At 36.3% G+C, this 133,463-nt stretch overlaps 3 protein-coding genes across 7 annotated transcripts; 1 reads left to right on the top strand and 2 right to left on the bottom strand.

The window, feature by feature from the left end:
- Positions 1-4,433: 4,433 nt before the first annotated feature.
- Positions 4,434-30,686, bottom strand: RsfS312 (ribosomal silencing factor RsfS-like protein, 312). 3 transcript variants are annotated; one of them, XM_081760584.1, is made up of 6 exons: positions 29,857-29,874; positions 27,505-27,609; positions 13,054-13,239; positions 11,030-11,200; positions 7,731-7,991; positions 4,434-4,626 (listed from the first exon to the last, which is right to left on the bottom strand). In XM_081760584.1, exons 2-6 carry the CDS (start codon positions 27,551-27,553, stop codon positions 4,442-4,444), a joined length of 852 nt encoding a protein of 283 aa, XP_081616710.1. In that variant the 5' UTR covers positions 27,554-27,609; positions 29,857-29,874; the 3' UTR covers positions 4,434-4,441. The 3 variants fall into 3 exon arrangements, with proteins under 3 accessions (XP_081616710.1, XP_081616713.1, XP_081616711.1); XM_081760587.1 differs by lacking the exons at positions 27,505-27,609; positions 29,857-29,874 and adding an exon at positions 30,643-30,686; XM_081760585.1 differs by lacking the exon at positions 27,505-27,609 and having other exon boundaries at positions 29,857-30,015.
- A 6,709-nt stretch (positions 30,687-37,395) lies between these two features.
- LOC145688280 (uncharacterized) lies at positions 37,396-43,202 on the top strand. The gene is made up of 2 exons (XM_081762315.1): positions 37,396-38,383; positions 43,129-43,202. The coding sequence occupies exons 1-2, from the start codon at positions 37,396-37,398 to the stop codon at positions 43,200-43,202; spliced, it is 1,062 nt and encodes a 353-aa protein (XP_081618441.1).
- Positions 43,203-44,918: 1,716 nt separating this feature from the next.
- Positions 44,919-108,813, bottom strand: Tpr2 (Tetratricopeptide repeat protein 2). 3 transcript variants are annotated; one of them, XM_081760590.1, is made up of 12 exons: positions 108,652-108,784; positions 98,437-98,640; positions 95,164-95,252; positions 90,595-90,719; positions 86,350-86,538; positions 74,705-74,823; positions 64,368-64,521; positions 62,743-62,907; positions 60,373-60,538; positions 55,500-55,646; positions 52,441-52,596; positions 44,919-47,450 (listed from the first exon to the last, which is right to left on the bottom strand). In XM_081760590.1, the coding sequence occupies exons 2-12, from the start codon at positions 98,541-98,543 to the stop codon at positions 47,338-47,340; spliced, it is 1,530 nt and encodes a 509-aa protein (XP_081616716.1). In that variant the 5' UTR covers positions 98,544-98,640; positions 108,652-108,784; the 3' UTR covers positions 44,919-47,337. The 3 variants fall into 3 exon arrangements, with proteins under 3 accessions (XP_081616716.1, XP_081616717.1, XP_081616720.1); XM_081760591.1 differs by having other exon boundaries at positions 52,447-52,596; positions 108,652-108,782; XM_081760594.1 differs by lacking the exon at positions 98,437-98,640 and having other exon boundaries at positions 108,652-108,813.
- Between the last annotated feature and the right edge of the window lie 24,650 nt (positions 108,814-133,463).

The raw sequence follows: 133,463 nt of genomic DNA on the forward strand, positions 1-133,463 counted from the left end.
ACTAGCTTTGATTTAACCACGGCTTCTACCAATATATGTCACATGTTTTCTTCCCATTAAAAATAATGGACCTGAATTTAAGATGGCCGATACGAGGTGACCTACACTAGTAGTTTTCACCTTTATCAACATGTTCCTAAAATGTTACATTCCGGCTTTCTTTGACTTACAAGTCTAGCACGACTGTAATGGGCCTTTGGGATACCTTGTACATTATTTGTATAGCAAATACAGATACTCCGTGCACTATCACGGCGACCTTATTGGGTAGTAGTGGAAGATGACCTACTGTCCTATTTAGTTGTCTTCGTTTACTACATGGTGCTGAAATAGATATTTTCTTTGAATATACTGGTAATGGAGCATTTTGAACTCGTTCGGCATACGGGCGAGTAGTCTCTATTCTGTTTTGCTACTAGAGAACGGAACAGTGTCCTAATCTGCTGACACAACAAATGAACAAAAAAGGAAACTCAGAGATCTTCGTGTTGTCATGTGAATTTGATTCTTAACGAAATACAGTTAGTCACAGATGTCTCCGTACACCTGCAATTAATATATTCAATAGAAGATAGTGTAGAAACCATAGCAAAGAACGAACAACTAATGAACATATCTTGTTACGTTGGACATCAAGTATCCTTATGCCAAACATAAAGAATATAGTACCGGTAAGTAACAAAATAAATACACTCAAATGAACAAAATTGGAGGCAAAAAAGTTTCCGTACATCTATAAAAATGAAACAACAGACCAGTTTGTGCACTCGGATTCACCATTAATGATCTGTGGGTCCTCCGTTCGTCTGTAGTATTTCATTCGGTTCAGCATCGCAGCAACATATTTTGCTGTTATTGTAGGCTCTATTTTCCTCTACTAGAGCGGCTTTCAGTTGTTCTTATTTATGACGTGCTTACAAACAGATCTACCCAAGTCAACTCATAGATGTTCAAACGGGTTGCAATCTGGGGATTGTGGAGGTGCGCGTAGTTGCTTGGGCACATTGTATAACAGTGTATTCAACCGGGGGTACGCGAAGAATTTTCTGGTGGTACGTAATCCTAAAATAAGCATATTTCCAATATTTATTGAATGATCATAGTTGGAGAAAGTCCCCCTCAGTAGAACCGGATGTCTCCCATATGTTTTGAAATTTACCCATGTTAATTTTTTCACATGTGCACTTTATTTCCCTGTAAATAGTCTTCTGATGGCACACTGATTGTCCTTTTGTTGGGTCTCTATTTGTTCTGCTTTTTAATTAACAAAACTCGTGTATTAAGTTTATAAATTTATTTCGATTTAATTTGTTTTAAACAGCTCCAGGGGTACACAATTGGATGGCGAACTGTGTCTAGGGGTACGCAAGAAAAAAGGTTGAATAGCACTTGTATAACAATCACTCCTGAAATCTTCTGGCTTTATGTTTCGAATCGTTATCTTGTTCGAAAACAAACGAGGGTCAAAGCTGAAATTTCTCTGCACTGGCGTGAAGATTTGCTTTTAAAATATTTAAATAACCATATTGATCCATCGTACCCTCGATGAACTGCAACTTTCTCAGTCCAGCTGCATTCATGCACTCTTAGACAAAAACACTGCCACCACCAAGCTTCACCGTTGGACAAAAGTTCTTACGGTCCATGTGAGTATTGGGTTTCCGCCATACTCTTAACACTGTCTATGCGATCCGAAAACAGTGAATTTACTTTAATCGCTGAATAACATTGGGCTCCAGAAGTTATTGGCTTGTCTACATGCTTTCTTGCAAGACTTCCTACGTTTCTCTCTGTTTATCCGACTTACAAAGGGTCCTTTCCTAGCTGCACGAGCATTATATCCCACTTTTCTGATAACCCTGCGAACACTTTCAGGCACAACTTCCACATCATAGTCAGTTTCCAGCATTCTAGCAAGTTTCGGGGCACTCGTTCGTGGTTCATTCCCGAGTGTTCGTAGAATGGCATGTTGATGATGCACTTCCACTTTCATTGGGCGGCCACTAGGCTTTCGATCTTCATAATATTTTGTCTCCTTACCTCTTTATCACATACAGCACTGTAGAGTGTGTTTTAACGCTTTTCGCTATTTGTCGAAGGGACTGTCCTTTATGTAACTTTACTATCAGTTCGCGAATTGGCCTCGGTACTTCCATTTTCTTATGCACAACTGCTTACCTGGTTGCCTGTTTTGCTCGTTCTGACTGACAAACTACTACTGCCACAGAATTAAAGCCCCATGACGGCGTTCGTTCACACAGTAACGCCGAAAGCACAAGGTTTGCTACTATTCCTGCTGTGTACGGAAACTTTTTTGACCTTAATTTTGCTGTTTGTACATTTGTTAGCCTTTTACACCTAAATGGTCAAATACATCAGCACAATATTTCGTACACTTTCCAACTAGGTGCCCTCGACTACAAATCGTGCCACTCCGCATTATTACCACCCATACTTTTCACATCCTATAGCTTTGCTTTGCTACATGTGCTGCGTCTGCTACGGAGACTTACGTGACTAACTGTATATATACACACTGCTTGACAAATGCTAAGGAACAGTGCCATTTTTCGGAATAATTCAGAATAGATTGAAGGAAAAAATGAAACGCAGTACATATGCCGTAGGGGCAGTGTGCAATTATTGTAATGGAACATTATCCTAATGGTAGAGATTGGGCCACATGGCAAAAGAAGAAAACGAAATAACAAAAGACGTTCTTTGGAGCATGTCTAAACAGCCACGCTCAAAATGGATCTTCCCGCCAGAAGAACACAGATATGATTACTTCAGTAAGATGTGTGACCTCCTCGGACACTAATACACATTCTGCATCTGGACACTAATACATTTTCATGCTGTTCATTCAACTAGTGAGGAGTCCTTGCGAGATATTGTCCCACTCCTCTTGCAAGGCGTTTGTCAGTTCTTGCACGGTTCGAGGAGGGGGAGTTCGTTGGGAAACACGTCTACCAAGGGCATTCCAGACATGCTCAATCGGATTAAGCATTGCCGTAAGCAGACCATTGTATACGTGTAATATCTTCACGTGCAAGTATCTCCGATATTTCAGTGGTCCTGTGTGGACGCACATTGTCGTCCATAAACCGCAGTCCGGACCTACCGCACCCTGAAAACGAAGAACATGATTCAGAAGAATCTCTCTGCAATACCGCTGCGATGTCACGCTACATCGCTTAAAAATGTGAAGCGGGGTTCTGTCATGGTGCATAATGCCTGCCCACACCATCACGCCCTGGCCATAGCGATCGATAACGTTCATGAACATTTCGTTGTGCATAACGTGTTTCCTGCTCTCTCCACAACAGTATGTGGCCAAAATCACTTTTCAGAGTGAAACGGGATTCATCGGAGAACACTCTGGACTACTGTTGCTGATCCCACTTAAGGTGTTCGTGAAACCACTGTAATCGTTCGCGAGGATGGCGTGGCTGAAGTGAGATACATTTAACAGGCTTCCGTGCATACAAACCAACCTGATTTAAGCGCCGCGAAATGGTTTTCAATCGCGAGATGACATTTTGACACTCCAATAGCTGGCGCAACAGTAGTGACATTTTAACCAGTTTCCAGCCGTCTAACTGCACATCCACGATCGTACGCACTCAAATGTTGTCTTAAAGCCATTTTGCACTTAATTATTGCCTTACGACACTGAATTTCAGAGAACTGAGTTGCACCACCTACGGCACTATTTACGTCAAACACTTCACTGCATGCACTTTCGACTGAATACAGAGTTTTCGCGCACTATCTTTTATATGCTCAACTACATCCTCTACATTGCATTTGACTCTAATTGATCGGCTGCTGGGAATGATACGTGGCATACATCAATCGTTTCTTAGCAATTGTCACGCAGTGTACGTATATGCAGGCAAGCTGTATAGCTGGTCAGTGTTCTTTCATTGTTCCTCCTCTCTAGATAACGTTCTATCAAAAGGAAAAAAAAAAACTTTGCCGTGCTGATTTTTTCTTTTATTATAGTTTATATGCACGAAAGGATCTATTAATAGAAACATAGGGCCTTAACCAACCATAAGTCCTCATATATACTGAAATGTATGGTGGGAAAATAACTTTCTTATTTGCATAAAGATAAGCACAACTTTCTGAAAACCGGCGAATACACGTAGATTACATTATTTTTTACAGTTATGTTTATGGAATTCCGCATTAGTAAAGTTTTCTCTGAACTGGAAACTACTAGACATTGAAGGAAGAAAGTCATGTTACTTCGGTTATCAAGTTCTCAACAATACTTCGATTACTGGTGTTATGATCTCGTTCATTTAACACAAACTGACGTCGAACTTAGTTTTTAAACAGTATGCTGAATTGAAAAGCCCAGTATATTACCTAGAAAATATATTTACAATTGTTTTATTTACATTTCTTGTTTCTTTAAAAAAAAAAAAAATCACCTATTTACTTCATTCGTTGTTTTCAAGTTCTGCAGGAAAATAGAATGTTCTTCTAACAATGAAATAATGGGATCTTCTGGTTTGTTATATAGGTCGTCGTACTGTGCTCCCACAGACCACAATGTCTCCAAGTCGTACAGCTGCCTTGCCTTTGGAGAGAAGATGTGAAGGGCAATGTTTCCTAGAATCACAAATCAGAAATATCAATTTTATCTACATTTTGAACATGAAAGAAAGAAACAATAAAAAAAAAAAAAAAACTATGTACTTCGCTAATTATTATGTGAAAAGCAACAGTGTTTAATGCAGTAACCACCAATATAAAAGTAATAATAATAATAATAATAATAATAATAAAAGACCTTAGAACTTTAGAACTTTATTTTTCTAGTTTTCTTTTGAAAGTAAGCTAGAAATACAATTTTACATACTCTTCCTTTCTTTGATTTGTGTTTATTCGTTTGAGTGGTTGAGGCCATGCATAAGGTTCTTCATATTAAATGTGAAGCAGCGCCGGATCTACCATAAAAGGGAATTTGCACGGAGCGACAAAATCTGTCATAACTATATTATTTAAAATGAATAGTTGGAAACAGACTTCACGATAATGGTAGTTAAATTTACCAAGCTGACCTTCTATTTGAATACTACATTCATAAATAATGTTTAAGTCGCATTAATTTAAGGTCACATGGACAACGCTAAAGCAAATTTTCAATCATATCCCAGCATGAATTGCTTGATTGTTGTTAAATACAAGAACTCAATTCACGAACAGTAGCGATCACCTGTACAATTTAGTTAGTTATCACAGTTTTAATATGAAAACTTGTCTTGTCTTCGTCACAAACACAAGTTCCTTATCACTGAAGGTGGAAACAAGTTTTTTTATTATTATTATTATTATTATTTTTTAACATTTAGAAGGAAAATCAAGAAATACAGATAAAAGAGCTAGTTGCACTGGAATTGCAAATTGATATATTGAGATTGAAGCTCGATATTGAATTCTATAAAAAGGATTACCATCTTTCTTCTGCAGGTGTGTTTGCTTTATCTTTCACTAACATAATAGATTATTATTTAAAGAAACACGAAAATGTATTTGAAGTATTTAGCCCTTTCTGAGTGCGAGTGTGCTTTCCCTCTCCTTCGCTGTTCACGATGGGGTAGCATACTTAAAATGGTGGCTTTTAAGATTCGTTCTTTCTGAAGAAAGAGGGGGGTGTATAACAATATACTTTTGTTATTTTTGTTTTAGTCCTGAGTCTATTATATTATCTTATTGAGCCACAATGAATAACTTAAATTGACATAATGCAAAATGTCGTTTATTTTATACTTTCTTATTATAAACTTTGTGATCCTTAAAAAGTTGTTGTCATTATGTCTAATCTTACTTCTGTTTCTATCGTAACATATATATATATATATATATATATATATATATATATATATATATATATATATATATATATATATATATAGATAGATAGATAGATAGATAGATAGATAGATATAGATATAGATAGATATATATATATGTTGTCTTGGTGATTTTTAGGAAAATATAAACAACAAAACATACATTGATTTACAACAAGATATATTTCCTTTTCTTCTTTTTAACCTAGCTGGCTAGTGGATATTTACAAAAAAGATCACACATTTTGCCCAAAGAATACAATTAAAAATACAACATATCGTTGTAGTGGCAAATGATGTCATTGTACGGGGCGGCAAACTGCCCTGATGTAACGTATATCCAATTCACAGAACATAATATTCAGTCGAGCTCCTTCGTAGCTAAACGGTTAGCGTACGCGCCTTTGGCGTGGGAGACCCGGGTTCGATTCCCGGCGGGAGCTCATGTAGTTCGGATTCCACGTTAATCAGTAGGTCTACGTCTCATATAGCCTCGCTGCTGAACGGGATGTTAAACTCAAAATCACTCAATCAATCAATAAAATTCAGTCGGCGGTGAGATGCATTTAATTCACACAAACTGTCAGAAATGTGTAATTTCAAGTAACATCATAGAAAAACCATAGAAGTAATAATAATAAAGCACTCCCGTTCTTATTGGTAAGAAATGGATGACAAGATTAAATAATAAAAAAAAAAAGTACGAAGTTCCATTCAATTGATAGTTCTATACATGAACAATGTACTGTTTGCAATATAGTCACAATTTACTATCAGCTCCAACAACGCCAGCAAAGTATTTCATAAGAAAATTACTTTTATTACGGACAGAAAATGCAGGGTATTGGTATTAAGTTAAACATTTTTTTTTTCAGGCACCTACAGATCTTGTTGATGTGCACACACAATCTCTGTTTTATATTGGTGAGATGTGCAGGGTGTCCTCTTTTTCTCTCGCTATATGCAGAACATAAAAATCCATATCAGTATTCAGGGTGTTCTTGTTTTAAAAAATGTTCGCTAACTCCAAAAATGGAACGGTTTTCGTTTTCTTCATGTTTGGACATAATTTTGAAAGCCCCACTTGATGTAAATGGAACGTAACACCATATGTTCTCCTTGTCGATCATCTGTTGTAATGTAGCTCAGTTACCATCTTATTGCAAACACATATTTCTAAGAAAATAATATTTTTGTCCTCTCGCCTGTAAACCTACGAAAATGGAGTTACGTTCCTCTGGTTCTGATATGTACTACAGTGAATGTCCTCTTCCTTCGAGTTTGTACAATAATTCTGTACCAATAAAGAGTATATCGGTACAATTTTGTTCAAGAAAAAATCTTAGCCACCAGTTGCTTTAAAAGGTCATATTTTGAGGATTTTACATAGGAAATTATAATATTTTGGCTTAACATAAAGATCTCAATTGGACAAAGAAAATTTCAACGAGATACCTGTAAATTCTCCAGACGCAAATCCAAGCGATTCCGGCATTAATGAAATAAAGCATTTAACTAATAAACTGGTATTCCAAATAGAAACTATCGTAAACAACAGAACATTACATTAATGGTATTTATAAGTCAGGTGTTAACCTTCCCAAATCCTTCATAGGTTGCACACTATTGTGATTCTCGTTGGTTTTTATCGACTAAACTTCTTTTCTTAGAAACAGTCTGGGACGAATCGTAGAGAAATAGAAGACAAATGAATCTTCTGAAGGTACACTGGAAAAATTTATTACACAGGGAAGATGTTTGAATGAAACTTCTTTTTAACAGCAGTCAGTTAATTCTGTTCTTAATCATAAAATTGTTTTAGTGAACAATGAGAAAAATAAGGTAAATCGCAACACTCACCTAAATCTAAGGCCATCCAATCTTTTGACTCTTGTCCTTCAATTCTTGGAATAATGTCGCTTTTCCACATCTTTCTCTTGAACACCTTCCTCACAAATTCTGACATGCCACGCATATGGCGGTACGAATTCCCACTAACAACCACTATGTAGTCCACGTACTTCAACTCAACAGGCACAGCAACAACAAAAATATCTCGTGCATTCTCTCGTCTTAAGATATCGACTAATTCTTCTATTTCTATAACACCAGTAACTCCTCCTAGAATGTATATTGCGACAAGTGAAAGTTGCGAATAGTTACCTAAGATTATTGTTAGATATAAGTCATTATTAATAAACACAAAAAGAAAAAGAAAGACAAAGGAAATTTAAAACCAAGTTAAATTTTCATGGTCATAATAAGAAAATTAAACAAACACACTTATTCTCAACAAAGATTTAATATGAATTTCCGGTATCATCTAAAATATATATATATATATATATATATTTTAAAAGACCATAGTCACCGCAATGACTCATGAAGCCTGAAATCTACATCAATTATAGAAGTGTTTTGCATTACGTGTGATAAAATTGAAAGATTTCTGTACGATGTCAAACGGCAGAAGCTCACCAACTATCTTGCCAACTTTTAGGACATTGTGTGAATAAGTGAAAATAAATAAATAAATAAAGGCACTACAAATAACTATAACACGAACGGTACCAACTGTTCGAATTAAACGGTAACAACAAGAACAACAAAAATATATATATTTTTTTAAAAAGTAACAAAACGAAATTTAGCGTCAGTCCAACATTATACCGTTAGAGTCCTTCGTATAATACGAGATGTCACTGGCAAGTTTTCATAGATAGAGATTGACGACCGAAACACACACGCTCTATTGGGTGGTGAAATCAGTAGATCTAGGTCACGCTTCACGACTCCCTGCGATCACTATACTTATAAGAAAGTTATGTATAACAACCATAATAGACTGGTGGGAATCCATTTAATAGCGCTCAGTATGAATTCACGGACCTAGAACAAAGATAGTATAAAAAATAATGTGATGATGGCTGATGCAACATGGTACTCGAAGGACATTCCGAACTTATTATACAGGGTATAACAGCCCGTAACTAGCCATTACAAATCAAATTTTGAAAGCAACTACTTCTCTGAGAAGCTGTGTCCTCACCTCAACCTCCCTGCCATAAAACTTCAGCTAGCTTTGAAGCGAGCCTGACAATTTCCAGCAACAAGGGGTCGTTTTAAAACAAGGACTGAGGAAGAGTGAGGTAATTCGGTGTTTTTGGCATGCGTCTACATGCGTGTTTGCCGCCATATAAAATCTACATTTAGTTGAATGTACCATCGTTTTCTACGCTTTGGAAGAAGTAGATGAATTACAGAATATTCAAAAAGAAAGTATATACAATTAAAACTGAAGATTTGTAATTCTGGTTAATGTTTGTAATATTCGTCATAGATATATACTAACAGCAGTATAATTTTGACCTACAATACCTACTAGACGTACCGAAGCGAAAAATTATAGTTCCACGATTTGAATCCTACAATAATAGAACTGATCATGTTTTGCCTTGCAAATTTTGTATAAAATTTAATGTCGGAGTAAACTCCGCCTCCCTCTTCTCTAGTCCTCGCTTATCGCTATAAATCCATCAATTCAAGAAAGTTCTAACCTTTAAGTTAGCGCATAAATCTGAAATATTCGATGTTGAGGACGTACAAAACAAATAATTGTAATGATTAAAATAATTTTCATTAATTAAATCAATGGGTAAAATAATAATAAATAAATTACAATAAGTAAATTAATTGTAATTTACAATGACATAATAATATGTAAATTAATTGTTTCACTTGCAAAAAAAAATCTTCGAATGGACGCACCATTGTAATAAATAAAGTAAAAAAAAAAAAAAAAAAAAAGATATATTCCATCACCATGGAAACAAATTTTGAATTTGGATTCATACTTTACAATTACATTATTATTATTGACTGTTGTTGTGGGCACCCAGAATTCTTAGTTTCGGAAAATAAATATTAATTAAAAGTTTTTTTGTTGTGCTGTGGTTCGCAGATGTTAAGAATAGTGCCCTCGGCGAGGGTCGAAATAATGAATAACTGGTGGGAAAGGGCATTCTCACCTGGACCACTACTCTTTTCTAAAGTGTGCCCAAGATTTATTTAATGAATTATGAAAATAAATAATCATTACCAAAAATGGTTTATACCGAAATAGTTAAAATTTAAAATAATTTCGAATTTAGGATGAGAAGGTGTGTATCCAAATCCTACTCATGGGTGAGAAACATACATGGGCGCCGACTATGTACCAGTTTTCTGTTCTGCTGACTCTACATGTAAGTCATATACACAGATCAGCTACACAATGAAGAAACGTAGTAGTCCATGACTAGGGAGACACAAAGAGAATAACTAACGAGCATCGTAAACAAACACTGAACCACTCAACAACTCAATATGATCAACTATAAAGAAAACATCGCGCAACGGAATTTTTATTTGAATTATTATAGACCGAAAAATACCGGTAAAAATTTTAGGACACGCTCCCAGGTCCTTGTCAATAGGAATGCGCACGAGACGAGTCCAGACATCACTTTTACAGCACATTTTCGAGACGAGACAGCCACAAATCTTGTCTCATGCGCATCCCTACTTGTCAAGGACAGCATTTCCCCATCCCATGGAGACTTCAATCCATTTATATGAAACCATAACTCATTATAGCACCGAGGTACATAAATATGGAACTGTATTTCAAAATTTCAGCCCAAATTAACCTAAAATGCATTAGATAGTAATAAGAAACATTGATTTCAAAACAGGATAACATTAATGGTCAAGAACTATTGTAGAACCAATTAATATATATTTACACGGGGCATCATATGTCCGCTGGAAAAAAAAAAAATTGGTATGATTTTTAATGTTCTCTCAGACACTTTCTGACAAGTTAAAGGGCTTAGCAATTAATTTTCATACACTCGTGTACACTACTCATATTGAATCGTGTGTTTTCCGTTATTTAAACTCCAACCTAGACAATCAAAATTTCAACTTACAAAGTGCTTTAGCTTGTAAGTTAACAGTAAGAAAACTAAACTTTACAAAACAAATACAACTGGAAAATTCTCTTAATCTGCGACTTCCCTAGCTTTCACAATCAGTATATCCTTTTTATATTACTATATTCCTTATATGGATTTACATCTGCAATCTCTTACTGCTTATTATCATTAATATCTACTTACGCTCAAGATTAATCCCAGCAAATTCATTGTCTCTGTCTTCTACCAGTTCTGTTTCAGTAGCCAGTTCAAGATTCCGCCATCTTTCTTCCTCTACGTCCAATATCACAGTAGAATCTTCGTCCCGGAACACATCATACCTACTCGCAGCAGCTCTAGGCATTAATCTGTCACCTACGAGATGTGTATATAATGACAGTCAGGATTGACAAAAATAATTTTTATTGATTTTCTTTATTTAAATCATTTTTAAAATTTAAATCGCTTGTACTTGTTTTTTTTTTTTTTTTAAATAAGGAATAAAATCTAACTGATGTTCCTTATCTAAATTGGAGTTCCAAGTTTCTTCATAAACTGTTGTTAGAATATAAGCAAAATCAGGAATTTTCTGACATTTATGTTGTTTTCTGCAAGCTGTTTCTCACACATAACAGTTATTCAGTAGCAATTCCTAATTTCATAAATACTGTCAAAGGTTGACCGCCGTTTGACCATACTAGGTACGAGTGAGTGCTCCCATCTGGATATCATGGGCGAAGTGGGCATCTGACTTGTACATTCTACGGTGAGACGCATAGGAGTGGAAACATATAACGATGGAGTAGGACAACTACGAGAATTGTGTTGAAATATTTAAGTTTTACGTCCCACGGTTATGCCGGCTAGGCTAGGGGAGACAGTGATGAGAAATGAATGAAATGAAGAAAGTGGGAGGAAACGGGAGAACCGCGAGAAAACCCACGGATACGGTGTTTATCCACCACAAAGTTCACTTGGGGCGAGTTGGGATCGAACCAAGGCCCCCATACCCCAGAGGTGAACGCTCTACCACTAAGTCCCGCGGTCCCGAGAATTGTGTTGAGTCGTAGCACTACATAAGGTGGGCATTCCACCACTACGGATTTTCTTCACACCGAAACCTCTGTATGTACATCAAGTGATCGATTTGTTTATCGTACCATCCAGCGTTACATTGAAAGAAATGTGTCAATGACCGGCAGTTAAAGCCGTAGCTGCAAGGATTCGGTGAATTCCCGTCAGGATTCAATCAATGATGTCCCGAGAGATTTCTACTTCGATATAAATCGCCCTTCCCCCTCTGAATATCCATTTTGATCAAAGTGATTTGATAAAAACCCGGCTTGAGGTACTTACTATGTTCAATAATTTATTTTAAACCGTTCAGTATATAATATATATATATACGACGTCGTTTCAATTACGGTAAAAAGGCTATTATATATATTACCACGACACATAAAATTGTAAATACTAAATATTAGATGGATTCAAGCTTTCTTTTCAATTCTTCTGTACAATATGAAATGATGAAATTAAGTATACTGTCAAAAATTCATGGGCCATGAACTGTAATCTTTAAAAAAAAAAAAAAAAATTGTTTAAACTTGCATTATTAAGATTCTAGCATCACATACTACGGATTAAGATGTTAGTTTCAGTCTGGCATTCGATTAGTATCCAAGAATGGGCAGAAATATTGCATTTTATTTCAGTTTTAAGCAAAATAAATCTGACAAATCACTGTTTTCAAAAAAGATCATCCGCTTTAATCACTTTGATTCAAATCAATCAACCCTAATAACAGCGCAACAACAAAATTCTTGATATAACCTAAGAATGAAATGTCTGCAAGCGAAATTTTAAATGTGATAAAATTTAACCTACAAAATAGGATTTAATAAGAGTCATCCCCCGTTGTTTAAATAAGGGCTACTCGTTTAAAATAGGACAAAGCTACACACACTTCAATCAGTTTTTTTTTTTTTTTTTTGCGGGGGGGGGGGTATTAGGTGTTTTGTCACCAAACCAGAATAATTATTATAATTGAATAGTTATCATTTACGAAATTTTCATTGATATTTTCTTTCTGATTCATTCTACAGTAGTGTATAAAAAATCTTATCTATTCAAGTAAAGAATATTTATGTTCTCTATTAAAGCAAGGTAGAAATGTTACTCTCCACAGATACAATATCAATTGGATACGATCAGTTTTAACTTCATACCTTTCGCAGAACTCTTTCTTTCCTCCTGATTTTCTTTACTGTCGCCAGAAGGCTGATCAGAATAGCTGCTACCATGCCTGACGTAGATTAGTTGGCTTGTCAGTGCTTTCTGATGCTCTGCTGCCGAGGACACCAATTTCTCACGTGATTTATTAAGATTCACAAACAGCTTCTGCATTCGGTTTCCTTAAAATATAAGAAGTTTCACAAGTAAATATAAAGCGCTGTGTAATCTACAAATGTTTGCCTCAGTTGGTTTCATTAACAGCTGATGTCAACATGGAATCATACTTATAAAACACCAACAGCGAAGAAACATGGAAACTTAACTCTGTTGATTTCATTAACTCCAGACGGAACTTTTCTACGTATACTGTATAGACGAGTAAATTTAGGGAAAAAAAGGGAGTAACCTAGAAGTAATTGTAATAAAATATATTTTTATTGTTTCAGGTCCTGTTGAGTGTCCTGAATAACATACCAAAGTCTACCAGAATCTGACTACGGGAAAGCCGTCACTTTGGACCGCCATCTTGGATAAATTCATAAATCATTTTGATAAACTTTTGTTGTAATATCTTTGCCATGAATCAAGCTAGAGACTTGGTTCTTGTCCCAAATCGAAGATAATAAACAATACATTCACCAAAATGTACAATTGATATAATTGTGTTTGCAGAATTATTTAAATATGGTTACTGTTAGGCTGGAAGCGTTGTTCAGTTGCTCTTATTTTGTCACTTTTATGGCTAATAACTATGAAATCCTTAGAGATACTGGAAAACACTCCGAAATGAAATTAATAGGTCCCAGTCTTACCTTTCTATGAACACCAAAACTGTTTACCTATATCTGAAAGTGAGGGAGTTTTGATGCAGGGTGTTGTATTTTGAGTCACTCACATACGCAATTCAAGTACTGTGGTTAGACATCAAAACAGGAAAGAAGCTGGCAGAAAGAACAAATGACATTTTGGATCGTTGGGGGGGGGAAAAAAAAGTAACTATAACTTCACTTCCGTAAGGTCAATTTTCATCAAGTTGGTGCCAAAGTAAAGGGCATGATCTTTTATTACAGGGTTATTACATATCAATTCAACACAGTGACAACCTCACCATCTCAGATTTTAATGAAATTTGGTACATAATGCCCTCTAGATAGACAGAAAAATACCAAATTTCAACTTCATATATCGACCGGTATTAAAGATAAGGCTATGTAAAGTTTAGAAAAAATGCCCAAAATAGCATGTTCAATGTATTTTAAAATTGGAATTGCAGCTCTCCTAATTGAGCTAGCGAGCTGGTTAAGGTGTCATTTTACACCATTTTTCATGTCCTATCCTGTGGCATACAACAATATATAGGCTAATACAAAACTTTAATTATCAAAATCAAAATTTTTCGAAAAGTACGTATTTTAAAATTTTGAAATTAATTCCATGAATAGATGAAAAGATTATTGTAAAGCACCTGGCAAAATATGAATTTGGGATGATAATGGGTTCATTGTTAAAAAAATTCAAAACTAACACTTAGTTTTCAAGAATACTCTGTACGTAGGGTAATAACACAAGAATACTAAGTTTTACACTTCTGTGAAAATAAAAATGAATACTAATCTGAAAAAAAGAGTACAGATGATTTCATAGTAAAACTTTTCAATAAGTAATAGGATATGTTTATCACTTGAAATTTGAAAAAAAAAAACATATTTGTTCGGGATACATCACTTTCAAGGAGAACACAACTTCTTCCATCGGGAGTTACAGGATTCACTTTTGTCAGAACGTCCACTACAGATATCCACAGAACAGCAACGTTTCTTGGCTATGAGAATGATGGATGGCCAAGTTATTTTTACTTCATCAAGTTCTTCATTTTTCTATAAAACATTACCCGAACCACCAATTTCCTTCATAGACAACGGTGACATAGCCTGATATTTCTCCTAATTGAAGTTTATTTGAAGATTTTGACACTTTCTTTTCCCAACCCTGCAAACCATCTGAAAAGTGTTTCACCAATAATGTGATGTAGGTTTGGGAATGAATGGATGATATTGCTTTGTCCCTTTGATAGTCAATGCTTGATCGAAGCGACTTTCCAGGAACAGGAACATTTCAGCTTCAGTATATTCCTCTTGGGTTAAGTAGGCAAAATTTACTTTGGTAATGTTTTCTGCTGCCTACTCAAAAAGTTGTCTTGGGGTTTGAATTTGATTGTCATAGGGTCTCTTTACTGAACTGCCTACTCCATCGCAAGGCTCTCTTCCAGGCTATAGCCGAGAAGTACCACCCTCCTTTCACTTTAAAAGCTGCCTCATGAAAGAAGAGGTTCAAGAAGTTTTTCTTATTTTTGTATTGAGTGATAGGCCTGTCGGAAAAATAAATAAATAAATAAATAAAAAACTTGTTTGGAAGTTTTTGAAATTCGGATATCAGAAATAATATGAGTCTGTTTTTGAAAGATGTAAACAGCAACTGTATTGTGCTCCAGGCAATCGGAAACAACTACATATTTAACACGTTCAACTTGGTTTTCCTGTTTGAAATACGAAACAAAAGGATGGATTGTGACCTGTTAGCTTGTCCAGTCGTAGTTCTGTGCTTCATCTTGTAACGCTGTGCTATAATTTTCAGAAAAATTACAGATGACAGCAAATTCTGATTTTTCTGTGTAGATTTTCTTTTGTGTAGTTAAGGAAGGCTCCCTGTTGCTTGACAATGAACTCAGTCTACCCGCTAAAGCTGCTTCAATTCGTTTGGTTTGTTTAGGCTTAACTCCTTATGTAACAGCGACGTTATGAACGACTGGACATATTACTTGAAATGGCATCTGAACCACTGCTCGGTTTCCACCTGGGAGAAATTTTGTGGGCTCATAGGGACTCCTTAACTACAAGGGGAATATTAGATTGAACACAGATGATTCGATATATGTGAAAACGTTACTATGAAATTCACGTGGCATTCGTGATTACGATTTGTATCATTTCTGCATTTTTTAACACCAATTGTTTTTTCAATGAAAAAAACACCTGGTTTAAACCAGCCAACCCTGCTGTTGTACCAGTGCTATATGTATCCTTTTTAAAAACCACGTTTACTTAGAGTAACATTTTTACTTGTGAAACTTGCTACGTACAGGGTATTAATGAAAACTATAGTGTTAGTTTTAAATTTTTTAACAATGAACCCATTATCATCCCAAATTCATATTTTGCCAGGTGCTTTACAATAATCTATTCACCTAGTCATGGAATTAATTTCAAAATTTTAAAATATGTACTTTTCGAAAAATTTTGATTTTGATTTTGAAAATTAAAATTTGTATTAGCCTATATGCTGCTGTATACTACAGGATAGGACATGAAAAATGCTGTAGAATGAACCTTAACCAACTGGTTAGCTCAATTAGGAGAGCTGCAATTTCAATTTTAAAATACATTGAACATGTTATTTTGGGCATTTTTTCCAAACTTTACATAACCTTATCCTTAATACCGGTCGATATATAAAGTTGAAATTTGGTATTTTTCTTAATCTATCTAGAGGACATTATGTACCAAATTTCATTAAAATCTGAGATGGTGAGGTTGTCACTGTGTTGAATTGATATGGAATGACACTGTAATAAAAGATAATGTCCTTTACTTTGGCACCAACTTGATGAAAATCGACCTTACGGAAGTGGAGCTATAGTTACTTTTTTTTTTTTTTTTAAACCCAACGATCCAAAATGTCATCTGTTGTTTCTGCCAGCTTCTTTCCTGTTTTGATGTCTAACCACAGTACTTGAATTGCGTATGTGAGTGACTCAAAATACAACACCCTGCATCAAAACTCCCTCACTTTCAGATATAGGTAAACAGTTTTGGTGTTCATAGAAAGGTAAGACTGGGACCTATTAATTTCATTTCGGGGTGTTTTCCAGTATCTCTAAGGATTTCATAGTTATTAGCCATAAAAGTGACAAAATAAGAGCAACTGAACAACGCTTCCAGCCTAACAGTAACCATATTTAAATAATTCTGCAAACACAATTATATCAATTGTACATTTTGGTGAATGTATTGTTTATTATCTTCGATTTGGGACAAGAACCAAGTCTCTAGCTTGATTCATGGCAAAGATATTACAACAAAAGTTTATCAAAATGATTTATGAATTTATCCAAGATGGCGGTCCAAAATGGCGGCTTCTCCATGATTTTGATAAGACTTTTGATATGTTATGTACTAGAAACAATAAAAATGCCTTTTATTACAATCCTAGGTTTAATCGCAATTTGTACTCGTCTGTGTAATAACACAATTCATGTCAATTACTAGCATCAAGCGTACGACCAATTTTTAAGATTCAAATAATTATTGAATTATAAATTATTACTAAATAATATTATTGAAATAAACAGTTGTAATTCCCACGTAACACTGTTTTTACCGGCGTACACTTACATCATTAATTTTCTCGACTATTGTTTATGCCAACGTAAATCTTTAACATCCTCGGCATAGAGTGTAGTATCTACCCAGTTTTTTGCTGTTACCCTAGTGACAATATTTCCACTCATTAACACGAGATAATATTAAAACACATAAACAAATAAAAAACAATTTTGGGGAGAAATTCTTAAATTTTCTCTTTGTTACTTCTCTCCTTTAGGCATACTTACAATAATCTGTACACCTCGGAAAGCTTGCTTCATTACCTTTCGAAGAAGATGTAATTTCCGATTTAACATCAACTACAGGGTGTTCTATATGCAATTAACTGAAACTCAGCAGGTTTCAGGGGATGAAAAGGTACACGCCCTTACCTTGGAAACCGAAAGAGAATGGATCATATATTCATAAGAACTTTTTTGTTTAGTATGAACTCTCCTGGCACCTCTCAAAATATCTGTACTTGCTTACTGGACACACTGTATATATCTATATCTATCTATCTATCTATACAGGGTTTTACTGAACTATACCGACAAACTGTAATTGGTGATTTCTTATATAAATGAAAATAAGAGAAAAAGTTCATATGGACCTGTGGGGAAAAGTGTATAGTTTCAGAGCTAGGGCTGTTCAAAAAATCGCGAAAAAGCTACATTTCAAGAGGCCCTATTTGGCATTCGAGAAACTGTGGATGGTAGTCCTTATCAGCGTAAAGGAAGTCACGTATACGCAATCCAAAAATGCATATTTCATTAATGTTCAATGGGTGTACAGAGTATTCCATCCGCCATAGGCCCATATGAACTTTTTCTCTTATTTTGATGTGAGGAATCAGCACTTACAGTTTGTCGGTATAGTTCATTAACACTCTGTATATATCAGTGTTATCCATCACGAACTCACATGGCCTCAGATCAAACGTCGCTCTTGAAACCAAATGTAAGCCTCTAACAATTAATATATATGTTCACAAAAAATAAGCACATTCAAATCTGACAAAGGCTAATAATGTACGGCATTAAGATGATCTATAAAACGAAATTGAATTCATTCCATTACTGAGTAAAAGCACTGGTTGTAAAATTAAAAATCAAAGAACTTTACATTCAAGGCAAAAAAAAAAAAAAAGGTTGATAAAAGGTACCAATTTAATTTTTTTCTTTTAATTTTATATATTGCATACTTTGTTTATTTAAACCTCAAGTTTAATTTATTTACATTTTTTTAAAACCATACTTAAAAATCGTTAGAAATGAAAGTATCTGTGTAGGTACTTGGAAACTCCGTGTAAAGAATTATCTGTTTGCTTATAAATATGGTAACAATACGTACAGCAGCTCTCTAAGTGGTTTACTTACTAACGTATAACTATTTACTTGATTGATACATGTTAATTATTCATAATTAGTGTATAGTATACAACTTCAATATCATCATAATAGACTGATGTGTTCTTCTAAACTTTATAAACTATTAAAAACAACTAAAATAACGCGTGATTATAACTAGCAACTTAAACTCAGGAATGAGCCTACTAACGTCCAAATCTTCAATGGAATTTATTGCGTAGGGCAGCGTTTCCCAACTTTTTTCAACTTGCGGCACACTACGGGTGTAACTTGAATTCTCGCAGCACACTCATATATAAAGGTAAAGAAGAAAGTTCTGCGTTTTTAACCCACCAACTTCGAACATCGATATGTCATCTAAGACGTACCTGGAAGATCAAAAGTAGTCCCTATCAGCATCGACGACCTTCTGCCAACGTTATGGAAAGCCATGGATTCCATCGCGATAGAACTTGGTCCGCTGTGAAGCGAAGAAAGTATCAAGTACAGTTTGCACTTCTACTAGGGATTTGAACTGGAGTCTTCTAAGGTGATTGTCCAAGAGATGGAAGAGCTGATAATCAGACGGTGCAATATCCGGGTAGTATGGCAGATGCAATAATAATGTTTCCCATCCAAGGCGTAGAATGGTGTCCCGGGTCATCCTAGCTACTTCGGGCTTAGCGTTGTTCTTTAACAGGAGCCCTTTTTAATTCAGAAGTGCTAGCTCCAGAGTTTTGAGTTTTTCTTGAACACGACTCACCTGCTGACTGTACACAGTTGCACAGCTGACTGTACACAGTTGATGTTCTAACCAGTTGTTAGCAGTTTCCGATACACGATGCCACTAGCAGTCCAACAAACATACAGGAGGATCTTCTTCTGGTGCAGTGCTGGTTTCGACTGTTCTGGAATCAGTTCATGGGATGCTAACCAATGATGACGGCGCCGTGGATCTTCATGCAGGACCAGCTTCTCATCACATGCCAACACTCTGTCCAAAAATGGTTCCTTCCTCAAACGAGGCAGCAAAGAAACACAGGTGTCTGCTCGCATTGCCTTCTGGTCCGAAGTCGAAACACGTGTGACCCACACATCATCGACACAACTTGGAATGCTTCCCGAGCTGATGGAGATGGTGTCCTAAAATATGCATGAAATTCCGCAAGGCTTGCAGGGACCGAATATACTGAAGCCCTTGAGTGTTCCCGTCCTTAAAGTTATCCTACATGACTACTTGACTCAAAACTACGATAATTCTGACCTTAGCCTGCTTTTCTCTAAAATTTGAATTTTATTTTTCCGAGTTTTTGCTATTCTCTACTTATTTATATTTTATAACAATTTATTAGAATTACTAGTGACAAGTGTATTGCATATTTGTCTGTGCCTTCGACTGCATTCTTTCACCGTAACATTTCACAGGTAAACCAATTTAAAATCTACTTCAAGAATATTCATTCGTTCCTTAGAGATTAGCAAATAACGTATACACCAGGTATTATTAAATTTCAAAATCGTGAAGTGAATACAGTAGAATTATATTTTCCCCTTCATAACAATTTGGTACATGAACACTAAAAAGCAAACAATTTTTCTTCGGAAACCTACTGCGGAGTTCTGTTGCCCTGAAAAAATAAGCCAGTCTTTATCCCTTCTTTTCTTCCATTCAGCACACAAATAACACAGGGTTTACAGGCTGGCTTCACCCTATCTCCTCCTCTCTCGCTAGGTCACAGAAAACGAGACTTCACATCAACAAAGATATGTCATTACGTTGCACATGATGCCTGGTATTTAAACGAGTTCTGTAAAAGTGGTGGACGCCAGAAAAGAATTGTGACTTACGCTATGTTGTTATATCTCTCACAGATGTCAATCAGGGTTCCAAGCTCCATATTAAAATAACTAAAACTTGTATGGGTCATTGTATGAATATAAAATAAAATAATTGTATACCCACTTGTGTGGGTATAAAATACAGCTTTTGTACAGTGTGCAAAAATACTCCGCCGGTGAAAAATAACAACTTATAGTCATGTTTCATACGCACTCGCTTATTTTAACCGTCGTGAAGCACTTCGCACTAGTAATCCTACACTTGTAAACCTAAAATACAGCTGTATTACTTAGTATTTAATTCTGCCACCTGCTGAAATGTGTTCCTTATAAGCAGTGCTTGAAAAATCTTGCCATTCGAAAAACCTACTAGCAGACCATTTCGCAGTCAGAGTGGAAACAATAACAAAATAGACAAAACTAGTTAGCGGTGTACAGAAGCTGAGAATCGAATGAAAAAGATTGTTCACCCTGGTGATGCGTTGCAATATGACATTTTTTTTTATTTGTTGTGTGAAATAGTACATGTTTTTGATTGATCGGACTTTATTCGCCAAATGTAAAAAAGGTACTCGCCACTGGCGAGTGGACTTTTCAAACCCGGCTTATGACGATGTTTCCCCTGCAAAGTATTGAATTTTAACTCTAAATGTAGACGTCTCTAAATTTGTCCAGCACCTAAAAATTTTACTTTAGTGATATAGATATAGAATATATATCCTTTAGTGATATAGATATAGATACTATATATACTTTACTAATATAGAAAAAAAAGTGGGAATACAATACCCCGGTACATCAACTATTTATTGATTTTAGAAAGGCTTACGACTCGGTTAGGAGAGAAACATTATACAACGTTCTTACAAAACTTGGAATACCGAGAAAGCTAATTAGATTAAGATAGGTTTAAATGAAAAATGAAACTATTCATGGCTTTGGATTAACTGTTTTAATAAAAGAGACACTGACCAAAGCTTAAAACTTTACTTTATTTTAAATTATAATTTGTAACTGTTTCTCTGTTACATTATTTCTGTCTGTAAATGGTTACGAGGTGGTACCAGAAAGAGTGCTCAGCGGGAGTGTACTGCCATGAGAGGAGCGACGTGGATAGGAGTACAAAGAGAAATTTCATAACAAATATGATAAGAAGAATAGAAATGATGGAGGACGAAGAGGAAGGAAGGAAGGAGAGCATACAGAAATTCTACAGACAGTTAGAGAAGAACGGTTACAGCAAGAAAGAGTTAGAGAAGGAAGAAGAACGCAGGAAGAGGAAGAGAGGGAGAAAGAAGAATGAAGAAGATGAGAGTGGAAAATGGCATGGCATAGAAAGTATGGGAGAAGAAACGGAGAAACTGAAGAATTTATTGAAGAAAGGAGGGGTGAGAACTTATAGAAAGAGTGGAGAAACTTTATTAAGATCAATAAAGAAGAAGAATAGAAAAGGAACTAAAAAGATTAATGAAGAGGAAGAAGGGGTCATTTACAGGGTATGGTGTGAGGACTGCGATATGTCATATATAGGAGAGACAGGAAAGAGAATGAAAGAAAGGATAAAACAACATGAAGATGATGTTAGGAAGAAAAAAGATACCAATGCCATATACAAACATGTTAAGGAGACGAATCACGCAATTAATTGGGATAAGACGGAAGTATTGGAGATGGAGAAAAGAATGATAATAAGGAAGTGGAAAGAAGCGGATTGGATAAAGAAGGTAGGAAGAGATAAACTGATGAACTGGACAGGGGGATTACCAATTAATGAATCATGGCAAGGAAGTTTGAATAACATAGAGAAAAAAAAAAAAAATAAATAAATGAAAATAAAAAAAAAATAATAATAATAATAATAAAAATAAAAGGCCCTTATAAGAACCAAATATAAAGGAAGTGATTAAATGGAAAGTGAACACGAAGACTTATAGGATGTGCTGAAGGCCTCGGTAAATAAGAAAAATAAATAAATAAATAAAAATAAAAAAGTACAACAATGACTATATATGACTGTTAAAAGAATTTAAAATTTTTTTATAACAATGAATATATATATGACGGTTAAAGAATTTAAACTCTGTTATAACAACATTTATATATATGTCTGTATTTTCATTAATTTCGATCGTGTCTGAAGAAGGATATGCTAGATATCCGAAACAGTTACAAATTATAATTTAAAATAAAGTAAAGTTTTAAGCTTTGGTCAGTGTCTCTTTTATTAAAAGAAAAATGAAAATGAAAAATTTTTGTCCACGAGCTTTCACGTCGAAAATGGCCTGAAACAATAAGATGCGTTGTCGCCATTATTGTTTAACTTTGTTCTGGAATACGCTATAAGGAAAATCAAAGATAGCAGACAGGGCCTAGAGTTGAACGGTATTCACCAAGTTATGGCATATGCTGATGATGTAAATTTAATAGGGGATGATAGGAGAACAATAGAAAGAAATGCAGAGATCTTATTAAACGCTTGCAGGGACATGGGTTTAGAAGTAAATGCAGAGAAAACTAAATACATGGAAGTGCGTCGGAACCGCAATACGGCAAATTATGGATGCGTTAAAATATTAAATAATACTTTTGATAAAGTGGATAGTTTAGGATCAATATTAACAGACGAAAATCATATTCACGAAGAAATTAAATGTCGACTAAAACCAGGGAATTCGTGTTACTATTCGGTTCAAAATCTCTTGTCGTCGCGAATTGTGTCAAGGAATTTGAAGCTTAAAATATATACAACGATAATCATGCCTGTTGTTCTGTATGGTTGCGAAACAGGGTCGCTTACTCTGAGGGAAGAACATAGACTGAAAATATTTGAGAACAAGATCCTGAGACGAACATTCGGACCCAAGAGGAACGGGAATGGGAAATTTCATAATGAGGAACTACATAATTTATACGGTTTACCCAACATTGTTAGGGTCGCCAAGTCTAGGAGGCTTAGGTGGGCAGTTCATGTAGCTAGAATGGAAAAAAGTAGAAACGCTTTCAAAGTCTTGACTGGAAGACCAATCGGAAAACGACCATTAGGAAGACCTAGACGCAGATGGAAGGACAATATTAAAATGGATCTCGCAGAGATTGGAATACAAAGTAGAAACTGGATGCAGTTAGCTAAGGATAGAAGTCAGTGGAGAGCTTTTGTTAACGCGGCATTGAACCTCCGGGTTCCATAGGCCATAGAGTTAGTTAGTTTTTTAGTTAGATATAGAAATTATCAGCACAGTTTTTTTTTTTTTTTTTTTTTTTTTTTTTTTTTTTTTTAAATCTTGCGTTAACGGGTGTAGATTGACTTCACGAGGAATGTGTATAACTACGTGTGTGGATATATGGCATAATTACAGTGCATATAACACGAACTAACTAAAAACTCAACCCTCTTGTGTCAATTGTCCTCTACAAAGCATGAATATTTAACCATCCCAGAGGACAGCACGAGGTGTGCGTCCGTGGAGCAGGGGCGTAAACGAGGATAGTGGAAAAAACACATCATATAGCGTAAAAACAAATGCCTGACGTGTGTACCACTTCATTGCAACTCACAACTACATAGCACTTGACTTCAACGTATCTTCTTTGGGTAACTGTTTAGTAGTGTTGTGTCGATCATGAACGATCCGATCATTATGAACGAATTATTGCGTGAATCAAATGAATTATGATTCTTGCCAGAAATGAATTGAGAATCACAATCTGCTAGCTTGTGTGAGAGAATTGGTAGAGTTGCTTCTGCAAATGCGCTTGCAGTTCACGGAGAGTGAAAAAAGAAAGAATAACGTACTCGCGCTTTTTCTTCCTGCGTGATAGGATTGCTTCCTCTTAAGAAAGAAAGCTGCGTTATTAGAAACATATTACTTTCAAAAGAAACTTTCCTGTTGCTTGCTTCTCGTCGTGAAGTACTGACAGTGTTGCTCAATTACATGTAATACGAATTCGCAGTTAGTATCAACATACTCTTGATGACCACTTATCCATTTTACCAAAATATTGTACGTACATTGGATAAAGCTATTATCATCACTTTCAATTTCACTAGCCATAAAGGTCAATTTTAATGTTTCATAATCAACTCAAAGTACTATATTATATTTAGTGTAAATACAGTATTTATATCAGGGGTAAAAGTGGATCTGAAAAGGTAGGGGGATGCATGACGTCCCCCGTGCCTATCTTTGCCCATTGTATTTTTTTTTTAGAAAATGGGGGACGCCACAGGTATTTTCTGGAAGTGGTTGGACGATATCCCCGCGTTGCCCCGCACTTTTATCCCTGATTTACACAGAAAAAGTGTACTGTAAAATATTTGTATTGTACATAATGGATTTTAGAAAGTTATATATAGAAAGACGAACGTAGAATCTCTCTGGGAAGACAGTGTATTACATCTTTCAATAAAAACACTTGTCCACATGGAACAAAGCTTAGTGGTACCTACTTTTTGCTTTACTACTATTGAAATACACGTGAAGATACTAATGGTTTTCTGAGCTTCCATGTAAACAAGGTGATCGATTCCCGGTGGGAGTTCATGTGGTTCGGATTCCATATATAATCAGTAGGTCCACGTCTCATATAGCCTTGCTGTTGAACGGACCGTTAAACTCAAAAACAACTCAACTCAAGTTTAACTAACTAATGGTTTTCCCTTAGAAACATAGACGAACAGTGGTGATTTATGGGGTGGCCGGGGAGAAAATCCCCCGGGATAAGAAGTTTCCTCAGGGGCACTTCTCAGATTGGATTCAATTGGGGTTACCAGTATTTTCGCAAATATATGTTCATCTTTTGCTTATTGAGGTAGTGATGGCTCAGGGTAAAGCGTTCACCTCTAGTGGATGGGGTCCCTGGCTTTCTCCTATTTGCGACAGACGGGCTTTATGGTGGACAAACACCATATGTGTGGGTTTTCTCAGGGTTCTCCCGTTTTCGCTCAATTTTTTTCATTTCACCATTTCATTCATTCTCATCATCGTAGTTTCCTTTAGTCTATACTATGATAACTATGGAACTTAAAACTTTAAGATTTCATTTCATTTCGCGTTTAATCAAAGTCTCCCTGAGGGAAATCTTTTAAAATGATCACAATAATATTAGATATATGATGATGTGTCAACTCCCTTTCTTCTCTAGCTCAAAGAAATTAAAAAGAGATCATTAGTTTTTGCCAGTCATGAATAAAATAGAACGTATTTTAGAATGTAATACAGGGTGTCTACTGGTCATGAAAGTCATGAAAGTCATGAAAAAGTCATGAAAAAGTCATATATTTTGCTTAGTGGTCATGAAAGCCATGAAAAAGTCCTTTATTTATCCAACTGGTCATGAAAATCTGAAATCTCAGAGTATATTTTTATACTTCATACTTTTATACCTCATATTGCATGTACTGAAACAGTTGTATCAGGTCAGTAATTGTGAGAATTTCCCCCACCAGTTAGTGCTGGCTAACTGGTACTTTACTGTCTTCCTAGCTGCTCCCCATTTCATCTTCTAGTCTCTGTAATATAGTAACAACTTTTTTTGTCCAACTTTCTGATCTGCTATTTCTTTACTTCTAAGAAATGTAAATTGTATGTTTTTGGGCCTTTAGACTTATGCAAATAATATTATTCGTTTGAGTTTGCAGATTTTAAATTTGATGATCTATTTTATAAAAACGAATTTCTTTTATAATTTGTTTTGTCTTTGGGCAGTTCTCTGAGTGCTTAATTTCAGACAAATTTCTGCTAGATGGATAATTATACCCAGAATTAAAACTTTAAATACAGTATACAGTGATTCACTGGTAAGAGCAGGCCCGTATTTAGGTAAGTGCTATTCTGTGCTCGAGCACAAGGCGGCAGAATTTTAGATTCTTTCTTTAAGATTCACAATAAGTGATATTTAAGACTAGCAACCCGCATAGTTCCGATGCACCACTGATGGTAGGGGATTATTATTACTAATGGTAAATTTTTATCGCCACGGTCATGAAAATTTGAACAAAAAGGTCATGAAAAGTCATGAAAAAGTCATGAATTTACTTTCTGGTATTCCAGTAGACACCCTGTAATAGGACAAAATAGAAATCTTGCTGTTAACGTTCAACGTTTATGTCCATTAGCCTAAGAAAAATGAATGATTAAGGCAAGTACATGATGATGGAAGAATAAGTGGAATGAGAGTGTGGGAGGAAACGGGAGTACCCCGACAAAACCTACGGACATCGTGGTGTACACCACAAACTTACTAAGCAGTGGATCAAACCAGGGACCCCACGCACCGGGGTCAAGAGCTTTATCAATGAGCCACAGTGACCCCAGAATAGAACAGAATGGATTGAGAGATAACAATTTTACTTTAATCAATCGTCCGCCTCTTCTTTAGCCTATAAGGCATAACTGTAAGACTTACAACAACAAAAGAAATACATTAACATGATGTGTATTTTTACCAAGTTTATATGACCTGGGAAAATAATCCTCGCCAGAAATGAATATAGCACTACAGGCCCATTCTATAATACTTTCTGTATTTAAAATCAAAAACATGAATGTCGCCTATACACTGCATTTAGAGCTCTATATTTTTTTTTGTATTAATATGTACATCAATAAGAAGTTGAAAATAAATTGTTATAATTTCTCGCATCCCGTGAAAATCTTATGGAGTATATTTCAGCAAAGTATTTCCTCGAAAACTGAAGTTGGCAGAGAAAATATGGAGATTGCAACAGTCTTTGCCTCAAGCCCTAATATGAAAACAGGATGCAAAAATAACAACAATGGGAGTAGAACAACAGCATATTATTGAAACTTCATAATTACAATGAACTGAAGCTTACGAGTTTCCCAGACATTCCACTCATCCCAATGCAACGCTGCCCGTGTCATGTGGCAAACAATTGGATAAAGTCGTATTTATCTGAACGTAGTCAAACTGTTGGCATCTGTAAAGAGGTAAATGACAGAAGAAAAATGTTTAAATCATCTATAATGAAAGTAACAAAAGGAGTACCGCAAGGATCAATATTGGGTCCTCTTTTGTTTGTTGTATATATTAATGATTTGGTTAACAGTCTAGGCTGTGTGAAGTCAACATTGTATGCTGATGACATAAATGTTCTTGTAAGTAGACACTCAGTAAATGAAGCAGAAAGGCTCACTACAAAGATGCTAACAAAAATTATTAGTTGGTTAAACATAAATAAATTAACTATGAATTTAGGAAAAACTAACATTGTCAAATTTCGATTCCCGGGCCAAAGAAATGAACTTGTACAAATAACTGTAGACACTGTAGAATTATGTCAAACTACATCTATTAAATTTCTAGGAGTATATGTTAATGAAGATTTAACATGGAATACTCATGTTGAATACATTAATACTAAACTTAGTTCACTCTGCTTTGCATTCCGTAGGTTGCAAGGTAGTTTGTCCAAGGAAGCTGTCATGTCCTTATATTATAGCAAAGTTTTTTCAATAATAAACTATGGTGTTATATTTTGGGGGAATTCGAGAATAAGTGCTAGTACATTCCGGATACAGAAAAAAATTATTAGAATAATGTTTAGTATGCCTGAACGATCCTCATGTAAAAATATTTTAAAAAAATATAAATTATTGACATTACCTAGTTTATATATATATCGCACAATTATGTATGTAATCGAACACAAGGATTTATTTACATTAGCTAATACGATTCACTCATACAATACTAGGCAGAATTGTAATATGTATATTATCCAACAGAACTATGCAAATTTTAGCAAAACTGTATATATGAATTGTATAAAATGATATAACAAATTACCAACAAAGTATAAGGACATTAACGAAAAACGGATATTCAGAAATACTCTGTTAGAATTATTGTTAGAAAAAAGCTATTACTCTGTGGAAACTTACCTTACTGATAATATATAGAGAATGTAAACCATATCTGACAACTGTAATGCTTAATTGAGGATTGTCCTCATTTGTAAGCTATGAACAGGCAAATAAATATGAATATGATATTGCATTTCCTCACAAGGAATTTATTAAGTTGCGCAGAAAAAAAGCACAATAGCCCAAGCGATTCATATGATCGAATAATTCCCACTCAATTCATACGATCGAATAACTCATTTGCGCAAAATAGATGCGCAGAAACCTAATTGATTCAATGAGCGAATCATTCCTAACCAATTCACTTCCGCGAAGCGGATGCACTAAGGACCAATTTATATGAACGAATTAAATGATCGAATCATTTTAGTGAATCAGAGTAAATAAATCGATTCTCCGAGATGAATCGTTTTGCCCTCACTAATGTTTAGTAATGGGGGAACAACATGCACTACGGGGCTCTAACCCGCCTTCACTTGCTAACGCTTGCTCGGCAGCACTGTCTGAATTAGATGTTAACCTATCCTAACCTATGCTTGTTTTACTATACGGATCCATAGTATAAGTAGTAATAAGAATAGGAGTAAGGATACGGGTAGGAACGGGATAGAGACCCGCAGGGGTTCGTTAGGTTCTGTTCTCGACATAAAATTGGCAAATTAGACTTCTCCAAATTTTTCCGTACATTTCAGAATGGGCAGCTCCGTATAGTAAAACTGCACCCTAACCTAACCGAATGTGAATATCGCAAAAGAGTGTCTTAAAAACCTGAATCCCCACAGCTAAAATATAGCACTTCTTTGTATAGACTAAACTTCCTATATGCTATTTCTACCTTATTGTGACATAAGATACCAATCTACTCTTAATTACTTATAAATTCTATTGTGAATTTAAGTAACACATTTCTTCCGTAGATTTTACGAATTAAAAACTTATAATTTGCAAAGCACCATTATATATATATATATATATATATATATATATATATAACGATCCAACGATCTATTTACAAATATGCTCTCATAACCTTCTGAACTTAACCAGTGTCGCGGTCAATCTGTACGTTAATTAATACCACGTTGGAAGTGCAACTTTTTAACTCGAAAAGCCAATGCACACATTAAATTTTGAGTAGGTTTTCTATTGTACATCTGTACCATTATGTGCGTTATAAAAAGAAATTGAATAATTTCAGTATAGCCTAGTTAAAGACCTTCATTAGGCACACAACTTGAATAATTTATTTTGTGGTTAATGGAACAGTGCTGTAAAATGCTAAATAACCTTTTAATATTTACCATGTCTAAGAGAAGTGTTTATGAAATACCGCAACATCTTGTCTTGTCGTAGACCATTATCGGTCAAATAGTTGGTGCACCAGCTCGCTAGTCATGTATGCTATGAATGCAAAATTGTCAAATATGTTCCTAACACGGACTATTTATGATTCAGGAACAAAATTGAATAAAATACAGGATACAATTGGAAAGAAAGAACACAATCGGCAAAAAGGTCAAAATCAGGAAAAGGTCAAAAATGGGAAAGAAGTTCAGACAGTGGAAAAGGGTTAAAAGCCAAGTTGAACAGGTTAAAAAGAGAAATGTGGGAAGTGTAAAATGAAAAAGTATAAAAAGAAGGGGATGTATGTAGTGTAAAAGTAAAAGAAAATGCGAGTGCAGTGTAGGTGTATAGGAAATCCCACTCCACTCTCTTCCTCATAGAGTACAAAAAAAAAAAAACACGAGGCAATCACCGTAACAGCCACTGTCGCACTACAGCAATTCTGGTTTCTTTTTTTCTTGCTGTCCCTAATAAGAAAAGGAATGATGCCACTGTCTTAAATAAAACACATAGACAATTTACAGAGGCAACAACAAAAATGTAAGATAGAACAAATAGGATAGGAAATAATCTCTTTAAAAATTAAGAGGGATATAGTATACGACAGACAGGAGCAGTTGCAGAAGGAGCTGGACGCTCATACTTTTACGGATTATTCATTGAGTATCTACGAACTTAAAAAGGGGGTAACAAACCCACTTTCATTTACTTCGCGAGTGATACGAAAATGTAAAAGAACGTACCTGTTTGTTGTTCTTCTCCCTCTATTTACATCAGGCATTTAGTGATGTGCAAATGTTTGAGAGATGTATGCAGTAGTAGCAGGTGTAGCGTGATTGCTTTGGTGGTTTTTGTGGAAAGAACGGAAGCTGGGGTTTATTCCGTACGGAAGGTGGGGTTTATTCCGTACAGGTTTTCGTCATTGTGTAGAGGTTTTCGTGAACGCAATGCAACGCAAAGTTTGCTTTTTCATGTTTACTTTGTTTTTGGTAATTTACATCGAAGTGTAATGCTTAGAATTGTATAAATTGAGTAAAATTCCTCGTTGATCGTAATACATCTTGGAACTCTAGGTGTGTTTTTCGTGCATTCCTCGTTTTTGATCTGCTCACATTGATGGTAGGTACTTCCGGGTAAAGAAGAAATAAGAGAATGGAGGGAAGAAGGTATGTAATTTTTGTGTTTTAAAAATCGTTGTTTTGGTTGCATCATTATGAAAAATAAGTAGAAAATTAAAAAAATTAATTCAAGTGCGCTTTTTTGACGTGTTGTGTATGTAATAGGGATGCGGTTTTTGGGAATAAAAGAAAATTTCGGAGGACATGTGGCCTCCTTTCTTTTGAAGAAAAAGTATCCCCTAGAAACGCGGTTTCATAACTTTCTCTTGGAAGTAGCTCGAATATATCCTCCTAGTATTTGATTGTGATTCGATATGATGCTTTCTGCTCCTTATGTCTTTTTACTTTCTTTCCTCACATTTGCCCTTGAGTTTATATGTGCATGTGTAGTGCCCTTGTACTTTATCTATGAGCGTGTGTGTGTGTGGGGGGGGATTTAACGCATATCGCATGTCTTGCGCTCCGCCTGCTCCTTATTGTCTTTTTATTTTTATTCCTCACATTTGCCCTTGTACTTTCTACGTGCATGTGTAGTGCCCTTGTACTTTATATGAGACTGTGTGTGTATGGAGGGGGGGGGATTTAACGCATATCGCATGTCTTGTGCTGCAGGATACTTCTTACTCTTGCATTACGTAGGGAAATGGTATTTCATGTGGAAGTGGTAATAGAACTCAGAAGAAACGCAGATCAGGGTGTATTCACACTTTATATTGGAGTGTGAATACAAGATGATCTGGGTTTCCTATGTGTTCTGTTACCACTTGCACATGAAATAACATAATTTCCCTACGTAATGGAAGAGTAAGAAGTATCCTGGAGCACCGGAAACAAGGGTGGTCTCATGTATACTATTACCATTAAGAGAAAAGCGGCAGACAAGATAGAGCACTATGGACGGCAGGAAAACATGCGATTGATAGAGAGATAAAAGACAAAAACTGGAGAAATCGGTGCCATGAAAAGAATAGAATCCAAGTTGAACGGTCCCGAACCATAAGTTACATACAAGAGAGAGTAGAACTGGGAAAGATAGAGGGAGTAGAGAGGACATGAAAAAAACAAATTACCCGTACCAAGGTCCGTTCCACAGTCGCAGCGGGAAGAGGGACGTTGATGGAGGAGACAGAGGAGAACTGGAGTAGGTGCGACATGAAGGTGAAGTTGAAGTAAGATACGGATGTGAAAGGTGGAGAGGGAGATAAAAAGAAACCAAGAAGGGGAGGTTAGAGTAGAAGGGTGATGGCAGTACCAATTAGCTGTAGGACTTGGGGAGCTATAATGTTTCCAACGTTGTAGATGACGAGAGAGGGAATGGGAGCGGAAACAGGAGGGAGTGAGTTTGAGAGAAATCAGGTGACCAAACAAACTGCCAACACTGCAGCGCGGTCTGCTGACTCATTGCCAGCGACACCCACGTGGCATTTCACTAATAAAATGAAAGTAGAAAAGCCATAGATGGTACGTAGTGCAACCAACGATTTGATCTCTAAAATAGTACGGTCAGTTGTAGAAGTCCAAGGGTATGATTGTAATGTGTAAAGGAGGGCTTTGGAATCAGTGACAAGACATACTATAGCATAAGAATGTTGAAGAGAGTGACTGAGGGCAGCAGCTACAGTGTAAGCTTCTGCTTGAAAGATAGTAGTAGAAGAGGGCAATTTGTAACTGAAATGTTGATTGAGAAAAGAATCGTAGAAACCCGAACCGACACAGTACCGTGATTTAGAGCCATCTGTATATAAATAGCGGGTGTTCGAGGGGAAGTGAGAAAGCCAGGAGTGAAAAAGCGAAACATAAATGCTGGGATAATGGAGACCGATCGAAGAAGGAGGGTAAGGGAGAAGTGCGATATTGAATTCTGAGAGTGCAAGCAAATAATCATACAAATAAGGCAAAGGAGTCCGAGATTGAGAAAGGAGGGGAAGGAGAGGAGAAGGGGTAGTATAAGTGCAATAAATAAAGGAAAGTGAGGAATGATAGGGCGATGACTAGAAGAGTTATTTAGGTATGATAACAATTGAAGTTTGAGTAGGAAAACAGTAGAGATAATGGGGAAGCAAGAAAGACAAAAGCTATCACTGAGGAATTTAACGTAAATTTTTAGGGGAGGAACACGTGCTTCCGTAAATAGAGCTGTGGCTACAGTAGTGGGAGGGAGTAAGATTGTGCGACAGAGGGTGCGGTATTGAAGGGATTGGATGGCTTTAATACGTTTGACAGGTTTCGGGGAGAGGAAAGGCCATAAATAATCATAGGGAGGTAAACTTGACGGAATAGGGTAAGGAGGTGACGAATGCCAACACTCCAGCGGGGGTTACTGATTGTACGAAGAAGATGGAGATAGCGGTTAGTTTTAGTTTGAAGGAAACGATAGTGAAGTGACAACGTAAAGAGGAATCCAAGTACATGCTCAAATATTTAACACATAAGACTTGAGGTATGGAAACACCACGGATGACTAATTGAAGAGGGGAAGGAGAACGTTTCCGGGTAAATTCCACAAGATGTGTTTTGGTCCAGTTCACTGAAAAATTATATTTATCACACCAACGGGCGAAGGATGAGAGAGCCGTAGTAAGATTTGAGGCTAGGGAAGGGAAAGAGGCTGGGGTATACACGGACAATATCATCTGCAAAGCATAAAACACGAACAGTATTACCAAGATGACGGATGTGACGAGCAAGATATAAATTGAATAAAAGGGGGGAGGCTAAAACAGGACGTTGGGGAAGACCTTGAGAAGTAAGTCTGGAGAAAGTATACTGGTGACCAATGCGGATGTAGACGGTACGATTAATGAGTAAATTATGAATGATACGAATAAATTTAGGAGGAAGACCAATTTGCCAGAGTTCGTCTAAAAGATAATAGTAAGAAATAGTACCATAGGCTCGTTCAAAATCCAAAAACCCTGCGTACAGAGATTTACGTTGAGTGAAGACCAACCAGATATCAGAAACCAAAGTAGTGAGACAGTCATAAGTACATTACCCCACACGAACTCCAAACTGATATTTAGACAGAAGATTAAGATGTTCCACAAACCATTGTATACGATTTTTGATAAGCTGCTCAAAGATTAAAAAAAAAAGGAAGAAACGGCTATAGGGCGGTTATGATTAGCTATCCCGGGGCTTTTATTAGGTTTTAAGATAGGGAAAACAACATATTCATTAACCGGGCGATTAAGGGAGTGGTAAAAGGACCAAAGTTTAGAAGGTTTAGTATCGGAAGAAAGAGTAGAACAAAATCGTCCCCAGGCTAAACGACGAGAGAGGCAGATATGGAGTTTTGCAAGAGCTTATGCACGTTGGTAAAGAAGAAAATTAGCTGTAGAACGGGTTCGGAGATAGGTTTGCTGAACATGGAAACGTTGATTTATCCATTTTTGACAGTCAGAGGTCCACCACGAAGGAGCGGGACGGCGAATAGGAATAAGGGGAAACAGAAGGTTGTAATCGTGATTGACGGGTGCTGATTGCAATTTTATGGCGAAAATGAATTGCCTGGCCGTGGCAAGAGGCGGTGCAGATAGTAAATATTGGAGGACAGTTCTATAGTGAGCCCAGTCTAAAGAGGTAGACAGGCGAGTAAATGACGGTGGAGAGTGAAGTAAATCCCAAGACAAGGACGGAAAAAGAGGGTGAGAGGAGGAGGCGTGGATAAGAAGTGGAAAATGATCACTGCCGAAAGCATCAGCGAAGACTTCCAAACGGAGGAGTCGACTGAGAGAAGGAGAACAGAGAGAGAGAGGTCCGGAGCAGGAGATTCGGAAGAACGGGAAATACGAGTGGGGGTGCCATCATTTAGAAGATAACAAGAGGTATGAAAATAAGCATCATAGAATTCATTACCGACTGTATTGGAAAATGCAGCCCCCCAGAGGGAATGATTACAATTAAGGTCACCACCAAGAAACTACGGAGAGGGTAAAGTTCGAAAAAGAGAGATCGAGTCAGAGGCTAGCAGATGATGATGAGAAGGGACATACATATTGATGAAGGTGACAGTCAACTCGAATGGCCTGACAATGTATCTCGGAGTGAGGTAAGGGGGGCGGGAAGGAGAAAATACGTAAGGGATTTACAGATTCCGTTGGAACTACCACCGTAGCCATCAGCACGAAGCCAATTATAGTTAGAAAGGAGACGCGGAGAAGGAGTTTTGAGCCATGTTTCCTCCAGGAATATAATATCGGGGTCAGAGTAGGTATAGAGTGTTTGGAGAGCATAAGCCTTGTGGGTGCAACTGCGCAAGTTCCATTGGAGTATGTAGAGAAGAGGTAAAGTTAAGAATTGCATAATGGAAGGTAAGGATCTCATTACTTGTAGACATATATTCAATTCTTGAGAGGTAAACTGTGTCGGACGTGTTTCCAGAACTTAAAGGATTCTCTTAAGAGCACTGAAGAAATGGGGTTGAATTCCACTCAGTTTGGTAGTAGAAGAGGAAGAGAAAGAAGGGTCGCGAAAAGATGAATATAAAGTAGAATCTGATTTAAGAGAAGTGTGCGTGGGCGACGAAGGCCATGAAACAGATTGAACCCGATCCTTAGAGAAATTAGGAAGAACGTGGGCAAAAGATCGCTTCTTTCGGGGTGTCTGGAGTAGAACCAACAGTAAAAACTGGAGGAGGAAGTTTAGCAGTGTCTGCAAAGGATAACGGGTGGCGAGAAGGAGAAGGAGTAGAAGCGGAAAAATGCGAAGGGAATCGAGTCAAAGGAACAGGCGAGGGTGTAGTAGTACGCATGGGGCGTTTTGCTTCTTGAAAGGAAAGGTTTTCCAGGGCTATAAGCTAATTGATTTGAATTTGGAGGTTCGTTCGAGACAGGTACGGGATTTGGCACCGGAACAATGGAGACAGTGAGGTTGGGCAGGAGAGGAAGAGGAAGTATGCCCTTTTAAGCTACAAGTGGCGCAATGTGGCGCAGTTTTTAGAATAATGACCATAATGGAAACATTTATAACATTGTTTCAGTTGAGGTATATAAGTGACCAATGGGAGGCGCATATAAAAAAAAAAGGTAGAATAGTCGGGCAGAATATTGGTATGGTTAAAACAACTGTACCAGTAGGTGTTTTCTGAGGAAGAGAATGTAGACGGGAGTCGGGGAGGGAGCGCGGGATATGGAGCCCCCTCGCCCGCTGCAGAAGGTTGAGAATAATGAACAAACTCCATGGCTCTGGATAAGTAGAGTAACAAATAAAACACAGTTCTGACCAGAGCAGAATGAAATATATTAAAAACTATACTTACAATGTTACAGTTTCAAGGACCTAACGTCCTCTTCATCAGACACAAACACTGAGAAAAGACATGTGACAGCAGATCTTATATACATGAGAAAGTGAAAGGCCACGCCCCTTCTTCTCTCTCATTGGTCAGAGGGAACCAATGAGGATAAAGTTACTTACGCGCAAACAGAAAAATATAATGAGCCCTTTCACTTTTTCTAACAGTTCCTTAATGAGATGACATACAAAGAAAGTAAATAACAAATAGAAAATATTAAATATATATATATATATATATATATATATAACTAAATATATAAATTTAAATAATTAAATAAATAATTATTAATAGCCTATATGCACTTTTCCTGTTCCTTTTCTATCACATCCAACAATTTCTCCCATTGCTCGTGTATATTCATACCGCTTGTCCAATTCATTAGGTTCTCCTCTTGTTCTCTCTTTATTCTTCTAGCCTCTTTCCACTTTCTAATAATCTTCCTCTTCTCTCTCTCTAAACCCCTAGCTCCCTCCCAGTCTATTTTATGTCCCGTTTCCTTCACATGTTTGTATATAGCATTAGCAGCAGATCAAGTTCTTGAGGAGGTGTCTGGAAGAGGGAATTACTCCAAAAGGTCTACGGGTGAGAAAGAAAGGATTGGTGTGTGAATCAGTGAGGTTCAAGAAACTAATTAAGAAAATTGAAAAAGAAGTTATCTGGGACGTCATAAGGAAAAGAAGTAAGGAAGTGAAAACAAGTGAGGAAGTGTCTAACCAACTTATGGAACATATAAAGGACGGTGTTAGTAGTTTTATGAGAGAAGCAGTGATAAGAGATCTAAGAGAATGGGAAAGGAGTTTTGAAGAAAAAGTTAATACCAGATTAGCCAACAAAGGAAGATTGTTAGGTTGGAGAGAAGAAAAGGATAATAGGAACAGAGTGGTAGTGATAGGTGACATAGTTTTATCGGAAGAAGAGGAGAAGTGCTTAAGTCTAGGACATAAATTTAAGGTTAAAGAGGAAGAAGTGGACAAGAAGGAATTGGTGTACACAGTAGAACAAGCCATTGTAGACATAAAAGATAAGGACGAGAGAGAGAGAGAATAAGGAAAAAAGCATTGTCGATTGTTAGGCAGAATATGAACAAGAAGGAGAGTAACTTAAGGAAAGAAGAGAAGGAAGGACTGAAAAGATTAAGGAAAAGAAAGGATATCGTAGTGGAACAGGCGGACAAAGGAGGCGCGTTGGTAGTAATGGAGAAAGGATGGTACCAGGAGAAGCTAGAGGAGTTATGTGATCAGACATATGAGGAAGTCGGTAACAAGGCCATGAAAGATGAAGTGTTGAAAAAGATAGTACAAGAAGGGAAAAATGCGGGGATTAAAAAGATGATCAACGAAAAAGGAAGGATTCCTGTCATGAAAGGTTTTCCGAAAATACATAAGAAGGACGTGAAGCTAAGACCAGTACTGGACTGCAGAGGTAACTATTTTGAACCACTAGAGGAGAAATTAAGAGAGATAATGGACGAAATCAGACAAGGACAAAAGACATGCAGAGTGAAGAACATGGAAGAATTGAGGAAGAGGATAGATGAGATTAAGTGGAATCAGGAGAAGGTGCTAATGTTTAGTGTAGATGTTAAAGCCATGTTCACCAGTATAAGAAGGGATTATGTCATAAAGGCAATAGAAGAGGAGATGGAAGGGAAAGTTATAAGTCAGTGGAAAAAAGAGAAAGTTATAAGAGCGCTTAAGACTTTGTGGGAAAATAGCTATTGCATAATTGGAGAAAGACTAGTGAAGATAAAAGAAGGTTTAAGCATTGGATCCAAGCTGAGTCCTGTTCTAGCGGAAATAGTAATGAACAAGTGGGAGAAAAAAGTGACAGAACAAGCAGGAGGAAAGTTACTGTTCTTTTGCAGGTATGTTGATGATTGTTTAGGCATATGGACAGGGAATAGAAATCAACTGGAGAAATATGTTGAAAGTATAGAAGACCAAGAGAAAGGCATAAGGTTAGAATTAGAAGTTGAAGAAAATAACTCTATCAATTTCATGGATATGAAGATAGAGAAGCAAGGTGAGAAAGTGACTACTAGTTGGTATCAGAAACCGTGTTGGGCAGGTATTTATTGCCACTGGAGAAGTGATGTAGACAAAGCAACTAAGAAGAATTTCATTAGGAACATGGAAAGGAAGATAGAAAACATCAACAGCGAGGAAGAGGGAAAGAAAAAAGATTTGGAAAAATTCTACAAACAATTGAACAATAATGGATATAGGATAGAGCAGTTTAGGAGAAAGAGAAAAGAAGATAATATGGATAGGAAAGAAGAGGAAGACAAGAAGTGGTACGGCATTCAGAGCATAGGCGAAAAGACCGAAGTGCTGAAGAAGTTATTAAGAAAAGGTGGTGTGAAGACTTATAGAAAAGGAGGAGAAACTTTGTTGAAGTGCATAAGGAAGAAAAGGAAAAGGAAGGAAAATCATATAGAGGAGCAGGAAGAAGGGGTGATATATGAAGTGAAGTGTAGTGAGTGTGACATAAAATACATAGGGGAGACGGGGAAAAGGCTTATGGACAGATTAAAACAACATAAGGATGATGTTAGACTGAAAAGGGATAATAATGCTATATACAAACATGTGAAGGAAACGGGACATAAAATAGACTGGGAGGGAGCTAGGGGTTTAGAGAGAGAGAAGAGGAAGATTATTAGAAAGTGGAAAGAGGCTAGAAGAATAAAGAGAGAACAAGAGGAGAACCTAATGAATTGGACAAGCGGTATGAATATACACGAGCAATGGGAGAAATTGTTGGATGTGATAGAAAAGGAACAGAAAAAGTGCATATAGGCTATTAATAATTATTTAAATTTATATATTTATATATTTAGTTATATATATATATATATATATATATATATATATATATATATATATATATATATATATATATATATATTTAATATTTTCTATTTGTTATTTACTTTCTTTGTATGTCATCTCATTAAGGAACTGTTAGAAAAAGTGAAAGGGCTCATTATATTTTTCTGTTTGCGCGTAAGTAACTTTATCCTCATTGGTTCCCTCCGACCAATGAGAGAGAAGAAGGGGCGTGGCCTTTCACTTTCTCATGTATATAAGATCTGCTGTCACATGTCTTTTCTCAGTGTTTGTGTCTGATGAAGAGGACGTTAGGTCCTTGAAACTGTAACATTGTAAGTATAGTTTTTAATATATTTAATTCTGCTCTGGTCAGAACTGTGTTTTATTTGTTAAAAATATGGCTTTTAAAATTTTATTAGTAATCGCCATGTTAAGCACACAAGTATACTAACATAGTGTACATCCTTGCATACTACGCACTATACACTCGCAGACTTGTGAACTTGGACCTTTTGACGCACACTAGGCGACGTCAGTTCCGGAAATAAGCGTACTTCAAATGTGCATTTGTATCTTTTGGATGCGGCCAGAGTTGAAGAGAGCCGTGAGTTGGGAGACTGACAAGGATGCTCTTGGTGACATTGGTACAGGCATGGATTCGGGAAATAATGTCTCTGTTGGAGTTGGTTCGCGTTCAAATATTTCTGTCAGTTTGGTTTGAGAATTGTGAGCTGCCTGTTGAGTCACTGTATCTTGTTCGTTGATATCAGGAATCTGAGGTGATTGAGGCAATATCTTACAAATCAGTATGTTCATCAGGGACCATCTGACTGTCAACGCAGGGAAGAAAGATTTCCAACTCAGCATGTGGATCAGTGCGTTTTGTGCATAACTGACTTGAAAAGCTTTCTGTAAAACCACACCTATTACTGAACCTATGCTTCTCATAAAGCTTATAAGTGTATGAAATCCACCAAGCCGACATACAATATTCATTTATTTTTCTTCATAATTTCGAATGCTTTCAGCCATAAAGCTGGTCGAAAGTAATGCATGGTGTGTCAATTTTGACCATACGTGCTTGCTTTTCTACATAAACAAGTATTGAGTATATGTAGGTCTCATCAGAAGGTGCCAAATCTATTATGGGCAAAAGATGGATGTCAGCTTTAGGAGCTCGTTTTGTAGCATAAAGATCTTGCATGTATCCAGACCAACTAGGCCTTTGGTGTGAAGGACTGCCAATTACTCCGCTGATATACCATATGATGTCAAGATTTATTGATGTAGGTAGTGTTTAAGTCAAATTAAGATTAACGACTGGAACTAGCTTAAGGGACTGCAGTTAAGACACTTCACGGGCTGAATACTGTTATATTGGAATTCCCAAGTTTTGCTTAATTCTTGAACTGGAAAGCGCCCTGAGAATCTTTTTACTGCTGTCTCACGCTTTCTGAAGCAAGTGGCAGACGGAACTAAGGCTGCGACTATACCGATCCCATGAAATTTGTTTTCCCATCAACTGTTTGCATATTGTGGTCTAGGTTATCCGCTGACCACTGCGCAAAATCTGAAGGAAAGAATTCGTTCACAGTACTCTCCTCACTAATAGATGGCAACACACACTGCTTGTATTTCACAACTTCAGAATAAGGAACAGAGAATCCCAGCTAATTAAATTCATTGATAAGCCACTTTGACCCAAAAAACATGGTCCACCTCCACACCCACGCCAAACATTATTGGCGGTATTACAGAACGTGGTCTGCTTACGTATACTATGGCTTGGCCAATCGACCCTTCTTTCACTTTTGATGACGTGAAGCACTTCAGAAAGGTATGCAATGATTGGGGTATGTACTGAATTCCTTTTTCCGTTTTTCTAATATCTTCATTAATTGGGTACATGAATAGGTCAAATTTCATTTCCCGGATGTCAGCCTTAATGATCTTTGCTGCCGTGATTATTATATGTGTGGTATAGTCTTCATGATTATCATGATTTTTCGTATGCCACATTTTATTTACGATAAATGTTGCCATATCTCGCAAGCATATTATATCTGGCTTTCCCTGTCTTCAACTGACTAGAATATGTTCTTTATAATGCTCTAATAGCTTTTGTTTCAGTCTTTTAGGGGGATAAACGTTTGTATTCCCACTATTTCACACATCTTTACGTGAAGATCACTTATAGTCATATAATGCCATTCAGTATCATTTTCTATCCGATCACACAAATCTTCAAAGGCACTCATCATTTCTGAATCTTTCTGGCGACCTGGAAGTTTATTTTCCTGTTTAGGGTTAGTACATGTTGACGATGACACTTTACGTGTCCCTGTTTAAGTTTGTGGTTGTAGCTTCGCAATAAATCTTTCATGGCAACTTTTGATACATAGTATCAGCGGCTATGAAATCTACACATTAATTGACTCTTCCTGCAACTTCGGTTGCCCATATGTCTCCCCTTTCTGTACATACTTCAAGTATGTGATCACGAAAAGGTATGGTTTGAGCTTTGCGAAATTTTACATGATTTGAATGATAAAGATCAACACAAGATTCACAACAAAACAAGCTGTCAGTTTCCCAGTTGAATGGTTCACCTTCTGAGCGCAACCGCTTTTAAATTTGCGAGTTAGTTTCTTTAGAATAGCTTCCAGGACTACGCATTCGTCGAGAATTAGTATAATTCCTTCTACAAGGCTCATGGACTTTAACGTGCAGTCCTGACTGTGACATCGATTCTAATAGATGCAGGAGCTTGACATTTTGTTTTTGTGCAAATGATTTAATAGTTCTAAGTCCTTTTTCTCTGACAGTGACGAAACAATCCTTGGTATTATCACTCTGATTCTCGCCGATTATGCGCACATTCTTGCTTCGTTTAGAATTGTCTGAGTTGAATGTATCCATGCTGGGGAGTCTCACACTTCATTCTAGTGGTTTTATATGAAACAAATAAGAATGGTTGCATTAGCATCAACATAGTAGCATAAAGCGCATCAGACGTATCAATACTAATATTACATAGTAGATTTTTCTGTATTACAAACAGAAATTCTAAAATGAGAAATTTAAGCAGAATAACGTTAAAAATAAGACTATTGTACTGTCATTAGCTTATGAATAAATACGGAATGTGTCCACTTTTTTCAATTTCAGTTATTTTCGTACCACCCTATACGATCTTCACCAAGATGGATTCGGTTATTATACTTTTCAATATGTTATTCAGCATAATAGAAATCCTAAAATCATATCTCTGGCGTTTAACAATTTACCTCTGGACTATTCATTCCATTTTGTCAGCGCGAGTGCAATATTTTTTTCGATTTTAGAATTTTTTTAATACCCTGTACATTTTTTGCCAAGATGGATTTTGGTGGAAGTTTAATGTTATTTAGCGAAATAATATAAATCGAATTGCGCTATTTCCAGCATTTTAGGACTTGTTTCTGGGAGTATTGTTTTAGCTCAGCGACTAGGTAGTCACATTTGATATCAATAACCTTTGAATCACCCTGTAGAAGTTTTCCCAAGTTGGATTTCGGTGGGTTTTACTCTATTATTTAGTATTATAAAATGAATCGAATGACACTATTTCCAGCTTTCTATGGTGTGTTTATAGGCTGTGAAAATATTTTCATCCCATGTCCAAGGAAAACAAATTTCTCATTATCAGTGACTTTTGAACTACTCTGTAGAAGTTTCCCCAAGGCGGATTTCGGTGGAGTTTTAGTATGTTATTCGGCACATTACACACCATTTCCAGCTTGGTAGGAATTTTTTCTGTGTCGGGCCTCTTTTTCTCGTTAAATGACTAGACTAACAATTTACTCCTATACGAAGGCTGCCGGAAAAGTTTCTACAAACTACTACTTACAATCGCACTAGTGTTCCGATAAAACTCCGAATATACTTTTCTATGTTTAAATTATCTCTGCTTGTTTAAGTCTATTCCTCTGTATTTCACAGTTTATTTTGAAGTGGAAGCAAGAAAACAGTTATTAGGTTTATCAGGTGATTACGGACAAAAAGGTATTAATTAGATATTTTTACTTAAAAAAAAGTATGATGTGCTGAGTGGGAACTCGTGTTGTGGTGATGAAGAATAATGCAACGATTTAGGATTGTTTTACGCAATTTATTGGTGATCTATGGCAAACAAATTGTTGCAAACCGCTCAGTATTTATAATCCTTCCATCTTCTAAAGCTGTGGTTGCCACATGCCCTGTGTAACCGAAGAAATAATCATTTGCTTAACAGCACTCCTTATTTTTTTTTTTTTTTTCCGGCTCACTTTGAAACACTTAAACAGTAGATTGCTCCCTAGTTTCGGGTTTATATGAATAGATCCACGTTTCGTTCCTTATATCTAAGTAGTACACAAACTTTGACTTACCCGATTGAATTTTTTTATTTCCTGACGCCAATTGACATGAGCTTGTTTTTGAGCTTCGGTCAAGTTGTGTCGGATCCAACAGCTTGTAAGTTTCCCTATGTTTAGACGACCATGCAAAATGATATGTATTGCTTTCATGTCAATGTGCAAAGATGCCTGAATCTCATGGTATATTACATATTGATCTCTCTCAATCATTTCACGCACAGCATCAACATTACTAACTACAACAGACGTGGACGGATGACCTCGAAATTCACCAATGAAAAATGTACATTCACGCTAGAATTTGGGAAGTCAATTGTACACACGCCTATTGGAGGATTCTTCAGTCCCTACAGCTAAATGAAGTCACTCGATGCATTGTTTTGGTGTTCAACTACATTTGAAACCATAAAAAAATCATTATCCGAAAGTGTTCACGATAAATATCCATTTCTCACACAAAACTTCTTAAAACGGCTGTGAAAAATGAATAGGTTTAATGAAGCAACTAACAAAAATTTAAAAATAGAAAAGTCTACTCTCCCGATTTTTATAATAGCGGATCACTAGCGCAAGTAATAGCTTTCGAAAACTTTTGCAGCAGATCTCCTATGATCAGGCCCTAAAGATGGTTTTCAGTGATTAACCGAAAAGCTATGAATCTGGTTTCTTATGCAGCAACTGTCCATAAATGCCTATGTATTTTTGTGGATTTAATTATTAGATTCTTGGGTGCTGAAAAACCACGTAACCATACTTCATCGATGTCACTTTATGAATACTTTCTTTACCAACCGTAGAATGGAACACAAATCTTTCTATTGAAACAGTCCATAATTTAATGTCGTACTTTGAAAACTGAAAAATTATTTTCTTACACGAGCTTTTTCCGTTTCATATATCATACCACGACCTTCCAGTTTGAAATGCCACATTTTATTAATTATAAATTAGACTTTGCGATGTACAAATCACATTCCCCATGATTGCCTCACGTGGGGTGCTCCTCTGCGCCGTGCATATGGAGTGCGCCTTGAACTTACTTCAAATGTCAATTACAGGACTCCATCAATTAGAAACGCACAGTACTTCAGTGATACTACAAAATAAACACACCAGATAGCGCGATTGCTTAGCGACAAAAACGCTTATATTTTCGGAGCGAAAATTGTGAGTCCAATTTTAGGGTATGTCATATGAATCTTGTGACGGATCACTACATTAGATTTTCTCTGTGTAATGCACTGTGATTCAACTGTAATCTCACCATCTTTAATCTCAAATTGTGTGATATTTAACAAATATATTAATTATAAAACTGATTTTTCACTGGAGAAGCTAGTAAGTTTTTTTTTTCTGATATACAAATCTACGACGTACAAAAACACGAATTAATATTTATTCTATCAAATAAATACAGTAAAGTGAATAAATAATTAATTCCATACATCATTCAACTTATTGGCATTCATCTTCCATCTTGCAAAAAACAAGAAACGCTATACTGTCTACAATCCCAAATACTTTCTACGTCATGAACTATGCCAACATTTTATACCCTTCCTAATACTAACAATATTATGCGTTCTACAATACAGCTTCAAGATTTTGTTTTATTGCCGAATAAAAGACTCTTCGTAACTCAATGCTACAACTATCAATAGCAATTGAAAATTATCAACAATATATGTTAAATGAAATTGAATATCAGTTCGGTTTTAAAATCCACTCTTGAAATCTGACTCCAATAAATTTTTCTTAAAAAAGAATAGAACACAGAGGTGTCACATATCTTGACTGTAGCTACGACTATTACAACTAGATTATATAATAATTTCAAACATTTACTTTCTCACTTATTTATTTTCATGTACTAAATATATTCACAAACATTTGCATCAGAGAATTAACTACCTGTTTTACTTCCTAAAAATCACTACATTTAATACAGGACCCGTGGGGTTAGCGTATGAGCGTAGTTTTCGTTGTCATGCACGCTATACCCAAAAATTAAGAGATCAGTTTATGAAAGAGAACGTGCTTTAATTGAATATAATTTATCTATGATAGAATATAAACGCAATATGTCATGTCTTCAATAAAATTATTTTTTGTGGAATGCTTAATTAGTGAAGCATATACTTTCCAGGCAACTTTTCTGCGCTTAAGAGACTGGCCCTGATATTTTATAAACACTATTGTTTAAGATTTACACAAACAACAATCTTTACTTTTGTTTTCTTGTAGAAGACGGAATGCTAAATAAAAACAAATTCGTTATGTAGCCATAAGATTTTAATATGCATTGAACATTATATATAACCACTCGTTCTGTATTCTTGCTATAAAATCATTAGTAAGTTTTTCTCACTCATTTACAGTCATTAAATAAATACCAGTCTTCGTTTATTCTAACGGGAGCAAGTAATTATAATTTTTCTTCATTCATACACTACGAAACTTTCTATTAATACATGGCACCTCTGTGAACACGTCAGAAATTATATTTGTTGTTAAAATTGCGTTTATACAAATATAGGAACACCACCACTATAGTGTGGTTTTTGAAATACAAGGTAATAATAATTTCAATTCTAAATTGGGATAATGTTCTAAGCTTATCTGTAAAGCACTTAAACAAACATGTATAATTTTTCTTTACAAAAGTTACCTTTTATCCACACGCAATTGTTTTCAAAACCCACTAATAAAGTATTACAAATTTCTTCATTCAACAATAAATAATATTATGAGATTTCACTTTGCTTTTACACCAAACGTTTAACACTCACTGTGCATTTATACAATTTTCAAACAATTGGTTGAGTGCACGTCAGAACTTCCGTGTGTATGTTTTCTTTTTAATAAAGTAATTCTTATTCTTTTGTATAGTTCATATGTTAACAAAAAATTTCTCACTGGCCATCATACCTGCATTTCATTGATTTTGGGCAAAATTATGATTAAGAGTATGCAAAAAAAAAAAAAAAAAAAAAAAAAAAGTTTCTTTAATTCAGAAGATTTAAAGAATCTATTATTCGTCAAGTATGTATAAGAAATGAAATATTAAATTGTCTGAGTGAACATTTCTTTCATTATTCTGGAGAAGGATTGGATCCCCAATATGCTTCACTCTCTCATTCTCATACTCAGTACATACTCGCCCACATATATACGAATGAAAAAAAGAAAGGAAATCTATCAAAGTTAGAGGAAAGACTACCATCGGACCTGAGAAAAAAAAATTACACGTAGGGCAATATATCAGCTGAATTATAGGTTATTTCCTATTCAATAGAAAATAGTAATTCACGATGGAATCATAGGCTATATCTGCTCGTGAAGTTTTAGTCTGCTAATCGGAAACAATAGCATTTCGTCAAACTTTTTTTCGTATATATAGGTATATATCTATCTTCCAAATGTGTTTTCCTTTTTCCAATAATCGAGTGTAGTAAATCACACTGCACCATCTCCTGCTTAAATAAATGAAGCAATAAATGCTTCAATGTTCCAAGCACTGTTACTTACAACACGCAAAAAATAAGATTTTAAAAATTTTACTATGTAATGTCAAAACTGAAGCGCGAATTCATGTGAAACGATGGAAATTCAGAAGTATTCTAATATCGTTCTTTTTTTTTTTTAGAAGATACGAAGCCATTTATTTCACTTCTTCAAAAACGCAAATGTAACTTAAGTCTTTCTCAAAACAATCTGATTTACTCGAGACAAACATTACCACAAATTACAAAGTATGTCCTGGAATGCATGAGCGACGACTCACACCCAAAGTCTAACCAAACTGAAATGTAAATCCACCAGGAAATCCAGCAGTGCTGAAATTGAAGGTTCCAGTACCGGGATCCCCAAAGAACGCCTGGAAGACATTGTTCGGGTCAATATCACCTGAAATAAGAAAAAAATAGGAATACTGTTACAACATGTTCTGGTATGCACACATAATGATCAAATTACACTACTAGGAAAGCAAGAATAAAGCAGTATGTATTAGTATTTAAAAATTATCTATATACAGTGCGTTCCACGAATAACACTAAGGCCCGTCTCCTGAAGAGACCAAGGCAGATAGAAACATGAAACCTTTGGTAATCTTCAAGGGATATAAAAGACAACATGATGCTGATATGGAGAATCCCCCCATGAGGTGCGCTCAAGGGAGTTACGGGGTAAGTACAAAATTTTAAACAGCAACCCCACCGTGTAGTATCTCGTTTGAAAGGTAATCACGTGTAGAGACCAATTTTGGAAACTACATGTCGCTAGCATGTCCCTATCCAACATGGCGGCCATCCGTAAAGTAGGGTCGAAGTACGTTCCACGCATAGCACTAAGGCCCATTTCCTGAAGAGACCAAGGCAAACAGAAACATGAAACCTTTTGTAACCTTCATGAAACATAAAAGACAACATTATATTGAAAAGGAGAACCCCCAAGAGAAAGGCCTAAGGGAGTTACGGGGAGTAACTATACAATTTTAAATAGCAACCCCCATCGCGTGGTACCTCGTTTAAAAGCTAATGCCAGTTATGAAAACTGCTTGTCGCTATCGTGTTTTTATCCACCATGGCGGCCATCCGTAAGTACGGTCGAAGCACTCGTAGCCCCCTTAAGGCCCCCTCATGGGGGATTTTTTTCTTATCAGCATAATGTTGTCTTTTGTGTCCCTTCAAGGTTTCATGCTTCTACCTGCCATGGTTTCTTTAGGAGATGGGCCTTAGTGTTATGCGTTGAACGTACTTCGACCGTACTTACGGATGGCCACCATGTTGGATAGACACAAGCTAGCGACATGTAGTTCTCAAAACTGGTCTCTACATGTCATTACCTTTCAAACGAGGTACCACAAGGTAGGGGTTGCTATTTAAAATTTTGTAGTTACCCCCCGTAACTCCCTTAGGCCCTTTTCTTAGGGATTCTCCTTATCTGTATAATGTTGTCTTCTATGTTCCTTGAAGGTTACAAAATGTTTCATCTTTCTATCTACCTTGGTTTCTTCAGGAGACGGGCCTTAGTCTTATTCGTGGAACGTACTGTATATAAAGATGTGAATGGAAAGGATGAAATCTCGATGGCAAATAATTTTTTATCATTAAATTTCTGCTAAGACTTCTATGCAAATTCCCTCACTACGACTACTCTGCTACCTTATATTTGGAACGGGCCTAGAATGACTATAATAAATCTACACTAATACAAGAAATATTTTACCAAGGGTACAGTATAAGAAGAACAGAACTGATCTTTCTCAGTGTAGTCATTTCCTAAGTTTGATCATCTGAGTCTCCCGAAAGACCATCTGAATCTGAGACATAGAAGATCCAGAATCCCACAGTTACAACCCAATATTTAAACCACAAATGTGGGTGTTTGATACTATTCCATCCATGAATGAAAAATAACTTTAATGAAGAAAGATAGAAACTGTTTAAAGTAACCCGTTAGTTACTTACGATTAGAAGTGACATACAAAAATAAGCATTATCGATATGCTAACATGTTATTGAAAGTGTGTATTTTACGTTAATATAGTCCAGTTTTACAGACCAATATACTCTTTCACTGTATATAATATCTATAACTGCTGGTTGCAATAGAGGAATAAGATCAAAGATAGATTCCACTCCTCGGACACTGAAATCGTATCTTACTGTTTTTGCTCTATGGAGATTAACTTTAAAACTGGAAATGATAATTGATGTCTATCACTTCTGGTTGCAATAAAAAGAATAAAAATTAGAGATAAAACATATTCTTGGTATTGAAATCATACCAAAAATCTGCCTGTTGTTAACTACAGTGAAACCTGTCTTTAGCGGAATCGAGCGGGACTTGCAAAAATTTCCGTTAAAGTCAGGTTTCCGTTTAGTGGAGGTAGATCTTTTTTTAAAAAATACATGCTTATAAAGGGGCATACTGAGAAAGTATATTACTGTACGTACATTGTTCGATTACAGTACTTCTTTCTTCTACGAATAAGTACACAAAAAAGTTAAAATGAATACAAAATATGCTATTCAGACGTTTTCTTTATTTTTCTAATAGCCAAGCAGGGTTTTCTGTGTACATTGCTGCTTGGCTGCTTGATTTTCCGCATACACTTTAGCCTGAGAAATTATACAAAGTGAATCAGAATCATTTTTTCGTAAGGCAAATTTTTGCAGTTTCTTTAAACTTCTGAGAGAATCTTGATATGTATTTATTCTACACTCTTCTTGGAACTCGGTATCGTATTCCTCTTCTTCCTCTATCTCGTTTTCTTCTCTCCGTTATTCCGTATGATTCTTGATCAAGTTGCGAGGATTAAGGACAATTTGTGGGGGGTGAATATGAGTAGTGGTTGGGGAAGGTCAACACTGTCCAGAAATATTTAACAAAAGAACGAACATTTTATCGCAGACAGTGTAATGTTTATGTCTCACAGAATGTCTAAACATCTTCTAAACGCTGTAGTCCGGAACTCACAATTTTCCGTTAAATGTTTATTTTTATTTCCGTTGTCCGCGTAACACAGTTTCCGCTTAATGAAGGGAGTTTTACACGTTTTGTTCTCCAAAATTCATGGGACCGTGAAATATTTCCGTTTAATAAAGGGTCCGTTGAAGACAGGTTTTACTGTATTTACATTTTATCCATTGTGTGATCAGTGTTGTAACTGAAAAATTGTAGAGCTCACTCGGTTGGCGTGGGCTAAGCGGTTAGCGTGCACGCCTTTGGCGTGGGAGACCCAGATTTGATTCCCGGAGCAGTTCATGTGCTTCGGATTTACGTTAACCTGTAGGTCCACGTCAAATATAGCCTCGCTGCTGAAAGTAATGCTAAACTGAAAATCAAATAAAAAATCGTAGATTTTCATCACTTCCGGTTTATAGATAGAAGTCAAGAGAAAACTCATTTCTGGGTTTCTGAATCTGTCAAAACTGTTTCTTCATTTCCCTTACCGTTCTTGCTTTACGGAAGTAAGTATTCAGACTGAACGTATTAGTAAGTTCGAACTATATGAAATCTGCTTGGCAATCGATTGCGAATTGAAGACAAGAAGTACTAGTAAATTTCCATGATTTCCGCTTTCCGTAGTGTGTTATGGGTGGTGAATGACGTGTTCTCTTAAGACGCTGAATGAATTGCGAAAATACTCTTGTCACTGTCTCTTACCGTTTCTGTTCTACAAAGATGAAAGTTGAAACCTGAAATGACTGACCTGTACCACTTTCGGTCTGAATAGAGGGTCAATGGAAGACACTGAGACTATACTTAGGACGCTGAATTGATTGTGAGGAACAGTTTATCGATGTTTGCTCTTTACAAATCAGGATTAAAACCGGAAGCACTCGTAAATACAAATCACTTCCGGTTTTGGTAGTGCATTACAGGCGATGATGATACGTTCTCTTCAAACGCTTCTTCATATCTTTGCTCTACGGAAATCAGTATTGAAACCAGTAATGGTAAATTTCAATCATTTCCAGTTTCGGCAGTGTTGTGGATGGTGATACGTTCCACTGAGATGCTGAATCGATTACAAAATCCACTTGTTGTATATTTTACCGTTTTTGTTCTATGGTGAAAAAACCCTGAAACAGGTAATGGTTAATTTCAATCACTTCCGATTTGAATAACATTAACGAAGGAGATGGAACCTATTCTTGGGACGGTGAACTGATAGCAAAAAACCCACTTCTCGATATCACTGACCAGTTTTGCTGATATCTGTAGACAAACAGACTGACATAGCCGTTCAACGAACTTTTATCACTTACGCATAGTACAGTTTGGAAGTCTAATAATATGCGGTTTACCAATTGGGTTTTAATATGAGGAATGGAAAAGCATTGGAACTTACTCTTCAGTTGTATAATTAACTGAAATTAATGCTACTCCATACTATTTTGAGTGTTTGCTATATTAGAAAAAAAAGAAAAACGCAATATGCATGTACGTCAGAGCAGAACACCGAATAAACTAGGCACCAAACTTCGTTGCATGACATGTTACACTCAGTTGAATTCGGAAAAACTTTCTGACATCATTGCTACTCTAAGAAACAAACACATATGTATTTCCTGGTATACAGAATTAACAAGTTCTGATTTTATAATTTATGCTTCTTCTAGTTAATCTAAGAGAGACTGCATTCACAGGAAATTGAATCTAATAGGGAAAAAAAATGAAGAGGTGAGGGTGGTCACTACATTCAAAATTTAATTCCCCACTTTATTTTATGACACTCAACTAGTGAAACGAGATATATTTGAAATATTATCAATGAGTTCAATTTGTTACTCTGTTTTTTTCTTTATTCGTGACATTTACTTTACTGTTGAAAAGAGATGTTTGAACTATCATTAATTTTTCTGAATATCAGCTGATTCAACTATATGTTATCTATTTGAGAGAGTCTACACTTTATAAATATATAAGCGTAACTGATATTGCAGAAAAATTATGAAACGTGGGGTTCGGATCAATAGCATTTCAAATTTGTTTAAAATAAAATTTACAGTATTTGAATTAAGAAAAAACACTTTTATGGAGCTTGCGAATATTATTGCAGCACATACATGTGTCTTCATCGTCCTTTCGAGCCTTCTTATAAGCTTATGTATCACAATATGCTATCTACGGATATGAATAGAAAGCCTTCAAAATGCGGTTGCTCATTTTTTTTCTGTATAGGGCGCCTGCAGTTTGAAGATGACTACCCAAAAATTATATTTTAAGCTCATAATAGACATACTTTTAATTAGCTTTCATCCATGAAATACATGGAAAGCAAATATGTAACCTCTTACAATTCCAAGCACTGCTCTACATCAAAAGAAGCTTCTATTCAATTTCCTCACTTTTACGAAGAATGACACATATGTAAAACACTAACTTTTACCTGGGAATCCTTCGCCGTCCTCAAGATCCTGGCCACTGTCATATCGTGACTTTTTCTTTGGGTCTGATAGTATACCATAGGCTTCGCCAACCTCTTTGAACTTCCTCTCTTGCTCTTTTTTCTCCGATTCCGAGGCGTTCGCATGACGATCTAAAATTACAGTTAAAATTAAATATGAAGAACTATAACGACAATTATTTTAAGTTCACTTCCTAAAATAAATGTACATTTCACATGATTACCATCAAAGAAAGCTGAGGATTACTAATAGCTATGCTCTCTTGGATTTGTATTGTAACTCTGAATATTATTTCCATGCAAGTGCGGACACATCCGTTCTATGCATTCTTGATATTCTTACCTTTTTGTGTTACCTCAATATTGACCTTGTCTTAATTTGGAAAGGAACTTTTCAATCTATGAGAGGCGTCGGAAAGTAATTGTCTGGACCCACTCCCAAACTTCAAAACTGATGTACAGTAGACACTTTTTTTTCTCTCGTTAAATGTCATCATTTCTCTTTTAAAAGTCATCTTCTCGTAGCTCTTTATATGGGAAATTGTTAGTTTGGCTTGCAATAAAATCATGAATTTCTCTTTTGCCTATTCCAGGTTTCTATTTTTATAGGTACATTTGCACGGGAAGTTGACATCAATGAACAATGATAAATTAATTCCTAATGAAAGGACTTAAAGACGATACAGTGCACATATTAGCAGAAAATGCTCCTTTCCTACTTCACCATTGAAAAATGCCACTATAAGTGTCTATAGGAGCAAAACATGTGATCACTACTCTGGATCTCGTCAAAATATATTACTATGGAAACCATCTAACATGTGAAAACAAATTCAATGATCAATGTTCACTATTATTGGCATCTGATATGCCAAATTGGTTCTATTTTAATTGCATATTTGTCTCAGAAAGGCGGGCTCCAGTTAGGTGCCGCAAATGTTACCAGAGCAGAAAAACAGCATTAAGGATTGAGCTGCTGTTGTTTTTCTGCAGGAGATCTATCTTCTTCAATAGAATTATACAAGATATCCATACAGAACTGTTACGGTGAACGATACCTAGATCTTTAGTGAGCATAAGATGAAACAGGCCATAGTATGGAAGCACCCATCCTTACCTACACAAAGTTTCGTGAAAGGAGGGCTAAGTATCGAGAGTATACTGTTTATTGATTATCTACAACACAGCTCTACAGTGTCAAGCCAGTATTACGCCAAACTGTACGAAACTGATTGAGTCTATCAAATAAAAGAAACGTAAAATTGCGACAAGATGTTTTCTTCTTCAGCACACAACGCCCTAGCCATACATAGTTCAAGCTACCATTTGGACAGCATAGTTTCAAAATCCCAAACGTATTCACGTAACTTAACCTCAAGTGTTTACGGAATTCAAGAAACATTCATGACTACAAATTTTCAAGAGATGAAGACGTTACGGACATCGCTGGCAAGATTACAAGCATTTAACCATTATTAAAAGTTGCGAGAGATGCGTTGACATCCTGGAAAAGTGATAATGAAAACATTGCACTATGCCATTTGATGATCGACTTTCATATAGACGAAATGCACAGGGCACCGTACAGTGTGTGCGCAGCGCAGCAACGAAAAGGTTGTACCATGAGACAGTAGCACGTGCTAACCAAGTAATTATGTTGTATGAAGTCTAATGGTATCGACAGTGAATCGATTCTAGGAAATCTTAATTGTAGTATTGTCCCATGCACACTTCAGTTGTTCCAGCATAAACAGTACCTCGGACACTGATTTGCCGTTGGACGCTCCACTGAATCCCACAGCCGACGATATGCAGCACGGTGGTTCCTGGACTGCATAGTGTCTTCCAACTATGTCGCATTTGAAACGGACTCAGTGAAGCTGACACTACTGGTGTTGGATAGAGTGAAAGACATTGGAGGAGTCGGAAAATCAACTGACAATGGCCATCCAGTTCCTTATGTCCCAACCAACCATTCACCATGTTATTCGCAAAAAGTTACGTCTTAAGGTGGTTTATAAAGTGAATGCTCATGCGCTGAAAGCTAGCTATGTCGTGCAACAGAAAACTACTTAAAAAAAACTGAGCACTACCTGACAGGAGATCGATGGACGTTTGTGGTCACTGCAGATGAGGAGTGGATATATCTGACAGATTGTGGAACAGTTCGAGCAATTACATACACAAGTATTGATGTAAAATGATGAACCAATTTCGTTAGTACATCGAAAGTTATCCACGCAGTTTCATACTGCTTGAATTCTGTTAAAAGGGAAAAATTAAACTTATGTCGCGTTGCCAACAATGTGAAAATGAATGTTGCATATTATCAAGAAAATGTTTTTACGGATATTCATCGCACGAAATTACCACTCCGTATGAAATGAATATCACCCAGGTGGAACTGCATCAGGACAAGACCTTCACCGACATCGAAGTAAAGAATCCCGACGTCAGCTAGCCCAATGAACAATTGTGCCTTTGGACTTCTGCAACAACGAGTATCTTCTCGTAAGGTGCGCACAGTTTCCAGTTTCTAGAAAGCGTCACAACAGGACTGGAAATACTCCTTGTATTCCAGTGAAAAGTGTGCTATCGGGCAAGTGTCAAAAGAGTGTTGGCCGTCACATACAACACAACCGGTCGTGGAAAGATGCTGAAATGTCACAGGCAGTGAACACTTCAAGGTTTTTTTTTTTTATTTATTTATTTATTTTTATTTTTTTTTTTCTTATCTTTCTTGCTTGGAAGCCTATCTTTCTTGCTGATAGCTGAATGTAGTTGATGCTAAATATATTGAAATAAGTGTTCATAAAGAACTACACAAGTTGGTGTATATATATATATATATATATATATATATATATATATATATATATATATATATATATATATATATATATATATATATAAAATTACGGACAATATGGTTCAACAACTAAGTATTTTATCTGCTACATAATTGTTACGTTATGCATGTTTAACTACTACTACTAACAAAATATTTAAAAAAAAAAAACCTAGAACAAACCTACCTGGATGATGAACTAATGCTCTTTTCCTGTACGCCTTCTTAATTTCATCTTCCGTCGCATTCTTGTCTACTCCTAAAATCTTGTAGTAATCTTTTCGCTTGGATTTCTTCAGCGCCAACTTAGCCTCTTGAAGAAGTCTTTTGTTCTCTACAATCAACGATAAATACACAGAGAACATTAATGCAGAAAAATATTTCAAAATATATTTATTTAAAAAAATATATATATAATTTAGCAGTTGCATCATCAAGATATGACTGTAATATGTATTTGTGGATTGTAAGAGAACACATAACTACGGATTACTCGTTAGGACACAGCATGCATCCAAATTGTTTTTCGACGTCCATTTCAAATATACAATCTTAATTATAAGTTACTTTGCTATATTTCATGTATTTTATTCTCTTGTTATTTCTAAATTGTTCCAATGCAAAGAATGTTTGAGTATTTTTTTTTTTCTGCTTTGACTGATGAAAATACGGAAAATTCGTTAAAATGGTCGGTGTGAAAGTTTTCTGTATTACTATGTGTTTATCCTAAGTACACATTTTGTACTCTTCATTCAATTTCAGTGTCATGATATCCCCAACAGTGGTGTATTTTGTGATTTCTAATGTATAGAAATGTTTATTTACAGAAGGAAAATATCATCGTCCAAATATAGTTCCATGGCTCTATAGGTTTTAATATATATTAGCGTACGTATACAATACCTAATTCTGTATTACAATGAATATACGAGATTGCTATTTAATTTAATGTATTAAAATCAAGTACATATATGGAGCATTTTGTTCCTATCAGCTCGAAATATTCACAGATACTGCAGTAAAACCTGTTAAATTGGCCATCTAAGTTGGCCACTTCTCTAATTTGGAACTTCACCGCACTGAAATAACGTTATGCCTGTACTATTAACGATAAATTAACTTTTGTTGCGCTGGATTGGGGCTTAGTGTCCCGTTCAGTAGCGAGGCTATAGGAGACGAGAACCTATAGATTAACGTGGGATCTGAACCACATGAGCTAGCGCCAGAATAAGTTTAGTTTTGTATGTTGGACTTTACACGAGCTTCATTCCTTAGAAACCCTATGAGAATTCTTTTACTGTTGTATATTTCGCGAGGTCGATAAACTCAAGGGACAGAAAGGAGGGAAAAATTGTCCACTAATAAATAAATAAATAAATAATTTTATGCCTGTTGCCGGCGAATATTCGAAAAGATTGGTGCCACTAATTCTTCCCATTCATATTCTACATTACAAAATATTTGGTACCCAAATGAATTTGTTGAGCTATGGGTGTACTTGGTTTTCGTTACATGTTCTAATTTTTTTCATTCTTGCAAGAAATTGACAACAAATGACGATGGGATATATGTTGCAAAGTGTTAAAAAGGAAGAAAAGTACGTAATAGGATAAGTTTTTTTCTTTCTTCTTATTTCTGTGCCGCTGCTTGCTGGTTAACACACATTAGCAGCTGTTTGAAAATACAATCAAGGTCACTTTGGTGTTCCACTACTACGAGGAATGATGGATGTTTTGAAAATTTTCTGGAACTGATCATTTTATCTGGATATACCATTAAAAGTCGAAAGGAGAAAAGAATAAAGAATATGTTGTAGTGTTTTATAGTTAATCAGAGTTCCGTAATTACATTTAAAGCATGGTGTATAAATGAAAAACTCATACTGTAACATTAATCCAATGTTCTCGGGATTGGTGCTAGAGTGAATGTTGCTGTGCTGAGCTTTCGTTATCATACAGCGGTAACATCTTCAGAGCTGTGTGTTGGAGTGTGCAGGTCGTACAATTTATATTATAGTCTTAAGGAATTGTTGTGTTTCTATTGGTTGTTGTTATTGGCCAATGGCGTTCTCTGATTTTGCCAGTGGAAATTATTCTCTGATTGGCTGATGGTTCTTTTCGTACTGAGAAGCTGGAGCTAGACGTCAGGTAGATGATAACCTTCGTCTCTGTTGATGGAGGGCTTGTGTGTACGAATGAAGAGTTTCATGTATTTTCCTGTCCCAGAACTGTTTGCTTTTCTTTAGAACTTCAATTTGGTCCCACATAGCAGGTATAAGTACTTTTTACTATATATTATTTACAACATACAAACTAAACGTACATAATAATTAGAACTGCTTCAGACGCGCTTACATTTTACTTTATATATTTTTTTTTCCCCTTCAAAATACATTATTTGTTTTATGTTCGCCATCTTTCAATAGAACCACTGACGGCCAACACAGACAAGTTTCACTACAACAATATCCATAGCTTTGGATTGAATACTGCACGCTTCCCAATGCTAATGATATATATATATATATATATATATATATATATATATATATATATATATATATATATATATATATATATATATATGGGGGGGGGGGACAAAAACTTATATAACAATTTTAAAAATTACATGGAAAATACACCAATTGTTATATGAACATACATTCTGCTCTAAATATAACTAAATGGGTATTATAGCGCAGAAGATAATCTCGTCTAAGCACCTTTCATCAGCCTAGAAGCTATTTCCATTTCCTTCTGTACTGTTTCGTCAATTTCATTTAATTTCTTCAGAGACGATTCACTCTGAAACTTCCTTTGATGTAGCTTCTTATTCCGTATTTCTTAACGCTCATTCTTCTCTGGAAATCTTTGCTACTGCGGTCTTTGGATCTGCACTCTAAGTAATAGGTATACTTTCTCCAAGAGATCTGCATAGCATCTAATTGCTTTGTAACAGGTAAGTTTTCGACTTTTCCTCCATACATTCTATTGCTGTCCTTTACAGTTTTCAGAGCCTCTATACTCTCGTGTGCAGGGTGGGATCGATCACTTCCTAAAGCGTGTTTGGTCTTTGAGAAACCACGTTCCACACTAGCACTACCATGAAAAACTGACAAGCAAGCTTTAACCACTTTAGACACCATTGGATTGCATATCTTTAGACAATAAGCAGGAAAGGACGAAACACAGAAGAATCTCCATTCAACCACCCTACTGTAGAGACAAAAGGCTCTCCAACCACCCACACCGTATTTCCTTATGTTATTTTCACAAGTGGAAGTAGCAATGCCATCAAAATATAGGAGGGAATATAGGGAAATATAAAATGTAGGGAATATAAAAGTTTATAGGAAGAAACGCAAATATATATAGGAAAAATAGTAGCATTGGAAAGCCTGATATTGTAACAAAAGAAACACTGACCAAAGCTTCAATACACACACTGTGTTTTAACTATAATGTGTTACAGTTTCGGATATCTAAGATATACTTCATCAGTAGACATCGGATTTTATGCACTTAAAATTCATGAAATATGCATGCAACTATGCTGTTAAATATGTTAAAATATGCACTAACAGTGTAATATAAAAGATAGTACTTAAAACATGCAGCAAATTTGTGACAAAATTTTGTAAATGAAATATATTGTAATTTTAGTGTAATTTATATTTTAGTGTAATATAAAGTACATCGAAGGTGTACTTTACCTTTGAGGGACTTTTCTTTGGAATTTATTTTCATGGCAGTAACAGTTTATATACTCTTAACATTTTCAAACACTTAAGTTATCAAATTAAAATAACAGTGATATGAGAACATGATCTCTAGTTTCCTTCATAATTGTATTTTAAAATGCACTTTGCTTTAAACCAAATAATACGAAACTCACTTTTCTACATGTTTCCACTGTACAAATTATTATTATTATTATTATTATTAATATTATTATTAATATTAATATTAATATTAATAATAATAATAATAATAATAATAATAATAATAATATTAATAATATTAATAATAATAATAATAATAATAATAATAATAATAATAATAATAATAATAATAATAATAATAATAATAATGTACTCCTTTCCGTAATTAGCATTGCAATAGATTACAAAATGCTTCCCTTCATTTTAGGTGCCAGTTTGTGACATTTGTAGCCACAAAATGACCTGTTAATATCAATATATGTTACTGGACAATATTTATACAGAGGAGTTTATATTTACTGGCAAGTTGAGATTTAACCCTTGCAGGTATGTTTCCATGGCTTCAACTGTTTTTTGGTCAAAGTTTCTGACAACAACATACGTCAATTTCTTTTCCATAGAGCGCCCAAATTTACTAGGAACTCACTGAAGCTCGTGCTTAATTTCAGCTAGAGCTAAGCATTCACTGAGCAGCATTCCTCCCGTCTCTTTTTTTCTGAATTAGTGTCGGCACGATCCTACAATGTCTATCACTATCAGATGTCTCTTTGTCAATTGTATGCGTTTGCTCTGCTGATCGGTTGCTAACATTATTGGTCCTCTATAAACTAGGCATTCTTCTATCCTCTCATGCAAAAGGCGTTCTGTTGCATAGACATATGCATTGAAATGCATTGAAAATACCATTAAAACTGGATTTATTCCACGCTATAAGCATACATCTGAAATAAAAGCCTATAGAATATGCTGAATATGCTCTAACCCTTGAAATAAGCATTTATATGCACTATAAAACTTCAAATTTGAGCTTTACTGTTGTTGTTATAAACCCCTATCAAGTTTAACAGAGATGCATATAAGCAAACAAAATATGTATTTGCATAAAAATCCGATGTCTATTCATCAGACACTATCTGATGAAAGATATGTTAGATATCCAAAACTGTAACACATTATAGTTTAAAAACACAGTGTGTGTGTTGAAGCTTTGGTCAGTGTTTTTGTTACAGGTTTCAATATGTTTATTAAAAATATAAATTAATAAAATAAACTAGAAAAAATTACTATAGCACGCTAGTCTTGAGAAACAGACGAAACGTAAATACTGTTACCCACATACCTCTACTTTTATCCATCTTCACAGCCTTTTCATAATCTCTTACAGCCTCTTCAAATTCATTTAGATCCATGTAACATTTAGCTCTTCGTAGCAGAGCTTTCAGATATCCGTCATCCAGTTCCAAGGCATGGGTGCAATCTGCAACTGCTTCGTTCAGTCGTCCTAACTGAAATAGTAAAGTAGCCTCATTAGGTGAATGCATGGTGCAAATATACGTACGTGTTATTCGTTTGCTTCTTTAAGAATATTACAAAACTACTGAATATATTTGTTAATTTACTTTCGAGCTAGAAACAAGTGTGGACGGTCGTACTGTAGAAAAATCTAATTCGATATTTCATTGAATTTACACGTTTCACAATTCCTGCATGTCGAAATACGTGTATTTTGATTTTTGTCCATCTGTGCAGAGGCCTCGAGGCAACATCGTCCAACGCAACGAGATCAAATCTTGAAGTTAAGGAAGGATGTTATGGAATTCACAAGGGATAGGAGAGGAGGGAGTCGTATTTTCCTCCTAGATCCAAAAAAATTAAGGGTAGCTAACTGAGATCGTAAAGAAGACGGGAAAGGAAGGACAAAAACAGTGAGATTGATATATTAGGATATGATGAGTATGCTGCCACTGACCAGCCATCGATCTCACCCTCAATGATATCTTCTGCAACGAATTGGACGTTGATTAGTTAATCATGAGCGGAAATAGAAATTTCAAAAATGGATAAAATCAAGGATTTATTTTGTAAACACACACATTTTCCCTTGCTTCACTGTGCCAATCATTGTTTGAAACTATTTTGTTACAAACGAAATATGGTTCTTGTGCAATACGGAATACGAATATATCTACTTCAAAAACTGTATGCTCTCACTATGAAATTGACCTTGAACCCTAGTTCAAACCCCCCACAAATAATATTACTCTCCTAAATGCAAATCGTAGCTGATCTAAAACTGTAGTATCACGATACATATGGTTTTTCCCTTCTTAATTCTTTTTTTAAAGTACAAATGGGAAATTCAAATAAATCCCCCTTATTATTTCCGAGCGTCACTCAAAACCGATTAACAGATACTCACATTTGAAAGCCTGTACAATTAAGAACAAAAGCAAGTACAGTATACCCCGACTTAATGTCAATCACAATTAGAAATACATCTAGAAAATTACAACCGTTAGTGTATAAATGTGTATGCAGTCTTGTGTCTTCGAACTCTATTTCAGTATCTAACGACATACGAAATAAGGGTTTTTCTGTACATAAAGGAACCTTATATTTTTCATTATATATATATATATATTGAGCAATTTACAATTTCGACTTACGTCAAATTAGAGATACGTAGGGGTTTGCGACATTTCTTACGTAAGTCGATGATTACTATATCGTTTCAATCCCTGGTGAACTCTTGGAATTACAATCGCCTACAGACTATCATCAGATCCGTATTCACTTTTTCAAAATATTTCGGAAATTCAGAATAATACTACAATTTATCTTAGCAACCTTTTAATATATATAAAGTACACTGACTAATCTGGACAATAATTCAGACATTGTCTTTATCCTTGCTCAGTTCATATCTAAGCTTATGATATTATCATTTATTTGAACTTATTTCTGTGATAAAGGATAACGTATTGAAAAACTAGACTGCATCATTAAGTATTATTTTGCGTAGATAAATACGCACAATAATTTTAGCACTGTTCTTGCATTTCCGCAATATTTTTAAAAATAGTGGGAAGGGGGGTAAATAAGCACACCTTAAGTAATACTCAACGAAAAAAAAGTCGCTGTGTTAGGACACTCCTCAGCAATTACAATACGACTAGGTAAATGAATTTTATATCTAGTTTCTAAATTTGGAACTTTTGCCTTTATGGGTAAAACGTTAGGAAGATTTCTTTTACTGACATGATTATAAATATTCGATCGTAAACACATTTGTAACTTTGTAATAAGGATGGAACAAAACTTTCTACGACGACAATGGAGTGGTCGTAGAGATCTAAAAGAGATAAATGATTTATAAAAGTGAATTAAATGATTGTGAAATTAAATATTTGTGCTCTCCCACCGGGATCGAATCCGAAACCATAAATGAAGGTTACATGCGCTAACCACTAGACCAGTGGAGAGGACTAACCCATCCCCGTCAATGAGTATAAGTATTTTCCAAAGGAAAGAACAGAAAAAGCAGGTCCTAGCTGAAAAATGCAACATATGCAGACTAAAATAACAATCAAAATAGAATACACATCTGTTTCCTTTACTTAAAAATGTAGAAGTCCTAAATTGTACAATGGGTGCGTTAAAGGTTAAACGAACTTACTTCAAATGAAGAAAGAAAAAAAAATGTACATACCTTTGAAGATACTGTAGCCCTATTAAAATATAACTTAGCATTTGTAATGGAGTTACGGGAATCTATTTTCAACGCCTCCGAGTATAGGTTGTATGCTTCCAGAAATTGTCCGGCCTTAAATAATTCATTACCTTCCTCTTTTTTCTGTTTCAGGAATTTAGCTCGCTGAAATAGAAACAATACAAGGTTATTTCTGACACTATATATATATATATATATATATATATAGTATAACGCGCTTTTGAATTGTCATAAGGAATTTTTCAAACACAATAACATGCTTTTGAAAGATGCAAATTAATCATTCAGTGATGTCTAAAATGTTAAGACAATTAACGTCTTATCGTTGAATATAGCAGTTTACTACCACAGTTTCTTTAGATAGTTTTCTGATCACTGGGTGCAGTAGTATGCTAATTGGTCATTGTATCTAATTTGCTACATCTCTCCCTGTCCCTGCGGACAGTTATGTTTCAATTTCTATTAACACGAAGAAGAGGGAATGATTGAAGTCTTATTTATTTCCAGAGAATTATATAGCATGTAATTTCGACAAATGTTTTATATCTTTTTCCTTGTTTCTTGATAACGTACTAGTTGTTATAGCAAATAATTGAAATAATTTTGGCTATCGTGTTTGTATCAGATTTCTCGATTTTAGTTTTGATATTTTTCCCAACAGTTTGTTAATATCGTATTAGTACGATTTCGACAAATATTATACAAATATTATTAATATATATTTATTTGGTGCTTTAGTAAGTTTTGTTTTATTAATTCGATATGGAATATATGACTTTCAGTTTTTGGATGGTCTTAATGGAAATATTGATGTACCCAGCACAAAAACTTAAATAATAGCAGCAATACTAATGCTAATGCTAATACTAATACTACTACTAATAATAATGTGTGTGTCTGTCAGCAGATTTTTCGCATAGAAAGAGCCACCACACTTTGTACACGATTTATCTTCAGTATATCTAAGCTTATGCATTTTTTTTTTAAAAAAATAAAACTCGGGTGAGGGAATTTATGGAGAATGAAAGTGTGTACACTAGTGCTGTTCACATTTCATGACATTTTTGGGTTTTTCGAAAATCGGATATCTGAAAATAGACTTTTGGTTTCGGTTTCGAAAACTGAAACCAGTTCTTCGGTTTCAAAAACTGGAAACCGATTTTCCTTTTTTTGAAACCAAACATTGTTATAGAAATCGGAATTTAATTTCGGTTTTGAAATTACAAAATGATTCCAGAACCCAACAGTAACTGGCGATTTTCGTCATCTCTCCACTACAAAAATACTTTCATGCAAATAAGGGTGCTCGAATTATGAGGAACGGTATTCCCTTTCTTTTCATTTCTTTAAGATTACCATTCTCCTAGTTTTCGAAACACTGTTTATACAACCAGCGCTCGAAACAAGAAATGTCAAACGCTGGTAGTCTATATGTTTTGCATATGAATTTTCAAGTGTAATGTTTAACATTATGTATTACCATGCACTAGCGTAGCTTAAACCATGTATAAAATATAGGTACGAGTAAAAAACAATATACTGGTGTTTTTCATGCAATTACTTCAACAGGTTAATATTCAAGAATAATTATAATAAAAGATTACCTTATATATGTCTTGTGCTTTCTGATGATCCGGAGCAAGCCGTAACACATGCTGGAAATGTGTGAAAGCTTTCTCAACATTATCTTGATAGTATAAGCACATTCCCCTGACATATATAGCATCAGCGTTTTTGCTATCTAAGCGCAAAACATCACTAAAAAATAAAGAAAAAAATAAAAATACACAAATGTCAAATATCACAACAACAATGCAAATCACGATCATCGTTGGTTTAATTTCCTTAAATTTAGTAATTTTTTTCAGCACCGAGGCTATATGAGACGTGGACCTAAGGTTTTGTGGTGAACAACTACTGTAATGACCTAAATGTTTTTCCACTGGGTTCAAACCCAGAAACACGGGACAGACAAGCAGGGAGCGCGCTATAATTGTTATTCTTCTCGAATTTAATGTCGGAGATTCGTGTTCGACTTATAGATTCATGTGATTGCTCGGAGTCCATGAACTATAGGTCGTCTGATGTAACTTCGATATTGAAAAGAGACAAACACAAACAAACAAAGAGATACAATAGTTACTTGTCTTTAATATGTTGTTTTATTTAAAACCCTCTGCTATATTTTACTCTCTCCCTCCCCTTTAGAACATTATAGAATTTGCTAGAATATTCTATAATATTCAAGAACATTTCATAATGTTCCAGAACTTGACAGAATGTTCTAGAAGAATGTCTTCCTCTTACTGTTTATTTTCAGTGGTTTCAGACTAGACAAAAAATAGATATTTTGATGGCTAGAATGTGCTAGAATATCCGTAAAGTCAATTGGAAACTTATATAAATGTTACGATTTTAGAACTGGCTGCGCTTAGTTCAGAAAGCCCCAGACAGCATTACTCAGGTGATTGCAGCAGGTTCTAGTGTGAGTAAAACTGATATTGTTACAAGACAATACACTTATCCTGAATCTATTTGAGACAGGACTGCAGCCCCATGTAGCTAGAAGTGGAACTGACTGTTCAGTATATTGCACGTTTCCCAAGTTTACTATATACTTTCCATTCATTGTAATGTTATGTTCAGCTTCAGTACAACACAAATATCTTTCGATGACCTTGCCTCAACTCTATACTTCATGAACTACTTTTTGAAATGTTTTTTATTCATTAAGACACAGGGCTCTAAAGTTAAACTATATAGTTTATGAAACTTGAAGCATACTCTTTCTATAATAGCCGTGGCAAGAAAATTAAGATTGGACAGGACACAATTGAAATATTGCTCCCGAAGATACCTCAAAATTTTGATCTACAAGATTTTGACCAATTTTGTAAGTACATATCTTCGGATCTATCTAGACAGTGCCAACTGAATTTGATCCATACATCGATATTATATGTAGAAATCATACCTGCAAGTTTTGATTGAATCAGTGCATTCATAATGTAGTTATGATGTGTTCAATGTGGGACATGTCCTATATGGCACAGTGCCAACTATCAAGAGCTGTACCTGTACTGAGTAACACCTGAATGAGCGTCAAGCTATGCAAAAGACGTTTACTACAACATTCAAAAACGCTGGGCACACTTAGCACCTTTGCACCTTCGCACGCGGAGAGAAGGTGAGTGGTATGATTTGAAATGCCATCTACATGCAACTAAAGCAGACATTCAACCATCACAGATAATGTGGAACCATCCTACCAAATTTCATTAACTTTGGAAATGATCAAGCAGGGATCCTTGATCCCTTGACATGAAATGATCCCATTAGGTACTGCTTATGTTTTTCATCTGAAAAGAGTTGTAAGACAGTAAGATACGGATATTATCAAAACAATGTAGTTTATTTTAAACTACGATTTTGAGTAACATTCACCTATTATGTGCCCTGGGACATAAAAGTGAGTATAGTTAATTTTAATAAAAACATATCAGTGTTACAGGACGATTTTGAGCGCTTATACACCCTATTCAGAACTGTTAACATAAAGGTAAAAGTACTACTCGTATCTACTGTCTACTACATTGGTAATTGAAAGACCATTTACTTCACTTTTAAAACCCTATACTTTCAAACGAAGTTGCTTCTGAAACCTACATCTGTATATGCCATGAACACATTAATCACTTTTGCTAACGGGGCTTTGTTGAATCAAAAGATTCTATACTAAGTGCGCATCCGAAACTGACGTCACCTATTGTGCATCAAAAGGTCCAAGTTCAAAAGTCTGCGAGTGAATAGTGCGTGCGAGGATGTACAGTACATTAGTAGACTTGTGTGTTTAAAATGGCGGTTTCTCGTAGCAGGAACAACGCTTTATCAAAATGGTCTAATAAAATTTTAAAAGGCGTGTTTTAAATAATTTTGATGAAGTTAATATTTTTGTGAGCTGATCTTATAATAATTTACTTGATAAATATACAAATTAGTGATTTTATAAGTGGAACATAAAAAATATTAAACACATAAACGTATTTATGTTCTGCTCTCTGAATAAGCAACGGAATTTAGAATAGTGTAGGGAAGCAACCAAATAATTTCTTTAATGATGTTTAAGACATTTGTGCTTAAAATATTGCCTGGTTTATGTAGCTTAATTGTAATAATTCGACTATCGGTAATGCAGTTATTTGCACGTAAATTACAAACTTTAATGGCTTATGGATTAAAATTTTAAGCTTCAGTATAGAACAATAAATACCTAGATTATTTATTACCACAATTACAGTGTATTCTACCATACAGGAAGCAATTATACAACAACTCACATATGAACTATCTACCAAAGTAGTTTTGCGCTCTCCTCAGTACTTTCGGTGTCCTAACGCTCTTGCAAGTTGCCTGCTTTCACTTGCAATGAAATTCCTAAGTTACTTCGCAACAATGTCATCAGCGCTCTAACTACCAGTGCTACTCTTCTCCCAGTGGATTAATAAATATTCCCTCGCTCAAGCATTCTTAATGAAGAACTTCGCCAACAGTTTAGTGTTTTTTATGCTGTTACGAATTTATTATGCACATAACATACTATGTATATAGTTACTAGCATATATTATCCGTTTCTCTGGGTTGAAACGAAAATTTAAATGCACAACTCCGTATCTCATGTGTTTACTACCCGTGATATATGCTGTTTTCGTTCTTAATGGCAAAAAGATCATTGATCATCTCCGCGACCCTGAAAACTAGGGATGGCCAATTCCGGAATTTTTATTTTCCGGAATCCGGAAAGTAAAATCGGAAAATTCCGGATTTCGAAAAAATTCCGGAATTCGGAAAAAATATTTTTTCTTTTTGTAATCCTAAGAATTTTGTTCAAATGCAAACGAACAAATTTACTTTTTGTAATCCTAAGAATGTATGATGCAAGTTAAGCTGAAACTTACATCCTAAAGTATACACTACTCAATCTTCCCATGGTTAATGAGATATAGTCCAAAAGTACGATGTACTCCTAATATTTAATTTTTGTTTTACTGTGATATTGTCCAGAGGTAAGACATATATCACACTGAGATAAACAACTTGACATAATGAAGATGTTATCATACGTAGTTTTCCAGAAAATAGTGAGAAACGAATTTTTATGAAGTTAAAATATGCGTCGCTTGTTGCCAGTGTGATGCAATTGATAACTTTTATGCTGGAATAGTCTTATTATTATTATTATTATTATTATTATTATTATTATTATTATTATTATTATTATTATTATTATTAATCGTTTATGTACTGTAAAAGAAAAATATGAACCGTTATGTAGTAGATTTTATCTGTTGTTTTTTGATATCTTCTAACAGTAATAACAAACTGCTTGTAAATACGCAATGATTATCAAGGACAATGGCATATTAATGTAAGGACTACTCTGCAGACTGGCAATAAACAATAAACAATAACAGGTAAACAATAGTTGCCAAAAAAAAAAGTAACTAACTTGGGCATGTCAGAATGTTCGCGAGAATATAGGGACGCATTGAGACTAGCAAATAGCGTTGTGTTATTATTACTCAAAGGGTCGTACGATGGAGGCATTAACGCTAATGTTAATGGCACTAATGAACACTTACTTGCTCTAACGGTTAACCTCATTTTTGAGATGATTCTTAGAAGTGGGCGTGTTGGCATGCAGTTAGAAGACTTTTATCCATTATTTAAAAAGCACACGTTATCTGTGGAGTACTAACGATTTGCGTCACTATCGAACACTAACATAGCACTAGCGACGTTTAAAGTCGAAATTGGAGTCTGACATAAGTGGCTTGTCAACTTCACGGACATTATATTTTCCTTGAATGCGAGAATTTTGCACCCGGGAAATTCGCGCCCTACCACAAAAATAGGAAAAAATGCGCTCGCGATATATTTGCACTGGGATGTTTGCGCCCTACCGCAAAAAGAGGGGAAAATGCGCCGGCTATATATTTGCACTGGGATGTTAGCGCCCTACAATTCAACTTATTTTTGTATTGTGTAAAGTAACTTCCACTCACACTTGAACTAGGCTTGCCTCTCATCGTCTCAGTGAGTTACTCCATCCGTTATAATATTCCGAACAAATGAAAAAAATACAATTTTAGTTCACTAAAGGGCAATCCATACAAACAATTTTTCATTATACTACAAAATTTACAATAAAAGTATAAATGACTGATATATAATTATTTATTAATATAATCAAAGAGTATAATTTAATCTACAAAAGGCTGTTTGGCTCTACCCAGATATCTCTGTTCACAATTCTTGCGAGTTGTTTGGCTTTTTAGGACACAAAATATAGAAAAGAAAATGTAAAGTGAATGTAAAATCAGTTCAGTAATATTATCAAGAAAACTATGTACAGTGTGTTTGCTTGCTGGAATTACACTTCAAACACATAATTGCGTTCAGTCGTCCTTTCAGAAAAAATGTTCCGGGGGGCACACTTAGTATTCCGGAGGGGGTCACTGCTGGTACTATTCTATTTATTATTATATTATAGACGTATTCTTTTGGTCTCCTCCGAGGGGGCACTCTGAGTTCTCTGGGGAGGCCAGTGTTCCCCCAAAATCATCTCTGGAAGAAGCAGTGATTGCGTTGATCCGTTGTGTTCTTTTGGCTTATATTGAAGTTTATTCTCCCCTTATATAGCCACAATGAAAATAAATCACAAATGGCATGGTTGTGGGGGGAGGATTGTTTATGCTGTAATGTCAGCCCCTCCGAGCAAATGCGTAAGCTCCAATAGGTTCTTTTGTTTCGCAGGGCTCAAACTTCCCGGTGGAGGTACATCGCAGGCGCAATTTTCCCTGTTCTTGAGGTAGGGCGCAAATTTCCCAGACTCAAAATTCTCGACACCGTTCGAATGACCTTGGAAGACTATATCTTTTTCAATACTTTTTTATATTTTTTTACTCGAGATTTCTTCATAGCTTCTTATTAAAATACTTACTAATATATCCTCATTTTATTGTCCTAACCAATCAATATGGGTATGTTGTCAGTAAAATATTTAGATTGATCGAGCCTCTGGTGTGTAACCACAGTATTTCATATCATCCCTCCATTAGAAATCTTGGCTAAACGAACCAATATATGTTGCCAATAAAATAGTTTAGAATGATTGATCCCCTGCTAAATAACCACAGTATTTCGTGACAGAACCCCCCCCCCCCCTTCCTATTACCATGTTCTAGCTACATGACTGACTCAGCTAATTCTCTACATTCTTTACCAAGCACACATTTTCTAAAGCGGAAAATGCTCTCTAAATACCTAAGCTCATTATTTTCAGCAGATGCACAAATTGGGTAACATTCTAACTACATGAATGTTATATATGTCGATTACTGGAAACCGCTTCTCGCTATCTATTACCATATTTACTATATAATGATTAACGTTAAAACCGGAAATGGTTGATTTGTACCGCTTCCGGTTTGAATATTACATTCATCAGGGAACTCGATTCTTAACTATTGACTCTGTACATCGTGGCCAAAATTGATGGTAATCCATCAGATAGTTCTTGAGACTGTTTGTTTCACTGACGGACAGAATGAATATATGGCTATAGAGTTTTGATAAACTAAATTCGTTAATGAGTGATGATGGAACAAATATAAGAAAGGGAACCAAGAGTAGGCCTACCACCGGAAAAATTTTCGAACACAAAATTAGCCATCGAAAACCCACATGTCCTGGGTTAGAATACCATAGATGAAAACTCTACCACTGAGTCATCAATCACCCGCTTATTAGTTTTATTAATTATTATATTAATATAAATTAATGAATGCCTGCTTATGTTAATTATTGAACAATTACACTGTATACTTCGTAAAGTCGAAAATTATAAATTTCTATTTACTGTACATACAGTGAGCGCAGAAAGTGTTCGTACACCTATGCTATTGAAACGAGAATGCCTGCGAAAAAGAAACAGAAAATTTAAGAAGTGTAATAACACACACAATATGAATAATGAAAACTAAGCTTTATGAATATATCAATAAAGAACCACAAAGACAAGTTTAATGGTCAGAAAGTAAATAAATTCCGTAGAAAGTGTATAGAGTAGGCGCAAAAAGAGATCGTACGAATACGAAACAAAGATACCACAACTGGGGTTCACTAGTATTCACCTGAGTATATACCTCTGTATAGCATGACGAATAACAGAATGAGTTTAGTTGTGAATAGGAGTGAAAAAACTGCACGGTGGGCTGTCAAAATGGGAAGCAACCGAACAGAAACAAATGAGGAGACAAGAAAAGTAATTATTAAATTGCATAAGGTAAGTCTTTGAGAAAGATAGCAAACCTTGCAGACAGGCCTCGTTCAACAGTACAAACAATAATTGCGATGTATAATGTTTCTATCACTGTGCGAAACAAAACAAAACAAAAACTGGAAGACCGAGAGTGTTGAGTGAACAAGATAAACGTTACATTATTAGGGAAAGAAAAAAGGTTCCGAAAAGTAGTGCTGTGCAATTGGCAACGGATCTGGAAACACGCGGTGTTAAAGTATCAGCCAGTACAGTGCGGAATATTTGCAGGGTATCATGGTCGGATAGCCAGGAAAATGTTCTGGGTGAACAAGACAAATCGCATAAAGAGACTAAAGTTTGAAAGAGAGTATAAAGATAAGGGATCAGGCTTCTTTCTGGAATAGGATCATATTTTCGGACAAAAGTAAATTTAATTTTATCGAGTCCAATGGGAGGCGTATGGTATGGCGCAAGGTGAATACAGAGATGAATCCTCAAAATCAAGTCCCTAAAGTAAGACACGGAGGAGGGTCCGTGCTCTTCTGGAGTTGTATGAGTGCCTCAAGAGTGGGTCGTCTCCACTTTATCGATGGAGTGATGATCCACAAAGTGTATATTAACATATTAAAGGAAAATCTCCATACTAGTGCGCAGAAAACAATTTATTGTTCAGCAAGGCAACAACTCCAAACATACAGCGGAAAATACTCGATTGTGGCTACTCTATAATACCTTGAAACAGCTTCGCACACCTCCCCAATTCCCAGACATGAACCCCATAGAACATCTATGGTCTGTTCTGGAGACAAGAATCAGAAGGCACAGCTACTCTACTAAAGAAGGCCTGAGAAAAGCTATTCAAGAAGAATGGGACATAATCAGTCCCGAAGCTACAGAACTACGAACTACTACAGGTGAAATCAATGCCACGAAGACTACAGACAATCACTAACGCACAGGGTAATCCCGTAAAATATCAAATAACGTAATATACTTTATAAGCATTAATTCAATCATAAGTGTACGGTGACTTTTTGCGTTTACAAAAAAGGAATTCTCTCTTTTCTTCTGAACAAAACAGTGATTGTGTTTGTTTGGCCTTTCTCTTGTATATAGAAATAAAATGTATGAATGTATAGTCTTAATTCTGGTTATATATATATTTTCCACCTCCCCTTCTCATGCTAGTTGTTTTCAATATAAAGTATGCACGGGGTACGAACACTTTCTGCGCTCACTGTAGGTATGTTGACAATAAGCGAATGTTATTAGAATATTTGTTGAGATTTCTTTTCCTTCGCTGCCTTTCGCCTGGTTAAAAAGTAGTTTGCAGTGCTTTGGAGCAGCTGCGGGTGGGAACGCGATAATGTTTGAGACATACCGGCGACTTTTTTGTGTGTGAAAATAAGACCTTCCTCATAAAGCAGTAAATAACTGCAGTAGCAATTGTCTACGTAAGTAATAAAGACATATCCAACTCCAAGAAACTAATACAGTATATATATTCATTATTGTGTTTCTCTTTTAACAGCTACTAGCTAGGGATGGCCAATTCCAGAATTTTTACTTTCCGGAATCCGGAAAGTAAAATCGGAAAAATTCCGAATTTTTTCTAAATTCCGGATTTTTTCCGAATGTCGGAATTTTTCCGAATGTCGGAATTTTTCCGAATTCCGGATCTTTTCCGAATTCCGGAATTTTTCCGAATTCCGGAATTTTTCCGAATTCCGGATTTCTGAATTCCGGAATTTTTCCGAATTCCGGAATTTTTTTGAATTCCGGAATTTTTCCGAAATCCGGAAAGTAAATTTTCCGATTCCGGAAAACAAAATTTCCGGAATCCGGATTCCGGAAAATTTTGGCCATCCCTACTGAAAACCATGGATTCGACACTAATATTGGTCATTTTCCATCATTTATATATATTTCCCACTCCCCCAAGTTGCGGGGTTGAATTTGAATTTAAACGGAATCGAAAGTATCACTGTTCATCTAAGCGACCCAGAGAACTATAAATTCGACACTGATGGTGGCCATTTTCGATCATTTTTATATATCTCTTTCTCCTCATCCCCTAAGTGGCGGGGCTGATTTTGGATTTAAACCGGATCGGAAATGTCACTGTTCATCTGAATGATACCGAAAACTATGGATTAGACACTAATATTTGACATTTTCGATTATTATTATATATAGCTCCCCTCCTCCGTGCTGCTGCACACGGCATCAGAATTGTCACTGTTAATCTCTGGTACCCCTAAAGCTATGGATTCGACACTAATATTAATCATTTTTGATCATTTTTAAATGTTTATTCCCCTCCCCTATGTTGTTCCTTCCCCCTCCCCAACCATCAGGGCTAAACTTGGATTGAAACAGCATCACAAGTGTCACTGTTTCTCTCATCGACCCCCAAAACTATGGATTCAACACTAATATCGGTCATTTTTTATCATTTTTAAATTTCTGTCCCCCTCCCCTACGTTGCACCGTGAAAGTGATAGCCTAAAGTAATCCCTGCCCCTAAACTTATGAATATTGAAAATTTGACTGAGATCGGTCGGATAGTTTAAGAGTTATTAAGTTACAAAAATAGTCACTTTCAGTCTTATATAAATTGATTTTTATATATCTCCCCTACGTTGCTCCGTCAATTTTAAATCATAAAAGCGATCCCAGGCCTGAACCTCATCTATGTTGAAAATTTGATCAAGATCGGTCGAGTGGTTCTCGAGTTATTAAGTTTTACTTATTTTTGTTATTACCGCCCCCCTCCCCTAACCCTCAATTCTACCATCAAAGTGAATAGCCTAAAACCAGCCCAGCCTCGAACCTCATCCATGTTACAAATTTGATCGAGATCGGTCGGGCGGTTCAGGAGACTTAGAGTCACAAACATAGTGATTTTTAATTTTATGTATATAGATTGCCTTTACGCTCCGTTCTTGTTAATCTGCGCGTGAGAGATCCGAAATGACAAACATTTGCAGGTACGGCAAAGCTGAAGCTGTTGGCATACATAAAAAACTCTTAAGTCATTTTGTGGTTGCCTCATAATGTCAATCTGAACAATATATTTATTTTTAATACAGTTGGAAAGGCATTCATCTTTAACACACACACACACACACACACACACAAAGTATCTTTTTCTAGCAACCAAAATTCTCTCTTCTTTTGTCGTCAATGTTCCATGTTCCACCACGATGAGGCTCTGGAACGAAGTGCGGATCAAAATTTAATTTGACGAAGTGTACACTATCTAGTGTGCACTCCATTTGTAGACTTCGAGCGTACACTTTGCAATTTTGGACACGGCCTAAGTTTATGGTGATATGGCAATGTCAAAATATTGCTGCGGAACGGAACAGTAATATGTAATGTACCCTTACTCAAAATATTTTCCCAAAATAATGTGATATACCTGTGCTTTGCTTAAATTGCATGTAATTTGGATCAGCAGACGAATCAAAGGAAGTGCACTCCAAATGCCTGATACTTATGCCACTGTCTTAATAACAATGAACTTTGGTTTCTCTATAATACAAAGCATAAAACTTTATACTACCATCTACACTTAATTTAAGCTGATTTTACACACAGAGCGCGCAGTCAACTTACTTTGCGATTTCCTGTGATTCTTGGTATCTCTTAAGAAGTGCTAAACACTCCGCCTTCATTAGTTTAAACCTTGGACACGCAACTGCCTGGTCCATTGCTCTATCCATGCAGAAAACAACCTATCATTGAAAAAAAAAAAAAAAAACAATTAAAAATATTCATCAATTACAGAACTTTTAGCATACGATAAGTGAAACAAAAAACTGTATTATGTTAATAGTGAACGTGAAGTATCCATTGCTAAGTTACAATTTCTACTTCTTCACTTAATAAAAATAAACTAATATATATATATATATATATATATATATATATATATATAGGATGGTTCAGAACTCCATCGAAAAACTGCGAGAGGTGATTCCTCACATCAAATTAAGAAAAAAACATTCATATGAACCTGAGGTCAAAAGTCCTTAGTTTCGGAGTTATAGGTCGCCGAAAACGGGGCAAAAAAAACTTTAGACCGCTATAGTGACACAAGCGTGAATGATAGAGCTAAGGCGGCATGGTCCTCTCAAAGAAACAAAACCTGCTCTATGCAAAAATGCTTATGTCACAATCGTGAAATCCGTGCGGAGGGATTCCCCGCAGTTACATAGGGATTCCCGGAGAATATGTCAAGGAAAGAAACGTCAGAATAGGCGTGAATGGATAGGTTTCCCACCTGACAACCATACATCGTGTGTGCCATGTCGAGATCTCACACAGATACGAAATGGTGGATACCGTCATATCCGCTATGTATGATTGCATGACCACCAGGTGACCAAACATGAAGTGGTGAATATGACGTGGAAGGAAGACACATCGGGAGGTGATTCCACAACTGAAAACAAGGAAACAAGCCCATATACATAGGTCGACAATGGCGGCGTGATCCAGCAGGAACCGGGCCAAAGAGCGCCGCACACCGTCGGCGAAGTAGAATATCTCCCGAACGAAGAGAGATATGGACGTCGGTCCAAACAAAAGAATGAAAATCAGACCCAAGGGAAACGATGGTGCAACCCGAATGGTGCAGACGGAACTGCGCAACGGGACTTCACACAGAAAGACGGGTGGTCACCAAAGCAGACATGGTAGGAGTAGTGCAAAGTGACACAGATGTATGACGACGTGTCACGTAGGGCTTACGTACGAATGGTGGGGTGAGAGCTGCAAAATGGTGATTCCCACTGCAGCGTCGGGGAGCAAGACAAAGGAACAACGCCGGACATGGTGTGTTCGGTAACACAACACGCGGAGTAGACGCTATTCTATTTACCGTGGTGATGCGCAACGTGGGCGAGATCTCCCCCCCCCCCCCATTTGGGGGCGTGGAAACAAAAAGAGGCGAGTGAGGGCGAGGGACTATTAAGGTGCGATAGAAATGTCATTACCTGTTCGACGTTTTCGGTGGGGGGAGGGTAAGATAACTACCTCATAGCAGAACATGCCGCGATCTGCGATGTAATCGCAAAAAAATTGCGAAAGGAAAAACATAGCTAGCAGAACTTTCCGTCTTCTTCAAACTTCTTTGAGTTTATGAATATATTCCCATTTCAGTTTTTGATAAATATAGATCAGGACAGATTATTTTTTTAATACAAGTTTTTCATTAAATCTACACAGGACTTGATAACCAACCTCAAGAAATGAAGGATTTTTTTTTCTTTTTAAATTGAAGACTTTTTACAGTTATAGTAACAATTTCCGACACAAATATTCTGTTGCAGTAAAGCTAATGATCTTTTGTTTGAGTAAACTATTGTCAGAGGCCATATGTGAAAGCTGGGGTTCAGTGGTTACAAATGTGATGGAGAAAAGACCAGCAGCAAAGCATGGATTAAGTGGTGATATAGGAACAACAGACCAGCTAACATACATTATCCTAAATGTACTCCCATCAAATTTAAAAAAACTTAAAGGTGCTCTCATTGCAAAATACGTTGTGTCGTATCATAAATATTTTAAACCTGCCCTTTTAGCAAAACTGTTTCAAAAAAATATGACTTCACAGGCTAACTCGAACAAGGGATACCACTGAAAACTGTTTACCATGCTTCATGTAACGCTATAATACAAACATGATAGTATCATCATGATTTTTTATTTTGGAATTCCTGCAGAAAATTTTTGATTTACAAAAGCTCATCGCAGAAAGACAAGGAAAGTTCTGCCATCGGGGACAACTAATGTAAAACGATAAACAAGCGTTCCTTTCAGGTTCCTACAGCTAGCTTGGGACTTCGTCCCAAGACCCAGTTGTTGGCTCGGCCTACGGCCTTGATTGCATGCGTCACAAACTATGAAAATGAAATCTGAGTTTTATTTGGTCTAGGAATTAATTCGTGCGGGTGGACAAGAAATGGCGCAACGAACGGAGCGTCCCACAGTTCCGTGTATCCACACATGTGTTGCAAACCCCTGTCATCGCGTATCGTTCCTAGTATAGGGCAGTGGATTAAAGCGTCAACAACACCAGTTTGTAGTGAAGTGAACATGGCGCAATTTGTGCCTGATAAAGTGTTTTTGCGGGGTGTCCTGCTGCATTACTTTATTTAACATGCAGGAAAGTGCGACTGAAAGTCATCGTATTTTGGTGGAAATGTATAGTGACCATGCTCTAGCTGAGCGAACGTGTCAGAAGTGGTTTGCACGGTTTAGAAGTGGTGATTTCGGCTTGGCAGACCAAGAGCGAGCTGGACAGCCAAAAAAATTTCAAGACGAAAAATTGACAGCATTGCTCGAGCAGGATTCGTGTCAAACGCAGGAACAACTTGCAGCAGCATTAGGCGTTGATCAAACAACAGTCTCCAAACGCTTGAAAGCCATGGGAATGATTCAAAAGATGTCACATTGGGTTCCACATGAATTGAAAGACAGAGACGTTGAAAGACGAAAAACCATTTGCGAATTGCTGCTTCAACGACAGAGCAGAAAGGGGTTTCTGCATCGAATTATTACGGGTGATGAGAAGTGGATCCATTACGAGAACCCTAAACGAAAAAAGGCCTGGGTGAAACCAGGTGAACCAGGTCCATCACAACCAAAACGAGATATTCACTGTGCAAAGGTTATGCTGTGCATATGGTGGGATATGAAAGGTGTGGTGTACTATGAGCTGCTGCAACCGGGTGAAACTATAAATGGAGAACGTTATCGACGACAATTAATGCGTTTGAAGCAAGCTCTGGCCAGAACACGACCAGAATGGGAGAACAGACATGATAAACTTATTGTTCAACATGATAACGCTCGCCCACATGTCGCAAAACCGGTCAAAATCTATTTAGAAAATGTCGGATGGGAAGTTTTACCCCACCCGCCGTATTCACCAGACGTTGCTCCTTCGGACTACTACTTGTTCGATTGCATGAACAACGATTTGATTGGACAGCGGTTTACTTCTTCAGAAGATATCGAAACATGGGTCTCTGACTGGATCGCTTCCAAGGATGAGGACTTCTTTCGCCACGGAATCCGTACATTGCCTGACAGATGGGCGAAAGTGGTGGCTAGCGATGGACAATATTTTTCTTAAGGTATTTATGTATTTTGTGTTTGTACTACAGCTTCAATGTGTGCGTACCACCGCACGAATTAATTCCTAGACCAAATATATCCCACGCATTTGCCGGTTAGGCTAAAGGAGACGGTGATGATGAGAAATGAATGAAATGGTGGAATGACGAAAGTGGGAGGAAACGCGAGAACCCCCGAGAAAACCCACGAGTACGGTATTTGTCCATCACAAAGTCCACACGGCGCGAGCTGGGATCGAACAGGGACCCCAAGCACCGGAGGTGAACGCTCTACCACTGAGCCACGGCGCCCCCTGCGTCACAAACTAATCAGGGCTTATAATTACATGGGCGCATGGGGGGATATTCAAAATTAACAAAAGTTGGCTACTTACCAATGACTCCTCCCTTGAAAAATTTAAAGATTTTGACGTTTCGGAACTCTCAGCTGGTTCCTTCCTCAGTGGCAAGGTAAAAAGGATTAAAACGGAAAGGAGATAAAAGGAGTAAAACCAGGAATACATACCACTATATAAAAGTAACGTACAAAAAAGATCCTGAGATGAACAGAGCAGAGTGAAAAAAGAATGAACTGAAAAAAAAAAAGAACGCGGTATCTATGTTAGGCCACTATTGCCAGATCCAAAGCATGCATCAAAGGTAGGTACCCAAGTTCGATCAATGTTGCCAGTATCAATGTTCAATGTAGGTTTGTATTTATGAATAAAGAACGATTCTTTAATTTCCCGATTTTTTTTTTTTTTTTTTAATTTTGCTGAACCTATCACCTTAACCTGTTTTGTATTATGTGAATGTTGTTTTAGATGAAGCGCTAAACCCGACACTTTATAAATGCCAATACCATTTTACTTGCCTCCATAGACGTTGTTGATATGTATCCGTCCATACCACTGGAACTTACTATCAATAGTACTCGATCCTGGTTATTACAAAATGGCGCTTTTCCTATGAAACTAATTTTTTTTATTACAATTACTTGAGGTTTGTTTAACAACTAATATATTCCAATTTGAAGATCATTACTTTTCTCAGAATGATGGCTTAGCCATGGGTAACACATTATCCCCAATATTGTCAAATATCGTTTTAAATCAAATTGAAACGTCTATTTTACGGCAGGACACATTTAAATACGTTAGATATTACCGTTATATGATATTTTACTACTTGTTCGTGACGAAAATACACTTACACAAATATTTGGACAATTAGCAACCTAGGCTGAAGTTCATCCTTGAACGTGAATCTGATAACGGCCTTCCACTTCTAGACCTATTGATTACCCGATCACATAATAAATTTATTACAAAAGTATACCAAAAACCCAATGCAGGCACTACTTACATACATCAACAGTCAGCTCATCCGCCAATGTACAAGGCCAATATTTGGGAAGAACTTTCGTACAGCATTATTAATTTGTGACCGGCAAAAAGATCTCAATGAAGAAATATAGTTTTTATATAATATAGGACAAGAAAACGGTTATAAGCTGTGTATTTTACAAAAATGGTTTAATCAAACACGTAGATCGCTGCAAGTCCTCAAAACGGTAACTTCCAAAGAAGCAAAAACTTGGATTGGAATTCCTTATTTTCCACAACTTTCAACAAAAATTCAACGTATTTTTGTAAAGCATAACATACAGGGTGTCCGAGAAGTCCTTCCCTGATTACAGAAATTGATAACTCAGGCTAGAAATAAGATAGAAATATGAAAGTGGTGTTGAATTGTTTACAAACTATAAAAGTTTTTGTCTGTGTTAGGTTTGTTCTGTTTTACCAAGTCTCGATTTTGTTCTGTTTTACCAAGTCTCAATTTTGTTTGTTTTAGGTTTGTAGTACGTAAGTAAGAAGCCCAAGAAGCCATGCCAACCAACCAGGAGAAGGCACAGTGTGTCCTGTGGTACCATGAGACACGATCACCAACCATGGTGCAGAGACAGTTCCAGACAACATTTGGGAGGACTCCACCTGATGTCAAGAGCATTAAAGCCTGGTATGAGAAGTTCCAAGAACACAGGGTCGGTTGCTGACCTTCCGAGGTCTGGTCGACCAAGAACCTCAGCAGACACGGTGGAGGCTGTGCGGCAGTCTTTTCTGAGAAGTCCTAAGAAATCGGTGCGCAGGGCCTCACGTGAATTACAGATGCCAAAAAGCTCTATCCATGACATTTTACACAAACGTTTGTTGTTTCGTGCTTACAAAGTGCAACTCGTTCAGGCCTTGTTGCCCGACGACGGTACACGTCGATATGACTTTGCGGTCGAAATGCTATCACGTATTGAGGACGGTAATGGTTATCTCAGACGAATTGCCTTTTCCGACGAAGCGACATTCTTTGTCAGTGGAGTAGTGAATCGCCATAATGTACGCATTTGGGGTTCAGAACCCCCCAGGGAGGTCAGGGAGTTCACCAGAGGCAGTCCAAAGGTGAATGTTTGCTGCGCGTTATTGCACGATCGAATTATCGGGCCATTCTTCTTCGCTGAGGATACCATACCATCACATCTGCAGTGTACCTGGATATGTTGCAGCTGTATGCTGTTCCTCAGCTGCTTCAGTATCGCCCCGATGTCGTTTTTCAACAAGACGGTGCACCACCTCAGTGGGGTTTGGACGTCCGTGCCTATCTCGATAGGACATTTCCTGGGCGACGGATTGGTCGTGATGGACCAACAGCTTGGCCTCCACGCTCTCCTGACATAACCCCATTAGACTTCTTTTTATGGGATTATGTCAAGGATGAGGTCTACCGAACACGTGTACCAGATCTTGAAACCCTGCAGCAACGAATAACCACAGTCGTTGCATCGATCCCTCCAGTGATATTGGCTAATGTGTGGATGGAAATTGAATATCGCCTAGATGTGCTACGTGCTACCAAGGGTGCTCATGTGGAAGTGTACTGATGTGACCAAAACTTTTATAGTTTGTAAACCATTCAACACCAGTTTCATATTTCTATCGTATTTCTAGCCTGAGTTATCAATTTCTGTAATCAGGGAAGGACTTCTCGGACACCCTGTATTTGCTTCAAGTATTCCCCCCAAAAGTTTACAAAAACATCTCACTGGATTTAAAATCTATTTTGACGATCCATTAAATAAGGCAGGTATTTACCACGTCTATTGTGAACGTGATTCCTCATACATTGGCCAAACTAAACGTAATATTAACACGCGTGTGAAGGAACATGTTAGATAATTAAAAAAAAAAAAAAGTCACAAGAAGAAGGCATGTTGGGTTTAGCGCTTTATCTAAAACAACATTCACGTAATATAAAACAGGTTAAGGTAATAGGTTCAGCAAAATCAAATAAACAACGGGAAATTAAATAATCGTTCTTTACTCATAAATACAAACCTGCATTGAACATTGATACTGGCAACATTGATCGAACTTGGGTACCTACCTTTGATGCATACTTTGGATCTGGCAATAGACTGGAATAGTGATGTCGTCATTTCCTTCCCGTTACCATGGTGATCGCCATGTTTTTTTCTATACAAACGCGTGAAGCTAATGGAGCTAAAGAGCTTATTTGTATTGAATGACGCTTCATCATATATAGTGACATGAAGTAGGTGACGCAATCAAGAGACCTCCAAGAAAATTTGAAATTATAAAGCATAAATCGCTTCATTAGGCAAAACGTTAGAAAATTCTATTTTGGAACAACCTGTAGTAAATTGGACAAAAGAATTGGAGGCTCTGATCTAAATTCAATTTAACCTTGTTTTGGTAAAAAGCGTTACCATGAATCATCATCGCTTCGCTATGAAGAACCGAAGGGGATGGTAAAGCTGTTGTTTCTCTTGCCGAGACACGTTTTGGGACTGGCCCCTGCAGTCTGCTGGAGAGGTAGGAACCAGAGGAGTCTGGGCTAGTCAAACAACTTATAACCAGGTAAACCAGATTTTACATTATTCTTATCGAAGCATTCTGACTGAAAACTACATAATCTTTTGTACCATTCGTGTGGTGAACTTTACAACTTTGGAAAATATTAACTGGTTACAAAATCTTTATCAGTACTTGACAATAGCATGACTAACATGTGCGAATAGTATTTTGTATTGCGTTACGCATCTCACAGTCTCATCATGATATTTCCGCTAATATTAGTATCAAAATTTAATATGCATATGTCTAGCACAACTTAACGTTTCGGTACGATTATAGAATTAGTTTCCGGTACAGTTTTCTAGTGACTTCATTTAATGATGTAATTTGAAAGGTTAGTTTAGCTCAATTAAGGTCAACTTGTCACTCTTCGGTAATTAATGCTCGATGTATTGATCCATGAAATTAAATATTATGTTTAGATTATACTCAGGAAAGTGGTAAACATGGTAGATTCTTTTTCTTTTCCCTTTCTTCTTCATTCATATTCATTTGTATATATATCGCATGTTCATTAATACTAATAATTAGTGTAATACTTGTTATGTTGTAAAAATGTGATCCCATGGCATGTAAGCCAATTTACAATATGCTACAAGTATATAATTTATGAAATGTTTTCCTAAGTGGAATAATAATGTAGTATGTAAATATGGGCACAAATGCAAACGTAACAGAAGTGCACGGAACATTTGTTTTTCATTTCATCTATTTCGCACACTTTCCTGAATGTTGAACGAAAGATGGATGGATCAAATGTATAATTATAAGAATCGTTAAAGATTGTTCATTGAAGAGTAATAACCTATTTGACCTGCAAAAGAAGCTACTGACGATGTATCATTTATATGCTCATCGTTTCTTCTTTGTACCGGGAAGCTATTAATATGCAAATCTTGCTATAATAATAACATGTTTATTGAAACCTATGTAATGACAGAATGTAAGAACTGGAATAGTGCAAAGTCAAGATATTTGAAACAAAATTTATTTGAAAACCATAATTCAATTTTTTTTTTTTTTTTTTTTTTTTTTTATATATATATATATATCAACCTTTCTAATTTGTAATTTGATTTTTGAACTGAAACAATAAATAATACTTCCAAATTTAAATCTATGATTCATATTCAGCAAGTCCTATGGATAATCTAAGCGTAGATTAGATGATAATAATAATGTACATTGTAAGTTCGTGTCGAACATGTGCTAGATGGCATGCTGACTAAAGTCTCATTGTTGGTCTACCACTTTAGCAAGAATCTGTGATTACTTTTAAAATTTCCGTTGCGCATGTAAGTTAGAAATTGCTTTTTCATTCTGAATTTTTTAAAATTATTTTGACTTCGTTATACAAAATTGGGTTAGGTTAGTCAAGCTACTGAATATTTAGAGTACGGTGTCATTTTCTTCCATGACGTAAAAAGAGCGGTAACATCTTGTCTGTCGACGCCATCCGTGCAGTTGAAGTGGGTAACTACTACGATGTGTGTCGTACATCACATGCATAGTGTGGTGTGTTGTGACAATGGCCGATTACATCAATCAAGAACAAGCTCAGATGGTTTATGTGTATGGAAAAGCACATGGAAATGATTTGCAGGCAGCACGGTTATGCAACGAACGATATCCGAATAGACGACAACCGCATCATATAACGTTTGCAGTGCTGTTTTGTCGTTTGTGTGCGACGGAAACGTTTCGCCTTCCCATGTGTGACACGGGCAGATCACGTAGTGAACGCACTCTGTATACGGAAGAACGTATTTTACGACGTGCGCAAGACTCTGGTGTAAGTTGCAGGGAGCTTGCCCGTCGGCATAATGTCAGCTCTGAGAGGGCGTTGTCGATCCTGCATGCCAACAATTTTACTTCCAACGGGTACAGAGTCTACTGCCAGAGGATTCCCGTCCCAGGCTGGACTTTTGTACTCCGGTTCTCCATTTGGTGGCAACAAACGTCGTGTTCTCTCCTCCAGTTTGTTCACTGATGAAGCCCAATTTAGAAGGGACTGTATCCACAATTACTATAATAGTCATCTGTGGTCTGTGGATAATCCACATGGAATGGTACAGGCCCGTTACCAGCACCAGTTTCGTATCAACGTGGGCAGGGATTCTGGGTGACCATCTGATTGGACCAGTTGTTCTTTCCCCAACAACTCACCGGACCTATCTATCTGGACTTCTCGCGCGAGATACTTCCGACACTTCTGGAGGATATGCCGTTGGTTTTACAACAATGTATGTGGTCATGCACGATGGTGCCTCGGCGCATTTCTGTCGTCCCATGCAAGACTATTTGAACAGGGTATTTCCGAGCTAGCGAAAAATAAAATGAAATGAAATCTTTAAGTCTTACGTCCCACGGATTTCCGAGCTAGTGGATCTGCCGTGGCGGTCCTATGTCATGGCCTGCCCGGGCACCGAATTTGGGGCATCTCAAAATTGTTGTTTATGTTACTTCGGTACCTGATGTCCACACGTTGGAACAACGCGTCCGAGCCGCTTGTGACGCTTTGCGAGAAGAGCCAGCAACGTTTCGACGTACGTCAGTCTGTGCGACGACATATGAACGCCTGTGTTTAGAGTGGTGGACGTCATTTTGGGCATGTTTTAGTTTTGATACAGGTACGCCTGTGGTATGACTTCAGGAACCTTTAGTATCATTCTGTGTGATAGTTATTCATCACGGATACAAGTCCGAGCTGTAATGTACCATCCTTGCAAATACAGTCCATGGTTGCCTGTATGTATGTCCTTCACGCCTAGGTTGCCTACTTGGTCGGGCCTATAGCGATTCTCTGCCCTGCAATGTCTGCGTACTCTGCTGTGGACCATTGCATCAACACACCATGTCCGGCGGTGTTCCTTTGCCACGTTCCCCGACGCTGTAGTGGGGAATCCCCATTTTCCAGCTCTCACCCCACCATTCGTACGTAAGCCACATGTCATCGTACATAGGTCTGTGTTACATTGCACTGTCCCTACTATGTCTGCTTTGATGACTACCCGTCTTTCTGTGTGAAGTCCCCTTGTGCAGTTCCCTCTCCATCATTCGGTTTGCACCATCGTTTCCCTTGGGTCTGATTTTCATTCTTTTGTTTTGAACCGACGTCCATATCTCTCTTCGTTCGGGAGATATTCTACTTCGCCGACGGTGTGCGCCGCTCTTTGGCCCGTTCCTGCTGGATCACGCCGCCTTTGTCGACCTATGTATATGGGCTTGTTTCCTTGTTTTCAGTTGTGGGTCTTCCTTCCACGTCATATCTACCACTTCATTGTTGGTCACCTGGTGGTTATGAAACCACATAGCGGATATGACGGTGTCCACCATTTCTCGACGGAATGTTTGAGATCTCGACATGGCACACACGATTTATGGTTGGCAAGTAGGAAACCTATCCATTCACGCCTATTTTGACGTCTCTTTCCTTGACATATTCTCCGGGAATCCCTATGTAACTGTGGGGAATTCTTTCGCACAGATTTCACGATTTGACATAACAGGGTGTCTACTACAATTCCAAAATGGAATTTCGTGACTTTTTCGTGACCTTTTCTTTACCAAATCATAAAATTTTCTAACATTTTGAACAGCAAATTTGGGTGCGAATTAGGCCGAATTTTCATTCATGCGATAGAAACGTACTTTGCTTGCGATTTGGTAGCGTCTAAACCCGACCATAGACATTTTTGATGGTGAATTTTGACGTTTTATATAACAAAATTTTCCAATCTGTACTTACATTTGTACAGTTAAAAAAAACATCGTGACCCAAAAGCTGAATTTCGTGACTTTCATGACCGTTTTCTGATTTCGTGACATTCGTTACTGATAAGACACCCTGCATAAGCATTTTTGCATAGAACAGGTTTTGTTTCTTTGAGAGGACCATGTTTCTTAAGAAAGCACTATCACGCTCGTGGCGCTATAGCTGTATAAGGTTTCTTTTCTTCCGTTTTCGGAGGCCTTTAACTCCGAAACTAAGCACTTTTGACCCCAGGTTCATATGAATGTTTTTTCTTATTTTGATGTGAGGAATCACCTCTCAGTTTTTTTGGTGGAGTTCCAATTCAATATTTCTCATCCTAATACAAGAATTAGTTATCTTCAAGAACAACTTTCACATGCCACCGAACTTTTTGAAACAATTTTCTGAATGTACGAATGACAACAGTCTCCGGTTAAGAGTAACAATAAGGATACTCACCTTTCTGTAATCAGTGGTACTAAAAGCTTTGGCGGCTTCTTCTTCAAACCGCTTCACAGTGTGAATATTTGATTTTTCTTGTGCAATAGCCGCATTATTTGGATCAAGTTCTTCCAATTTCGAAAGTGCAGTTTGCGCTGTGGTAAGATCTCCAAGAGCTATGCCACATTTTACTATCCGTAAGTAGCCCTGGAATAAAAATTCAACTATGATTAAAAGCAATGATACAGTGAAAAAAGAAAGAAAAAAAGCAGATGAAGCGATGTTTTGTATGCACATCCTGATATCGAGGTTAGAACAAAAAAGGAAGAAAAAAACTACAATCCATTTGTTAGCAGCAGTGAAATTAGTATCTTTTACTTCCAAAACGAAACAATTATTCAATGAAGAAGGAAACAAAACTGAGACAATTTATTATTTTTATATGTCTTACACTATTTAATCATTGATAATAAAGACACGTACTTTCTTAAAACAACATGCTTTCGGTGGAACACATGAAATTAACCATCACATTTATCGTTGAATTATCTGTGATTTAATTTTCAGAATACCATAGCATTCGAAGAATTCAGTTGGTATTTTATCTTCTACATTTGTTCTAAATAACCATGGCAAAGTTTCGAAAAGACTTGAACCTGCAAGACCTTATTTATGTAGCATAAAATAATAATAAAAAGCCTTCGTAGTGGTGCTCAAACCACTAGTAAATCTAGAGGTGTTAAATTACAAACCCAACAAACTTCCATATCTTATGTATTAGATTAAAATTGTCTCAAAATTAATTATGAATAAGAACAAGAACAACAAGGATCTCATTTATTTTACAGTTATTTATGGACGGAAGTTATTGAAATAATACCAATATGTTTAATTCACAAATAAACAATGAACGTGTTTCTATATTCGACTGATTTCGAAGGAAAAAGTGAATTCAAGTAAGGGTCACTAAATGACGATGATAATAACAAGAACTACAAAATAAGCAAAGATGTTACTATTTACCATTTGATGTGTAAATAACAACATCGCTGATTGTTTTCATATTGGTGATTAATGTATGTGTAATGATTATTTTCCGTAACTTACTGCTGATTTTAATTTTTCTGAGATAAAAGGACAAACTTGAATAAAATGTAAAAACATTTGCGAAGACGAAGCTCTTCTTTAATGTCTCGCAGTCGAAGGCAACAGGCCTGATTGTTGAAATCATATCAGGAATATAACAACCCAATTATAATTCCTAGGGCACATAAAAGGTGGGTGTTCGTCAATCTTCAACTTTACTTTACCCCCAGAATGGCATGCGTAGATAAAGTATACGTAGTACATTGTGTGCCATTTAATATTATTCCCATAAATACATACATCTAAAATAAAATAAATTATTTGTTTTAATATTAGACGATCACTTTTATTCCAAAATTTGTAATAAACTTGGTTAATAATTTTTATAGCAAAATATCGTTGATGATGCGATAATAGCATATTCTATAATGGAATGTTATCGCTGCGATGACTTGCATTTTTTTTTTTTTTTTTTTTTTTAAATCAGATCTGGAACATTAGAAAAAAGAAGGATTTATGGCATATGAAACCCGAAGGTTCAATGCTGCGTTCACAAAAGCTCTCCATTGCCTTCTGTCCTTAGCCAACTGGATCCAGTTTCTACTTCTATTTCTGTGAAACCTACCTTAATATTGTCTTCTCATCTGCATCTAGGTATTCCTAATGGCAGTTCTCCGACTGGATTTCTAGTTAAAACTCAAAGTGTTCCTACTTTCTTCCATTCTGGCTACATGGTTTGCCCACCTGAGCCTCCTAGACTTGGTGACCCTAACAATGTTTGGTAAACCGTATAAATTATGTAGTTCCTCGTTATGAAGTTTCCGCCATTCACCATTCCCGTTCCTCTTGGGTCCGAATATTCGTCTCAAGATTTTATTATCAAATACTTTCAGGCTGCGTTCTTCCCTCAGAGTAAGCGACTATGTTTTGCAATTATATAGCACAACAGGCATGATTATCGTTTTGTATATATTTTAAGCTTCAAATTCCTTGACAGAATTAGCAACAACAAAAATTTTGAACTGAATAATAACACGAATTCCCTGCTTTCAGCCGACATTTAATTTCTTGGTGGATATAGTTTCAGTCTGTTAATATTGATTCTAGATATTTGAATGTACTGTCCTAGATATTTGTCGAAAGTATTATTTGATATTTTGACGCATCCATAATTTGCAGTATTATGATCCCGGCTGACTTCCATGTATTTGGTTTTCTATGCATTTACTTCTAAGCCCATGTCCCTGTAAGCGTTTAATAAGACCTCTATATTTTTTCTATTGTTCTCTTATCCTCTATCAGACTTATATAATCTGATTTACGTCATAACCTGGTGAATATCATTCAGCTCTAAGCCCTGGTTGCTATTTTCGATTTTCATTATAGCGTACTCCAGGAAGTTGAATAATAATGGCGACAACGCATATTCTTGTTTCAGGTCATTCTCGACGTGAAAGCTCGTGAACAAGAACTGATGTACCGGGATATTGTATTCCCATTTCTTTTCGAGTATTTCTCGAATGGTAAACATCTGGTCGATAGTTGATCGATTTCGCCTTAATTCGCACTAATAATCTCGAATTATTTAATCTGTGTATGGGGTCAATCTTGCTAACAGAATGTTTGAGAGGATTTTACTAGAATTATTATTCATGACCAATTTTTTAAATAAATGCCATCTGGTATAATTCAGTCTACCGATATTGCTATCCAGCTTCAAGACCGGTGGCATCGTGACATTTTGTACAAAAATCAGAAACAAATTTTATACAATTTATTCATGACTTAAACAATGCCACTTAAGAGTAGAAATCTTTGTTAAGAACAGAAAACTAAATCATCTACCTTTCCCCGAAATAATCATCTCTAGAGTCAGCATACAACAAAATAAATAGTTTAAAAAGTAAATGAGAAATGAAGTAATAAAACAGCAGCATTAATAAATTATTGCTGTTGAATATACTTCGAGGGTATGCACATGGCTGAGTTCGTTCTCCTTTGCCCTTAACATACAACACTGCTATGTGATCACATTTGGATCCATCAAATGTTGCGGGTGCAACTTAATAAGAATACAGATTAGGGACATTTCTCGACCAATCATACATAAACCTCCCCTATGTGATGTCAGCAGCCAATCAGGAAAGGCCACGATACATATAAGGCACAAATTGGAGTAATCTTACGGAACATTGTGGTCAATGGAATGAGTTACATGTTTTGCTGGTTCTAAAAGACAGTCATTAAGGTTTCCACTGATTTGGTGTGCACGAATTCAGACTTTTTCAGGTCACGATTTACAAATTTCCAGGTCTATATATAATGTAAAATGGTAACTAATTTTTCCTGGCCGGGGTCCCTTTATCTCCTACCAAAATCCGGGTTAAAGCAAAAAGAAAAATTGGTTCTGAAAAGAAAAAAAATCACAAAATTCCGTGTCTTTCAAAATCTTTCTCAGCTTTTTAAGAAAATCTTTGAAATCATTAAGTGGCATAGTTTAAATCACGAGTAAATCGAAAGAAGTTTTCGGCTTACCTCTGGAATTGCACAATGTTATCGGATTTTCCGCTCGATTACACTATCAATGGATTCGATGAAGCTCTTAAGCTTGATGAGAACCATGGATTGGAGATGTCAAAAGTAACTCGAATTCGACCCCAAATTTAATTATATTGACCCATTCATTGATATACTGTATATACATAGTTAGTTAGTTAGTTATCCTTGTTCTAAACACATATACATCGTTGTTATGCATATAATTCTTTCCTCTGTCTGTTATGAAATTATGCACAAAGATCACATCTGCTAAGAAAATTTAACATGAACACTAAATTCATCACATTTTAATCTAATATTAGTTTAAAATACGTTGTATACATAATAGCTCAACTAATGATATGAAAAGAAATTCATCAATGTCAAAAAATTTAGTTTCACGTAATTAAGACAGTCATTAATAATTTTTAAAAACAAACCTGGAAAGCAAAACAACACAGCAACTTTTGCACAATATTTAAAACTATACATGCTTTTAATTACAAAAGGTGCACTATATTTCAATTCAGTCACCCCATGCTTCATTTTCCCCCAAATAAGTGAAGCTGGATCAAGCAGTCAGTATTCTGATGTTACAAAGTTACGAATCATGAAAAAAAATACTGAAAAAGAACTAACTTTTACAAATGTGTCGTCCAGTGCAACCGATTTCTTGGCATCTTCCATTGCATCCTTGTATTGTCCTAACATCATGTAGCATGCAGATCGATTGCCATAATATGAAGCGCAATCTGGGCATAGGTCTGAAAATTAAATATCTTTCATACAATGTAGAAATATGCACAAAAACAAAGGAGTAAGAACATAGTACATTCAGCCATCACACTGCTATCCACTAAACTTCGCTTGGAGACCTGAATAATTATTCATTCACTACCTACTGCAAAGCTCCAAGGGTTTTTAATAATAAAATTATATCTGAATAATATACACGAATTTAAAAGTACATGAGGAGCGTTCAAGAAGTTCTCGTGTCGAACTACCTCCCAGTTGAGCCTTGAACTTTGAAATTGACTTTCAGTACGTTTAGTCTAATGTTTAAATAGAGCATCCTTTCCTTCTCTACACTCTCCTGTTTCATTTATAACGGAAAGTGACATCACATAGCAAAATGGAAAAAGGTGATTTACGAGTAGTTATAAAATCGTCCTGTTGAAAGAACTTCCGCCACAGCAGATTCATGATGACATTATTAGTGATAGTGTCCTTTCATACTTCACGATTAACAAATGACACCGTGAGTATTCCTCTGAAAGGTAGTACTGTGATGATGCAGACCACTCTGAACGTCAATCATTCATTACTGTGGAAAAACATCTAAAAGAACTGATTCAACGTGATTAGCGGTGCATACAACATTACAGCTTTAGTAGACACTGTTGGTACATTACATGGCAGTATCGATTCCACTTTAAGTCTCAAGACGGTTTGATTACACATCTAAGACGAACAGAAACAGTGCCGTGCAAAGACTGCAGCCATTTTGGATTTTCTCCAACAGGATTCTAATCCAGAATTGTTATAGTGGACGAAATCTCTATGTATTGTCTTCGGGTTGAGATGGACAAGAGAGACCATGATATGAAGGCATCCATCCATACTTCATGCACAAGGTTTCGAAGAGAAGGTGATGGCTCAGACTTGAAATGTTGAGATTGCACTATTTGTTCGCTGATTATCTACAACATGGTTCTACAGCGACACGCCAGTGTTTTGCCGTACTTTTAACAACCCACCATCGAATTGCGACATGTGGTTCTGATTTTTCAGAACAATGTCTTTAACATTAACTCCAATATAGCGCAAGCTGCCAATCTGCAAGCAAAGTTCCAAAGACTTTAGAATCCAATATACCACCTGACTTGGCTCAAAATTAATTATCATATGAATCCAAAACTTAAATAACGTCTCCGTGAATACAAATTTTCTAGCGATGCTGCTGACCAATGGTAATAGAAACAATAAACATTTTTCTCTACTTGCATTTAGCTGTTACAAAATGACTGGAGAAGTGAGTTGATACAAACAGATTACGAAAAAAAAAGTCACAACGAAGACAATGCTCTACCTCATCTAAGTAGGTTGGGAGACGAACTGTTTGGACGCCCCTCGTACATGCACGTATGGTTATTGTTGTCTGTATTGTAAAACACTTATTGTCTGTGTTTTAAAACAAAAGTAACTTTGTAAGACATTTAAATTAATTATTATAAAGAAAGAAAAAAAAAGTGAAAACATTTCATCTCATACATAAAGTTCTGATAACACATTGATAACATTGAATATACATTACTTTGATAAGGTTTATCAATTATAAAAGAAAACTTTTCTTTCGTATCTTCAAGTTCAACATGAGTAATTATATTCTTTCCGCACGACTACGCACAGAAAATACGCGTTCATTTTAGTAGTTTTTGCAGCGTATAATTTAAGAATATATTTTTAAAATCTATTTTCTCTTACCCTCCCTCTTCAATTTGAGAAGCTAAAGTATTGTTATGAAGATATACGTATGTTATTTTCTAATATCTGGGTTATAACTTAATTTGTATGTATGTTATTTTCTAATATCTGGGTTATAACTTATTTTGTATACCTTCATAACGACGGTGCGGAGTTACGGGAGATTTTGATGTGTGTATTTCAGATGTTTTCTAGGTTGGCCAGGTTATAAGGACATTATTTTGTTCCTACAATAACACCATTTAATAGACACAGAAGGTCACGTAAACATGCACTTGCAGTAAAATCATTTTACGAAAACAATGGGAAGCTTTAAGACGAGAATTCTGACGCCAGGTTCAATCTCGGCGTTATAAGATTCTCTCAGATCATGAAGAAAGAAGAAAGAAAAAAAAATGGATGAAGGATTTTATATGGATGGAAATATAAATATTGGACCAATACTCTTCCCAAAGTGCGGTATGACGAACACAATGAAATACCATGTCGTCGTGCAGAACGCTTGAACTACCCAAGAAAGAGGCCCTCACAACTTCGAGTGTGTCTGGTGTTCGGACAGTTTTCCTTTGTCCTGGATGCTTCTTGCTTAGTGCTGAACCTGTTGTTTCACAAGTCTCACTCCAGCTCTATTGTGAGCTGACGGAACCTCATAATGACAGAAATTTCAAGTGACATTGAAACACTCACTTTGTTTCTTCTAAGCAGCTTTTGTAAGAATGATTTTACTGCAAATGCGCATTGTTCATTTGAGTATTCATCCATATCTACTAAATTTTGTGGCATTATTGTGTGAACACATTATAGTTACAATCTTGCCAATGTAAAAAACAGTACCTGAAATAAACAATCAAAATTTGTTATTCCGCGCCTCTCTGCACCCCTCAATCTCTCCCTCCCTCCCTCCCTCTCCTCTCTCTCTCTATATATATATACATACTGACAAACATTTTCAAGCTGCGCGTGTATATACTCTTCCATACTTTTTAATTGACTAGCTTAAGAACGGTTTTACTTGGTTGTTCACAGACAAATGATAGTTTTCGTATCGAACGTAATTGCTGTGTTTTGCACTTTAAATACCTACTTTGTTCAAAACGATCTACATCTTTAGTGACATATTTCTGTCAACGATTTGTAAAACTCTGAATTCCGTCCGACACTATTGCAGTTGAACTTCCTACCTTTTAGAAAGTGGCTTAGATAGCATCTGCTGCTGTTAAATTGGGGGAAAATGAAGGGTGCGCTTCATATTTCAGGCCACGCTGTTTCTGTTTCAGTTTTTGCCACGTGTGACTAACATTTGTTCGCAAGATTAGAAGGCCCTGAAGTACTGACCGAAGACTGTTTCTTCCTTTTTACGTAACTGCAGTAACTGTTTTATCTAGAGAAAAGAATTTTAATGAACAACCCAGTTCACTCATATTAACATATCGTTATTAATGAACAACCCAGTTCACTCATATTAACGTTCAATCATATTAACAAAACACTGCGTGATAAGCTTTGGTTTTTACTTTTTAGAGGAAGGGTTTGCAACATCTACCCACTGTCCCTTTCGTTTGCCATTAATTAAAAGATCCACTTCTCGTCACATGTCATAATACCATCGAGATTACTTTGATGACGAACCTGCGTGTTATGGCAGGATGTTCATCTGATGCTCAGCCAGTTCCTAAATTGAGCCTACGCCCTGTGCCTTCATCACGATGCGTTTCTGCCGTATTAGTCCTGTTTTTGAGCTCACAATTACCCGTGAATTACTAAAGCCATATACAATGCACAAATCAATGAAAAATGTCGTACGACACTTGCAGCTACATTACTGTACCATAATGACTGTCGAGGTGGTCAATTAGTATTAGTTACTGTTCCAACGTTCGAGTAATTAGGAGTCAAGAATGGCTGAATATGAACACTTGTATTTCAGCTTTTTATATGCGAACAATATAATAATAATAATAATAATAATAATAATAATAATAATAATAATAATAATAATAATAATAATAATAATAATAATAATAATAATAATAATAAGAAGAAGAAGAAGAAGAAGAAGAAGAAGAAGATTCGAAAATGTTGATTCATTGGATTATCACCTATTGTTTTCTCAGCTGACTATATCTCACAATACCATATATCAAAATATCCATTTAGATAAAGTAGGTTTTATTAATTAGAGTGATTGATGCTAAAAACCTGAGGTTAATCTAAGTGAAGCTCATGCGATTTTTTTAAAGTTTAACCTTTGGTTGGATTAAGGGGGAGGATGATGATAAATGTAAGTGAGCACTTAAGAAAGAGCAGGTCGAATTAAATGGGATGGGGGAGGGAGAGAGAGAGAGAACGACAAAATCGCGAACGTTTTCCACCATAAACTTACACAATCTGAACAAACAAGACCCGCCTCTCATCAGAGATGAGCATTCCATTAAAATACTGTGTGGGTCTTCCCGTAAGATTTCCAAGCCCATGTTACAGCTGTAAGGCCATCCCATTCTTACTACAACAGTTTCGGGACCGCATGACAGCCATTTTCGCTATTCTTTCTTTCTGTGAATGAGTAATAGACTAACTCCACTGACTTTTCAGTGCGTGAAAATATTCTATTCTACCATTTAAAATAATTTTACACAATCTAGTTGCAGACTAGTCTAGAAAGAAACTCCAGACAAATTATAAACTATGGAATAAATTATTTGTGATAACGAAACACATATTTACCAATAGCTTCAGAGTAGAAACTTAGAGCTTTCTTATATTGTTTTGTTTTGTACAACTGATTCCCACTTTCCTTCCGCAATTCCGCCAACCTGTAACAGAAACATATTGCTAAAATTCAAAGGAAGAAAAATGAAAAAAAATCTTGTTGTTTTACATTAGTATAAAAATATTAATACAATACGAAAAACTCCTTCAACTTACAATATATAACTAACACCCATAAGTCTATAATTTTACAAAAATATATACAATAACCCACAAACGAGCAAATCTAGGTCTCTACATGTAAATAAGTAATTATATTGCGATAAATTTAAATTAAAGCAGATATGTATACGTGTTTCACTAACTATATGAGATTATTGATAAGAATCTTGATTATGCACCATACGCATTAATTTGCAATACCTTGTTTCTAGAATAAAAATCCTGTGATCATTTACCCATAAGTAACATTCTTTCCTATTCAAAGCAAACAAGTAATTACCGATCATAAAAGCAAACTACGGTTTAAATACGTCAGTAACAGAAAAAAAAATCATGTAATAAAGCTACCTCTCATTATATTGTTTTTTGTAATCTATTCATTCACGTTTATATACTTCTATTAATTCAATTTATGTATTGACTGAAAGTAATACACAATCTCTTCCCCCCCCCCCCCCCATTCCAACACACACGGCGATTTCAAGAGCTGAATCAAGTTAAAAATTTTGAATGAATATGGCGATAACGAGTTACTAATTACATTTGCAAATTACCCAACATTCAAACCTGAGGAACCAGTATCATAAACTAACATCTCGACAAGTTTTCATATGTGTGAGGCAGAGAACTGAATACGCTATATCAATGGCTAGCTATATAATTTTAAAAAGTAAAGATAATGTAATAGAATAAAATAACGAAATAATTGAAATATTTCCTTTCAATGCACTAATTTTCTTGAATTATAAAGTCTACATATTAAAATTGCATGAAACAGTAACTTTTTCCCCTCATCATATCTATATAGGTACAAATTTGTCAAGACTACGCTGCATAATTTCTTTCTTTCTTGTATATCAGACTACTGACATAAAAACAGAAACATCTCAATAAAATCACTTCATAATTATATTACAACAATAACGAAACACACAAAGACAATGCAGATACTTAAAGCGCTGCCCTACTTATACATTTGAAATAACAAATTACAAACTGTACTCAGCATATACTCCATTTTAACATTATTATTGAATAGTACTTTTATGACAAAAATTATTATTCTAATGATTCATAGAGAATACGACAGAAGTTCATGTTACGTCGTTCAACTTAATATATGTGACATAATAAAGTTTATTATTTAAAAAACCTGGTCGATGACCAATCCGTCTAAGATTCAAAAATTAATTTTAACCTGAAAATGAAATGAAATGAAATCTTTGAGTTTTACGTCCCACGGTTATGCCGGTTAGGCTAAAGGAGACGGTGATGATGAGTGATGAATGAAATGGTGGGATGAAGAAAGTGGGAGGAAACGGGAGAACCCCGAGAAAACCCACGCACACGGTGTTTGTCCACCACAAAGTTCACTTGGCGGGGACTGGGATCGAACCCGGGACCCCAAGCACCAGAGGTGAACGCTCTACCACCGAGCCACCGCGGCCCCTAATTTTAACCTGAATCTTTACTGAGTAGGTAAGAATGTTACTTTCATTTTCAATACCATTTACGAATAATTGTAAACTAACTATCGTCATATGACATACGAGGCCTGTCTAAAAAGTATCCGACCTTACTTTTTTCCACGCAAAGTAGTGATTCTCAGGCGGCGCCACCGTGCACGGTGGAAGGAGGAACCTTAATGCGCATGCTTGAATTTTTTCACCGCGTTCGCGTGTGCCAGTCGTGAGCTGGTGGTCGCGAAGTGAGGTGCTGTTGGTAGTGTTCGTCGGATTTATTGTTTCTCGCAAGATGACTGAACGAATTGAGCAAAGATACTGCATCAAATTCTGTCAAAGGCTGGGTGATTCTCAAAGCCAAACAATTCGTAAGATTCAGCAGGTGTTTGGAGAAGATGCGATGGATGTAACACAAATTAAACAATGGTTCAACCGATTCAAAGATGGCCGCACATCAGTCGAGAGTGAGCAGCGTAGCGGCAGGCCCCAAACTGCTCGGAATGCAGCTGTTGTTGAGCGGGTGCAAAATTTGGTGATGGCAGATCGCCGTTTGACAGTGCGGGAGATTGCAGAAGATGTTGGAGTGAGTAAAGATTCTGCACATGCAATTTTGCGTGACGATTTGAACATGAAACGAGTGGCTGCTAAATTTGTACCCAAGTTGTTGTCTCAGGAACAAAAAGACACCCGTTTTGACGTTGCACAGGACCTTCTGGACACCATCAACACTGATCCTGGGTATCTGAATTCCGTGATAACTGGAGATGAGTCATGGGTGTACGGATACGACCCAGAAACAAAACAACAATCGTCTCAATGGAAGCATCCCGATTCTCCAAGGCCGAAGAAAGCGCAGCAGGTGCGAAGCAAAATCAAGGTGTTGCTGACTGTTTTCTTCGATGCCCGTGGAATTGTGCATCACGAGTACGCACCGGAAGGACAAACAGTGACAAAGGAGTACTATCAAGATGTTCTCAGGCGACTCCGTGACGCAGTCCGGCGCAAAAGACCAGACATGTGGACAGCGAAGAACTGGCACGTCCATCATGACAACGCCCCAGCACATTCATCCCAATTGATCCACACGTTCTTAGCCAAACATGGAATTACAACCGTTCGCCAACCTCCCTACTCTCCAGACCTGGCTCCTTGTGACTTCTGGTTGTTTCCAAAATTGAAGACGCCTCTGAAGGGATCCCGTTTTGAGAGTAGAGAAGACATAATGCGGAACACGACGACGGAGCTGAACAACATTCCAAAAGAAGACTTCCAGCGGTGTTTCCAGCAGTGGAAGGATCGGTGGGCTAAGTGTGTGGAAGCACAAGGGGCCTACTTTGAAGGGGATTAGGGTCCCAAATCTGTCAGGTATTTGCAACTATTTTTCTGGCCAAAGGTCGGATACTTTTTAGACAGTCCTCGTATAAATATATCTCAACCAAGCCTAAACAGAGCGAGAAATGCTAATCGTATTATCTTTGGTATTACTTAATACTGTTAAAACACTAGCACATTAATTCCACTTCAGCTTGTAATACTGCTTTGAATATAGCTCACGAATCCGCAAAACTACCTTCTGCTAGTTCTACTTCACGTTACTACTCACGTTTTATCAAGAGGAATTGATCTTCTCACGCTAAGAAGTGATTTGTTTGCCATATCTGATAGATTTGATTTACTTGCCGTGTCTGATAAATTTGATTTACTTGCCATATTGTTTTACTACAAAAACTCACGACAAATTTATTCTATTTATAGTATTGACCTGGAGTTTAATTACAAAGCTGAGATTCCACCTCCATCAGTACAACTGGAAACAAAATTGACCGGTGAATGCACTTATTTTTAATAACCAAAACTGATCAAAGTTACTATTTTTTTTTATCTCTTCACTAAATTAAATATTAAATATTCGTGTTTTTCTATTCAGTATATTCCCCGATATATTCTGCAAGAGACTATGCAAAGTACATACGAGTTACGGTTGAACATGAACTATTTGTTATATTTCGGCACAATACTAGTACCTTCGTCAAATTATTCTTAACCTTTCCTTCTTCCTCAAACATGAAATGGCAAAATTGGTAGAACACTACAAACCAGCGTATCAACGAGTACTGGGATTGAATTCACGAGATTGTACTCTGAAGCTGAGCATCGTAAATCATTGTGGGTCCATATTTAAATAAAATCTGTACTTTTATATCGTTCTTGTGCACCTTACTCAGGTACTTACGCGTTTAAAGGCGCATATAACTGATTGTGAAGTTAGTACTTTCTCTCAAACAAATCTTAAATTCAGCTGGTAATCGGCTTCCTCAATGCGAAAAAATATTGGTTACAAACAACTCGCTTATTCTCCTCAGACCTGAAGGCGAATTTTGGTAGCTGGAGCTACTGTTGACTATGAATCCATTGCTCAACACTGATGCTAGGAAACCTCCCCAGGTCCGAATTGCATCTCACCTGGATGTTACTTACCTCTAGCAACCATCTAATAACTGTTGGCAATACTTTGTCTTTCAAAAGATAATAACAATCTACAACTGACAATTTACCTCGACTTAGTGTTCTGCATTCTCGATAACGTGCTACCACCTACAAATATTTTGTTGAAATTTTTCGAGTTGTCACGATTCATTCAAGGTTAGATGAGATGAAAGTCAGACCTGGGGTTTCTTAGCATTAGTGTTGAGCAATGACTTCATAGGCAACGGTAGCTCCAGGTACCAAAATTCGCCTTCAGGTCTGAGGAAGTTATACTCTTATAAAAATAATAATACAAATGTATATAATAATTCATCTTCAGGATATTAAAAGAAAACTGAGTTAATTACACATCCTAGATCAGCGAATATTACATATTCAAATCCATAACAGATTTCAGTAATTTACTGTACTTCTGTTCAGGTCAATAGCGAGTCTAAGAAAAAGTAATTTTTGGAGTGTTTGATCTCACATCCTTTAAGTACAGACAGACATTACATTACAGTCCCTCAGACATTACATCAATTTATTAACATCAAAAGGATTATTTCTATCAAAATTTGCAGACAATTCACTAATATTCCAGTGTTCCTTTCTTAATTTTATCTATATGAGGAAAAGTCAAAGTAAGAATAACTCATTCATACTTTTCCTACCATTGTAAGTAGAAAGTTGCTACTTGGCCGAGACAAAGTTGAGACCCTGACTGCTTTGTGGCAGCAGAATTGTTTCAATATTTCACACGTCCTGGATAAGGACGCATATAAATTCATAAAATAAACGGACAAATAACCCAGATTTCTCAGTGGTCTTTCATACTTTTCTTTTCGCCAGAATGATATCTGCCTTATTTATTATCACGCGGAAAAAGCTGTACTGTTTGAAATAAACTTCTCAATACCTGGCTCAGGCTAAGTTTTTATTACGTTCATTTACTAAAGTACGGGGAGACACCGCAGTCTAGTGGTTACAGTGTTGGATTCATATCCGCGTGTTCCCGGGTTCGACTCCCGACAAGGTGGTTTAAACCAGCTGTTTTTTTTTTCAAAAAAACCAACTGGTTTAAACCAAAAAACAAAAAAATGTTCGTCAAAGTGTAAGTGTTTGTAAAATCTTGATGAACACACAATTGTGGGTTATCACGTTTCACTCCCGTATATTATTCGTATTATATTCAGACCTAAATTCCCCATTCATTACTCAAAAAGATTATACTACAAAAGCAACTTTTTTTTATAAGTTTATAAATGTTTATTTTGTGATTTTTTGTAGTTGTTATTATTGTTATGTAATTGCAATCGAAGAAAATTTCTAAATATTGTTCGAAGAAAAATTCTAAATATTGTTTCGTTTCAATGTTTACTATTGATAAAATACATCGAAAGTGTCGTACTTTTTGTGTGTGTGGGGGGGGGGGCATACAGACTCCACGAGAGGCATTTAGTGAAATAGGTTTCTTTGGTATCTATTTATGTATAAATGAGTCTGAGCCAAAGTGGACTCAAACAATTCGTATCTTTATTCACTTTTCTTATTGATATGCAGATTAAGTCGGTGTATTTCTTTAATTTGGACCAATAAAAGTCGTTGTTAACTAACTTGAACTAAATTAGTTCTTCTGTACTCCGTAGTACTTTGAAATTGTTCATATGTAATTCTGTGTAATGGTTTCACTTGTGCAACTGTTTATTTTTTTGTCCTTCTGAAATTACTCTTGACAGTTATATTAAGAAGCATGTAAAGATCAGTACAACGTATTTTTATCAGGATTCCTTCGTGAGTGAGTCGGCAGACGTATCGCATTTGTGGCCAATTAGTCCTGGTTCCGAGTTCAAATGGAGGACAGTTTCTCTCGGATGTAACTCGAGAAGCGGTTTTTATTCCGCTTTAAGCTTATCTGACCCCTTCCAGCATAACCCGGTTGTTGCATAATAACATCAAGGAGAAACAAACTTATTTCTGTCCATATATGATATGAATATATAGAGCAAATTATTTAAACCATAAAAACCTGGTTTAAACCACAAAAAACCGTTTTTTTTTTGTTTTTTTAATAAAAACCATGGTTTTTGCCAACCCTGGTCGTGAGGCAAACTGGGGAGCCATATCAATAAAAGACGTGACGGCCAATCGGTCTAGAAAGCTCCCGATACCCCGGTTAGCGATAAAGCGATGCACAGTGGTCGGAAACTGGGAAAAAGCGTACAAAAATAATTTATTCCGAAACAATGGAAGTTGAAGGACATCTGTCTACAGTTCAATACGTAATTGTCTTTTCTAAGTCGATTGCAACTACTGCGAAAGTGATTCGATGAACTCCTACTGCAATACGCGCAGTTATATACATTGGGTGGTCCAAAAGTGAGGAAACCCTAGCATAAATGTCAAATACTGCAAAATACAGTGAAAGGAATAATGCAGGGCAGTAATAAAGATGAGGAGAAATTGCGGAGGACACAGAACAATGAAAGCCACCATCTTGAAATCCACAATATGAATCATACATATAGTTTGTAAATTGAAAACATAGCATGTTGACACCTTCTGTGAAATGGACATCGCTAGGCAGTACGAAGTTATGACAGGTGGTAATGTGTATCCAAGAAGCGGTTACGGATTCAATGTGCTCTCCATCTAATTGCATGTGCAGCTAATAAAAGACGGTGTAAAACAAATGTGTGTTTGGCCTTAGAATACAAAATTAACCTACCCAACCAATTTGTAAATGGAGAAAATAATCCAACGCATGTTATCATGATACATGCGATACGCACTACTTACATAGTGAATAAAAAACAACTAAGTAGTCATATGATCAACATTAACGTAACCTAACAAGTAAAGGTATGTAGCTATAAATCCCAATAAAAGCAAAAATTTAAGTACATAAGGTGGTCCTTCTTACCTTGGTGTTATCAAATCCTTTGTCGTGATTAGTCTAAATTCATTGAATAGTCATCTACGCCATGATCATCAATAGTTGCACATGATAGAGACAATATTTGCTTCTCTTCTTCGACCAGTTCAAGTTGAGAAGCATCCATTGAGAAGCAGCAGTAAATGAGCCTTTCGCCGTTTGGAACGTTCAGAAAGGAACATAAACTCTTTTCTGGCCGACCACATCTTGAACTTGTTTCATCATCTACAAAAGGAGGGATGTTTTCTTGTGGAGGTGACCATTCAAAATGCGAGTAATTTAGCCAACTCTCATTGTTCTTCAAAAACTCGATTTTACACGATGACATTTAGTCCACTTCATATTGAATTGTGGCAGTACCGTTGTTCTTAAATCCTCACCCAAAGATGATTCCCACTTTTCGGACAATTTAAACTTTGTTAAAACGTAGTTAACCAACACACTTAAACTTTGGATGCAATTAACACTGCAAGTTCGTGGTTTTGCACTTGCACTAACACCATCTTCGAAGAAACACTAATACTTACTAAAACGTAATTTAGTTTAGGATAACATTGTTTCGGTAAGATTAAAAGATCCAGTCTAGAATCTCCATATATACTATTGCACTGACTTGTAATATACGGCAGTTCAATAAAACTGATAGTTTATCATTGCACTATATATGAGGCTTCCACTAAACTTTGAATCAGAGACGCAGGGTAATCCAAATTACGTACAAAATAATATGCCTTTTTCTCTTTGTAAGGCTTTGTCACTTAAATTGCAATTCCTGAACGACCATTTGAACTTCTTCCCGGATAACCTTGGTTACATTAGTGATTAACACGGTGACGCTTTCACCAGGATATTTCTCAAATGGAAAAGCGTTATCAAGGAAGTGGAGTGTGACAATGTTGTCTGACTATTGCTGGACCTTACGACGCAACTTTCCTGAGGCAAAGTTTTGCAGGAAATCGGGTAGAAAATCTTTTAGGCATGTTTCTTGATTTTTTTTTACTAACTTATATTCCGCTAATTTCTTTGACTCCTTTGTGTACTAATACCGATTTAAAAAAAAAAAAACTATGTAAGAATCTATTGTTGCGAAATGAAATCTTTCAGTTTTCTGTCCCAGGGTTATGCCGGTTAGGCTAGCGGAGACGGTGATTATGAGAAATGAATGAAATGGGGGAACGAAGAAAGTAGGAGGAAACGGGAGAACCCCAAGAAAACACACGAGCACGGTGTTTGTCCACCACAAAGTCCACACGGCGCGAGCTGGAATCGAACCAGGGACTCCAAGCACCGGAGGTGAACGTTCTACCACTGAGCCCCCGTTCTATTGTTGCAAGATCATGTATTTATGGACATACATATAATACATTAGCTGCCATCGCACGGTTTGAAAAAAAAAAACGTTTTTTTCTGAAAAACCCAACTCACCTGGGGTCATATAGGTTTTTTCGAAATATTTCAATGTCTTTGGGGTAAAAGTGTTAAAATGTGATTTTCATTTGAAGATTGTCATTGCCACAACTTGCAACAATTTTCTATTCACTCTTGTTCTGAAAAAAAAAAAAAAAATGGCCGCCAATTTGAAATTTTCCATTGGATCGCCAAGTATATCTACACAGAAAATTCAGAATGTCTCGTGCTTCTACCCTCAAAGTTTCAACGTAAAGATCCGAAAATTGCACCCCGTAGCATGGATACCCGCTATATATATATATATATATATATATATATATATATATATATATATATTATATATTATATATATATACAAAGTCATTTTGAAATTTTACGTTGGTATCGCGCCAACAATCTCTACAGAAAATTTAGTATTTCGTGCTTCTACCCTGAAAATTTAAACTTCAAAGACCAAAAGTTGTACTCTGCAGTGTGTATGGTACAGCAAGATAGTACGAAATGTAGTCATCCCAGGAGCCTCAGTCACGTTCGCCAAATATGAATACCAAATATATTTAACACAAAAATATATTCATGTTTTATAAAATACGTGTTTCAAAATGTCTTACATGAAATTAAATATCTTTCAGCGTAAAATAAATAATTTTATTATTGAAATATTCACTCACGATGCTTGATGCGTTCAATTGCGGGAACCCGAGCACTTCTTTCACGGCGGTTTCCTTTCCGAAAATGCAACTCTTTACTGTACATCGAAACTTCCACTAGTACGAAAGTTTGAATTTAGCATCTGAAATTGTGTGTTACGTAGTCTTCGAAACACTGAACATTAAGCTTCTTAAATTGGACTAGAATTTTTACGCTATTGACGGTGCTGATTCCGCAGAATGCTTTATGAAGAGTAACAACAAATAACTGAACTTTCTCAAGGGCGATGATTTCTCTGTAAATTTGGGGGCATTCAAATGCAGAAAGTGTATATATATATATATATATATATATATATATATATATATATATGAGGATTTTAAGACAAATTGCATTCAAATTATGCCAAATATTGTATATTCATAAATACAATAGGGGCCAACATCAACTTTGAGGGGAGATCTGGCCCCCCGGTCCCCCAGGATCGGCACCCTTCCGTCTGCTGTACGTTAAGTCCAAAAACTACAGGAATTATGCATGTAACCTACTTTTTTAAGTATGCCACCTACAATTTTTTTTCTCAATGTAGTCGGCGAGTACACTATTCATGGAAAGTATTTTTTAAAATATGAAATTGAATATTTTACTTCAAATAGGCTATAAGCATAAACCATACATTAATTTGTTCTATAATTACCTCAAGCTCAGTTTTTCCTTTTATTTATTTTTATTTATTTAGTGCATTCAGAACTTTATAAAGGTCGTATGTTCAATCTTCTATACCTTAACGTGAAAGCATTCAATTCGCTCAAAGAATGTCCAAAACCTGATAAAAATCACTTTAGTTGTACTAATAATATACTAACAAAAAACTTAAAAACCCAGGTTTTTTTTTTTTTTTTTTTCGGGTTGGGCCTACTTGGGCAAACCCTGTGCCATAGGCATGCACAAAAACCACTTTCGCGTGAAAACTGAGACCGAGAGAGAAATCTGACATTTGATCTGGATTCAGTGTCAAATTATCTTTTAGAAACAGTTTGTTTTGTTCTTGTGACAGAAACTTATTATTAATTTATATCAGTGTCATCCATTCCCTTATGCCTAAACGACAGAAACGTCGGACATAAAACTAGAAATTTATTCGTGAAGATTAAGTACACCACATTTTACAAAATTTACAGATAAAATTGAACACAGTGCACAGAAAGACATGTTTATAAAGAATAAAATTCCTGCAGGCCACTGATTCAAAGTGTAAGTTACACAGGTATATTCTACGTTTACGTAAGTAATATCATTAGAAATGCTATACGACACTTAAAATAAGTAAGACTGTACGAAGGAGGACTGTATTAAATAGGGTGAAATGACGTAATTTGGAGGTTTGTTTCGTTCTTCCTCTTTTTATTAAAAAAATCTATAGAAGTTATGTAACGTTAAATTCACTTTGAAAATAAGAACTGAAAAATAATTCATCAGTTCAAAAAATTGTGATGCTTATAATTTGGCAGTTCGTAATAAATAAATAAATAATCTGTGTCTATCTACACTATTGAGGAGTAAGTTGAGAATGATATTTAAAGAAAAAATTAAACTAGCAAATTATGCCCACTGATATAACAAAAACAGGAGAAATCATAAAACTAACACCCGAGAGCATTGTGACCAAAAAAAAAAAAAAAAAAAAAAAAAATGCATACGCACTAGACCTATTATGACCTATTTTGGAACAAAACTGTAAAACAAAAGTTTTTCTCTTCCACTGAACTCGGCTGTTCTAAAAGTGGCATCTACAGACCACAGAGCATTATTCTACAAGTCAAAATAAAGCAATATATATATCTATGTATACCTTTCGAGTCCTCGTCTAGAGAGACAAATTGCACTATGTGGAAACGTCAGAAATAAAGAACCATAGATTAAATATATCAATCTATCAAATACTTATATCGATTCTTTCCAGATGGCAGCTAAAGTCGATATTGATTGACACTAGCATCACTTCTTATTGTAGCAATCGATTCGACTGCCTGTTGTATTCACAGAGTAATGCTAATGGCTCCAAGTTAGTCTGTGACATTGCCACAGTTAGAAACTGATTCCCCATAGTAGCTGATGGAGTCCCCGGAGGGCATACCTCATTTATCATTTTCCCTTTATTTTGGCCTGTAGAATAGTGCTCTGTGGTCCGTGGGTGTCATTTTTAGAACACCCTATATATATTGTAGACCTAATTTTAAAAGTGTTGAAGCATAAAATACACTACAAAGCGAACAACAATGATAGACGTATCTGCACTTGTTCAGACAGTGTAATCTATCGCATTATAAATAAGAAACAGTCCAACCTGAAGTAAAATTAAGAGGGAACGCAACAAATTCACCAAGTGGCCTACTTATGCCATAAGAAACGTTGCCTCCCAATTGCCAATAATCCTAACACTCAATTACCCAACACGAAGTAATTGGGAGGAAATTTATTATATCATAACTCTAAGCATGTTAGTTATAGAAACTTCACACTCTACGCACATCAACCTAAGAACATAACATTAATAATATATGGAATAAGGAATTCTGAACAATAGGGTTCGTCGGATAGAAGTGCTGAATGGTACGTACGATGGAAGTTTCTAGGCACTTACGACTTTCAACAATGACACACACGTGTCAATATTTTTTCGACAGTTAAAATCAGTGTTTTAGGTGAACTTTAGAGTATTTTCACTACCTTGGCTTACGAGCATACCTACCATCGCTGACGAGTCTGCTTCCTACGGACGACCAACGTATGAGTCTACCAGCTTCGCCCTGCCATGACTCGGTTATATAGCATTCATAACTTTGCCACATTATCACCGATTGGTTTGTTTCTTGCACTGTAGTTTTTATGCTTATATCCGGACGCTGTACTTATACGCTAATCACGAAAGTATTCTACCCATCGACATTCATCTATGCTATGCGGAATATTTTCATGTCGTCCAGCGCAAATATATTTGAGCACAATAAAAAGCAAATGAGTAAAAGAATTTTTCAGTAAATATTTATAGTGGCAAACAAACTCACAATGAAAGTTTATTCATTAACATCTACCTTAATAGACCCAGATCTTCAAGGGCAAGGTTCTAGACCTCAGGTCCCCCTTCCCATTTAGCTGTAATAAAGACCGAAAACTACGTGCCCTGCAGGGCTCTAACCCGCCTTCACTCGCTGGGAAATACTATTTGAATTAAATACTAAACTTTGCTACAGAAAGGAACCAACCTAGGTACTAACCTATATGGGGGACCTGTGTTCTAGAACCTTCCCAGTGCGGTAATAGTATACATGAGAACCCCCTGATCTGCGTTTCTTCTGTGATCTATTACTACTTCTACATGAAATATCATAAATTTTCTACGTAGTGCAATACTAAGAAGTATCCATGTGCACAAGACATGCGATATGCCTTAAATCCCCCCCCCCCCCCACACACACACACATACATAGTCATAGATAAAGTACAAGGGCACTACACATGCAGATATAAAGTACTGGTACGTTCTTTAATATTTTCGTATCAGTCGATAAGTAAATAAAAGTAGCTTTGTTACCCCCTTTGTAAGTTCGTACATACTCAATGAATAATCCCTAAAAGTATGAGAGTCCTGCTCCTTCGGGAACTGATGCAGCTTCATGTATACTCTATCCTTTTAAGTGTAAAATTCACACCTTGTACACTAACGGAGAATACACCTCAACCTAGAGTGGGTTGGGAGTCTTGCTTCTTTGTTCTACCTACTACATTCTGTATTACGTATACGCCTTCTAAGTTACCAATAGAATGAATATCCTAGAAAAGGGATGTTGGTTTCGCCACCTTCTATAAAATGTAATTGGGCTAACCCCAATTCAAAATATGGTGCAGATTGACGAATAGTTTGCGAAAGACCTTGAACAGACATTGGTCTCTAAAAATAAAATTGAGGGCGCAAAGTTATACTTAGAGCTGTATAAGATATCTAGACTTTCTGTGTTAAGTATCATAACTTTACAAATACGGACCCAAGTTGATAAATCACCTACTTTTTTTCGATACAGGGCTACATCGACGTATGCATTTCCAAACATGAAAATTTTGTTTACTAAATACTTATGAACAATCTTGGGTTAAAGGTAATATATATCTGGTTTTAATGTAATGCAATAAATTAATTACACTTTCCTTTCTGGAAGCAAAGGTAATGCAAATTAATTTCAAACACGGAAGTCGAAATACAGCTCTCTCATCCCTTCCTATTCAGAAAGGAACAAAACTACTAGCGAGTAAATATTAGTTTTAGTTTACAATTATAACTATTCCTACATTACTTACTCCTCATTAGTCATTGGAACTTCCTCTTCAAGAACAACAACATCCTCATCTACATCCATTACTTCTGCTTCGGCCATTGTACTTATGGAGGATGATAACCTCTATCCACTGCGAATCGAGTATGTCTCTTCTGCCTATAGTACTTCTCACCATAGAATTATCGAGACACACTGGTAAGTGTTGCTATAAGAGAAACTTTAAAAAGAGCAAGATTGGATAACACATCGCGAAGCTACCTTCAGTATTAATAAAGGGCATTTTCGGGCAAATGTCAATGTTAGGGAAAAAATGAAATTGATGGCATGCACATGTGCAATACATCATTTGAAAGCTGATTTCATATAGAATCCAGATCAAAACAGATTAATTAAATACAATTCGTGGTGCAGTTTTACTGTGCGGATCCATATATAAGTAGTAATATGAGTCAGTGCATTTTTTAAGAAATCGCTACTGGGTATCCAGGCACAAAAGGGCCCTTTACACACACATAGCAAAATTCAAACGCACAGAGTTTTTAAAGCGCAGTTTTGTGTAATGTACACTTTTGAAATAATGACATACAAAATGACGTATTTGTCAGACTTTTGCTAGCCGTTTCATTTCGGATTTAACACATCGCCATTAATACAGGAGCAGACATGTTTTTACATTTTGGCTCAGATCCGTCCTCAGGTCGGTATTTAAAGATAAAACCATACTGTGCTATCATGATTGGATATTTTCCTTCATTTATTTATTTTTATATCCATATATTTAAGTTGGACATAGACAGGACAATGACAAAGAAACGCGACTAGAGAGATGGAGAGGACAAAAAACACACAATACAAGACAAACAACTCAACAAAGAAATAACAATATGTGAGCCTGACTAAACATTTCCCTAACGAAATCATTTTAGGTGTATACGTATGTATTCAATACTAAATATTACTACCAATATTTTATTTTTTAAGAAACAATGTAATCAAAATTTATCTTTATGGTTTAAATCTCTCCTGTTTTAAAGCGTGTTATTCTATTTACAACTGATTAATTTCTAGTATTATTTTCACACTTCAATTGCATTGTTTGGTTTCTTACATGTTTAGAATATAATTGAGTAGGTTTCTCCCATAGGCTTCACAGAGCCGTTAATATCACTAGCAGTCTTAATACCTGTATTACAATTACTGTCACGGAATTTAAACATGATCTACTATCCCCGAATAAATGGCATTGATTGATTACCAAAGAAAAGGATTTTTTCTGGCAATATTTAAGAAAACTCGCGCTGAAGAAAAAACGGAAAAGTATACAGTGACTCAGTATTAGAGATTCTAGTATCTGAGTATACGGGAAAAGGTGGATGGGCACAAAGGTAATAGCGACAGATTTATAAAGATATTTTGATAGGGGCTTCTCCTAGGAATATTTCGTGTATAGGAATCCCAAACTTTTGGGAGAAGGGGCTTGAAGATTATGAGTAACATTTGATTCGTTTCCTAAAGAAATCCTAAAATTTTGGAGCTCAGCCTCTCCACTGAAGGTAACTGTGCAACAAAGAGGGTCAAAAATTGTTAAAAATAGCGCTTTGTACTAAGTGGACAATCTCTTACTTTCTTACAAGTTTGTGCCATCTATTAATTATGTCAGAAAAATTGTCTAAACAAATCTCAAATAGCGATATTGCCCATAGCCGACATGAAATGTTTGGTTGCCAGAAAATGTTTAGGCCAGGATACGTTAAAGAGAACAATCTTTGAGAAGACTGGAATTGGGCGATAATGAGAATTGAGAATCTCTGGAAAGCGAACCAAGTATTTCAACTAAGAGCCTATCCGGTTTACCATAAGCACCAGACGGTTTCACGTGATCAGATCAAAAGTCACGTTGCATGCTAAATCGAGTCTGGAGATTCCAAATCAAGATGTGATATTTCAAGCACGTAACCTCCGCGTGGAGTGACCTGGGTAATTCGAAGAAGACACATATACTTTATCATTATTATTGATTTTACTCAATCAACTTGATTTTTGACAATGTTCTACCTATATTTACCCTACTGTATGTGCTATACATCATTTATAAGCTCTTCACTATATCTTTGCAATAAGCTCTCTATTAGCCATCCCCTTGTTACAGTTTCTGAGATATGTGGACAACACTTTTTTCACTGATTTTCCATTGACTTGACTTTTCCATGTTTCGTGATCTTTCTTGACTATGTTCCATCCATTTTAGGACAATTTCTTTTTTTAGACATCTCCCTCTTCAGGTTTTTGACATAAGTGGAGGAGATTCTTGTTTCCCATTGATTTTTCGTGACATTAATATTAATGTTTCGTGCTTTTTAACTATGTTCCATCCATTTTAGGACAAATTGCTTTAGGAATATAGAATCTGCGTAGTCTCTTCTACATTTGGAACTTAATTTTAGCCATCTCCCTGTTTTGTTTTTTGAGATAAGTGGAGGAATTATTTGTTTTCCGTAGATTTTCCATTGACATTAATGTTAGTGTTTCGTGCTGTTTTTGAGTATATTCCATCCATTTTAGGACAATTTGCTTTTCGAATTAGAATATGCATAATCTCTTCCACATTTAAGCTGAATTTTTGCCATCTCCCAAAAGGTCTGTTTACATCATTCAAACTGGATAGGCCCTTTATTGTTCAAGTACTCTTCCAGTAATTTAAAGATTTTTATAGGGAGCACTGGTATCCAAACTGCTGGGCCTGGGTATCCAAGTTCTGGGACTGGGTATCCATTTGGATACAAAAAGGTAGCTTAAAAAAAGCCCTGATATGAGTAGTAGGGGTAGGAATAGGAACGGGTTAGAAGCCCCGCAGAGGTTCGTTGGGTTCTGTTCTCGACATAAAATGGGCAAATTAGACTTCCCCACATTTTTTCGTACATTTTACAGTCTGTGGATTTGTATAATAAAACTGCACCCAATTTATATTTCACTGTCAAATAATGCTAATTAAATAATAGATTATCCCAGTGATTAAAACAGGCAAATTGTATGTTCAGTTATAAACTAAAGGATTTTGACCAATTTTTTTTTTCACTGATGCAGTCATTAGTATTTCATAAATCAAGTAGTAAAATGAATATAGTGTATGTAAATAGGCTATAATTATCTTCCATATTAAATAAGTACTATTTACATTCGTGTCAATCCGGAACGTTTTCCATGTTGAACTTTTCCATGTAGCTTGCCTGTATGTTTGTGAATTTTAAAAAAATATTTCATATTTTCTCTCCTGTAAACAGCCTTTCAAATGAGCCATAGGACTTTCCTGCAGTGTTCGTAGGTTTAAGAAAATTTCCCTCGACCGACACAAAATTTTCCCTTTTCTTATCAAATTTTCCCTTTTCTTATCAAATTTTCCCTTGTTGGTTGGGTGTTCAATTTCTATGACAGAAGTTATGTGATCAAACTAATTTAGCTATATTAAAGGAACAACCAACAACATTCGTTTTATTCATTTGTTTTTTAATTCTATTTTTTCGTTTACGTTTCATTCACTTTTTTTTCAAAAGTATCCACACAAATACACCCACTCAATAAAATGAAATGAAATAAAATCTCAGTTTAACATCCCATGATTATGCCTTTAGGCTTAAAGCAAGTGAATGATGATGAAAGAATGAGAAAATGAGAGAAACTGGAGTACCTCCAAAACATCTATGAACACGATGTTGTTTACCACAAGCTTACTTGACTGAGGATCGAACCAAGGATCCCACACACCAGAGTTAAGCGCTCTACCATTAAGCCACCGTGCCCCTATCCAGCAAGCATTGGCTGTAAATTATGCTATTTTCAACACACACAAGCTATTGCTATTGTGTTGGTTTATTTCCGAAGAACAATGAAAATTTTAAGCATTGATATTGGTCAATCAGTCAACTAGAGAATTTCCCTGGATTTTATACGTTTTATCGAAAAAATCTCCTTTTTGCTAAATTTACCCAAGAATGTTATAAAAATAGAGGATCTGTCCATACAACAAAATCGTGAAGTCATACGTCACAGCTTCGCCACACCTACTCCGCCCACTTCGCGCCACTAAGTTTGGAATGTTTCGAGCCAACAATCATGGCGGAAGCAAGAGTAGCCAATCAGACATACCGGTTTAGAGGATACTCGGTTGTTTTTTGACTTCATTGAGATCATATGATGAAGATACGTATGGGCAGATCCTCTATTTTATAACATCCTTGAATTTACCTATGAAATTTCCCTAGATTAGCGAAATTTCTCTCAAACTACGAACACTGCTTTACTGTAACTTCTACTGTAACCGAGTAAACTGTGTTCCGACCTGACAATAAACTGTGTCCCAGCCTGGCATTAAACTGTGTCCCGGATTGACCAAGTGCATGCTCTGGACTGACAGATTTTTTTTTCTATTGTTTGGACTTGTTTTTGGTCTCCACTCTCATCAGAAATTCTGCCGAGTAAACATCTATTTGTACTTCACAGTAGGGGTGTTTGATAAGGCTGAGGACCTATCGAACTTCGGAAGTGAAAATTTATCGAGTTGTCATCGGTTACTTGAAACCGTTCGAGTATTTCAAATTATCGAAGTTTCGGGTATTATCGAAATTTCGAGTACTATCGAAAGTGCGAATATTATGGAAGTTTCTTGCAGCCAATGATTCCTCCTTATATACCTTGGATTCTTCCTTGTAGCCCAACTAGTCAAACAACTTGTATCATCTGATAAGTTTGGCAAAGTTGGCTCAGTGGTAGAGCGTTCACCTCTGGTGCTAGGGGTCTCGGGTTCAAACCCTGCTCCCGCCAAGTGAACTTTGTGGTGGACAAACACCGTGTGCGTGGGTTTTCTCGGGGTTCTCCCGTTTCCTCCCACTTTCTTCATTCCACCATTTCATTCATTACTCATCATCACCGTCTCCTTTAGCCTAACCGGCATAACCATGGGACGTAAAACTCAAAAATTTCATTTCATTTCATTTCAAGTTTGGCAAAGTTGTATTTGTGAGGAGCAATGATAGCGTGCAGAAACGGACTGCTTTTTCGACAGACACACACACACATACACAGGAAGTTCAATTTCTTCCTGAATTCTAACTCTTGTTTGTTATTTGCTGACCACTTATTGTATCAGTGTTGCCAGACATATGGTCTTAAACGTACAAATACGGTAATTTGGTCTTCGTGAAATATAGTATACGGTCCAACATCTCAACCATATTAATCATGTGCGGTGTTTCTCAAATTTTGTAGCAAAATTTTATTTTTTCAGCTAAATGTGTTATCTTCTGTCATGTTTTCTTTTTCTCAATGGTCTCTAGTTCACACATTGCCACAATCATATATGATGATGCTTTGGACGCAAACTCCCCCTTTCGCCTTTCAGTAAAATAAATGTTAATCAAATCAGTGGTGATTTCAGGGGTTGCTCAGGAGGGATATTTCCCCACAAACATGTCTGATCGTGTTCACCTTGAGTTACCAGTATTTTTGCTACTGCTATATAATATTTATTTTTCCATTATCATCTTAATCAAGGGAGGTTAAAACCTTGAAACCCCATTGCGTACACCACTAATTCACCTAACATTCAAGTATTTTCTCTGTCTTCTATCCAATTTTTCCTCCGGTCTCAGTTTATTCATTGTCCCAACTTTGTAGGAGTATTTAGGCTAGGACTCTCTCATTTCTGTATTATTGGCTGGCATATCATGCTGTAAGAGATATATTCTTTTATTTGTAGTGAACCAAACTTTTAGTTTAACTTAGAGCTAAGCGAAGTGGTTAATATTCGTATGGTTTCGGTTTCGATCCCAATGAATGTGCTTTCCTTTGAGAAATGTCAGGGTAATGTTTTGAATCTGTTTCACTTTATGAAATAGGGCTTATCCCATATAGCCTTTGTGTTGAATTGTAATATTAATACCCAATCAAACAATCGATTGTGAATTTTACAGTAGGATACATGACGATGCATCAATATAGGTTACACCAAAAACTCATTTTCAGAATTGCAATACAAAACATCTGTAGACCTGGTAATCCTGAACATCTGTGGAAGAGAAGAACAGAGCCGGATCTACTAATTATTGCGCCCGGGGCAAAGAAGATTTTCTGACGCCCCCTTCTTCCCAAGTCTAAATATTTATGTTAGAAATTGGAACAATCTTAGGTTAAGCTATATATTTTAAAAAGTTTAAACTATTTGTCATCTTTCACCCTTTTATAACTATTACTGAAATTTTGTGTACACATACGATCTTGAAACCAATTACGAAGCGCATCCAGAAGTTACAAAGTAAGAAGTATTAAAAGACATTTTATCATTTAATCGAAACACAAATCGATGCATTATGTAATGTTTATGTTTTATTTATATTAAATATTTATGATATTTTTAAAAGTTAAATTCCGAAACCGGTTCTTTTGTTGAAGCTCATTTATTTCGAAAATAAAATACTGAAAACAAAATTCTCAAGATTTTCCTTGTAAGAAATACATAGTTGTAGAAGTTGTAACTTCGTTATATACATGTATTGTGACCTATTGTGAAATGTCCTTCAGATTTTAAGGCAAAGTAATGTTAGTGTTATAATAGAAAAGAAAAAAACAAATACATAGCAATTCAAAGAAGCTATAAAGGTAACCAAGAAAGTTCTGTCGCTTTTTGTGGAGGTCTGTGTTCCATTGGCCCTCACACTGTGAGTTGAATGCGGATGGAGATAAGGCGAAGGTCAGTTGTTGGTGTGGGTATATCCAACATACTACCTAGTTGTGGCGCTTCAGTTACACCATGAACTTGCGTAGGGACAGAGTGAACATAGGACTTTCATAAGGCCGCGTGTGCTGTACGTGTTCAAACTGGGGTTAAACGCCGCTGCAGCGGGACGGAAGATATGCCAGGCCTTTGGTCAGGGTGTCGTGACTACGTGAGCAGTGTAGCGGTGGTTTAACAAGCTTAAGAACGATGACAAAACACTCGAAGACCCCTCCGCGTGCAGGAAAACGAACACGAACAAAGGCAACGATTGAGGCAAAGAGTGACCAGAGATGTGAGAAACTGGGACTACAATTCAGTGTGAGTGAAGAAACTATTCGGCCGCACCTCCATCAACCTGAGAGCCACTACAAGTTGGGTCGATGGGTCCCACACGATTTGATTCCGGCGAGAAGGCAAGCGACCAGACACCTGTGTTTCTTTGCTGTCTCGTCTGAGAAAGAAGCCATTTCTGGACAGGGTGTTGACATGTGATGAGAAGTGAGTCCTGTAGGAAGTTTCATGGCGACGTCATTATTGGTTAGCATCCCGGTTCCAAAACAAACGAAACCAGCACTGCACCAGAAGGTCCTCCTGTGTGTTTGGTGGATTACTCGCAGCATTGTGCATTGGAAACTACTACCAGCTGGTCACAGCATCAATGCACCTGTGTACTGTCAGCAGTTAAACCGAGCTGAAGAAAAACTCAAAACTTTGGAGTCACCACTTCTGAATCGCAAAGGGGTGTTTCTGTTACAGGACAACGCTAAGCCCCACGTGACTAGGATGACCCGGGACAACGTTCTACGCCTTGGATTCGAAACACTATTGCATCCTCTACACTCCCCGTACATTGCATCGTCTAATTATCACCTGTTCCATTCCTTGGACATTCTCCTTAGAAGACCCCTAGTAAAGGTGCAAAATGCTCTTGATATCTCGTTCGCTTCACGGCTCACCAAGTTCTACCGTGATGGAATTGATGGCCTTCCAGAACATTGCCACAAGGTCGTCGATGCTGATGGGGACTATTCTTCCAGGTACATCTTAGGTGACATATTGACGTTCGAATGTGCTGACTGAAAAAAACTTCCTTGGTTATCTCTATATTTAGAAACGTTTCTGTATAAAGATGGAAAACTTAACTTGATAATCTGTCGTTTCCTCTTCTTCTGTTGGCTCAGGAAATTCTTCTTCATTGACTTGCTTTATGATTCCTCCTCTATGTGTATATTGGCTTTTCGGTTGTATGCTTGGCTTCACTCTATATGCGAGTCTTCCACCTGTATATAGATAATTATGTATATAGACTTTTCCCAAGTGATATTGGCTTTTCTCATGTGTATATTGGCTTTTTGCGTATCTATATTGCCTTTTCCCCACATGTATATATTGACTTCACTCTATGTATGGGCCTTTCACCTCTGTGTAAACAATTCTTTTAATAATATGCTTAAGTTTAAGGTAGATAGTTACACACATTTCACATTCATTTATATGTAACAATGAATATAGAGAACAAGTACTTTTTAAAATAGTATCTATTAATAACGGTATTCTATATAATTCCCTCCTCGTTTTGTAACATGCGCTCAGAAAATAGTTTTTTTTTTCTTTTTTGGCTTTTATGCAAAGTCCTCAGTATTTTTTTCATAAGATGTTGATTGAGCAACCTTGTTCTCTATAACTAATGTTACCAAGTCTGAGAGCCTTTCCTGTTCCATAGATGAACGTATCATTTAATGAGTTTTAATTTGCTGAAACTTCTTTCACAAGTTGCCACACTATATGGAAGGATAAGAGAAGTTCTAAGAGCCACTGAGACGTTTGGACAAACACTTTGAAGGCCATTTTCGGTAATCATATCGAGTACGTTCCTGGGGCGGACTTCATGAGTTCCGGCAAGAATACGCACATAATTCTACAGCATTCAAATTGTCTTCGTGTTCCGAAGCGAGATCCGCGCACCATTTTTTCATGTCCCCCGAAGACTTTCCACACAATGAGCTTCCTCTGAATGTTTCTAACACTTCGAGTATCTCAAACGTTTCGAGAGTCTCAAACATTTCGAGAGTTTCAAACAATTCGAGAGTCTCAAACATTTCGAGTCTCAAACAATTCGAGAGTTTCGAACAATTCGATAAAACTTCAAAACCGTTTAGTCGATAAAGAATTTTAATTTTATCGAATTATCGAACTTTCGAGACTCTCGAATTGTTTGAGACTCTCGAATTGTTTGAAATTCTCGAAATGTTTGAGACTCTTGAAACGTTTGAGATACTCGAAGTGTTAGAAACATTCAACGAGTTTGAGAGACTCGAATTGTTTGGAAGCAGCAAATACTGAAAGATCTTGAAGAAACAACGCAATCAATGTTATCATAGATGTAGGGCCTATATATGTACTACATATACGCAGGGTGTTCATGAAATGAAGTGAAAGAAGATTTTCTACCCACATGTCTTTAAGACCAATGTTTATGCATGTACAGTCACGAAAGAAAGTATTCTTCAGGTGACTAATTTTTTTTTCGTAATAACTCAACAATAAATTAACCTATTAGACTACCGACTTCGGCAAATTGTCAAGTTATAACTATTGTAAGTATAACAACAAAAAGATCCAAATTAATTCATTTGTTTCCGAGTTATTGGCAAAAGAAAATGTGTCAACAGTCAAATACTTTCTTTTCCGTGTGTACAAGAATTAAGTGGTCTGTCAGGGAAGGGAGAGAGAGGGGGGGAAGACAAACAGACAGACAGAGACAGAGAAAGGAAAATAAAACATGCATCACCCGAACAGGATTGGAATCCAAAACACAATGGGCTTTATGCAGAATCGTTCTTACCCGTGATTAGTGCCATATTAAACAGTTCAACTAAGATATGTTTCCTGTATCAGTCAGGCATTTAGTATGACGCTAATCATATGTCAAAACGACTCTGCATAAGGCCCCATTTGTCTACAAATTGCCACTTTACCGATTGTCAACAACAGGGTAGGCAGAAAAAAGAAAATTTTGTATCTGGTTTCGTGGATTTAAATTAAAGTTCTGGATGGAGACAGCTTCTGACGTAGGTAAAGGTAAGGAAGTTCGATAAGGCTGAGGACTTATCGAACTTCGATTTTGAAAATTTATTATCCGGTTCTTGAAACCCTTTGAGTATTTGAGGTTGTCTAAATTTCGTGTGATATCTGGACTTCGAGTATCACTGAAACAAATTTTTGGAATTTTCGGTGCGAAGTTCACTCTAGATCGCGCTGTTTCTTTGTATGTGATTTCCGACGATAACTTTCGAACAGATTGTACGATTTTGATGGAACTTACTTTAAAATGTTCCTCTTTGCTTTCATCACGCACGTGTTGTTTCTGGTTGCCTTACGACAAGGGGAACTCCCTTGAATTCGAGTAATTGTTCTTACTTTGGGCGTATTCGTGATGTATGACTGTTATTAATATTACTATTTTCTCACTATTAATATTACTTCTATTACTATTATTACTATAATCTCTTACTGTCATTTTTGGATCTGACGTTTAATACGTTTCAGTAGTTTATTTCAACCTTTTTCCTTTCTTCATAGTAGACTCATGATGCCATGAAGTAGGTAGATTTTACACACTGAAACGTATTAAGTAGGTAGATTTTACACCAAATTATTGATATGATTTAGAATAGTTTAAAGTTATACAACCCAATTAAATTTTAACTATAATCAAAAAAGGCGAATACTACAATAGTAATAGAAATCTAAATTTCATTACATTACTAAAGATCTCTTTCCATCAAATAGTTGCTGCATGGAAAACAAGCTAGACCCGCCCTTCTGATAGTGTTCGTCTTTTTTTTTTTTTTTTTACCACCATCTTGTTGCCCTCCATTTTCTTCTCTGCTGCCATTTTGAAGTGCCTATGATCACGTACTGTAGTAATACGTAACTATTAGAAATCGGGACTTGAGACCGCCCTTCCATTTTTAGTGCGCCTTTCTATGAACAAAAATTCCGTTTTGCGCCATGTTGAAATGCCTATGACCACGTGCACATTCTCCCCTCCGATAAGAAGGTTCACAGAAGAACCCTCATTTTTGCCGTTTTCGAACATTCCTTTTGGCACCCCCCGCCGGAGCCCGCCACTCATGAAATTATAAGCCTGTAACTGCAGTTGACCAAGGTCAGTAATCGTGCAAAGAATCACTCGATTCAGTTCATCAGTTTAGAATATTAGCATGATTATACTTCGTCACTTTCCCATTGCCTTCATTTTCTTTTGGCCACCATGTTGAAATGAAATGGTGCTACTGACAACTTTTACTGTGCTGGTTCTGTTGTCTGTGGCACTAACTTACAATATTAGTGCCTGCAAAAGCGCATCACTCTATTTGGTGCCCTTTGAATGGCACAGACACACACACATACATGCCGCGAACCGTTACTTTAGCGCGTCCCTTCTTATAGGGTGGACTAAAAAGGAGAGAAAAATGGGTCAGAGTGGATTGCTCGACGGCTATAAGGCGTGTTATACACTATAGGACAGGTCCTAGGAAATCTCTTACGATTTGTCCTAGAGTCAAAATCTCAACGTGTATGGCACCAGATCGCATGTCATTTCCTGTGTTCTGAACGATCCTATGAGATTTCTCTTGTTTAGAGCACGCTCTATTTCGGAAAGAAAATTTGTAAGATTTCGATTTAAGCGACATCAGGCGAGAGAAAGTGAAATCAAAACAAATGAAAATACAACTGATGAGGTATCTTCTGATCGTACAGGTTTACTTTAGGTATACCACTCGAAATAATTGTTGAAAAATTATAATTTATCACTGTTTCCTCAATGATTTGCGTTGACCGACATGGAAATTATTTACAAAGTATAGATAAAATCCCTCAAGGGGACCATCAAAAGCAATTGTTGATAAACTACAATTTTTTTACGATTTGCATACAAATACGGGGTCCCGATATATATTATAAAAAATATAGTGCAAAAAAAAAAAAAACGCAAACCAGGTTGTGCTGGGTGGCCTCTGGAAAGTACGAATACTTCCTAACCGAGTCAGCGCAGGGCGAAGCTGGGGCCCGAGAGTCAGTCAGGGGGTGCGAACGATGGAAGCAGGCGCGTCAGTGAATGTTGTGAAAACGAGTGGGTTTCGGCATTGATACGAGTTTGAATAGCAATTGTCATGGTATCGTGGTAATAGCGCTCCACTTGTAAACATAAACTATAGCTTCCGTAAACTATACAGAAATAAACCGGTGTTGGAACATAGTATCAGCGGTCATCTTTCATATGCACTTACTTAGATAAATGTTTCGCAGAAGGGGTTCAAAGTTGGCAAAACACAAAATTTAGGGGAGAAATGGAAAATGCAAGTACTTAGACCTAACACAACCTAACCAAATTAACTAACTTACACTAACCTAATGTTAAAAGTAGTAAGCAAAATTATATAACTTTTTGAAAATTGTGCTGGACCCATATACTAATATAATCTAACATAACCTAACCGTAAATAACCTGAACCAACCTAAACTAATGTGAATAGAAACTACCGAAATTGTAGCATTTCTTGGAAAAAATAGCTGGACCCTTTCTGCTAAACATTGTCCCTCACCAATTTTATCCGTCGTTAAAACATTTATAATGATTTTACACTAGTAACCCTATAGTTGTAAACATCAAATACAGGTGTATTACTTTGTATTTAATTCTGTTGTTTACAGAAATTTGATCCTTATAAATATGTCTTTTCATGCAAAGTATTGAATTTTACTTGTAAATCTTCTAAAATGTGGTGCGCCAAAAGTATACCAGCACCCTTCTGACTTTTATCCTTTTTTTTTTTTTTTTTTTTTTTTTTTTTTTTTTTTGAGGTATCCAATTTAACAATATAGCGCCTGGTATTAATATCAGTGGGATGTGCAGTGTGGTTAGCATAGTAATTTTTCAACTTTGTAATTTTATTAAATAGAACTATTTCACAATGTTGATAATCGTCATTCGGTCAGACAGGAAAACTCTTCACGTGTATGGTACAAAAAGGGTAGGATTTCCTACTAGATATGTCGTAACATTTTTCCGAAGATAAATCTTAAGATATTTCCTAGGATTGATCTCGTAGTGTATAGCCCGCCTAAGGTTTGAATCCCAAGATTTTGGAAAGTCATGTTAACATATAGTAGTATCCATTTCCTCTCCTATGGAGCGACATTGATAATTTCTAGACCTCTCAAATTACAGGTAAAATATCAAGCATTAATAAACACTTTTTCCCTTCACACCTGACATAATTATTATTAATTTCTGCATTGTTACGAGCACTTAAGATTTCATGCCAAACTTCCTAGCAAAGGGGGTTAGCTTGCTGCACTCCGAAGCTAGGGATCCTTGATTCGAATATCATTCACGCATGTATATTTCTTTTGGCACCATTAGCCTGGCGCATAAGAGACGGGCCTAGAATCACATGAAAAAAAAAAAAAAATCATGGTTGCCAAAATTTGGTGACATTCGAAAACCTTTGAATACTCGAGTAATGAAGTTTCGTAATGGTTCGACAATAACCGAAATGTCAGTAATATTGAAAGTTTGGGTAATGCTCGAAATTTCGATAATACCCAAAGTGTCGAGAATACCAGAAATTTTGTTAATATTCTAAGTTTCGAATATACCCGAAATTTCTGTAGGTCTAATAAATAATCAAATTTTCAAAATTACCTGAAATTTTGATAACACTATAACTTTCAAATATCCGAAACTTCGATAATATTCGAACTTTAGATAATACTCGAAACTTTGATAATATTCAAACTTTCGATAATACCCGAAACTTCGATAATAGTCATACTTTCAATTAGAGGTGGGTTGTTCCAGAACGATTCGTTCCAAAACAAAGAATCCTTTAATGGAGTGAAAGGATCGAATCTCTTAATTCGCAACCCAACTTTTTTTACACATTATTTTACATTCTTCAGCGCAACTTTCCCCCATATTCTTCTTTCTCCATTTCGCCAAAGTTTCTTTTCGTAATCCGTTTCTTAGCTGTGCTACCTTCATGATATCATATATTTACTTGCAAGTTCAAAATGATCCCACAAGTAGTTATTTCCTGTATCCACTTTCTTTCAACTCGTATACTTTTCTACGAAATTTTAAACAAATCTGCTTTTATTTCCCCATCTTTATACTTTTCAATATGTAAGTTGTTGTCTCAAAGTTTTTTCCCTAGATATATTTTTCAGTGGAATTCCACCTCAATTAATATGATATCGTGATTTAACAGCTTTTGCTTTCTTTCTTTTTTTTTTTTTTTTGCCAATGGTGCTCAACATCTTTGTTTTAATATTAATTGTATAGAATTCCTTCCATCGTACCCAGTACTCAGAAGACACGTCTCATGTAAGTATATACACAAGGTAATACTACTACTCAGAGGTGTAGCCACGGGGGGCCCATCGGGGCCAGGCCCCCCCAAGTGAGTTCTTGGTCCCCCCAAATGACCAGCTTATAAAACATCATCGTAAGATTACCTCGCTTCAGTCATTTAAAAATAACAAAGTTTACATATAATTAATAATTTACGGTAAAATAGTATGGAAGAATACTATTTTACCATACCGATCTGAAAATAGTGTGGTATCCAGGGGCGTCGTTGAGGGGGGTAAGGGTGGAGGTCCTTCCCCCCCAAAGTTCTCAATTTCTTAACAAGTTGACAATTTGAAAAATGCTTCTTCGTTCGTGCTGCAAATAATTATCAGTTCTTTTATAGAATTGGCATAATTTTTTTTGTAGTTTCCTATCTTGAAATAAATTGATATATTCGTTGAAAGCTTCTTTACTTGTTGCAAGTGATCAGTGCCGGATTTACTTATAAGCTAAACAAGCTATAGCTTAGGGCCCCACTGTCCTGGGGACCCGAAAACCTGAAGAAAACTGTATTTCCAATGTATAAGAAAATCAATCAATAAAATAAAATTTACATATACGTAGAACGAAGCAACAGTGCTTACTGTTGTGTAGGCTACTATGATGTAAGTAATGGTGCCCCTACTGCTAGCCTGCTTCCTAAAATATAATTAGTTTATCCATTTCTGTAGAGTGCCTACGTTCACCTGGACACGTAAAGGTCCCCATTACCTTCAACAGCTTAGCATCCCACTAAACCTAAATCCGACTCTGCAAGTGATCACACTTTACTTTTGTTCATTTGATATTCCTAAACATTTTGAAGAATCTTCAATGAAAAATCGGGAAATTGTACCACTGTAAAAGCTGAATAGAGGTGGCGTGCAAAATTAAAACAAAGACAGATGAAGTGTTTCGGTTGCAGATAGAGCATTGGACGCAAAAGCATTTGATACAAGAGCGTATACAAGACAACACGCAGGTTGTGGAGATTAATAAGAATTAATAGGCCTATTAATAAAATAAGAACAAGTCAGTGACTGGTTAGTACAAACTTTTTACTATGTATAGTATGCAAATTTGACAAATTTAAGAGTTTTTTCCCAATAGTAAAATATCAAAGGGAAGTAGTAGAAGATTTTGATACCAGAGTGAATATATTGTGTAACCGTGTCTGCTTTGTGTGTGAATAGACCTTTCCCTTTGAACAAAACGTGATCATATTAATACGGAGGAAAACAATATATTATTTCGGTTGTTTTGCAAAAAGACTCTATTTACAGGCCTTTTCGAGTAGGAAGAATTGAATAAAATGTGTTTTGGGAATGGTATCAGTAGATTTCTGGGGGTGTTGTTCGGTAGGGAGAAAAGCTACAATGGATGTCAAGCAGTGCCGTGCCTTGGGATGGGGCGACCGCCCCAGGTGCAGATGTAAAGGGGCATAAACTTCGGAAGAAAAATACATGTGCGTACACATGTATAAAATGCAAGGAAAAAAGTAATTAAAAGTGCTCAAAATCAAGAGAAAACAGGGTTTAATTTTGAAAATTTTCTACCGCTTCGCGGCTGGTTTGTCGATCTCACCGTCGTATACTCTCCCCCCGGGCGCTGAGTTACCATGGCACGGCACTGGAGTCAAGTCATTTCGTCGCTTCCGCTGTGAACCTAAGTGCAAGATTCCAAAAGTCACATTTTGGGGTTCAAAACGTCTGCTGGGTGAAAGCATAGAAAGGTGTGTGTTTCACTTCATTTTCATACAAATGTGTTGCCTTTCCTACCTTATTTTTAATCTCGTAATTGCTTCTTTCGAAAGTTAAACAAAAATTGCAGTTCTTCCTTTGTTTATAGTATTTGTAAGTCAAAGCATTACATATACGGCTGTATGATACTTATGTAGCTCACAGGGTCGCAACTATGGGGGAGGAAGCGAGGCACGTGCCCCGAGCGCGAGGTTGGAGGGTTGCCTAAAAGGAAGGTTATATATTAGTATTTTTCCTGCCGGTATTTAATATATTTCATCAGAGTGCGAAATCATGAAATCGAAGTGGGAGGAGACAAGGACTGAAGAGTTAAAAAGAAAAAAAAGAAAGAAAACTTTGCGCACTTTTATTCTTCAAAGTTTCGATATAGAAAGTTCACGTATTTGGGCATCCAAAAGTAGTAAACTTTACAAAGTTATGAATTACTAGTATACTGATCACTAGTTCATCTAATAATTAAATATGAAATACACGTTGATTACACATGAATTACGGTAATTACTTTGGAAACTTCTGACATTATTTCAGTGTATTATCACCCCAGCAAGGATTTAGTGAGGGAATTTTGTCCAAAAATATTCAGTGGGGGGGAATTCAACTGTTACCCAAGGATTTCGCACCCTGTTTTTCACAATAAATTTCACTATAACGAATTTAATGTAGAATCAAATCTCATATCATAATACGTATTATAGTGCATTTTCCTCTTCTCTAACTACATACATTATTCATTTTGGTAGAAAATCATTCTACAAAGACATTCTCTCAGGCTTTCCCACTTTTCTGCCAGAGCCTTTTTCCGCACCCTACCCAACAAGAGCCGGCGTTTTACCAAACGTCCTTAAAATATGAAGTAGATGAGCTAGGGAGGTATTTGTGTGCAGGTTAGCCTGGTCTCTCACTGAACCCCTCAATTGAATGTTTATGTAAATTTTATGTCCCTATATCACAATCAGTAAATATACCCTACCTTATTCTACGTTTTTTAATGCATTTCTACAACAGATTATAGCTTTAGAGGTTCTCGTGAGTATTGGGTGACGCGGATTATCTAACCTAGCCATAAGTTGTCAAATTAGCATATGTGCATCGTGCATGGTGCTAATGATTCTGAGTTGAGGTGTAAAATTGCACTCCAAAGTGGAACAAGGGCTGTTCGTATTGTATCTCAGACGAGACATGGAATGGGACGAATATGAAAATAAGGTTGCTGTAATAAATTTCCACAGGGTTGGTAAAAGTGAGACTAAGATTTACGAAACACTTAATTTTTTTTTAATAAGACTTGGCAATGTCAAGTTTCATCCCCTCCCCCCAATCTTGTAATGCTCGCTACGCCGCTGATGGTATATCTTCCTTATACCGACCGGAAAGTTAAAAAATAAATAAAATTATTACATCAATCATTCTTAAAAAAAATCAGTAATAACATCAAGCAGTAATGTACATTTGTTGCACAATGTTTCAGGGGTGCATCTAGATCTTCAGATCAACCAACACCAGTTACGGTGAAGAAGACAAGACAAGACCGGAAAGTAGCATGGTATACTTTTTTTGTGACAGCAGATTACACAATTTACTGCGATTTATATTTGACAGTTTGATGACAAACGTTTTAACAAGATACTATAAATACCACCATAAAACACTGGTACTAAATTAATTTGTAAGTACATTATATTTTTATATACTCCTTCTAGTGTTTTATAAAACATATGTTTATCAGATGGAAAATTTGGTGGAAAACAAAGTGTTTATTCAATTTTTCAGTTTAGATTTCATTCGCTTTTTTAAAATGCTACTTGGTGTAAAACAGGAAGTAAGATATAGCTGTTATAAAATAATTATGTTTGTTTAGTCACGAATAATAAATAAATATTTTTGTTAGGAAATCTTAAAGAAATTAAGTGCAATTTCCAAGAAAATCAATCTTATGTAGATAGGTTTTGGGTACAAGGGCTTAAACTGAAATAGTCACGCAAAAAGGTATAACATTTGGTCCGGGACAGTAGTTGTGATTTAAATATAATAAAAACTATCTGGAATATAATTTATGAAGAGAAAGTTTAATAATAATAATAATAATAATAATAATAATAATAATAATAATAATAATAATAATAATAATAATAATAATAATAATAATAATAATAATAAGCTTAAAAAGCAGTGGTTTTAGTTTTCCGGAAGGAAACCAAAATTTTCCGTTTTTTTTTTTTTCAGGCCTCAAAAACACTAGCTGCAACACATTATTTTGGCGTGGCTCCCCTTCAAACATGATGGGCCCTTCCTACACTAACCTGCTGGCTACACCCCTGCTACTACTAAACAAAAATATAACATTCATGTGTTACTCCTATTTCTCTACTTATTCCATTTAAGTACTTTCACTCTATATCTCTTTCCTCTTCTATTCCAATTTTTTGGGGGAAGTGTCCCCTCCATCCTGCCGCCAGAGACGCCTTTGGTAGTAACAGTTTTAAAGTGATAACGATAGTTACACGCGTCGAGGCGTTGTTTATTAAGGCGGATTTTCATGTGTCCTTTACCTCCGTGAGTTGCGAGCGATTGTGCTAAACAGCCAATGAAATCACGCATCGGAGATGGCGCGCTACACTCGCGTCAGAGTAGAAATTTGTTCAATTCTGACGGAAGTAGCGCGCGTACACTATTGTATTCACTGACTAACATGGCGGAAGTCGCAAACTTTCTATTTTACGCATGCGCATTAGCTAGGGAGTAGTAATTTGGCGCAATACACGCACGGATGTATGAAAACGAAAATAATTTACGGTGAATACGCTACATGTGATGCTTCCGTTCTAACGCGGGCATGAAAATCCGCCTTTAGTAAATAGACACCAAGTTTGGCAAGTGAATGATGGCCGCAGCTTTGTGCTTTCAACTTCGATCATGGCTTCTTCAAAAATGTTTGTGCCTGGGGCTTCCAGCTGGATTTTCTTTGTAATGTCGAGGAAATTATCTGGTATAGGAAGAGAACAATGTAAAGGAGTGAAGCTGGGTATCTATCATCCTCCTTTCTGACATCTTGTGTGAGTAACAACGCTAGAAGTAAGTCCAAACCTTTTCTTTGAAACTTACTAGTAAAATAAACCTAGTTTGGCTACAATATAAGATAACCAAAAGAAGTTCTTCTCATTCGTGACCATCAGAAACAGACAAGCATTGCATGGCAGTCAGTGATGGTTTCGGGACGCGACACAAGTTCTAAATGGCGCAAGTCCTAAAAGACACAAGACATAAATATCATTTCACGGCACAAGACCTAAAAATCATTTCGCGATCCAAGTCCTAAACGGCATAAGACCTAAACGGCATGAGACGTAAACACCTCTTGTAGTGCTACCATCGCGACCGTGCCAAGAATACTGTCAATCTGTTAGTCAAAGTTTTAGATATACTGTTTCATATTATAGAACCAGATTCTAGTTTAGTACTTTTAAGTAATTTGTATAAGTACATATTCTATCGTTCTGAAATAATAATAATAATAATAATAATAATAATAATAATAATAATAATAATAATAATAATAATAATAATAATAATAATAATAATAATAAAGCCTGTTGTCCTTTCTTGCTCTAAGCAAGATAGCATTTGTATGGTGACAAAATTTTAACTGCCTGTCAAATGTGATTTCCAGATCTTTCATAATGTCTGTTTTTTTTTTCTATTTCCACACTATTGACCTCGTATTAGTAACATACGTAATATTGTGTTTTAGTTATATACGTCGTAAATTTTGCTTTCTTTGTACTGATTTAAAGTAAATTATTTTTACACATATATTTATCGTATTCAAGTCTTTCTGTAGCAAATAGTTGTCATACTCGTAATTTACTACTACTTACTCGTTATCATTATTAATAATAAATTTAGTATATTACTAATCATAGCTGTTACCGTTTGAATTAAATACGTTCATAATAGTTAGGGATGCGCACGAGTCGAGTCGAGTCGAGATTTAAGACTGTCTCGACTCGTCTCGAGAAAATGTTGTCTCGACTCGTGTCTGGACTCGACAGTCTCTGTCTCGACTCGATTCGAATTTGAGTCGAGACAAAATATACGAGTTACAATATACGCACACATCAGCCAGACCATTATGATTACCTACCTAATTTTCAGTATGTCGACCTTTGGCACGGATAACAACCTCGACATGTCTTGGCATGCATGCATTGATCCTTGGTAGGTCGCTGGAAAGAGTTGACAGCACATATGCACATACAGGTAACCTAATTCCCGTAAATTCCGCGTAGGGGGCGATGCGGCCTGAGGTCACGTTCAATCACATCTCAGATGTATTCGATTGGGTTCAGATCCGGCGAGTTTGGGGGCCTGCACATCACTTGGAACTCACTTCTGCGTTCCTCGAACCACTCCATCACACTCCTGGTCTTGTGACATGGTCCATTATTTTGTCGAAAAATGCCACTACCGTTGGGAACATAGTCGTCATGAAGGAGTTTGCGTAGTCTGCAAGCAGTGTGCGATACGCCTTGGCTGTCATAATGCCTTGCTCGAGCTCCACTAGCCACATGGATGCTCACGTGAATGTTCCACAGATAATAATTAAGCCACAGCCAGCTTGTCTCCGTCCCGCAGTACAGGTGTCAAGGAGCTGTTCACTTGGAATACGACGGATTCGCACCCTCCCATCGTCATGATGAAGAAGGTATCGGGATTCATTAGACAATGCAACGCTCTGCCACTATACCAAGGTCCAGTGGCAATGGTCACGTATTCATTTCAGTCGTAGTTGCCGATATCGTGGTGTTAACATTCGCAAATGAATGGGTCGTCCGTCGGCTGCGGAGGCCCATTGTTAAGAGTGTTCGGTTCACTGTGTGTTCAGACTAGTGTTGTGAAGGCTTAGAAAAAAAAACGGAAATTCTGGGTAAAAAACTAGTTTTGTACGGTTTTCCCGAAATTGGAAAAAAACGGAAAATTTGGGTAATATTGAAATTTTTGAATATTTTATTATATTATGCTTTCAAAATTAAAACTATTTTGTATTTATTAGTTTAGAGTTAAGATAATTGAGTACTTATGTTTCTTGTATTAGATAGGGAAATTTTGTGCATAACTCATCCAAACACTTCAAAGTTAGCACTGTAATAGAATAGAGTTATGGTTACAAAAGAAACTAAAATATAATCCTAGTTAGCTTAATTAGTATAGACGCATTAAAATTTTCAGGAGCAATCTTATGAAGTTCCCCCTTGATGGCAGGGTAATGTTAAATAACGGGACCAGAATCATTTTACTTAATATATTAAATCAAACATATATTTTATAGAAATGTCTTTCTTGTTCTATGTAAAATTCCCGGAAATTTTGAATCCATTTGAAAATATAATTTGTTCGGAAATATTGGCAAAAATAGGAAAATATAGTTTAAAAACTATTTTTTGGCCTGATGTTAGTCATCTTACTTGCTGTAACATGTCTGCAGCATATATAGTAGGAAGTCGAAAATCCGAACTAATTGGGACCACAGGTAGTTCGGATTTTCAAATTGTTCGGATTTTCGAAAATGACCAAGAAAATGCCATTTAGGCTTACATATACTGTACGGTATGTTCTTCTATCGATACAGTGGTTATTCAGTACATACAGTAATTACAATACCGTACGTAAGGCTACTTACATTTAATGTTTCTGAAGAACCTGCTCATACACTACATTACACTGATCTTGTAAGTCAAACTTAAAACTTATGTCTGAGAGAAAACAAGAAATAAAAACATGTATGACAAACAATTACGTATGAATGACTTTTGTAAAAACATTGGCTTCACACAACGCCGATGGACACACTATTGTTTGTTTAACGCTAGCGTTATATTAAGACAAAATGTGAAAAAGCTCCTAGGGACCGCGTTCGGATTATCGACGTCCTACTGTACACAATGTATTTCGCTAACAGAAAAATAATTAAAGCAACAGGTTTTAATTCTACTTTTTATTTTTCTGATTTCTGGTAAAATCCCTCTTTATTCTTTGTATATTTTTCGAATAACCCAAAAAGAAAGATGATCTTATTTACACATACAGACATATACCGCACAAGTGAGTAAATTTGATCAGCGAGAAATATATTAAAGGGTTGAGTATGTGAAACTTCCGTTCGTTATTATTACAGACTAGCAGAATACCCGTTCTTTGCACGGGGAGAATAGTTTCACTTTGGTCACAAAGGGCACCAAACCTGTCACCAATGAATTTATGGAGCCCTAAAACTATGAATTCGACTTTAATATCGGTAATTTTCAATTATCTTTACATGTCACCATCCCCCCTTAGAGTACTAATGTGACTGAATTTGGATTTAAACGGCCGGAATTGTCACTCTTCATCTCAGCGACCCCGAGCTATCGATTCGACACTAATAACGGCCATTTTCAATAATTTTTATATATCTTCTCCCTCTTCCAAGTTGTGGGGATGGATTTAAACGGCACTGGAAGTGTTACTGTTCATTTTTGCGATCCCGAAAACTATGGATTCAACACTGATATCTGTCATTTCTTCTCACCCCTTCACTCAAATTGCACCTTCAAAGTGAAATAATAAAAAACATCCCGAACCTCATTAATGTTGAAAATTGTATCGAGATCGGTAAAATTTCCAAAAATTTTGAAGCCATTAATAAAAAAATAATGTGTTCGGAAATATTAGCAAAAACCGGAAAATATAATTTAAAAACTACATATTTCTTCGTCTGATGCTAGTAATCTTACTTGCTGTAACATGTTTGCAGCATTATACAATGTATTTTGCTAACAGGAAAAATACTGAAAGCAACAGGTTTTAGTTTTCGGATTTCTGGTAAAATCCTCCCTCTTTATTATTTGTATGTTTTTCGAATAACTCAAAAATAGATATGATCTTATTTACACATACACACTTATACCGCACAAGTGAGTAAATTTGAGCAGCGAGAAATATATTAAAGGTTTGAATATGTGAAACTACCGTTCGTTATTATTACAGATTAGCCGAATAGCTTGCACGGGGAGAATACGTTTCATTTTGGACATAGAGGACACCAAAACTATCATTAATGAACTTATCGAGCCCCAAAACTATGAATTCGATACTAATGTCGGTAATTTTCAATTACAGTACCTTTACCTGTTCCCGTCCCCCCTTAGGAGTACTAATGGGAAAGAATTTGTGGATTTAAACGGCATTTTCTGTTCATCTTAGGGACCCTGAAAAGTATGGATTCGACCGCCATTTTCGATCATGTATCTATCTATCTATCTATCTAATAATAAAGGTGCCGGTACGCTGGACCTCATGTTCACAATGGTTAAAAAGTTGGAAAGGTGATTGCATACCTTTCAGGGTAATAATAATAATAATAATAATAATAATAATAATAATAATAATAATAATAATAATAATAATAATAATAATAATAATAATAATAATAATAATAAGCATAATATATAGCACAATTAACTCCCACTGTTCAGACTTCAAACCCTACACTTTTGAGTAGAACAGCATTTTCATAAAAGATAATTGAAATATAAGCACGTACGCAGGAATTTATTTCGGAAGGTAAAATGAACTCGAACAGTAAACTTACAGTTAGGGAGATGGCTGAAGACCTGAATTTAAGTTTCTATGCGGTTCAGTCAATTTTAACTGATGATTTGAACATTAGTCGAGTGTCCGCGAAATTCATTCCGAAAGTGTTGTCATGCGAGCAGATGTTTAATCGACCCGTAATGGATTCAGATTTCTTGAATAAGGTAATAACAGGTGATGAATCATGAGTTTATGGGTATGACCCAGAAACAAAGGCCCAATCTTCTCAGTGGAAGAGCCCAGATTCACTAAGCACAAAGAAAGTGCGACGAAGTCGGTCAAATGTGAAGACAATGTTGGTGTTTTTTCGATTCTAAGGGTATCGTGCATAATGAATTTGCCCTTAGGAGGCAGACAGTCAACCAGGAATGCTACACAAGTGTCCTTCAGCGTCTGCGCGAAAATGTGCGGCGGAAAAGGCCTGCCCTCTGGAAAGAAAAGAATTGGATTCTCCACCACGACAATGCACCAGCGCATTGTGCGTTCTCGATTCAAGAATTTTTGGCGAAATTCAACATTCCTGTGCTTCCGCAATCCCCGTATTCCCCAGATTTGGCCCCGGTCGACTTCTACCTCTTTCCTAAATTAAAATTGTCATTGAAAGGGAAGAGATTTGACTCAATTGAGGATTGAAGCAAATACGGAGAGAGTGCTTTACACTATCACGGAAAATAATTTTCAGGAATGCTTCCAGAAGTGGAAACACCGTGACCATATCTCTCATCATGTAACAGTTAGAATCAGTGTGTTCATTCAGCAGGGAACTACTTTGAAGAAGATCCATCACAATAGCCTGTAAGTACTGCCATTTTTAAATTACAAGCCCAGTCTTAAAACTTTCCAATCACACCTCGTATAGTGTGTGTGTATAACAATAAGTAACCTTAAATTCATAACTTTCATTCATTAACAAATTAAGTAATTTGTATAATTTCAAACGTATGTAGTAGCCAAACTATATTTTAGCTATAAATACAAGCATTAAACATATTCTTCAGGTACATCGATCAATATTAAGAAATTCGCAAAGAAGTCTCCTTCTGAATTTCCGTTACATTTCATAAAATATTTTTTACGGTTAATAATCGAAATTAGAAAGTTATTTTTGTGATCACATACAGAAAAAATTACAAAAAGTTTACAATTATGACTGGAAATTAATGCTTTCATCCATTTCGAACATTTCAAAAGCACATAGTTTCTAATGTACTGAAATTTCATTTCTTGTCGATAGTATGAAGTATTGTAAATAGTTGTAAATTTCCAAATGTTTT

Source organism: Thermobia domestica, chromosome 1 (genome assembly GCF_964235325.1).
Source record: "Thermobia domestica chromosome 1, izTheDome1.hap1.1, whole genome shotgun sequence".
NCBI classification, from domain to species: Eukaryota; Metazoa; Arthropoda; class Insecta; order Zygentoma; family Lepismatidae; genus Thermobia; species Thermobia domestica.

Coding starts and splice junctions, on each gene's coding strand:
- RsfS312 (XM_081760584.1), bottom strand. CDS start 27,553: ATGACACGGGCAGCGTTGCATTGGGATGAGTGGAATGTCTGGGAAACT. Junction 13,240..27,504: donor GTGGAATGTCTGGGAAACTC/GTAAGCTTCAGT, acceptor TTATATTTTAAG/GAAACCGAATGCAGAAGCTG. Junction 7,992..11,029: donor TGCTGGGATTAATCTTGAGC/GTAAGTAGATAT, acceptor TATACATTCTAG/GAGGAGTTACTGGTGTTATA.
- LOC145688280 (XM_081762315.1), top strand. CDS start 37,396: ATGAACAAGAAGGAGAGTAACTTAAGGAAAGAAGAGAAGGAAGGACTG. Junction 38,384..43,128: donor TCAGAAACCGTGTTGGGCAG/GTATTTATTGCC, acceptor TGTATTTCACAG/TTTATTTTGAAGTGGAAGCA.
- Tpr2 (XM_081760590.1), bottom strand. CDS start 98,543: ATGGCAAGTAAATCAAATTTATCAGACACGGCAAGTAAATCAAATCTA. Junction 74,824..86,349: donor GTACCACTGATTACAGAAAG/GTGAGTATCCTT, acceptor TTTCAATGATAG/GTTGTTTTCTGCATGGATAG. Junction 64,522..74,704: donor GAATCACAGGAAATCGCAAA/GTAAGTTGACTG, acceptor TTTATTTTTTAG/TGATGTTTTGCGCTTAGATA.